The sequence below is a fragment of the Pleurodeles waltl genome, chromosome 9 (assembly GCF_031143425.1).
Source record: "Pleurodeles waltl isolate 20211129_DDA chromosome 9, aPleWal1.hap1.20221129, whole genome shotgun sequence".
Classification (NCBI taxonomy): domain Eukaryota; kingdom Metazoa; phylum Chordata; class Amphibia; order Caudata; family Salamandridae; genus Pleurodeles; species Pleurodeles waltl.
In genome coordinates, this window is record NC_090448.1 from 929,029,089 (window position 1) to 929,173,267 (window position 144,179).

The window sequence follows — 144,179 nt, forward strand, 5'->3', positions numbered from 1 at the left end:
ACTTCTCCTCAGCTCTTCAGCTCTTCTTCTTGGAAGAGGTTCCTCTTGGTTCCAGAAGTGAACTGAAGTCTAGGGATTTGGGTCCACTAGTTACCCCTTTCTGCCTTTGAAGTTGGTAAACTTCAAAGGGGAGTCTCTCTTGTTTGCAAGATCCTGCTTTGCCCAGGCCAGGCCCCAGACACACACCAGGGGGTTGGAGACGACATTGTGAGAGGGTAGGCACAGCCCATTCAGGTGTAAGTGACCACTCCTCCCTCCACTCTAACATAGATGGCTCATCTGGATATGCAGGCTACACCCCAGCTCCCTTTGTCTCACTGTCTAGATGGGATTCACAAATAGCTGAAATGTCAAACTGACCCAGACCGGCAATCCACAAACAGGGAGAGTCACAGAATGTTTTAAGTAAGAAAATGCCTAAAAGTAGGATTTTTAAACTTACAATCTGAAAACCAACTTCACTAACAGATGTATTTTTTATTCGTTAGTTCAGAGACCCCAAACTCCAAATTTCTATCTGCTCTCAAAGGGAATCTCCACTTTAATAATATTGAAATGCAGCCCTTATGTTAACCTATGAGAGAGATAGGACTTGCAGCAGTGAATACTGAATTTAGCAGTATTTCACTGTTAGGACATGTAACACAAATCAGTATATGTCCCACTTTTAACATACATTGCACCCTGCCAATGAGGCTACACAAGGGCATACCTTAGGGGTGCCTTACATGTATAAAAAGGGAAGGTTCAGGCCTGGCAAGTGGGCACACTTGCCAAGTCGAATTGGCAGTTTAAATCTGCACACACAGACACTGCAGTGGCAGGCCTGAGCCATGTTTACAGGGCTACTCATGTGGGTGGTGCAACCAGTGCTGCAGACTCACCAGTAGCATTTGATTTACAGGCCCTGGGCACCTCTAGTGCACTTTGCTAGGGACTTACTAGTAAATCAAATATGACAATCATAGATAAACCATTCAACAATACAATTTCACTAAAGAACATATGCACTTTGGCTCTGGTTAGCAGTGGTGAAGTGCCCAGAGTCCTAAAGCCTACAAAAACAGATCAGGAAAACTAGGAGAAAGGAGGCAAAAAGTTTAGGGATGACCCTGCTAAATGGGCCATGTCCAACACATGGACTTATCCCAAGGAAGAACACCTCCCTATGTTATCACCGGCTGTTTAGGATCATGGAGGAGGTGCAGGACCTTTGGCTCAGAGCAGCAGCAATAATCCTGGGCATCCAAAATACCTTCACTTTCCTCAGTTGGGATTACCTATTTATGGTCCTGGGGAATTTCAATCTTTGCCTTTACATAACTAGGCTCATCCAGCTCCTTTATACTTCCCCCATGGCCAGGACCCACTTTGTGGGGGAGTGGGGAGTCAATATTGGGGCTCTTCATGGTTGGGTGTTGGACATGGCAGGGCTGTCCTCTCTTGCTCCTGCTGTTTGCCATGGCTATGGAGCCATTGACTTCCCGGGTGCTGGCAGAGGGACTGGACTGGGGAGTTCCTCTGCATGATGCGATCCATACAGCCTTCTTATATACGAACGATGTCCTCCTACATTGAGGTGTGCAGATTCTGACCTATCTGTGGTTGATTTGTTGCTAGTGGAATTGGACCAAGTGGCAGCACTATCAGTCACTTTGGAGAAGTCCTGTCTGTTTCCACTGGTACGGGGTTTGGAACTGGGGCCGGGGGGCAAATCTGTTGGGAGACCATCACTGTCCGCTACCTGGGGATTAGGGTGACCACATAAGCTCACACCTCCTAGAGGGCAATATGATGGTGGCAGTTGCCTCACTTTGTTCGTTCAACTCCTTTTTGGTGTCACACCCGCTATTGGTTTCAGGCTATGTGGTGATCTCTAAGATGATCATCCTCCCTTACCTCCTTCATTATTTTGTGAATCTCTCCCTTTCTCTATCTCATTGCTTGTTCCGGGAATCACATACTCTGCTGGAAGATCTCTTCTGGTATGTAGACGGGTTGCTATTGCGAGGCTTCAGCTCCCACCGGAGCAGGGCAGCCTCGGTGTGCAAAACTTTGAACATTAGTATGTGGCAGCTCAATTGTAGTAGCTTTCTTGTTGTTTGGAGGGCCGTTATCAACAGACATGAGGACAACTGATCCCCCATGTTAAGGGTGCTCCTCTTTTGTTGCGTGCCACTCACCTGAACTCCAGGTGGTTCCGATGGAGCGACGACAATACCCAAATCCCTATGAAAAATAACAGGGCAGGAATAAAGGACACACTGCAACCCTACGAGTTTCCAAAGGTAAGGGTGTGGGATGGGATGAGAGAAAAAGAGAAATACCAGGACTTCTGCCTATTTCTCTACTCCCAGCACTGCTGGGCTCAAGGATATCTGGATTCTGGTTCTGGATTCAGGATACTGGCAATTAGGATTATTCAGATTGAAGAGTCTGGACTCAGATTTCTCTGTAATGAAACCATACTTGAAAACAGGAAAAACTAAACAGATCTTTGGCATCAACTAGCGTCAAATCAACATACCAATAATTCACACTAGCAACTCTTCCCATTGAGATTCATGAATTACCCAGGAATTATCATGAGCTATAATTACCATGCACAAGGATTTTACTGAGAGAAAATAGTGGGGTTAATCACAACAAAACTACTTCAAATTCATAAGTAGTTCAAGAGCCTCAAGAGTTCTAGGTTCATATGCAAATATGTAATGGCAGTCAGATTATAGTTCTCAAATGACCCAATAGTCTTTAGAACACCAATATCAGATTCTGATCAATAAAACACGGATTGAAAACAACTATGAGCACAAGATGCAGGGAGTTGCAGCTATTGAAAGAAATACAGCTTTTCTCTGAAGTTTTTTCAGTCACAAGATTGATCCCAATATTATTGCTGGCTTTAGACTTAGAATTTGATTAATCAGCACTGATCAAGATCCTAAATTAAACAGAAAAATGTGTTTTACCTTATTGGGGATGACTCTTGTCTTTTTGCCAGCACAAGAATTACATATCTACCACTACCAGAATTGTGGCCAATTTGTTGGATTCTGGTGAATCAGTGACAAAATCTAAACTGATTATATGCCAAGGAGCTGATGGAATAGGTAATTGCTGTAGAAGTGTTGAGTCTTTTTATGAACACAATAATAAGGGCAATAATGTACATAATTTTGAACCTCTCTTCAAATATTCTCCCATCAGAAATGTCTTAATATGTTCCCTTATGTCTTCTGGATCCCCGGGTGCCCAGCTAAGGCCGAGACATGGTGCCATTCTTTGATTTGGTGTCTCAAATATCCTTGTGGTATAAACATCTTTTGGTCATGAAAAAGGTAACCTTTTATGCTGTGTTTTGGATTAAGCAACCAATCCTGACTATTTACTATTTGTAGTGCCTTCTACACTTGAGTCAAAAAAGTATCAGCTATTGTCACTGCTATAATCATTTCAGAGGGTGTAAGTCTAGGAGGGGATTTAGAGTTCCCCTTGTCTTCTTTTTGCCTTAACCTAAATAAAATATCTGATTGTATTTGCTTTTTTCCAGGAAGATAAGGAAATCAAAATCTCTAAAAAAGTGTAGCCAATGCAGTTGGCAAGGTGTGAGAGCCTTTATTGAAGTAAAGAACTGTAGGTTTCCATAATATGTGAACATTGTGATGGTGTGATTTGCCCCAATAGGCGATGGCGCAATTCTTCAAAACTGCCTTGATGGCCAATAACTCTCTCTCTGCCACTGTGTAGTTGTGTTCACCAGGAAGTAGCTTTAAAGAATAATATGCTAAAGGGTGCAGATGGCCGGTTTTGGGATTTCTCTGAGATAACACTCCACAAATATCTTTTTGTGAAGCGTTTGCCTCAACAAATAAAGGCTGATAAGGAACTGGATGTGACAGAATGGGAGCTGTTGTGAATTTCTGCTTTGAAATGCCTGTTTACCACTTCTGACCACAAGAATGTTTGTCCTTTCTTTAGTAACTGAGTAATTGATGCCACAATATTTGAAAAACCTGCAATAAATCTCCATAAAAGTTGGCAAAATCAAGAACTCTCTGGATCTCTTTAGCAAAAGTAGGTGGTGGCCTAGAAAGAATGGCTTCTACATTTTTTGGGTCGATTGTAATACCTTCCAGGGACAGATGGTAACCTAAAAATGCCACTGACCTTGAGTGGAATGTACATTTATCTAATCTACTATACAGAGAATGCTCTCTCAAACAATGAAGCATAGTTATTATGTGCAGGACATGATCCTGCTCAGTCTTCGAGAAAATCTAAATATTGTCTATGTAGACAATTGCAGAAATGCCAAGAAGTCATGGAGAAATTCCTTGATAAAATACTGAAATGCTGGTGGTCCATTACAGAGACCAAAAGGCACTCCAGTATACTCAAAAAGACAAATTTCATTCTGAAAGCCATTTTCTACTCATCTCCAGCTTTAACGTGTACGAGGTGGTATGCACTACGCAGATCGAACTTTGTATAGATAGTGGAGCCACGTACTTGATCTAATAGCATGGGAATGAGTGGTAATGGGTTAGCGATTTTTTATCATGGCCATGTTAATTGCGTGAAAGTCAATGCAGGCCCGTAATTCCCCATTCTCTTTTGTGATGAGGAAGAGGGGCGAAGAAACAGGTGAGGTGGAATGTCCTATAAATCCTATTTCTAGCATTTCAACCGCATACTTACATAAATGTTGGGTTTCTGGCTCAGTAAGAGCATACATTTTACTGTATGGGAAATCTTCCCCAGGAATGAGATCAAGTCTACAATCATAAACCCTGTGAGGTGTAAACTGGGTTGCTTTGATAGAATCAAAGATTTCTGAAGAGCCATGATATTCCTATGATAGTGTGTTATGGTGAGCGTGATCTGTAACCACACAATTAATTGGTATAACTGGTTCCTGAGCTTCTTTCCTAATGACAAGGGCCCCTTGAGACCTTCAATTTGTGTGGGGTCTGATACAGATGCCTTATCATCCTTGTCTTTTTTTCTGTTTTCAGGATTATTACTCTTGTGTCATTTCATTACTGCTCACGTCTACAATCACCTAGTCTATGATCCTGTTTAACAAAAATATCAATGAATTCTGTGCAGCGCTCTGGTAATTCTACCATACGTGCCAGTGAGTCTTTTAAATCATCTTTAAGGCTTCTATAAAACAAGGACGTACATTTTTTCTCAAGTCAATGTGTTTCATAAATAAGGCAATTAAATTGAGTAATGCAGGTTAAAAGATCTTTAAAGCCCTGTCGCAAATTTAATAGCTCATTGTCGCTGGACTGAATGAAAACATTTTGCACAAAGAGCCTATTGATAACTAGCTTAAAGGCTGTGGAATTGTGTTGGATAGGATCATTAGATTATATCAATGGAATGGCCCAATTAGCAGCCACACCACCCAGGTAACAAAAAAAAAGGCAACTTTGGCTGCATCAGAGTAAAAAATCTGGGGCTTACAAATGCAATGTAATTGGCACAGGCTTGTGAATACTGCGAATCATGCGCTATCTTCATTAAATCTTTATGGGTTAGCCAGAGGAACCGGACTAGGTACCATGACTGTAACATACAAGTTTTGGTCTGGCCGAGATGAAGGAGGTGGCGCGAGGGAGGGTTTGTAAGTATTACCAAATGTAGGCAGGCTTAAGACTGAGCGATTCCCTTTCTGTGAAGTATCCCTCCACTGTGTGAATTCAGTTTTGCTTCTGGTTAACTCCTCTCTTAAACTTGCATTCTCTTATTTTAGGTGTTGCGCTTCTATCTGAAATGTACGCAATATATCAGTTATCTGGGTAGTCTCAGTCGGGGTCTCTGCTAAGGCTTGGAGTAAGGTGTTCATGATGATGTTGTCGCCCAAAGGGAACACCGTTTGTTGTGGCTTAGCCTTCTGTTGCGGGCCACTCACCTGAACTCCAGGTGGTTCCAAAGGGAAAAAATAATCCCCCAATCCCAAAGAGATTGATGGGTCAGCAATGAAGGACACCCTGCAACCATAGGAGTTTCCAAGGGCAATTGGGGGCTGGCATCAGAGAGAAATACCAGGACTTCTGCGTATTCAGATTTCTCTACTCCGGGTACTGCTGGGCTCAAGGATATCTGAATTCTGGTTCTGGATTCAGAATACCCACAGTCAGGATTATTCAGATACAAGGGTCTGGACTCAGATTTCTCTGTAATCAAACCACACTTTAAAACAGGAACAACTGAGTAGATATTTGACATCAACTAGTGTCAAATCAACATACCAATAATTCACACCATCAACACTCCCCAGTGAGATTCATGAATTATCCAGGAAATATCATGAGCTAGAATAATCATGTACAAGGATTTTACTGAGAGAAAATAGTGGAGTTAATCACAACAAAACTACTTCAAATTCTTAAGTAGTTCAAGAGTCTCAAAAGTTCAAGGTTCACATGCAAGTCTGCAATGGGAATCGGATTATAGTTCTTATTTGTCCAAGACGTCTTTAGTACACCAACATCAGATTCTGATCGAGAAAACACAGTTTGAAAACCAGCTATGAGCACAAAATACAGGAAGGCGCAGCTATTGCAAGAATTGCAAGTTTCATCTAATGTTGTTTCAGTCACAAGATTATTATTGCTGGCTTTAGATGAATTTGATTAATCAGTGCTAATCAAGATCCCAAATTAAACAGAAAAGCTTGTGTAACCTTATTTGGGGTGACTCATTTCTTTTTGCCAGTTATATATATATATATATATATATATATATATATACCGCAGAATCATGAATTTTAATCTTACTGTGTGTTTTACATCTCATTTTGTAATTGGTATTTAATGTTTTACTCTGCTTTCAGTTGTACAGTAGGAAATATGGACCACAATAAGTATGCAGATTTTATGCCTAGCACTTGAGGCTTTGAATTACTGTTTGGGGCTCCCTTTGCTTGCTGTTTTGCACTGATGAGTGTTGAATTTGTTTTTGTGATATGAGGTTTACATGTATATACATGGGACTGTTTCAGCTCAATTATGGCAATGATTTGTTTTTATTTGTGCCAAATAAAACAAATCTACCAATGTGAACTCATGTCAGGAGTCAGTAAAGTACATTTGAAAACACCAATCAAACCGTAGGTATGAATTTATTATCGAGGAATGAATGTAAGTAAAAGGGAGTGATCAGGGTATTAAACAGTTGAAGGTAGGAGAGAAAGGAAAATATATGCACTTATGTTTGTAAATTGAAAATTAACGGAAGACGCAGGGTACATAAAAGTGAACCTGTGAAGAAACACAGTTCAGAGATGAGGGTGAGAATGTATGCTCAATGAGACCAGTGCAACAGTAGACAAGCATGGAAAGAAGGGAATCCTTGAGCAACTTTGTAACTCTTTGTATCTTTGCATCATTTGTGATTGCAAAAGGTGAAAATTGCCAATTGTGACAGCAAAATGGCCTTGTATGATGTACCATCCCTATTTTGAGAGTCCGTATGCAGTTACCGACTTGCAAAATAGGGATTCCGACTCACAAGTAGAGTAGTAAGAGGCTTTTCCGAGGGCGTCCCTTCCTAATTGTGAGTCGCAGTGGTATATATGATTATTTTCTGAAAGTGGTTGCAAAACAATCGTATTTGTAGCATTTCTTAAGCGCATTAAACCCACAGGCATCAAAGCACTGGAAAGCAGGAGAGAACAGAAGGAGAAGCAGCTAATATGCCAAAGTGTAAAGAGCCAGGTTTTAAGTTGCTTGCAAAATTGAAATGAAATACGGCTAAATAAGATTTCAGACTCCTAATATGGACTGGGAGGGACTTTCAAAGCCCAGGTGCTGCAACCGAAAAAGCCCAGGCCCCCATCTTGCTTTCTCACAATGTGGTACCAATGCCTTCAAGAGGCTTACAGATCTTAAGGGTTGACTAGGAGTATACCACTTCAGCGCAGGTTGCAAATGCCCAGACCTCCAAGAGTGGAGGGATATATAAGTCAGGTAGACAGCCTTAAAATGTACTCATTTCCTTATACATAACCAGTGAAGATGTCTTAAGCCCTCCCTAACTGAAGAAAATGTGGGTAGTCCTAAAACGAGTCGGGTAGCCAAATTCTGAATAAACTGGAGCTTATTCAGAGAAGATTGGTTGATGTTCATATGCAATGCATTTCAATAGTCCAGTCTTGATGTAATAGGAGCAAGGACCAACAGTGCTCTCATTTCTTTGGGTACAAAAAGTATAACTTTTTTCAGAATTCTAACCATCCAGAAGCAGGTGCTAGCTGTCCTGTTGACCTGAGTATCAAAAGTCAGAACATTATCAAACTACACCCCCAGGTGTTTAGCCCCTGCTATAGGAGTAGGTAAAGTCCCACAATACTCAGGCCACCAATGATCAGTCCAAATAGACCTATCCACCTCAAATATCATAATCTCAGTTGTGTACCTATTCATTTTCAGCCAGTTCTGACTCATCCATCATCTGATATACAACCATTGAACCTCTCTGCAACCTCTTCCCAGTCATCCAAGATGGAAATGATGATCTGGGTTTCACCCGCATGCAAAGAGATCAGGAACCCAAAAGAGCAAACCAGTTGAGCAAGAGGAGTGATGTACAGGTTAAAGAGTGTCAGACTGAGGGAAGACCCCTGGGGACTCCACATGTGAACGAACAGAAAGGGGGCCATTCTGTTATCTCCGTAGCTGACTGTAATAGATCTATCACTCAGAAAAAACTCCCACAACCCGACAGCGGTATCCCTCATCCCCAACTGATGCAGACGCTTCACCATCAACTGAGGAGAGATGGTGGCGAAGGCTGCAGATAGATCAAATAATACCAGTATAGCAGCACCCCACTCATCCTCCTGTCTGAGGATGGCTTCATAAGTGTTAATAAGTGCAAATTCAGGAGTGTGAAACTTCCTGATTCCATTCTCTGAAAGATCAAGGAGATCATGAGCGAAAAGGAAGCTGGCTAATTCCTGATTGATATGCTTTTCAAGTATCTTCACAGGAGCAGACAGAAGAGAGATTGGGACTTTTCAAGTCGCTGGAATTCCCTTCAGATTTATTTTTCAGAGGTATAACAATAGCCTCTTTCTAGTCCAGCAGGAACACCGCAGACTCCATTACCTCCACAAACATCCTCCTGAGTGCCCCCACTATAAGATCTGGGGCCAGCTATAACACCCTTGGTGGACAAGGGTCATCTGGGAGCACAAAAAGTGATCCCAGCAAGAAGGGTCTTAATCTTATCTACAGGCAGAGATGAGAACTGGGTAAGGACTGGTCCACTAGCTCCCCCCACCTGCCTCAGTACCCCACTTAGTAGACTCTATTGTAGTGGCTGGAAAAGCTGTAAAGATCTTTCAGATTTTATCTCTAAGGGACACAGCTACCTTATCGCAAAATGTTTGCAAATTCTCAATTTCCTAAGATGGGGAGGGAGGGTGACCCCAGAGTGCGTACCACTTTAAAAAGTTATTTAGGGACATTGGTGGCCGACCTGATCTTCTGTGAAAAAAAACCTATTTTAGCGTCTCTGATTGCTTTCTTATATTTCAGCAATAGTTCTCTAAGCATGTCTTTCTCTCCCAGTTCCTGGTCCAGTTTCCATTTTCGTTCCTGCTGCCTGCACTGTCTTTAGAGCTGCTAGAGCACCTCCGTGTACCAGTGGCTAAAGATTTCCCCTCAGAATTCGGTCTCAAGCACCTCAGGGAAGTGACTTGCTCTACCGCTGCCCTGACCCAGTGTTGTAAAGTGGATTATAGATAAGGGCAGGTAAGTACCTACACTTAGCAATGGGCCACAAACCACCTACTAGGTCTTGTCACGTCTTAATAAATTAATTCCAACTCAACCCTTGGAAGCTTGGCAATGAGTTTAGGCTAACATTTAGAGACAGGTGTGTAAAGCATATAAAATTCACAAAACAGTAAATAGGTAAAATATAAAACACAATAAAAATCCAACTCCAATCTATAAAAATAGATTATATTTTTATCTTTAAAATGTCACAAAAATGACAAAAATCCAATAAAGGGAACCCAAGAGATTATTTTTTAAAGATCAAATGCTTTTCAGTGCATAGAAACTAAAAGTGCCAATCTGGAATTCTGGTCGCACTCAACCGGGGCAAGGTCACAATTTGAGGCTGACCGAGATCAAGCCCTGCTTGGCTACAGGGAGCGGGAGGCCTTGGTCAAAGTTTTACCTTTGTACTTAGTCTTTTTCTTGAAGATTTTCTTCACAGGGTCGAAGTCACAAGTTGGATCCGATCTCCCTGGAGCACTCTCCGATTTGCATCACAGGAGACCTTGTTGAAGAATTCTATGTTCGGTGTTAGATGATTTTTCGTGATGGAAATCTTCATCAAGGACGAACTTGAAATTGAAGCTGACCTCCCTGGAGCCCCCTTCAGACACATTTTGCAGGGAAGCCTTGATCAACTTTTTACGTTCTGACTTTGAAACTTTTTGAAGCCTTTTCTTTCCGACGTCGGACGACCCTCCACAGCAAGTCAATTTTGAGTCCACGTTGTTGGATTGCCTATCTGTGACACCGCATAGATTCCTGGAAGTCTGGAGCTCTTGAGCTTTTCAGCAGGACAAACCTGCAAGTCAGGCTGGGTCTCAGTCGACGTAAGCCGGCTTGACTCACAATGTCAGGTCGGTCCACTTATGGAGCTTTTTTCCAAAAGTGCTCAATACTTTTCCAGACTTGTGGATCTTCTTCTAGAAGGTTTTTGAAGGTCCTTCAGGAATTCACAACTCAGCCCAAGGTTCCAGAAGCTCTGAGTTGCTCCTTGAGGGTTAGGACTCCAACTCCCAGAATGCACCAGGTTCAAATCCAAAAATGACCACTGGTCACTGGTCAGCTGGTCAGTTTCTTCAGGGCTTGACAGAGGGGTATTTAGTCAGCTATTTTCTACCTGTAGCAAACAGGGAGTCCCTTCTTGAAGCAGTAGAAGACAGGCAAAGTCCTTTTAGTGGTGAAGCCTAAGTGTACAGCTGATGCAGTTCTTCAGAGTGCAATGTCCAGGTGCAGGTCAGGGGTCCAGCAGGGCAGTCCTTCTTCTTTGCCCCTTTTTCCTTGAAGGGATCTGAGGTGGGGTGAAGCTCTGCCAATTTTATTCTTGCTCTCGGGGTGGAAATCAGGAGGGCATCTGTCCAATCATGTGCAGGCCACCACCCCCTCGAGTGACCACTTCCTGGGAAGTGTGGCAAAAATCAATCCCTGGGAGCAACATTCCCCAAAAATCCAAGGTGACGAAATTCAATCTCAGATGCTAGATCTGACTGAGCCCACCCACTGGTGTGGCTATGTTTCCCTTAACAGACCCTTCTCCAGCCCTCTCCTAATCTAATCAGGGGGCACCTGCTGTCTGGCTTTCCAGGGAATGGAGGAGGTCCTTTTGCTGTACCAAATGTCCTTCCCTCCTTCAAAGTACAGTTTGGCTGCTATCCCCCACCCTGTTTTATCATCTGCTGAGGCAGTTCTCCTCCCCAGACACTTCCTTTGTGTTCAACCCAGGCCACTCCATACCTCATCAAGGCAGCCTGGCCATGCTGCCAGAGGCTAGCCAATCAGAGAATGGCACTACAGAGCTGAAACTGGTAACTTTTAGAAAAACGTTCTAAAACTCAACAGTGGCAAGTTGTTTATTATAACCTTTCATTTGATTCTAGACATGCCATTTTTTCCTCCTTTCTATGGAAAATAAGTCTTTATTATTTTAAAATGAAGTCTCCCAATGCTAGCCTATGGAGCCCACTAACTGCAATGGGGGAAACAAATGTAGCTATTTTACCCTCACCAGGGCTTATAACACTTATTTTACAAGGTCTCCACTCATAGTTACATTGCATCCAACCATGGGAACACCCAGGGCACACCTTAGGGGTAACGTATATGTAAACATGAGGTGACTTAAATCTTTGGAAATACTTTTATTCTAAAGTCAAATTTGGGGTTAACCTTAACTTAAAAGCAGCCAGCAAGGCAGGTCTGCCTTTAAAATGATACTGGGCACTGTTGGGGTCCCTAAACGTACATGCCCTACAATATACTAGGCAATTATAGGTAGATTGGTACAGCCAACTATAATTAGTCTAATTTGCATAATCGATTTTACAAACAGCACTGAAAGTGTGACTGGTTAACAGTAACCACAAGTATCTGTACAAAATGTTTGGAGGTGACCAGGGCAAAAAGGAGGACTTTCCTACACCCAGCCTATATTTCTCCACAGGCGAACCTTGACCTCTCAGCCCAATCTCCATATGTTTATCTAAGGTGCATGCCAAATCCTTCCCTTCAATTTTGGCCCAGTTCCTGCTGCTCTTAGTGGCCTCCTGCCTAAATTCCAGTGGTCAAACCCACTGAACCTCAAACAAGACAAGACTATGATCCGTCCAGTCTAACGCCAGTTAACACATACATAATTGCAGTAAATACCAATTTCAAATTGGTGTTAACCCATTCACAAACAGGAAGAGGTCCCCAAGGACGGTGGATGGTAGCGAAAAACATATTCTGAGCAGGCAGTGGTCCCATGGATCACTGCCTACTCTGAAAAAATGAAAAGAAAACTTCATTTTTCTGTTTGAAATGCACCCTGTTTTCCTTTAAGGAAAAGAGATGCATTAAAAATAAAATGTGTTTTATTGAAAAGCAGTCACAGACATGATGGTCTGCTGACCCCAGCAGACCACCATCCCTGTGAGTGCAGCTATTCCCAAAGGGGTCCCAAATTGCAGCCTGCCTCATGAATAATAATGGGGCAGGTCCCTTGAGACCCATTTGGAAATCGCAAACAGTGTTGTTCACACTGTTGTATATTTGTTTTTGCTACTTGCAATTTGTGATTCACAAACGAATCGCAAATTTATGAGTTGCAAAATAAAAGGTCGTACACCTGGCCCAAAATCACTTCACTCCCATGCATAATGTATGTACATTCCATGTGCATCAATTTATTATTTCTTAAGACTATAACAAAGGAATGGAAAGCACTCTCCAACAATTACATATACTTGAATTCTCAATAAGCTGTAACCTTCTGTGAAACTTGGAATATGCTTTGGAATTACATTTCTTTATGTGACTTTCTGTTGGTAAACAGATCCTAATTACATAAACTAATGGTAAAGTACAGAGAAGTGTGACAGCCAGTCTGCACTAGGAAAAGCATAAAAGCCCTGAGAATGACAGACGAAACTATTCATATCAGACCTGAAAAATAAGATTTAGGGGGTGATTCTAACATTGGCGGGCGGCGGAGGCCGCCCGTCAATGTTCCCCCTCCAAAATACCGCTCTGCGGTCAGAAGACCGCTGAGGGTATTTTGGGATTTGCCCTGGGCTGGCGGGCGGCCGCCAAAAGGCCGCCCGCCAGCCCAGGGCAAATCGACCTTCCCACGAGGACGCCGGCTCCGAATGGAGCCGGCGTAGTGGGAAGGTGCAACGGGTGCAGTTGCACCCGTCGCGTATTTCAGTGTCTGCTTTGCAGACACTGAAATACTTTGCGGGGCCCTCTTACGGGGGCCCCTGCAGTGCCCATGCCACGGGCATGGGCACTGCAGGGGCCCCCAGGGGCCCCGCGGCACCCCCTACCGCCATCCTGTTCCTGGCGGGAGACCCGCCAGGAACAGGATGGCGGTAGGGGGTGTCAGAATCCCCATGGCTGCGGAGCGCGCTCCGCAGCCATGGAGGATTCTGTAGGGCAGTGGTAAACCGGCAGGAGACCGCCGGTTTACCCTTTCTGACCGCGGCTGAACCGCAGCGGTCAGAATGCCCTCGGGAGCACCGCCAGCCTGTTGGCGGTGCTCCCGTGGTCGGTGACCCTGGCGGTCACCGGCCGCCAGGGTCAGAATGACCCCCTTAGTTTCTTCTTGGAATAGAAAAGCAAATACAATAGCATGTACTATTTCCATATGCACTATATTCAGAGGCTTAACAGAGGCCCCTGCAGCACCTATGTTGCAAGGAGGACATCACCCTTCAGGCCCCCCTTTCAGCATCAGCACTATGAATATCTGTGATATTTGGGTGTCTCTGGCCCCTCAACACATTCTGCAGGGGGCCTGAACATTTTGACATTGTGCCATTTTCTCTATGTTCTAATGCTTAATAAACAATGCTTTTCCTCATCATTGGCCAGAAATCATTTGCATTCTTAGACACTTGCCAAAATGGAAAAAGTCTAAGTAAATTATGGAAGTGTACATACATCCATCCTAAAATCCATTGACCGCAGTGGGTTTCTAGCACTAAAACTGTTAAAACACATAGGGCCATATCACATAACTGGATAATTTAAGACTTTGGATTGAATCACAAATCCTTTTTTAAACACAAACTTTATTGCATTTCATAAAATATTGTGCATTACTGACTCTTGATACTTATGTAGAGTGCAGCACAGAATACAGAGCATTCATACAATTTTAATCTAATAGTGTAGAACTGTTAGTGTGCTGAGTCACATATCATGTAGGAAATCTCCCTTTTGAGGTATTGTCACTGAGCAGAAAAATCAGACTTTCAACTTATACAAACAGGTTAACCCTACCCACCCCCCAAACCGAACATCTTCACTATCAGTATCAGGTCTGTCATATATCAGATGCCCATCCCAGCTGCTTTGTAAGGGTTCGCCAGGTGAGAACTTGAGTGCAACCAGGTATACATTTGTCACTTTGTGTAAATTTGGTCCTCGCAAATTTGAACTAGGTAGGGGGGTTATGTCTGTGTAGGGTGTAGGGGGGCATGTATTAATCCATATTGTTTGTGTCTGTAATGACGGCTTGAGGGTATGCTTAAGTGTCTATAGAGCCCAAGGACTACACAGGGCATCCCATTTCATTGCAATGGGTTTCTTCTGCAATCCCGGTATTCTGTCGAATCACAAATCATTTTTGAGTGGTGCTATTACATGTCCTTGGTGATAAATAAGTAAGGAACTGCTTGGTCTAAGCACTTTTTACGACCATACTATAAACACAGATTTCTGCAGTCGTTAACATCTGTCCGTGTGCAAATATTGGGTTGTAATTATTTTTTATATTGTTTGCGATACAGTGGTTTTGTGCTACATTGTGGCTTTGTATTATTGTTGTGTTTTACTGTGGAGTTTGGGCTGAGTGTTGTTCTGTTTTGTTTGACTGTGCTCTTTAGATTTTATTTGTCTCTCTTTGAGTTATTTCATTGTGATAAGTTCTGCTGTTTACTGTAGAGACAGCAACAAATTCTGATACATTTCCAGCCCAAAAAGGCATTATTTAACATTCCCAATGACAAACAACCATTTATCCCTAAGGAGGTTAAAAAAAAACCTCTCAAGCTCTTCGACTATTTAAAAAACAAAGGACCTGATTAATATTTTTGGTGGAGAGGAATACTCCATCGCAAATGCAACAGATATCCCGTCCCCATATCGAGATCAGATTTTATCCTATGGAGATCCTAATACGATGGATGGGATACTCGTTACGTTTGTGACAGAGAATTCCATCTCCCGAGATCTAAATCAGGTCCATAACTCTTCTCAAGCTCTTTGTTAGAAATTGGGTTTCTGGTTGGCTAGGGTATGCACCTCAGCCAGGCAGAACTTACCCACTCTAGTCAGGGCAAGGGAGTTACACGTCCATGATAACCCCTGCTCACCCCCTTGGTAGCTTGGCACGAGCAGTCAGGCTTAACCCGGAGGCAATGTGTAAAGCGTTTGCACAACACACACAACACACGCGACGCAATATCACCACCACCAAGGAAACACAACACCAGATTATATGAAAATATACTGTATTGTACACAAGGCAATTATCAGACCAAACATCACATATCAGTACTATCCTGCTACCTTAGCAGTTGTCAGAACGTTACACATTAGTTACTCTGCAACCTAGCAGTAGTCACACATAACACACAGGTTACTCAGTATTCTGCAACATAAGCAGTAGTCAGGAAAACACGTTATTACATCACAGCACTTGTCATAAGAATATCATAAAATGCCCATAGTAGGAACATTAGAAAACATATGGCAAGTTAGAAAAACATATTAGCAAGCATGTCCATAAAAGGAACATTTGCATACACATATGTAAAAACATCAAACACAGGTAGGTAATATATGAATCAAACAAAAGTCTGTAGAAAGAACTTTGGATTGCAACTATATTGGTCCTTTAAACAGTACCTGGTTGGATGAAGGCACCTCCAGTGCCTAGAAGGCGAACAATGGGGCCCCCGGCGCTCCTATGGGCAAAACGGGGGCCTCCCTTATACTCTGGGGTCAGAGGAGGGCGACATGCACCTCCTCTCTTTTATAGACAGGCCCCTCCGGGGACCGTGATAACTGAGGGCCCCCCAGGGCTTCAACCGACCCTCACGAGGGGGGCCAAAGCCAGCAAAAACAACTTTGGGCAGGAGGGGGGCACCACGCACCCCCTTCGGTTTAATGACAGGCCCCTCCCCGGACCCGCGATCTCTGGGGGGCCCCCCGGGCCTCCACTGGCCCTTCCACCAAGGGGGGAAGCCCACAATAATGCCAGTTTTACCTAACAGCAGAAAAGGAGCGTCCTGCTCCTAACGCAGAGGCCAGGGGGAAGGGGGCACTCCCCGTGCCTTCCCCTGGTCCTGCCGTGAAGCCACAAGAAGATCGGACCCCTCCTGGGGCCCGAGCAGACACTCACCTGCACCCGATGCGGTGCGTGAGTGTTCTTCCAGCTTCCCGGGCCGCTGCGGTGACCTTATTTAAAGGGGCACAATGCAGCAAGGAGCCTACGAGCTCCCAAGGCTCCATAAGCGCGCTGCAATCAGCTCTATGGCAGCCGCAACCACAGAGAAGCACCCTTTGTGAAGAAATGGATGCAAGGGTCAGGGGCCACAGCACCCTGCCCCTTGGGAGAAGAATCTTAAGACAAGGTCCTCAGGTGGAGGGCCCAGCTACAGGCCAGCACAAGGGAAAGGCAGCAAGTGGCAAGTCCTTCACAGTGACCAGGCAGGTCACAGGTCAGCACAGCAGCAGCAGTCCATGGCGGTTCCTGGTGAGTCCTTTCAGCCTTTGGTGTCCAGTTCCAAGATGATTCCAAGAGTCTCCAAATTGTGGGGAAAATTCCCCTGTACTTATAGTCAGTTTTTACAGTGTTTTACAATGGTAGGGAGAGGAGGTTCCAGCCAGATACAACTGGTTCTGGGAGTGCCCCCTCTCTCCTTTCAGCACAGGCTCCAAACATCAGTGGGGGGTTAACAACCCTATTGTGTGAGGCCAGGGCACAGTCTTTACAAATGCAGGTGTGCCCCGCCTCTCCCTTCTCTCAGCCCAGGAAGACTATTCAGTATGCAGATGCACCTCTGTGACACCTCCACCCTCCCTGTGTACAGGCTGTCTGAAAAGTATGCACAAAGCCCCAACTGTCACTCTGCCCAGACGTGGATTGGAGTCAAGCTGCAAAACACCAGAGTCATAAGCACAGATAAATGCGCACTTTCTAGAAGTGGCATTTCTGTGATAGTAATAAAAAATACACCCACACCAGTAAGCAGCATTTATTATCACCATCACAACCATAGCAAACACGCCTATGCTACCCCTCATAAATCAGACAATACCCCTTACACATAAGGCAGGGCATTTCTAATGCAATCCTATGAGAAGGCAGCACTCACAGCAGTGAGACACCAAGTTAGGATGTTTGTCACTACTAGGACAGGCCATGCAATATGGCACTTGTCCTGCCTTTCTACATACATGGCACCCTGCCCATAGGGCTAGCTAGGGCGTACCTTAGGGGTGACTTACATGTAGTAAAAGGGGGGTTCTGGGCCTGGCAAGTAAGTTTAGATGCCAGGTCCCTGTGGCAGAAAACTGCGCACACAGGCCCTGTGCTAGCAGGCCTGAGACAGGTTTAAAAGTCTACTTTAGTGGGTGGCGCAAGCAGCGCTGCAGGCCCATTAGTAGTATTTAATTTACAGGCCCTGGGTATAGAGTTACCACTGTACAAGGGACTTATAAGTAAATTAAATATGCCAATTAGGTATAAGCCAATCATACCAACTTTAGATGGGAGAGCACCTGCACTCTAGCACTGGTCAGCAGTGATAAAGTGCTCACAGTCCTAGAGCCAACAGCGAGAGGTCAGAAAAACCAGGAGGAAGGAGGCAAAAAAGACTGGGGATGACCCTGCGTAAGGCCAAAAGTCCAACACTCTTCAACTATTTTGTAAGACATCAGTCAGTCCAACACAGAGACCATTCTTAAAGTAGCTCTCTAGTGTTAACTTTATGTGATGTGGTCCCTGGTCCTGGCTACAGTTTTAGGCCAACTCATTTCTTGAATATTTGAAAGAGAGAACAGCTGTATTTTACTGCGTTAGACAGTGATTGATTGCTGCTTCTCACTTAGGGCCAGATGTAGCAAACAGTTTGCATGTCGCAAACAGCGAATTTCACTGTTTGCGATGTGCAAACTGCACTTTGAAATGCACAAAACACCTTTTGCGATTCGGTAACCTAGTTACTGAATCGCAAAACGGGTTTGCGAGTCGCAATTAGGAAGGGGAGTCCCCTTCCTAATTGCGAGTCGCACTGCAATGCCAGATTGCTTTGTGACCGCGAACGCGGTCGCAAAGCAATCGCAGTTTGCACCCATTTGAAATGGGTGGTAACCCATTCGCAAAAGGGAAGAAGATCCCACTGGCCACATAATGTAGATTCAGCTGGGCCGGCTCAATGCAGTGCCTGTACATTGACGCCGGCTCCGCATGGAGCAGGCGGCAAAGTAGCAGTGCGGCGGGTCCAGCAGCACCCATCGCGTATTTCACTTCCCGTAAATCGGGCAGTGAAATATGCAATGGGGCTGTGCACGGGGGTCCCTGCACTGCCCATGCCAAGTGCATGGGCAGTGCAGGGGGCTCCGAGGCACCTATTCCGGCAGCTTTTCCCTGGTGGAGTAAACTGCCAGGGAAAGGCTGGTGGAACCAGGAACCTTATGCAGCGCTGCCCTGTTGGATATGTAACTCTGCCATTGCCAGGCTGCCTGGTGGCAAAGCCTGGTGGTGGCAGAGTTACAAAAGTGGTGGTTCTGCCACAAATATTATATGGCGGTCTGGGTCACCATGCCGGTGGCGGTAACATGGCGGCCCAGACCACCATGTTCATAATGAGGCTTTAGGCTTGTGTGAATTAAAGTATTTTTTCTTTTTAAAGGTGAAAAAAAAATGTTCGCCATATTGAGTTATTTGAGTTTTATTAAACCACTTTAATTGCTATAAGTCATTCTTTTGGCTTTACTTTTTTAACTATGTTGTTGAAATTCAGCGCAATGATAAATGTGATTTTCCTCTTGAATCAGGAAAGTCCTGCATAAGTATCATGTCTGATTACCAATATCCTTTTGTAGGTGAATGCAGGTAAAATAGAGGTGTTGATGATAGGTAATCATTCTTGAACTTGGACGTCTGATGTCACTGGCACTAGGCCCATTTGAGCACCAGCTACTATGACTGAAACAATTGGTTTTATTACCAATGGTGATTTAACCTTCTGCCTCCATCTCAACAAGATTCATAGTCCTAGTTACTCTCATTTGAGGGGCTTGAATACAATTATTTTCTCACCTTTGAGTTGAAGGGGAGAGGTTAGTTATTCAGGTAGCTCTCACATCCTGTATGGAGTATAGGAACCCAGTCTTGCTTGGCTTACTCAGCTATGTCATTTGTAACCTTCTGATCGTATAAAATGCAGCTGCTATTTCTCAATCAATCAAACAGTGATTGTAAAGCGCATCTTATCACCCTTGAGGGTATCTTGGCGCTGGACTGAGGGTCAGTCGAAAAGCCAGGACTTGAGTTTCTTCCTAAAGTCTGTCAGTGAGGGTGCTGTTCAGTGGTGGAGGGGGAGGGCATCCAGGACTTGGGGGCGAGGTGGAGGAGGTGCGTCCTCCAGAGCGGCGGCAGAGGATGTGAGGAGTCTGTGTGAGGGCGAGATGGGCGGAGTGTAGGTTTCTGGAGGATTGGTGGAAGTCCAGGCTGCGATTCAAGTATGCCGTACCTGCAACCAAACTTAGCTCAGTGCACTTCTGCTAAATCCCAGTGGGACTCGCAACACAGGTGACAATTGAATAAACAGATCTTGTTTAAGACATTTTGCAAGATGCACAAAGCACTTGTCCAGAGTCTATCAGCTCTCAGTTTCAGGTCTACGGGCCATCTCACATGCTTTGTTCCCTTTCCCTTGCACTGTAGGGTGTGCCCATGTTACTTGAGGCCAGAGAAGGCAGACAGTTTTGCTTGGTGTTAGCTCTTTTTTTCAGTGCAACAAATGTTAAAGACTATGCCCATATAAGTGTCGATTGAGCAGTATGCTGGTGAAAATGCAGGGAAAGCACATTAAAGCCAGATGTAATGGCACTGTGAAAGATTGTTTCCAATTTTAACATGTAATACTTTACTATGCTGTGAAGCACTCTGCCACCATGTCCAGAATTTTGATGCATTATAGCAAGCATATAAAATAAAGAAATGGTATTACCATCAATATTGCTAGGGCATCCTGCTGTGTAATATCAAAAAGCTTGACTTCTGCTGAACATGTCTGTTCTTTTTTAGCCTTATGACAAGCTTCTTGTATTATCTGTTTATTGTTAAAGTAAGGCTATATAAAGTCCTTAAAACACATTATTAAAGTCATGTAGACTTTCATTATGAGTCCTCTATTCCAATAGCCAATAGACATGCCCAGACACTAGTTGATCTGCCACACACACATAGTTACAGACAATCACATTCCAATCTGACTGAGAGTGATCCTGTGCCATTTGTACAGCAGAATAGTCTATTACATTTAGAACTTAACAAACTATAAGATTTCATTTAGGCACATACTGGTGTTGTAGTGCAAATTGCAAGTGACTTGTAAGATGTATTATTTTATACTACTCTTTTTTTACTAAAGGAAAAAACTGCAGACATTTCCTCTCTTCTTTCCTTAGACACAGCTGCAGCCTGCAGTCAAAAAAGACTATGGCCCTCATTCTGACCCTGGCGGTCGGCGGAGAGACGGCGGTCGGACCGCGAACAGACCGGCGGTATTAAAAATGGCATTCTGACCGCGGCGGTCCCCGCCGCGACCAACTGCCACTTCTCCACTCCGACCGCCACGGCGGTCATGACCGCGGGGCTGGAGTTTGCGCACTCCGGCCCGGCGGTCGTCCCAAGACCGCCAAGGGTATTATGACCCTGCCTACCGCCGCGGTTTCTTGCGGGCGGGAACCGCCGTGCGAACCATGGCGGTAAGCACTATCGGGGCCAGGGAATTCCTTCCCTGGCACTGATAGGGGTCTCCCCCACCCCCCACTACCCACCTGAGTCCTCCCCCCACACCCTCCACCCCCCTGCAACCCCCCAGAGGTGGTACGAACCCCCTCCCCACCCCCACCCCGACATGCACATACATGCACCCCGACATGCACACACCCCCAACATGCACATATACACACCCCCTACACACACATACACAACGGGGACACATACCCGCACACATACATGCAGACATGCGCACCTGCCGAACAGCACACATTACCCATAGACACAGCAGCACCCCCCGCCCGCATACACGCACTCACACACCCCCTCTACACACTCACACGCACACCCCCATGCACGCCCACATCACACAACACCCCCCCACCCCCTCCCCTCACGGACGGTCAACTTACCTTGTGCGTTGGTCCTCCGGGAGGCGACGGGAGCCATGGGGAGGTGACCGCCAACAGAAGACCGCCAACAGAAGACCGCCACACAGAAATGTGGGTCGTAATTCTGTGGGCGGTGTTCTGCTGGCGTGGCGGTGGAGGTTGACCAGTCTCCACTTTCCCGCCGACCGCCAGTGTGGCTGCTGGCGGTTTTCCGGCGGAACGCTCCCAGCGGTCAGAATGCGCACAGCGGCATACCGCCGCGGTCGGCGGTCTTCACCGCGGCGGTAACTCGGCGGTCTTGCGAAAAGACCGCCAAGGTCAGAATGAGGGCCTCTATGATGTCAAATTGGCATACGTCCACGAACATCATAGTTTAGAGATGAGATACAATAGATGACTTCTCAGAGCTATACCATAATTGTATATTGTTTCCTTGTTTTGAAAAATGAAGGAGAAGGAAATAATAACATAACATGTGTTTCACCCTTTCAGTGCTAGATTTCTAATATTTTCTAAGGATTTGTGGATGTCTAAGTGACTTTAAGACTGTATTTCAAGTTACTTCACAATAAGTTGTTTTAAAATAACAGTATTCCCTATGGTGTTCAGTTGTAAGTCTCTGCCTCTGTTATTTCAATGTTGTTGTGTCAATGGTTGGCCATGTGTAGTGCTGGATTTACCACTGCTCCTTTTTGACTTTTGTAACTTTACATACGTAAATTAGGTTCACTCCTTGTTTCAGGAGGTGGAGATATGTATTGCACACTTTTGAGTAATTTTACACTCAGAAATGGTGAATTGCCTGAATTAGTAAAACCATTCAAAACTATAGGAGTAAACTTACATGTATAGTTTTTTCCCACATGTATGTTTACTTTTTTACCTTTGTGAATGCCCCTATGTGTTTAATCCTTCTATTATCTGGTTTATACTTGTTTGTACGTATTTTTACTTTAGTTATATATTTTACCTTGCTTCAGAGCTTCAACATTTCATAGAGAAGCACAAAGTGCTGAAATATGTGTTAGATCACAAAATATTTTGACTGACATAATTACATATCCTTAGGGGTAAGTAAGACATCTCTTGGGCCAAGCAGTGTTTGCCACATATGATAGTACACGCAGTGGTAATTTGTGGGCAATCTATTTGTGAACATTTGCTGTGGTCATATTGTTGCAGTGGCAATGATTTTTGGTATGTTTTGTGCTGCATTATTACATAGTGTTGCTATTGTTTTGCATTGGTTTGCTATAATGATTGTTTGCAACCATTTAAATATATTGTGCCCTGTTGTATTTCTGCTATGTTGCCATTTTGCTTTGTTTAATTTATTGTGTTCTGTTGTACTATGCAATTACTATAGAGATGTCATTAAACAGTGCTGTATTTGCTTTCTAAATCAACACATTCTTTTAAAGTTATAGGGCCAGATGCAGGTATATTCCAATTTGCGACTTGCAAATTGCGAGTCGGAGCGACTCGCAATTTGCGAGTCACAAATTGGAATGTATGATGGTGTCCCTGACACCATCTGCGACTCGCGAGGGGGTCGCAAAGGCCCACCTCATTAATGTTAATGAGGTGGGTCGCAATGCGACCCCCTTGAGACTTGGGGCACTCACAGAGATGGTGGCCTGCTGGAGACAGCAGACCACCACTTCTGTGACTGTTTTTAAATAAAGCAGTTTTTTTTTTGTAATGCAGCCCGTTTTCCTTAAAGGAAAACGAGATGCATTACAAAACTAAAAAATGAAACGTTTTTGTTTCATTTTTTCAGAGCAGGAAGTGGTCCATAGGACCACTTCCTGCTCTGAAAAAATGTTTGCAGTTCCATTCACAAAGGGGTCTTTTGTTGACCGCCAGCACCAAACTCGGCGGGTTTTCCCGCCGAGTTCATAATGACCCCCTAAATGTTAAAAATAAAATTACAAATCTAGGCATTGAAAACAAGGCTTCTTTAGCATTTTCTGAAATAGACATCTGTTTTGGAAAGTGTTCGTATTAAACAATGTATAGCCAATCCATAGGGTATTCGTTAAGGAGTGCAAAATGGGAAGTTCTTCCTATTGTAGTTGTTACAGCATTCACAAAGTAAAACTGTTCCCCTTTCCTTGTTCATATAGTTTACAATAAAAATGACATTCCTATTGCATTTCACAATGAGTTCAGTAAAACCTGTCTCTGAGTGCATGAAGGCAGAGTGGTTCAGGGTTGACTCATGGAGTTGTTGTGGGGGGGAAATTCGGAAATGACGACACAGAAAAATAACACACAATTAATCAATGTCCAACTATTTTTATTTCTTTAAAAAGGAAAAGTATTTTACTGAACACAAAACTAAACACTGGTTTGGCATGCAAACCAATGAAGTGGTTTGCATGCTGATGAACTTCTAGCTGGAGAAATTTGCAGACAGGAGAGATGTTTACATGCTGACTACCATCCATGACAAAAGTAATTCACCTGTGACTGTTTGAGGTCAGGTTGTTGTAGGGTGCAAATCTATGTGCATTTTAGAGTATAAATCGCTCATGGGTGGTATTGATAGAGAAAATCAGAGGTTTGAACCTTACATTGCTGTTCCTAAGGCTTACATTTGTTATAAGATGTTGGCTTTCCATCTTTTCCACTTAGCAACCTTTCATGCTTTTGTTGTGTTTAAGGACTGTTCTCTTGAGTCAAAGATGACATTTCTTCAGTTTCAGCAGTCTGCTATAGGCAGTCTTGTTATAGTGGAACAGGCAAGTGTTCCTAGAGTTGGAGTGGTAGAGGATGTGGCTAGATTGAAAGATCTCCACTTTGCTGAACATATTCCTCCAGGACCCAAAAAAGACTTTCCCAGTAGGAGATGTAGAGTCTTATGCAAAGAGGTGAAAAGAAGGTGACTTATTTGTACTGCTCAAAATGTCCTTCTAAACCTCAGCTGTGTGTGTCCACTTTTTTTAGAATGTACCACACACAAAATAATTTTTGGGAGCTACTGGGAGTGCAAAAGTGAACTGCCTGGTCTATATTGTTTTATAATTTTTGTTCATTTTCACAGATGGCATTAGCGTGATGTATTTAGTTAGAGCTTTTGTGTTTGTAGTTTTGTATTTACTTAGAATTGGTTTGCGATTTATTTTTTATTTAAAAAAAAGTGATGTTAGTGTGAGTGGACTGGCACTTAGCTGGTGGTGTGGACTGGTGCTGTGGTGGAATGGTGGGTGGCTGGTGGTGTGTGTGGACTGGCACTTGGCTGGTGGTGTGTGTGAGCTGTTGCTTCGCTAGCAGTGTGTGAGTAGTAACTTACTGCTGGTTACTACACACACTGCTAGCCAGATACCAATCACCACACCGCGCCAGTCGGTATGATTGTTGTGTCAGGCATGTGGGTGTATGATAGTGGCAGGCCCTTGGATGGCTCTGCCAATTGATGTGAGTGTTGTAATGTGCTGGGCCCACGTCTGGTGTCATGAATGGTGTTGTGTGTTTCACATATGAAAGGAGTGTAAATATACTGTAAAGCGTTATGTGGTTTGATGCAGCTTTACAGCTCTCGAGCTGTGAATCATTGGTTCGGTTTTTTGACGTTTCAATTATTAACAGTGCATTTAATTTTTGTGACATCTCTTGTTAATAACATTTTATATATATTGAGCCATACCTCACCCACCTGTCAAATCCAACCAGTTTGCATGTATAAAAATGATGGTGGCTAGCAAGGCCTTTTTATTGCACTTCATCTCTCAGTTGGGAATTCAACTCGCAAATAAATAAAAAACGCTCCACTGTAATCAGGCATCAAAGCACACCCCTGAAACACTAGGTGTCTCAGGTGGGACCTCAATGATGAAGCATTCCACCGACTAGGTTGGTGCGTCAGAGTCTTTTTAACTAAACATAAGGGTATTATTTTCACAATTTGAGTGCTTGGGACATCACAGAAGTAAAAGACTTGGTAGCGTGCTTGCTTTGTGTATAGGGAAAATCTGCCAACTCTAGATATGTTTGAAAAGTAGATACTCAGGGGATTACAGGGTGGTATGCCCCTTGTGGATCCCAACTACTTTTCTTACCCACAATGCCCTGTAAACCACAAAATGTAACTTAAATCACACATTTTCCTTGCATTTATGTGCCATATTCTTCCACAAACAGAAATAAACCACAAATTTCCTACTGCTCAGCTTTTCCCTCGGTCTCCTGATAAAAATAATACCTCACTTGTGTGGGTGAACACAGCAGAGTCACCCCCAAAAAGGTATTAAAAAGAATGCCCTTTTGGACCAGCTTTGGGTTCCCCTCAAATCTGACATATGTTTGGCCCTTCCCCGTCAGAGGTACTTGGCCCACCCACACAAGTGAGATATACTTTTTATCGGGAGACTGAGAGGAATACTCAGTGGTAAGGAAAGTTCTAGCTCACCTCGGATTCCAGAACTTTTATCACAGAAATGTGCTCTTTAGACAAATTTCGAGGTTTGCATGGGATTCTGGGCACCAGAAACTGGTGAGAACCCCACAAGTCACCCCATCCTGAATTCTCCTTGGTATATAGTTTTCATACGTGTACAGGTTTGCTAGGTTTTCCCAAGTGCCAGCTGAGCTAGAGGCCAAATTCCACACCTAGGTCATTGCAAAAAACAAGTCAGTTTTCAGTGGAAAAATGTGATATGTCCATGTTGCATTTTGGGCCGTTTCCTGTCGCGGACACTAGCCGTGCCCACTCAAGTGAGGTACCATTTTATTGTGAGACTTGGGGGAATATTGAGTGGAAAGACATTTGTGGCTCCCCTCACATTCAAAAGCTTTCTACCACACAAATATTCATTTTTTAGATAGATTTTGAGGTTTCCAAGGAATTCTGCATTAAAAAATGTGGTAAGAGACACTTAACTCACCCCATCCTGGATTCCCCCAGGTGTCTGGTTTTAAAAAATGTACAGGTTTGCTAGGTTTCACTAGGTGCTGGCTGAGCCAGAGCTCAAAATCCAGAGCTAAGCACATTGCAAAAAACAAGTCCTTTTTCAGTGGAAAATGTAATGTGTCCAAGTTGTATTTTGGGGTGTTTCCTGTTGCGGGCTCTAGGCTTACCCACGCAAGTGAGATGCAGTTTTTATCAGGGGACTTGAGGGAATTCTAGGTTGAAGGATGTTTGTAACTCCCGTCAGATCCCAGAACTTTGCATCACAGAAATGTGAGGAAAGCATGTTTTGTTACACACATTTTGAGGTTTGCAAGGGATTCTGGGTAGAGAAATGCAGAAAGAGTCACATAAGTCACCCCATCCTGGATTTCCCTAGGTGTCTAGCTTTCAAAAAGGTACAGGTCTGTTAGGTTTCCGTAAGTACTGGCTGTTCTAGAGCCCAAAATCCACAGCTAGGCACATTGCAAAAAATGAGTTAATTTTCAGTGGAAAAAAGAGATGTGTCCATGTTACGTTTTGTGACATTTCCTGTTGTGTGCATTAGACCTACCCACATAAATGAGGTACCATTTTTATTGGGAGACTTCGGGAAATGCTGGGTGGAAGGGGGTTTGTGGTTCCCAAAGATGTCAGAACTTTCCATCACAGACATATGAGGGAAATGTGTGTTTTTAGACATATTTTGAGGATTTCAAGGGATTCTGGGTAAAAGAAACGTGGTTTGAGCCACACAAGTCACCGCATCCTGGATTCTCGTGGGTGTCTAGTTTTTAAAAATGTACAGGTTTGCTAAGTTTTTCTTTGTGCTGGCTGAGCTAGAGCCCAAAATCCACAGCTAAGCCCAATTGCTAAAAATAGCTCAGTTTTCAATGAAAAAATGTGATGTGTCCAATTGCGTTTTGGGCCATTTCCTGTCACAGGCACTATGCCTACCCATACAAGTGATAAGCCATTTTTATTGGGAGACTTGGTTGAATGCTGGGTGGAATGAAGTTTGTGACTCCCCTCAGATTTCAAAGCTTTTCAACACAGAAATTTGAGGGAAATGTGTTTTCAGACTAAGTTTGAGGTTTGCAAGGGATTCTGGGTAAAATATCATAAGAACCACACAAGTCACCCTATCCTGGATTACCCAAAGTGACTTGTTTTTAAATATTTACAGGTTTGCTAGGTTTCCCTCGGTGCCGGCTGAGCTAGAGCCCAAAATCCACAGCTAGGCCCAATTGCTAAAAATAGCTCCGTTTTCAATGAAAAAATGTGATGTGTCCAATTGCGTTTTGGGCCATTTCCTGTCACAGGCACTAGGCCTACCCATACAAGTGATATGCCATTTTTATCGGGAGACTTGGTTGAATGCTGGGTGGAATGAAGTTTGTGACTTCCCTCAGATTTCAAAGCTTTTCAACACAGTAATTTGAGGGAAATGTGTTTTCAGACTAAGTTTGAGGTTTGCAAGGGATTCTGGGTAAAATATCATAAGAGCCACACAAGTCACCCTATTCTGGATTATCCGAAGTGTCTTGTTTTTAAATATGTACAGGTTTGCTAGGTTTCCCTCAGTGCCGGCTGAGCTAGAGCCCAAAATCCACAGCTAGGCACATTGCAAAAAATGACGAGTCACTTTTCAGTGATTAGTTTTGATGTGTACACATTGCATTTTGGGCCGTTTCTTGTCGTGGGCACTAGGCCTACCCACACAATTGAGGCACAAGTTTTATCAGGAGACTTGGGGGAATACAGAACAATTGTCTTTCTCTGTATTTGTGCATTTGAAATGTAAGACAGTGTGAAGGAAGAAGTCATGTTGGTAAATGCCCTCTAATTCACATGCTAGTGTGGGTACCCACAAATTCAAAGTTGTTCAAAATAACCACTGTTTTGAAACTCCATATCTTGTGCCCATTTCGGAAATGCATAGGTTTCCTTTATATCTATTTTTTGCTTCTTATAATTTACCACATGAATTGCTGTACAGGTATACCCAGTTCACAGTGAAAACCCATTGCAAGATGCAGCTCATTTATTGGCTCTTGGTGTCTCAGGTTCTTGGTGAACCTACAAGCCGTATATATCCCTGTAACCAGACGAGTCCAGAGGACATAACGGTATATTGCTTTCGAAAATCTGCCATAGGTGGAAAAGTTACAGATGAAAATGCAGACAACTGTATCTGTTTTTTCAACTCAATTTCATTTTTTTTAATTTCAACTGTCACTTTCTATAGGAAAACCTTAAAGGACCTACACAACTGACCCTTTGCTGAAATTCCGACTTTTGTCCGCTTTTTAGAAATGAATAGCTTTCCAATATCCACCATTGGTCTCACACCTATTTCTACCTCTAATTGGAAGGAGGATGAAAGCACAAAAATATTGGGTATGTCCTAGTAAAGTACCAAAACTGTGTTGCAAACATTTGTTTTTCTGATTCCAGTCTGCCTGTTCTTGAAAGCTGGGATTGTGCTTATTTTAGCACTATAAAACCTTCATTGATGCCATATGCATGGAAAAAACAGATGCTTTATTCTTCAGCACTTTTGTTCCCATTTCTCTCCAAAAAACACAATTTTCCTGTATTTTGGCTACTTTCTCAGTCCCTCCGTTGGAATCCACAAACCCTGGGTACCTTTAGAGGGGAAAGGGCCTAACAGTGAAGGTGTTGAAGTTTATAATGACACATTGACAGAAAGTGTCCTCCTAGAGACCCAAGCATCTGCTGTAGCCAGATCTAGAAGGCAACTCATGTAGTAAATCCCTTCCTACTGCATGTGTCAGAGTGTTCACACTGTATCTAACTCAGACTAGAAATTCAGGGGCATATTTACAAAGAATTCATGCAACACAGGGCAGCACGCACGGATGCTGTGCAGCATTGCATCAACTGCACAAACACAATCCATAGAGGCATATTACTCCTTTTATGTGTGATGCAGAATGCATCATGCAGAAAAAGAGGTACTAATGAGTAGAAATAAACATATTTCTCCTCATTATGCCTCTTTGTGTACTGTCTCCACGCAACTCTATCTTAGTAAATCTGCAAACCTTAGTAACTTTGGAATTGCATGACGTCCATGGGTGGATGCATGGGAATACCCATGCTCCACCCATGGAATGACCAACATGAAGAAATGTAAACCAACACAGCACAGACTGTTGTGTTGTTTTGCGTTTCATATCTTTATAAATCCATGCAAGGCCTTGCAAATCAGGCCTTGTGTGGTTTCATAAATCTCAAATAAGGCTTTGCGTTGCACTGTGTCACCTTGCACGATGCAAAAAGTGATGCAAAGGCTTAGTAAGTCTGGGCCAAGATATTATGAAAGTCTGAGTTAGCTTTCCAGGGATTTAAATTTACAGATAGTGGTTAAATAATGAAGGGAGAACTTTGATTTCAAATCCCTTATAATTCTAGGGCTATCTTTATTGATCTCCTTGGGTCCATTGCTGAGACTAATGTTTAAACTGTAATTTTACAAATAGTACATAGTCTGTTACTTTACAAATCTTAGACTCGTTTAAAGATCACAATGTTGGATATTATACACTTATCATTGCAGGTGATTTTAATGTAACATTTGAGCTCACCAGGTCAGGTAGTACTATTTGAAGTGAGGAAGATGAGGAGTGGAGAATTCCGTCCCTCACAATGCCTTCCCTAAAATTAGCAAAGATTGCAGCATAACAGCTGGTAGCTTATACATTGTTGTATGTCCCACAGGCCTGTAATGGCCGTTCCCCATCTGACAGAGGCACTGAACACATTTTTTTAGAGGCACAAGTATTAGTAGTAGGATTAACTATATCCACTTGGATGTCAATCTCTGATCAAACATACAAAACATGGAAATAGTGAGGAGGGGTGATAGTGATCACAATGCATTGGTCCTCTCTATGACTGATTTGCATCTAAGAGATTTGACAGACTCCATAATAATAATGATTGCCCTGTATTCTACACAAACAATAGAAGAGCTGTCATAATACCAAGTAGTTACCAAAGACATATATGGGCATATTTACCCAGAAGTGGCACGGTGCTGTGCCAAAATTGCCAGCTCCGCGCTGCGTCACTTCTGAAATACAAGTGCAGCCCTGTGTTTCCCCTAGCGCTAAATTTAGGTGCCAGGCCCAATGCAGGCATCCTGCACCATACTACAAGGGTGTTGGTGTTGAAGCGAATGATTGTTTATGTGCAGGAAGGTGTCCATTCCTTCACATAAACAATCTACAATGGTGATTTGTTACTTCTATGTGTGCTGCAAAATGCAGCACACATAGAAGTAGTAAATCGTCATTATTGAAAGATTGTTTATGTGCAGGAAGGCACAACTTCTTGCACATAAACAATCATTCATGCTGTTTTGCTCTCTCTATGTGTGTTGCAGAATGCAGCACACCTAGGAAAAGCAAAAACGAAGAGAAATAAAAGTATTTCTCCTTGCTGCGCCATGTTAATGCCACCCCCGGGGTGACATTAGTTTTTGGCGCAAATTCTTGTAAATCTGGGGTAGAGTCAAAAGCAATGGGTGTTGCAGTGGACCGCCCACAGCAAACTCATTGCACGTCTCTCTGGGCAGAAAACTGCGTCAGAGGGGCCCAACTTTACAAGGCAGCATTAAGCCACAAAACGTGGCCTAGCACTTCTTTGTAAATATGATGCAGTGCACAGCGCCACAGGAGGATCACAAAAGGTGATGTTTCGGTGGTGCTAGGGGCATGTAAATATGCCCCATAGCTTTTTTTTAATAATCCTTGAGCCATCTACAACTATCTTAACCCTATAATCGGTGCCCATCATTCCCTGTGTAATGTCTTGAGAAATATTTTTATAAGGAAACCTCAACTAGATGTAAGGTATGACGTAAATTGTAGCAAAGCAAAAACAGAACTACTTGATGCAATTAAGGGTAATGAGTTTGGAAGGCATCAATGTGGACATCTTCATTCCGCTACAAAGAATAAGGACAGTAGATTGTTTTGGTACATTTTAACATATGGTACAGCAAGACTTGATAGGTTAGAGGTGCACGAAATACAGCTGCAGGCCTGGGTTCATCACTTTTCACAATTATATTCGTTACATGGCAGAGATAATTTATCTAGTTCGAGTAATCATTTGGAGCTAAACCATACAGCCAGCCGTTAGCCAGACCTTATCTCCCTTTACACCCTGCAGGACATCTTGAAGCCATAGATTCCACCAAAAAATGTAATGCCTTGGGTCCGGATATATCATCGTATTGTCAAATGCAATTGTAAGTGGTGTGGATATACCTGACTCCTGGAAAGGGGCAGAAATAGTCCCAATCTTTAGGAAAGGGGTGGAAACGGCCTGGGGAATTACATACTCATCAACCTGATAGATAACTTGCAAATGATTTTCTGCAATTAGGTCTTGGTGAGGGTCCAGGACTAGACGGAAGAATCTCATATTTTATAGCATGTTCAGGCTGGATTCAGAGCGAAAATAATCACAATAGATCACGATTTTCGCTTTGCTCTTTTGTTGTACAAGACTTCTATTGTACCGAGACCACTTGTACGTGTTATTTGTTGATATTCAAGCAGCTTTTGACCTGGTACCTTGCCCTAGGTTGTGAAAGGTTTTGCTAGCTACGAATATGCTTATTAGTGTGTTAAGGCTGAAAGCTCGCCTTTACAATGGCAACTTTGCTTGTGTACATTGGGGAACGAGAGTGGAGTTGACAGACCAGATTACAGTTGAAAGAGGCTGGTCTGCATGCTAGCCCCCACTTTGTTCTCATTGATTATTAACAGGGTAATCAAATCCTTTACTTGACTGCAACAGTTATTCCCCACATTTTTAGTTTACCGTTTGCAGACAACACTTTTTAATATCGCGGACACCAAAGGGGCTGCATACCCTCCTTAATGACTCTGCTTCCGTATGCGCCAATCGTTGTCTAGAAACAAATGTTAAAATACACAATGTATTGCTTTTAAACAACACAAGGCAGCTAGAGACAAACTGAGATTGCGGGAAGCCATTTTGGAAAAAGTCAGTGAATTTCATTACCTGGGGGTTCGAGATGATACTTTGATGCCTTGTTTTCAGCAGATTCTAAAGAGCAAACTGACCCTGCATCTTATATGGTTTGCTGAAATAAAAAGCAGAAGTCCTCATCTTTTTGTCTTGCGTCCCCTGTTGTAGAACTTTATTGCGTACAAGCTGTTTGGACCATACATTGTGCTGAATTATAGCGGTTCTGCAATATGCCCAACTTAGTTCACAGTGAAAATAAGTTTATAAGGCCAATAAATTAATATATGATTAAGCCCTAGAGTTCAGTCACTTCAGTCCTGCATGAAAATGTGTTTCGATCACATACACAAATTTGAAGAGGTTGGAAGATCGTTGCACATCTCAAAGATGAATATGTTTGCAGTTTTGTTGTAACGAACATAGAATCATATTTAGTTTTATTGTGAAAGGTTGGAAGGTCTACTCACTAAGTACTTGAAATGTTCTGATGGCTTGGAAAGCCTTGATGAAAATGCATGTATAAACCTTTTTCTAGAATTTCAATTAACAACACATAGCCAAATTTGCAGTTCTATTCCTATTCGATTTTAAAGCATTGTTGACTTAAATACTATGTTTCTCCACAGTAATAGTTTAATCTAAACAACATTTACGTCTTATTAAAGTTTAAATGGTGGTTCTACTGGTCACGTAGATATATACCATGCAAAAATCATACCTTGACGTTGAATACAAAATTGCTTATACCAGAAATGAGTGATGCTTCAAGAGTAGAATTCTTGTAATCATCTTGTTTGCTCTATTTAAAAAAAAAATGTTTAGAATATGCCGTTCTAATGCATAAAAAGGTTAATTTTCAAATGAAAAGTACTAGTAGTTTGTCAGACTGTATTAAAGGTAAAAAACAGAATCCTCTCTCCGTCTCGTCGCATATTTCCAGTGGTGCTCCGCGCTCATTGTATAGTGTGAGATCACATACTGAAATTTTCTCACTTGCCCATCTGCCACAGTCTCAGTCTAAAGAACTGGCGTATCAAACACTTAAAAGTGTGGCATTCCAAAGGTGTCATTTTAAGTACAAGGAGGAAATGGTGGGGACATGTCAGCGCATCTCACTCCAACACATATTTACACTCACACAGCTGTAGCAAGTTGCAGTACTGGCTTCCTGGCAGTTCGAGAAACAAGAAAAGTTTTGGAGAAAGTGCCTTGGGAGCACCGTAGTTCACTAGGTTGGGCGAATGTCGTTTGTTTTCTTCCAAATTCTGGAGATTTGCCACTGTCATTGTTTTGTCAAGAAAAACATTGTTTGTGTTGTTTCCTCGAAGGTATTTCCATAGTCACACTTCCACGAAAGTACCACCCTACAAATTCGTTCATAATGCATCTGAAAAGATTATCTGCAAAGCAGGACACTGATGTTCCTGCACAGATCAATGAACTACGACCCAGCCTCCGTGTTAGAGCTTTCAAAACGTTGTACCCCGTAATCATCCTTTCAGAGAAATGTAATTATTTTAAAGGAAATGTGAAAACGCAACCGACCATGCAAATCTCCGATTAGCAATGCATTTTTACTTATATTAAGGAGCATTATAATCATCTGTGCCCTCATGTTTCTTAATAAAAAAAAACACCTTCAGCTCTGGTTCCTAGTCCACCAACCCATCCCTCATTGCTGAAATCCTTCTCCCATTCTCTTACCTGTTATACTTAGTACCTTAATACTTAATACCTGTATGACGTGAGCCTCTTTTGTGTAGTGTGCCCCAAGATCTCATGTCAAGGCCGAAGGCTTCATATTATGCTTCTCTTTCTCACTTTACTACCAATAGCTGCCGTAGTAAATCAAGTTTGAAATAAGTGAGAACAGAAAATATTTATATGAGACAGTAATCCCATTAGGCACTGGAATTTTCATAGTTTGCTGGAGCCTTTATTTTTACTAGCTGTAGAACTCTGTGCACCTTACCCTTGCTAAACAGTGGTAAAGTGCATGTGTCCCACCTTTCAATATAATGAAATTGATATACTCTTACTTAACATATTTAACTTATGTATACATCCTTACTATATGGTACAACATGTACCCAAGGCCTGACATTAAAATGCCACTAGTGGAGTGCGGCAACCATTGTGCTAGCCACTACAGTGGCAGAGTGAACATGGTTTCAGGCTGTTGATCCTGACAACCTTAGGGTGTTCTTCCCACAACTTTTTGCCTACCTCCACCACTTTTCTGACCTTGTTTCTGTTGGCTTTATGACTCTGTGTGCTTTACCACACTCCTTCCCTTAAAGCATGGTAACATTTGCTTAATCCCAATTGGCATATTTAATGTACTTACAAGTCCCTAAAATGTGCACTACATGTCCCTGGGGTATGTAAGCTAAATGGTAATGTGTCCCTGCAACACCTATTATGCCACCCACTTAAGTAGCCCTCTAACCAAGTCTCAGGTCTGCAATCGCAAAGCCTGTGTGTGCAGTTTTACACTACCATGTCGACCTGGCAAAATAATCTATTTGCCAGTCTCAAACCTTCCCTTTTTATAGATATAAGAAACCACTGAGGAAGGCCCTTGATGTCCCAGAGGGCAGCAAGCAATGTCTTAAAAAGGAAGTGCATGTGCTGTTAAGTTTCACATGTCTTGGTAATGGAAAACTCCCCAAGTCGTTTTTCACTATAACAAGGCCAATCTCTCCCATAGTATAACACTGGGATTAGTTTATAAGTCTTATTAGTGTAATTCACAATCTGGAAAATATAAGTTTGTCAGGTTTGGTGTCTCTGGACTCACAATTTAAAATCAAAACTTATTTTGAAGTTATATTTAAAATTGCAGTTCTGAAAGTGCTACTTTTAGAATGTTGACATTTTCTTACTTTAGCCCTTTGATGCCTGCTGCCTGTCTCCAATACACGTCTGGGCTGGGGTGATAGCTGGGCTTGTGCATTCCCTCTAGACAGCCACATACAAAGGGAGTTTAGGTGTGACTGATGGGCCATCCACAGCCTTATGGGCCATCCTGGGCAGGGAGAGGGTCTGACACACTCCCTGTTACAATTCGCCAGAGCCCTGGACTGGCTCACTTCCTTCCTCTCCGAAAGAACACGAAGAGTCTGACTCCCCGTTCCGGTCAAAGGCCACCAAGACCATCTGCAGAGTCCCCCAAGGATCCTCACTCAGCCCCACCCTTTTCAATATCTACATGGCTCCACTCGCCAACATCGTCCGATCCCACAGCCTCAACATCATTTCCTACGCTGACGACACTCAGCTCATCCTCTCCCTCCTGAGGATCCCCGCAACCGCCAAGAACAACCTCCACACCAGACCCCTCACCATCACCAACTGGATGACAGCAAGCCACCTCAAGATGAACTCAGAAAAAAACGAGATCATCGTCTTTGGCCCCAACAAGTCAGCATGGGACGACTCCTGGTGGAGGCTACCCTGGGGGCACCCCCAACTCCCCCCACGCACGCAATCTTGGCTACATACTAGACTCTTCACTCTCCATGACCCAGCAAATCAACGCCATCTCGTCCTCATGGTTCAACACCCTTTGAATGCTCTGCAAGACCTACAGGTGGATCTCTGTGGAAACCAGAAGAACGGTCACCCACGCCCTCGTTAGCAGCAGACTGGACTACAGCAACCCCCTCTACGCAGGATCAACAGCCAAGCTCCAGAAAAAACTCCAGCGCATCCAGAATGCCTCAGCACATCTCATCCTCAACCTCCCTCACCAGGAACACATCTCTACCCACCTCAGAGCCCTCCACTGGCTACCCGTCAACAAAAGGATCTTCTTCAAAATCCTAATCCACGCTCACAAAGCTCTCCACGACTACGGACCCGCCACCTTAACGATTGACTTAATTTCCACAACCCGACACGCCAGCTCCGCTCTGCCAACCTCGCCCTTGCAACAGTCCATCCCATTCACCATACCACAACCGGCGGCAGATCCTTCTCCCACCTCGCTGCCAAAACCTGGAACTTACTCCCCACCAACCTACATAGGACCCAGGACCTTCTGACCTTCAGGAAGTTCCTCAAGACCTGGCTCTTCAAGCAGTAGCACCAATCCCCCCCACCGCCTTGAGACCCTCCCGGGTGAGTAGCACGCTCAACAAATTAATTGATTGATTGACACACACCTGAATAGGCAGTGTCCTGTCCCAACCCAAAGGGCTGCATACACCCCTGTGGTGAGTCTGGAGCCAGGACAGGAAGGTAGAATCTCTGTGCAATGCAAAGACTTTTCTTTTAAGTCTTCCCCACTTCAGAAGCACAACTGGGTAACTGGGTATAAGTACTGGACCTCAGACACCACAAACACAGTACACTTCTGGACCTGTGACAACCTTGCGAGGAAGAAAGACTGCTGTGCTGATACAAGGACTGCCACTCTGTTGAGCTGCTGCTCTGCTGGACCCTTGCTTTGCTGTGCTGACCTGCTGCCCTCTTGCCAAGTGAGAAGGACTGGAAGTGCAGCTCTACAGCCCAGCACCCACAGTGACTCAAAGGGCCAGCTGTCTATTCTCCTGTTTTCTGATGTCTCTGGGACACAAAAGACTATAAGTCACCCTGCTACAGAACCTTGCTTGCTGCAAGTATTACCCTACCAAGTGGGTCCACCACAGTCCTGGGACCTGGAATGTGGGTATAACGTAATGTTTAAACCAGAATCCAGCACATTTCCTTCGTAATCAAGACATTGCTTACTGTGGGAGCAGCAGCCACGCATCACATTCAAAACCAGCATGTCACACTTTGGGCCAGATGTAGCAAAACAATATTTTGCGACTTGCAATTTGCGAGTCACAGCGACTCGCAAATTGCAACTCGCAAAATATTATGCAGAAAGGTGTCTCAGACACCTTCTGCGACTCCCTATGGGGTCGCAAAGACCCACCTCATGAATATTTGCGACCCCATAGCGAGTCAAAGCACTCACAGGGATGGTGGCCTGCTGGGGACAGCAGACCACCATGTCTGTGACTGCTTTTGAATAAAGCAGTTTTTTTTTTTCTTTTTGCAGCCCGTTTTCTTTAAAGGAAAACGAGCTGCAAAACGAAAAAATTCTGAAACCCTTTTGTTTCGTTTTTTCAGAGTAGGCAGTGGTCCATAGGACCACTGCCTGCTCTGAAATTTTTTTTTTTGGGGCATTCACAAAGGGAAAGGGGTCCCATGGGGACCCCTTCCCTTTTGCGAATGTGTTACCATCCACTTCAAGTGGATGGTAACTGCGAGTTGGTTTGCGACTGCATTCGCGGTCACAAACCAACTCAGCATGGCGATGCGGTCGCAAATAGGAAGGGAACACCCCTTCCTATTTGCGAGTCGCAGCCTCAAATTGCGAGTCGGTACCAACTCGCAATTTGAGGTTGTGCATCGCGTTAAGCCTTTTGCGCCTCGCAAACTGCGTTTTTTGCAGTTTGCGAGGCGCAAAAGGCTTCCTACATCTGGCCCTTAGACCCGACCCAACATCGCTACAGGTGTGTGGAGAAAATCAAGGCATTTCACCCACTGCATGGCTCAACAGAGATGCATCGCTTTGGCTTCACCTTGCATCTTCATCAATGATGCCCCATCCTGGATCACTGTACTTTCATTCAACGAGCCCAAGTCGGCCCCTTTATCCAGCCAATGCTCCATCATCGTTGGTCTGAACTTCTGATTTTGCCCCAGTCCAGTGCGACCAGAAATCCCATTTAAGCTCTTATTGCTTCTAAACTCTATTTTACATTTATTCTTTAAAAATTCATTGCTCAACTTCTACATATTGGATTTCTGTTGTTTTGGTATTGTTTTATCTATTAAATTAAGCTCTATGTTTCTAACCTGGTGTGGATTGTTTTTCTGTTGTGTTTTCACTGTTTTACTGTTTGAAGTGTTGCACAAATACTTTTGTACATTGCCGTTTGAGTTAAGCCTGACTGCTCTGTCCCAAGGTACCAGATGGTGAGCACAGGTTAGCCTATGGTGTGTTTGTGACTTACCCTGACTATTATTGGGGTTTCTGCTTGGACAGGGTGCATAACTCTGCTGACCAGAAAGCCAATATCTGACAGAGTCCAGCAACTGAAGCTTTATTAAAGCAGCTTTTATACTGAAATTCAACCTTTCAAGATAAAACCATTTAAAATGGCAGAACATTCATTTTAAATATTAATAGGTCACCTCTAAGTAGGCCGTACTGCCCAGAAGGAGGGGAGAATAGTATTTAAAAGTAGGACATGTAGAAATGTTTCTCATGTGTCAGGATCTCTCATGTGCCCTATGTACTGTGTATTATGCCCACAGGGCTTATGTTGCTTTTCCCCTGTGGCACCTCACTGCCTCCTGCAAACCACTGTTCCCCTCCCAGAGCTCTTCACCCCTTTAAACCTTCTGTATTGTTGCTCCCCCGCTGGTTGCACTCTCATAAGAGTATCATATCTTTCCTAGTTAAGTAGCTCCAGCCGCCATTACCTATTTCATCAAACCATTTCGGCTTATTTTTCCATCTGCTTTGGATATTAGCACCTGCTATCATGACCTTTTGACTTTAATGGCTAATGCTCTTTGGTTCCAGCTTTTTTGATCCATTGATTTCAACTGTCACTTACACCTGCCAACAGCAAAGGTCACATCCGTTAGGATAACATGTTTTCTCCCAGGTTTCCATTGGAACTTTCCAGCCTTCCATGTGAGCCACATGCCCTTCTTGAACAGTCTCTCCCATTGGGTAAAAATACCCCATCTGAACCTGAGTCAGCGCTTGACCTTATTCCAGTCCAGTACAAGCATCTTCCCTGCACTCACCTTCTGAGTTGCCCAGAACCTCCAGCCCTCTAGTATTCCAAGCCTTCCTGTTGATCCTGTGATCCAGTTTCCATCAATGTCTCCAGTGTTTTCATATTCAGAGCTACGATTCCACCTCCTCTTTGGCGTCTTGCTCTTTAGACTTCAGCCTTCCACTGGATTCCAGTTGAAGATCACGCTTCTCCTTGCTTTGCCCTGCTCTGCCCCCTGAAGATCCGCAGGACAGCTGCTGTATTGCAAGGAGATCTACGAGCGCAGTGGCCGGAGCAGGCCACTGCTGAGTGCGCGCCACGGGGTTCTCGTGGAAGCGGCCCAGCTAGGCTGGGTGTGGCCTGTGAGACCCCGGTGAGACCCGCTCGTAGACCATCCTCTTCAATCACCTTCTCTCTGATGACGGTTTGCTGATGGCATCCTGCTTCATCATCCCGAGCCCCTCCTCAGGGCATAAACTTAGGGAAAAAGAGGTTGTCAGGAACCAAGCTGCCAAATGTTATCACCCTGTGTTAATGCATCATAAGGGCAGCAAGAGTGCAGCAGGAATGTAGAAGGCGAACAAGAGAGTGAGCGAGAGAGTTGCAGATCCAAGATGCGCTCTGGGAGAACTAGACATCCCCCTACCTCCAACTGAACAAAGAAGCCAAGCCGGAGAGGGAGGGCTGATACATCCGGAACTCTGGTCAGTGTCATTGATACTACTGATACAATTAATCAGTCACTACCACTACAGAACAGCAGCTCTAACTTGATCAATTCAGTTAACCAGACAGAGTCCCACAGCACGATTAGTAGAAAGGGCTCAAGGACTGTGCAATACATTCTTACAGCTGTAAAGTGCCAGCCTAAAATTGACGCAAGATTTCTTCTTCTTAAGGACCCGGCTTCAGCTATTTACGTGGCGAATTCAAGTATCCAGGTTTACCATCCACTTTTGAACCAATTATCATCAGCCGAATAGCAGCTCTTGGCTTAGCTCCAAACTCAGTGTTCACTCCCAAAATTCCCCAAACTATTGAATATCCACCTATTCTACCAGTCTCCCTGCCTCCAGGGTCATCCTCCTTGCAAATGAAGGTTAAACCCTTAACAGAGGTTCAGGTCCATTCACACGGTACCGAGATGGAGTCTCCATCCGCAGACAAAATGATCAGCTGTAACGGCTGCACAGATAAACTTAACTCAGTGGACTTCAATCACTTTTTCCCCACTTCTCTGGTGGCATCACCAACAAGGCAGTTATTCCAGCATGCCAGTTTAGTTCAGCCATGCCCCTTGGACTCATCAGGCTTAAGCGTGAACTATTTACCAAAAGCCTGTTCCTACGACAGTCTCTCCAGCGCAGTGCAAGCAGACTCAAAATATGGCCAGCACTCGTTAAAGCAACCAATGGACAGACTCTGCTTCAACCTACCCCATAGCAGCTCTGCATCCCTCAGCTGCTCTGATCCCCGGGATAAACCAGCAAGCTGCTTGCAGCAGACCCCGTCATCGCTTACCTCCTTGGAATGGGAAGCAATGGTGGCAGTATGCGGTGACGGCGATGGAGTAGGTACCTTGGGGCAGAGTCAATCTTGCTCCACTCAGCGTTCATCTAAAGGGACTTTCTTCAACACTAGGCCCTAATTGGGGGTCGATATATCTTCTGAGATTGCCACAGCCCCAGACATACCAACAGTTTTCAACAACATACAGAGCTACAGCTCACTACTGAAGCCTTAAGCCTTTAGCCCACCAAAATGGACACCCAAATTAAATTGGTAAATACATTAGTAGTCTTTACTTCAGGATTGACTCAAAAATTGCAGATCTCAATAACTTGATAGTCAGAGCACTGAACTCTGCAGATTCCTGGTTACCCGCCTGTCCCTGTACATGCTCTTCAATCTTGGATAAACTAAGCTCTCTACCAGGAGCTTTAAGCAGCATCTTTGAGGACTTAAAAAGAACACTAGCTCAAAATGAGATGGTTGCACTCAGACTCGCCTCTAATCCTTTGAGTGGCAATCCTCTGTAGCGCTCAATAACGCGTTTGCAGGACATATCCCTGGAACCCTCCAAGCCCTATTTACAGGAACCTACGGATGGCCATCGAACGCCAGTGAACAATCAAGTAGCAGAGATCCCCGGAACCTCCTTGCAAAACTCAGACTCACCGAGCAGCCTCCCCGGGAGTCAGAACTCGAGGCCTCCTCCCAGCCTTGGGGCCCCTTTTCCTCCTGCCACAACTGGCACCCCAGCTAGAAATCTTTCACCACCCCCATTCCGGAAGAAATGCCAACGGAAAGGGAGGAAAAACAGGCTAAGAACATTACTTCCTTCTTCAGTAGCCAGGTAGGGGGTCCCAAAATATCATCCTGTTCTCCTTCAGGGCTTCAGACTCAAGTACACACATCTTTATTGGAAACTAAGGGTGGGTCATCTAGCACTCTCAAACTGACGACCTGCTCCAGTTACATCTCCCCACCAAGCCAATCGTGAAAAGGCACCTCTGTTGGTGATTCTAGTAGTAACATCATTGCCAAAGAAGGCATGTCTCAGACCCCTTCTCCGGGAACCGTCAAATGCCCTGACAAATGTACTTCACCAAATGTGCCCCCTATTGTTACAGCAAATTTGGATAAATATCGCGCCAGGTCCAACTGTCCAAGAACTTAGTAAATCAAGAAAGGTTCAGGGAGAGGGCGCAGGAGAGTGACTTTACATCGACAGTCTCAACAACCTTCGAGGCTACCAGACCTCAAAGCAGGACCAACATATTATGCTCCAGCCGCAAGTAGCCCTACGAGCTCTCTGTTGATCCTGCGCAACAGTAACCCAAGTTCCACAGTAACCTTGCTGCACCCGGAATATAGATCAAGAGGCACATTTGACCTGCTGAACCGTGGGAACGATCTATGGTTGTTAGGACATCTTCCCGAAACCACAAATCTTACCTCACCGGATATGGTCTCAGTGGCATTTATCCCTCCCTTGGCACCCCAGACAAATGAAGTAACCAAAGTGACATGGACCTCGGCAGAGGTAGCAGAGTAAGTGCTTGGAGTAGGTACTACACTCAGGAGCTGGGGGATTACACATAACCCCGGCAATACACTCTTCTTATCAACATCCTCTATTAAATCGACAGGGTGATCAAGGGTCTCAACTATCACCCAGTGCTTCCAACAAGAACTCAAGGAATTCAAGGAACTCTCATGGCACGGCATGGCCCAGTACAGCATCTCTGCCCTGTTCTGGGGCATCACCCTTTTCTAACAACTGGAGCTGGTTACCCAGAGCACTGAGCCTAGGATCAAGGCAACCATGATGGGACGGGTTAAACATCAGCAATGAAGAGGACAAGTCCAATTTTGTTCCTGGAATATTAATGGGCTACTGGATAAACTGGAGGATAAGTGCCTACTCAACTATCTACCATCATTCCAAATAATAATGCTGCAAGAGACTTGGACAGAATCCCCACCTACAATTACAGGATTTGTGAGTTATCCTGTCCTGGCAACAAGGAGGGCTTGCTTTTGGCTCTTGAGTGGTGGACTCATCACATACCTCAGTTCAACAATGAAGGGGCACCAACATACGTCTCTAGTAACGTGCAGTACCTGTTGACAGTTCTTCTTACTGTGACACAAGGCCCCTCCACCCTCCATCTAGCCCTAATGAATAGCTATATCCCACCAGGAAAAACGTACAAATTAGAAGCTGCACGTCAGCTGAAAGAGAATATTGAAGAACTAGTCAATACCGTTCCTTGCCCCCAACTGATCCTAAACAGTGATTTTAACATGAACCTGCTGGGAACTGAACCCTCTGACGAAGCCACTTTGGCGCAGAACTTTCACTGACAGATACTGGACCAAGTTCTTCCTGGAACTTGCAAGGGGGACAAACTAGGGGAACAACTCATAAAAGATCTTGAAGCAATGGGACTCCAATCTGCCAACGGCCGCTACTGTACAGACCAACCCCCCTCATTTACATTTTTTTATTAAAAAGCACGATCAATAACAGACTATACAATTATATCCCTATCCCTGTTCGGCTGAATTTTGAAATTTCAGGTAACAAGCAGAGGGGAGAGCGATCACTTACCGCAAGAGCTGCATTTTACTCACCCATTTGAACATCACAAACCTTCGAATGCGTTGCAGCGAGCCACATATATATCTAATGGGAGGCGAATTAAGTGGTCCTCCAAGACCACTCCTGAACTGGCAGAGGCAGCCAAGTGAATATGGTCCCTTAAATTGAACCTCGAAGACCCTGAGCAAGTGCCACAAACAACCTGGGACAAGTTTGCAGTAGAGCATCTGGCATCGTACCATCAGCAGCTTCAAGGAACAAGACCCCACAGCTTACAAAACCCGTTATCAAGAAGGTGTATAAAGACACTTAAACTGAACTTAATTCCGCCTTTTGCCATCTTTAGAAAGAACCTAGGAATAAGGCCTTGAGAGTGCTAGTATCTACTTCCAGACAGGCCTACTGAGGCCACCTATGGACACATCAAAGAGACAAGGCAGCTGCGCTAGCAGCAAAACTCTTGCACGCATCAAAGACAAATCGGCATGTGCAGTTCTGGAGGCTTATAAACAGCCTAAGATCTGCAACACACTCCCCCTCCATGATTATTATCTCTGAGCCCACCAGGTATCAGCATCTCTCATACCATTTTGGCCTTTCAACCAAGCGCCCTGGAGGCGAGGCAAAAGCATCAGCCTGTACCTCCACCTGCTCTCCAAAACAAGAAACACAGCTGCTTTTGGTTCTCTCAGAAACAGCAAGGATGAGAAGTATTAAGTGCCGGAATGAGGGAGCACTGGGACCCAATGGTATCCCTGCCATCCTGTATTAAGAGGACCCTGACTTCTGGGCAAAACATCTCTCAACACTCTACAATTGCATTCTTGCTACCAACATCATCTCAACATGGAGAGGCTCAACTATCATCCCCATTTATAAATGGGGTGCAACTAATGACCGAGCAAATTACCAATTAATAACACTCCTAGATGTCGAATCAAAAATCTTTGCAGGAATTCTCTTGGAAGAGCTCGAAACGTGGGCTAATGTGAACAATCTGATCTCGTTTAATCAAACTAGATTCTCCAAAGGGGTGGGCACGACTGCCAATCTTATGGCCATCACACTATTATTTGACCAATGCCAATGTGCCAAGAAGTTCTTCTTTCTTTCCTTTATAGACTATAAAGCTGCATTTGATTGAGTAGAAAGAGGGAAACTCTGGTTTAAACTCACAGGTTGGGGCATTCCCTCCCAGTTGTTGAAAGCAATAGTCCTTCTCCATACAGGTACCTGGGTGAGGGTCAAAGTGGATGGTGGGACACCCCTTTCCAGGAAAATTCCCACTCTTCAGGGTCTGCGTCAGGGATGTGTACTTGCACCTCTTCTTTTTCATTTATTTTTGGCTGAAGTACCGGTGGAACTGGACACGGTGAACTCACACTCACCAATGCTGGGGCAAACTGCCATGACAAGCTTGATGTACGCAAATGATCTCGTTCTTTTCAGTCACACTAGAATAGACCTGCAGAGGATACTTAACGCAACAGCTGAATTCTCTGGAAAAAATTGTCTCCTCATTAATTTGAATACATGAAAAATCATGCCCTTTAAGACGACTGGGCGGCTGTAATATCAGTGGTACTTGGGTAAAAATAAGTTTGGAACAGTGCGCGAATATAAATAGCTAGGGGTTCTCCTTGACAGCAATGGCTCCTTCAAACCCCACCTGGAGTCCCTCAATCGGAAATCCATCTTACTTGCACTCGCATTCAACAGCGTTAAAAAAGCAACTGGCTCTTCGACCTATCTGCCACTATTAAAGGTTATCCAAGCCAAATTAATACCAACCAATACATATGGCAGCGAAGGTCTAAGAGGCTGCGGCGACGACCACTTGGACAAAATGACCACTAGCCTTTTCAAGAGGTTGTTCAGCTTACCAAATTATGTCTCACCGGCCCAAGTTTGCCTAAAATTTGGCCTGGTTAGACAATCTCTAGCAAGGAAAGGGGCATTTATCAACCTAAGCCATAAGCTTAAGGTAACAAAAGAAGGCTCACTAAGCTCTCTTATTTGGGTGGAAATGACTTCGGACCCAACCTCAGCCTTCCGTCTCTACCTCGAGTCCTCCTTGACAACATTGGGCCTGGTGGATCAACTACTCCAGCTAAGCTCACATCAGCTTGTCAAACGTGCAATGAAAGTAACTGTCAAGTCTCTCTCACATCTTCAGGACATAGAGGCTTTATCGAAATGAAGCCATGTCTGGCTGGTTCTGTCATCATACGGCTTTCTAATCCCACAGCTATATCTGGGAGCAGCAGTTAATCCGTGGACTAAAGCAGCCTTTATCAAATACTGAATGGGCTGCCTTCCAACACATGCCCACCTTCATAGTTGGACGAAAGTCAGCATGACGGACACCTGTCGACTATGTGGGCTGGCTCTGGAAACGCTGGTCCATCAGAAATGCCTATGCAAAAGTATTACAACAGATTGTAACAGGCTCCTACGACCAGTTTGACTTCAAAGGGGGCTGCGTAGTTGCAGGCCGGCGATATTGGCAGGCTTTATAGGGAACAACATACAGCTCAGCTGCAGACTGGCTAAATTCTTGGATAAAGTAGGGAGCCTTTTCAAGAGACTGAATAAGCGAGACAAACGTGCACAATCAGCCTGCAAGCAGTGTCGTAGCACCCCGTAATTCAGCTGAAACATTTTACCTCAAATCGATTTTATTACTGTATTCTATGATTCTTTGGCCTTTTGTTGTTTTTTTTTTTTCTCTTTTCTCTTTTCTTTTCCCTCCTTTTCTTTTTCTCTTCTTTCTTCATGTAATGGTTTTTACTGACTGATCATGTGATAAATAAAAACACGAATACAGTTGAAGAATCAAAGACTAGGCTAAGTACTTGATCCTCAGGTTAGTGCACACTTATCATGAGTTAGGTTTTGAGATTTGTTTAAGACTTAGTTCTTCCAATGAGAAAACCTATTTTTGTAAATTGGACATTATGTGTTTCAGTGACAATTATGTGTTTCTACGTTTTGAAAGTTCTAGCACTCAGGACACTACCTCATGGGCGCTCCAAACTTTATTTGGCTCAGAACTTAAGGTCTTTAGGTTTGAGTTTCTTGACAAGTTTTGTTTGCATTAAGAACACAGAAAGACTTTGAGAGCACAGTAAATACTTTCAAATTTTGAATTGAACATTGTTATTTTAGTTTTAAACATTCCGTGGTGTGCCTGAAAACTCTAGTATTCCTTTGAATTGTATCTGCTCTCAAGCTTTATTTGTGATGAAGCAGGTAAGTGATATTGTTGTAAACAACTGTTTAAATACCATCTGCTTGTTATTTCTAGTGCGCTACACCTCCATCTACACTTAAAATGCCAGGGAGAAAAGACCCTCCTGTGCAGTGTTACAAGACATTAGAGCACACCTAGTGATGTATGTTTTTTTTTTTTTCTTTTATCCCAACTCCCCTACCCCTCAGAGGCAGCAAGTGAAATAAAGTTGTGGTTACTTGTTCCATTCGCAGCCCTCGGTGAGATTAGAGGTCCAGCATCTTCTCCATGGTCAAAATCAGGTGAAAGACATGGGTGACAACATGCCCTTGCGTGACAACTTGTCCCTACAGTGAAAAAGCCAAAAAAGCTATTTTCACTGTAGCCAGGCGGCTGTTCTATGGGAAGCCATTGGGATGCATTATTAGATTTAATAATGTTATCAAAGGCTAGGAAACAACTAGAAGAAATAATTGTTCGACTCTTTGAACTATTTACTAAAAGTACTATTCACTGGTGACGTCCATTTTTAAATAATTTTAATTGAAAAGTTACTATTAGAAAGTTACCTTTTCTGTGTCTAAAGCTTTGAGGTTAACTTATATTGCACTCTAGCAGTTTGAGTGCTTAACCCTGATTGAGGTGTGAAAACTGCTCCCAGAGTGGCAGACAAAGCTGGTTTTGTTCCCCTTGCAGTATGACCATTTGAATGGTGACACAAAATACTCTGGAGACCTACTCCAAGGCGCATTGAGGGTGCATATCTCCCAGAGTTGTTATGTTCATCAAGAACTGATTGATTCCATACCCAAGTGGTTGGCAAACCCTGTACTCTGTCAGAAGCTGCTCCCCTTGTTATCTGTACAGTGCTTCCTCCACCAACTAGCTCCGTTCCTCTATTTGTCAAGGGCTTGAGCCTTTTTTCCTGGAATATTGCAGACACTCATCATAAAAATAAACCTGTTTGCTTTATGCAATAGCTACCAGGGGATTGAGCTCAGGTTATTATAGTGACATTAGTAATTCACCATAAAAAGGCTTGTGTGTATAGCTTAAACTGGACCATCATCCCTCTTAACTCATACCTTAATTTCAAACTTTACTTCTGGGTCCTAGTCCACCAACCCATCCCTCATTGCTCTGCGCCTTCCTCTATTCTCCTACCTGAATTACTTAATACTCATAATACTCCACTAATCTCAGCCCTTCATACTCCAAAAGAAGCCACCATTTGAAACTATTCTTTGTGGATTTTTCTACCAGGTACTTGTCTTATTTTTTAGGGCATTGTCTCTTCACTTAGAGGTCCCAGGGTTCCCTTTTTTTCCTGCCATTCACCCTTTTAGGTCTCGCCTACAGGCAGATTTAGTTGTCGGCTGTGGGCTCTGTGTTAGTCATTATTTATGACTAACCAGTTTTCTTCTCTATCTTACTTCCTGCTCCTGCTTTGAAGGCTTTCCTCTCTAGTAGTCTTGATCTGTCTAGAGAGCATTTAGTCCTGTCTTTTAATCGAATGGCATGTATCCTTCCATTGCTGATGTTAGACGTTGCCTTGCAGTGTGCATAAGGGACTATTTTCTATCTCTCTCTGCTGCCCCACCACTCTCACTTGCTCACTTTATTGAAACCTTCCCTTTCCCAGAATTACTCTTGTACAATAGCTGCCTCACTCTCTGAGCACTGCTCACTGCTGCATCAGCAGGTTGTCACTATAAACTGTTTTTAAATATTCCAAGGTGTGTGGTAGGCATTTTTAAATATAGTTTCATATACTCTAAGATAATCAATGCAATAATGCACTGTGGATCCATGAACCTCTGCAGCAGTTATATTTCTTTATTCTTTCAGAAAATCCATTGAAAGATGGTCACTGCAGAGGAACCGACATCAGCTGCCAGCTAGCAAAAAACAAGCATTTGCTGAGCAGATAGTTTTAATGGGTGAGACCAACATCATCTGCTAACACCTAGGGGGTCATTATGACCCTGGCGGAAGGTGGAGAACCGGCGGTAAGACCGCCAACAGGCTGGCGGCCTTACTTTGTGGAATTATGACCATGGCTGTTACCGCCATGGTCATCCGCCGGTTCTCTGATCCGCCCGCTAGGCTGGAGACCTGGGTCTCCAGCCCGGCGGCCGTCACTAGACCGCCGGCGGTATTTGGACCCGGCTTACCGCCGTGGATTTCCAGCTGTTTGAACCGCCATGAAATCCATGGCGGTAAGCACTATCAGTGCCAGGGAATTCCTTCCCTGGCACTGATAGGGGTCTCCCCCACCCCCAGCCCTGACCCCCTCCCCTACCCCCACCACCACCCCTGCCACCCCCAAAGGTGGCTGTGCCCCCCTCCCCAGCCCGACCCCCAACATCACATCACCCATACCCACACGACACGCATGCAGGCACCACCTACACACTTACACGCACACACGCCGACATACATGCCTACATCCACACACACAGTCAGACACGCACACCCACATTCAAACATACACGCACACATCCATACAGACATACCCACAGACATACACGCACTCATTCCCAAACACACAACACCCCCACAAGCATACACGCACTCACACACCCCCTCTACATACACCCACGCACACCCCCATGCACCCACACAACACACAACACCCCCCCACACCCCTCCACTCATGGACGATCGACTTACCTGGTCCGACGATCCTCCGGGAGGGGACGGGAGCCATGGGGGCAGCTCCGCCAACACCACACCGCCAACAGAACACCGCCACGGCGAATCACAGGACGTGATTCGCTGGGTGGTGTTCTGTTGGCGTGGCGGTGGAGGTGGAGCAACCTCCACTTCCCCGCCTCCCGCCAGTATGGCTGTTGGCGGCTCTCTGTCCGTAAAAGGATGGAGAGCTGCCAACGGTCATAATAGGCCGAGCGGCAAATCGCCACCACTGGCGGTCTTCTGCATGGCGGTCCCTCAGCGGTCTTTAAAAAAGACCGCCAAGGTCAAAATGACCTCCCTAATTTTCTTATTTTATACTGTTTTATGTGTTTGCTGATGTGGCTACTGGCAGTGTTGATACAGAACAACAGAACCAAAAAAATGTGGGACAACATATCATGTCAAGAATATCAAGGACAAAAATGTTGTAAAGGTATGTTTCTACAGGTAAGTGAAGTTTTACAATATTGCTGTAGCATATTCATCCTTCGCAAGAATCAATTCTCTTCAAGGCCAATAAATCTTTGGACCCTGCAAAAGAGTGTGGTAGAGCAATTGACACAATTTTAATACAACCCAATCAAGTTGCACACCATGACCAATGTGGCCACAGAAGGAAAACATCATTAAAACCAAATATTTTAGAAGGAAAATATACATCATCAAAAGAATATCCATGATACAGAAACTAAGCATTGCTCAGGATTTGCAATCACCAGTCAAATCAATTAGCAGAGTTATAATTCAGCTGGACCCAGAGAAACCCCACAACTAACCAAATCAGGGACATATATGTGTGGGAAGGAACATATGCAAGCAAAAGACAAAAAAAAGAAAAGGACAAAAATGATTTGGAAAAGGATAACATCGGACTGCAGGCCTATCGCTAAGGTGGGTAAAAGATAGGTAAAAAGGGAAAGTGTCAGCATGTCAGAATCTTGATCAAGAGTCTGAAAAGGTGGTAGGAATAATCTCTAAGTATCAGAGGGTCATCTAACAGGGGCAAGCAGAGAGGACGATATCTCTCCAAGGGGCTCAGCATATGGGGACTTTTCTTCAGCAAAGCATCTAGGTCAGAAATCTGGAAGCATCTGACCAAAGTCCAACTGGTCAATAATATATATTACAGTTCATAAAGCAATTTAATTCACTCAGAAAAGCAATCCACATTACATTGAAGGTGCATCATGCAATATTAATTGATCACACGACTCCAGGTTACAACGTCTACTTCCATTCCCAGATGTGGTCTTGGGAACCTCATCATCAATGTAGTTCCACGCAGGATTGAAACATTGTATAGGGAAACAGCCCAGCTGCTCAGGATGCTGTAATTCCATGGACACTGTTACATGTTCTCTCTGTATCTAAACAGTAGGGCCCGTTACCAAAGCTACTCTTCTCTTGGGAATGAAGTCTGAAAGAAAACTCACATTTTCGAAAAATGAATCAGCATTTCCTGCACAGTCACAAAATACAATATAACAGGCCTCATTTAGGCTAAAGCAATTGAATTAAAACAATACATTTAATTAGTACTGTTTTAATAAACACTTTTATTAAACAACTAATGAATTCATCATTATTAAAGCCCCAATATTATGCATGTTACATTCATTTTAAACGGAAAAGAAGTCTGTTAATGCATTTCATTGGATATGATATTAATGTACATTTCTTTCATTTTTTGCACACAAGTTTAATTCATTAATCACTAGAAATTTCATATTGTTTCAATACGTTCTGTTAGTTTAAGGCGTAAATTATAACATTATCTAACTTAAATCTGGCAAATACTTGAATTAGTTCAAATACCACTTATGTCTATGCAATTTCTACCTTCAAACCATTAGTGCTTTTAAGTAACATAATGCAAAACTCATGTTTCGATGATGTTTGTGACATGAGGGATAGCACTAAATTTTAGACTACATCACTATATATAACTCCACATATATATATCTTGATGGTATATATATTGTCAAGGTATGTAGCTGTGGAGATAAGAATAGTAAATCTATACTTATTTGCACTTACCTTCTTGATATTCTAGTCCTTGATATTTTTGACAGGATACTCTGTCCATATGATATTTTTGGTTCCAATATTTGTTCAGTGATCCCTACATACTGGTCCCCAAGGCTTATAGCTAAGCTTCCTGTCTCACATTTTTTTGTCTTTTTTAACTGATTTTTATTGACAGCTTGTGCTTTCCAAAATAATAACTAATAAGGTTTCCAAAGCACTACTTTCAAGGCTTTTTAAAGAGAAACATCGTAGAATAAAAATCAAAGAAACAAGTTACATTTTTTTGGTTTAATTTGAGATGTGTTTGCCTCAAAACTGATGGAAATGTTCATGTAGACATTACGCACCATTAGGCAAGTGATATGAAATTAGGCATACTGCAGAAAATGACATTAACATCCTTACAGGACTGATTTGAATTTGTGATAATGAACAGTTTGACTGTGTCAATTCCGATAATTACAGCAGATGACAAGTCTAGGAAAGGTGGCAATCTGAGTTAATTGTACTATTCTTACTTGTGTTTTCCCTTACTGCTTGTAACCGTATTTTTGCGCTTGTGGTAAATGACTGATCCTTCCATATCCAGTGGCAAGTTAATAAACTTATAGACCTAGGATCTATGACAGGCTAAATCGCCCATAGCATATCCAAAGTTGCAGCCACAGCTTCTTCCTAGATACGAGGAGTAAGCACTGAATTAACTTGTTAGCTATGCATTTTGTGTTTTAAAAGACAAGGTGCCCTCCTCATGCAGAATGGCCTGAGAATTCGGCACAGTAGCTGAGAAGCAATCCTATCAGTCATACATTGTCACTAATGGGGAAAAGGTGACTAAGATGTATTTGCAGTAATTCCCACCTCATGCACACACACAGGGACACACACAAAACCCCATATGCGCATATTTACGCATACACTCACGCACACATGACAAATACGTCTCTCAGTTGATGTTCTAACAAAATGAAGTTAATTACAGTTTGTGTCAACGGACTCACAAGAATAATAAAAGAGTTGTACGCATCTTTGATCTAATTTTTGTTGTTTGTAATACCATAATTTCCTGATATCAATTCAGAAAACCAAAGTGAGTCATCATACAAAACGTGCACAGGCCATAGTAGTCACCTTTGGGCAAAGGTAGAACCATCAAGTAAGCTGTTTATATCAGGTTTATAAATCGCCAGACATGTCATAGTTTACAAATTAAAGCCCTTCATGAAAGACCGGGAAAAGAAACAAACGTATGCAGTTTGTGACTACATATTTTAGATTTTATTTAGGATGTATTCGTCAAGTGTCATATTTAAGAAAGGTGGCGCTGCACTGTGTGCAATGCCACTTTTCTTGCGCCTCTTATCGCCCCCCTCCCACCGACACCATGTATGCACGGTATTTAAAATAAGCATGGCACAGGATAGTGGGCAATAGTGCCATTTTTCATGATGCTATTGATGTACTCTGCAGGAGTAGCAACAAAATATTAGTGCTACTCCTGCATAGTACATAGTGGCCCATTATAAATAATGGAAGCCCCCTTTTAATGCCTGCCTTGAGCAGGTATTAAAAGTGCCGTAAAAAATGGTGCAAGGAAATCTGTTTGATTTCCTTACCCTGTTTTTTTGGCCCCTCTAACTTTGTAAATGTGGCATGAATACTTTGGCCTCATTGGGCCACATTAGTGTAAAAACAAAATGGTGCTAATGTGGAACAAGGTGGTGCTAGGGGCTTATAAATATGTCCCTTACAGCGCTAGGCAGGACAAGGGATTAGTACAAGCACTTAACTTTAGTTTGAATCAAAATTTACAGCAGTGCTACTTTTGGACAAGGTGCATAATTATATATCACATTGACATTTTCTTAACATGAACCTTGTTGGTGGAAAAGGTTAGTTTGGAGATAGCTTGTAACAATATGTCATAAGCATCTGACCATCGGATGGAAAGATCTTGGAATGCTCAAAGACATGCATGATTGTACCCTCTGTGCCTGGGTCAATTCATCTGAAACGCAGACTTTTCTAAGCAGAATATGTGAGTTTGGGATATCATAAATTGTTTTTTGTTTTGTTTTAGGGTGATGATTCCTACACACTTAATAGAAACAATCTGGTTAGATAAAAACAAGGTTCTGGGAGATTTCCTGCTCAACCTGTTGACTTTACGGGACAAGCAGCAGACAAACCATAGAGAAACGTGTTTTAAGTTCAAACAGTACGAACAGTTTTAAAGTCAATAAAACAATTAAATAAAAATTAAGAAAAAACAGGGATCACATTAATGAGCAAAAGGCTACCATGATTAATAAAATATATATTAATGGGAACCAGTAATATGAATTTTTAAATGTTAAAGGCAGGAAACTCCTAGAAAATGTAAAAGCTCATTGGAAAGAATAGTTGCAGTTGATCATGATATAGGCACAATCTCAAGCTAAACATGAGAGAGCAGAGGTTGGGTATACCAAATGTGTCACCCCAGTCAAAGTTTTTATCTTTGGTTTTAGTGTCTGAAATAGGAGTCACAATCTTCCAATGGAGTAACTTCAAAGGCTTTGGCCAGTGAGGGCCCTTCAAAGTCAGATACATTGTCAGTGATCTCCTGCTAAAGCCATTGGTTTGCACCAAAAGCTCTGAGTGTGACAAAGTGAGATTTTTTAGCCACCCAGGGCACTTTCTTGGTTGGATAGATTTTGCGCCATGCAGCAGCGTAACAAGACTTAAAGGTTCCCCCGCAACTTACATGAACGGGCCCTCACTTCTGACTCAGTGAGAAGCTCCAAGGTCCCGGAACTGTGCTGAGGGGGCCCTCCTGTAGTCTGGGACCCATCCACCCGCTGCAGGGACTGTGGGCACCTATGTTACACCACTGCCAACATACCCTGAGCTAAGTTTTTACCTTCAGTCTTAGTACGTTTTTGGAAATCAAAATTTAAGCTGAAAGCTACGGTTTGGCAGGGCTCCAGGAAGCTAGATACCTTCACCATGAGGTCCCAATGAAACATTTTGCAGTGCAAAGCAAAGAAAACAAGCCACAACTGGGACAAACTGCTGGCAAAGTTTCTTCTGGCCAGTTCTCCGTTGCTAGCTCCTTAGGGCAGCTCTCCAGACACCAATTCTCTCTCTAACAAGGTCTCCAGGAGAGTCCAGTTCTTTCTCATCAGCTGGGTCCTCTTGGTGTGTCAGCAATCTGTCTCATCTTTGTGTCCTTGAATTAGGCACACAGGAGGCAGAGAGGAGAACAACCTGTTGACCCTTAGACAGCAGTTCCAGTCCCTGTGTACCATCAAGAGTCAGTAGATCTTAGGTCCTTAAATATGTTTTCTTCATCCCGCAGGAGTTTTTCCAGAAGGCCTTCTTCTGAAGGTAAGGTGTTCCTAGGTCTATGATTATTTTGAGGAGGGGGTATTTTAGCTACTAGATTTAAACTGTGCACTAGTCGGTGACTGGAGAAATTATACCACCCAATGTTATCTGTTTCCTCAAAGTCCTAGCCTCTTTTGCAGCATTTCTTTTTTTTATTACTGATTTTTTTACCAAACATCTTCTGTTTCAGTATGACACAACCCTTGTGGCTCCAGACAGTCCTGTCTACAGCTCCTTAGCCACACCTCTCTTTACATAAGTTCTTGGATCATCTGACAGGGTCAAAACTGTTTATCCCACACTGCGAATGGAGATTATCTGTTTAGTGGCATCCAAGAAAAGAATAGGAGAAGCCTACCACACATCTGCAAATGAGAAGAGGTAGTGCAAAGGCTGTCCTGTGTTCAACCAACTGTTATGGTCCACTTCTAGATAGCTGATTCCCGCTGCATTGTTTACAGTTAACACCTCATATTCTTTCTGGGTTTAGAGGCAGCTCATTGCGTTCTTACACAGGGTTGTTGACTCTGCCAGCCAAGTAAGTAATTTCCCGCTTTGGAGGTATGAAAAGAGGCAGGACTGGTTTTCACCCAGTTGTGGCTTAGGCAGACTAAGGGCCAGATTTTGAAAAATGGTGCTGCACCTAGTGCAGCGCCACTTTTCTTGCACTCCTTAGCACCACCCTAATGCCACCATGTGTGCACCATATCTAAGACAAGGCGTACCAATACAGTAGTTAGGGAACTAGCATCAGAGGTTTTGATGCTAGTTCAGACCTTTGCAGGGTTAGCGTCAAACATTTTGACGCAAATCCTGCAAAGTCCATTGAGGCCCATTGTAAACAATTGTGTGCCTCCTTTTAAAGTCTGCTTTGAGCAGGCGTTAAAAGTGCTGAAAAAAATGACACAAGGAAATCTTTTAGCCCCCATTGCATACATAATGCATAGTGCAGGCATAATGTAGTGCAAACAGTTACAGTGGCGCTTTGCATCACTTTGGAAATTTGCGCACTGATTTCGACCCCGTTCGGCCACATTTGCGGAAAACAAATTTGACACTAATGCAGCACAATGAGGTGCTAGAGGCTGTTAAATGTGACCCTCAATTTTTTTCTACTCAAATTATCAAAATCTGCCTTCACTTTAAAAGAATTTGCTAACATTTTCCTGGGTGGCATATGATATTAAATATTTTTACACTTAGACCTGTCCTATGGAAAAGGCAACTGGACCTACACAGCAAAATAATGTTTAGACCTTCAGTCACAGTGAGGATACACTTTTAAAATATATAAAGTGCCACCTTTTTGTATATTAGGCATCCTTATTTGTGGGCACACAAGATACACTTTAGGGGTGACTTATTAATATATATAAATAGGTGTTATTATGTGGCACCCGCCCTTTTGTCTTGAAATGTGTTACTGCTGTGCCTTTAATCTGCAGTCCTGACAGAGAGCAGTGGTGCTTCTTGCAGTCTTATATATTTTGTCATATATGTGAGTGATGTAAACACACACTGCAGCCCACATATAAGATTTCATGCATGCCCTGCTAATTTCATTACAGTTGGCCAGATATGAAACCTAGATCCCAATAAAACTGTGAGCTGAAATTCTGCTCGGTGTATTCCACTTAGGTAATGTAAATAACATTGGTGTATTTAGGTTAACTCCTATTTTTTTCTGTATAATCAATACCGCTCTCTGGTTAAGCACCGACTTGAGGAAGGAGTGAAACCACCTACTCAAAGCATCTGTGCAAACATTGTCAGAGCATGCTAAGAGAATCACTTTTAATGAGTCATTGTGAGTCTTCATGAAGTTCCACAGATTAAGACTGTAGATGCAGAGCCATAAGGTTTCTATACGTACTGTCTTATTGAACAGGACTGCGTGCATCTAGCATTATTTGTGAATACCTAATCCACTTACTGATGCATTGAGGGAAGTAAGACTGATAGGGGTGAGTGACTCATCCTCTATGTTTCTTCAACCCATTGCTAAACATGAACATTTGATGCAATAAACATCCTAAGGTACATGAAATACAACAGTTCCCGCAGTCATACCGTCTTGCTCATTCACACCAGTATATCAAAAATACTTTCAGCTCAGGGGAGAAAACATGGTAACAAACAAGATCCAATTACACTAAATTATGCATTGATAGCGCACCACCAGGCTGTCACAGCTAGCAAGTAGCAAAGTTGGGACTGTGTCACTTTAATAGTATTTCAGAGCAAAAGGTGTTTGTAAAACAACATCTGGTTAAACTATCTTTAAAAACCATGACATGTTTCTACAGATGTATTAGCCACTTTTTAACACGAATGACGTCATGCCTTTGTAAACGTCAACAATAACAATTCACATTGCCTTTGATGGTTGGTAGTGTTACATAGTAATGCTACAGCAGTTAGATAATGTTCAGACTTTGAATTCATGCTGCACATTTAAGCTCACTATAGAGCAAATACAAATATAAAAATAAAAAAGGAGCATCCAATTTGTTTTCAAACACACAATCACAGAATCAGTCAACCTTTGAATCATTTTTTTTTTAAATTAAATTAAATTAAACTGAGACAAAAGTTGTAAAGCTGGAAGTACTCATAAGGCTATACAGTGCCTATTTTCTATCCGCAAATACATCATGCAAAGCATGGTGGACTACGGAAGAGAAAACGGGCAATAATCAAATTGTAAATGAAGAAACCACTTCACTTCTGGGTCGTTATTTTGTTTTACAGACACAAAACCCACTGTTGGTGGTTTGTGAGTGAGTTGCTGCACTAGTATGGCAGTTCCCAGAACCGCTTGTCTGTGTGTTGATTTGCACTGACACGTACTAAACTGATTAATGGTAGCCTACATCAGGACACCGGCTGAAGCCCAATTTAGGGTGAATTTAAATTCTGTAATGTGGACAATGCTGATCAATTAATGGATAGCTACAAACACAACACTGAATATGCAGGAATTTATTCGAATCTTACAGTAAGGATGGAAAAAGGTTGTTTATGTCATGACCCATCATTAATTGGTGAGAGGATTCCACAGAGAAAATTTTGAATCCCTCCTGAGTCTACTCCCAAACCATGTTGTGTTGAAGTCTCTGGGAATGTTAGAGTCTTTCTTAACCCAACTACTTCTTTCTCTGGTCAAAGCAGTGCAGCCGTATGTTCGACGAAAAATAAAACGTGTGTTTTTCAATAAACATTAAAACTACAAGGTCAGGAACGTTCAGTCTTGTTTGTTGGTGATACTGCCATTTGCATTCCCAAGTAAAACTTTCCCGTCTTTGTTCCTATTTTTTCGTATACGATTAAAATATACTGTGGAAATTCTACCTTATAGTTTCAACAGATTCAACTTCAACTACTGTCACAGAAAAAACGCTACACATTTCTTCTGTCAGGTTTTGAAAGAAAAGAATGAATGAATGAGTCTATGTTTGTTAAACACACATATACCTCAAACGGAAGTGTCCTGGTGCTGCTGGGCCAACTGATGGTACCGCTCTACCCAGAAGCTATTAAACTGTGATGTTGAACAGGTAGGTCTTCAATTGTTTCCTGTAGCTACTGTGATTGACTTGGGTATAAGAAACGTTCCATATTTTATCTGAACGGACAGAGAGCAGCCTTTTTTGTATTTAGGAATCGCTGCCAGACCATGTGAGCTTGACAGCATACCACAGGAAGGGGGTGCCAGCAGAACACAGACGCCATATAAGTGTCATGTCCAATCTTTTAAATAGATTAGGCAGACCAATTAACATAGAATTGCAATAGACAAGTCCTGAAATTATCAGAGCTTGAATCAGACTGTTCCTAGAGGAAGACGGAAGGACGAATGGATGCTCCTAATAGCACTTAATAGACATATACAGGTGGTAGTAAGAGTAAGGGTCTTAATATGCTCCTCAAAGGAAAGTTTAGAGTAAAAAATGATCCCCATATTTCTGGAATGATGAGAGGAAGCCGGGAGAGTTATACGAGATTTCGGCCATCTTTCATTGGTCCATAAAGCAGGGCTGCAGAAAATGGCAACCTCTGCTTTGTCTCCTTATATTTCCTAAAAGTTGTATTTCATACTCTATGCCACCTCCTTAGAGCATAGGGAGAATTGTTGGGACACTTTATCGGTGTCCCTCTAGCCTTAGTATGAGTTGGGTATCATCGCATAGGCAGATAACAAAGTTAAACGAATCTCTGGGTGTGGCCAAAGGCACCATATATAGTTTGCCTTAGGTGAATTTCTTTTTTAAACAATTGTATAGCTATTCGTATTTTAAAGGCATAGCTTTTATGTTATGTGCGGTCATTTGTCATATTTCTTTTGAAATGTGATTAAGTTAGCTCAGCTTCAGCATACAGACAACGTCACAGTCCCTCAGATACATCTTAAGGTTTGTTTGTAATTTCTGAGTACTCCCATAAGTATCCCTGTGTGATTTTGGGGGCACACTTTGGGCTAAAAGAAAACGGGTTTAGTGTGCCTTTTAGTCTACAAAAACGAAGCATGAACGTTTTTGAACGATATCATTTAAACAGCTGCTAGAACTAGCCGCCAAAACAATTTGGACTATGTTGAGCTGGACTCGTGCCAGTTCTTGATACTGTGACAGAATGTTACCTCCCACACCCTGGGAAAAAAGGCAAATGACGAAAAGCATGTCACAGCAAATGTCCTTTCGTGCAGGTAAATGGACTCCTCCACCTTAGCAGCTCTTTCATCCAGGTAAGGTCAAATAAAATGACAAGCGAGGATCTACTAGCGAACTTTAAACGTTGGCTTTTATCCTTTCTAAACTTAAGATGCTATCCGGTAAAGGGCACTTTACCTCATGCTGCGTAAGATCCCGCGCTCACTGGCGTTGCGAGTCTTGTACTGCCGTAGAACTCGGGCACTGACTGGTCTTTGTAAAACTAAAATGTATTCACCTTTAATTCTTCTTTCGACCTATTAAAAGGTTGCTCGTTCTCATAAATAATTATTTTGTCAAGCTAATTCAAGGTTCTTCTCGCACAGGAAACCGAAAAAAGGACCAACGTTGATTCTGTATGAAGAACCTTTAAAAAAAAAGCAGTGCAATTACACTTTACATTTAAATACATTACATTTTTGAAAAAATACCTTCTCGAAGTACATTTTTTTTTAAAAAATACCTTCTCGAAGCACTGACGTGCCCCGTTCGAGCACTGGGCAGAAATGACACATGGCTGTGTTTGAAGGTTGCTTCTAGAAGTGAGGCCCAGAACCCTATACACATATGAGGTCATGAGCAAAGAATCGTCCTACTTGTCTTGTATTTACAACACCCTTCAAATACAGCTAACTATCTTGTGCAGTATGGGAAGTGTGGAACTAGTACAGGCTGGTGGCAAGTCACGCATGGGAAGAGGGGCTCTTTGACTTAAACTTTTTCCTCTGCGATACAATAACCACAGGTACATGGCGTTGAATCGGATGATACCATGCAGGATTGGACCCTGAGTGTTTGGGACTGATAAATGTATGGGTCTATGAAGGAGAAGAAGAGGTATTCTCAATAAACCAGTCCACATCCCACCCAGTTCTGCAGTAACCACTCCATTCTTTAGGTACAGTCATTATGACTCCCTCCCTGCTGACATCACCAAAGGCTCTTAGGTCATAGGCTTTAATAGGTGTGGACACCTGCCCTGAGTTTGTCAGTTGCAGTGATGGCTAGATCACTGATAACAATTTTGGGTCATGGGTGAACACCATTCATGTGTGTATGCCGTAACGTAAGCCTGGCTACGTATTGAAGTCTTGCTAACACAGGGAGGTCTGCAGAAAGCGCTGCCTTCACAGGGCTGAAGGGCTACTGCCCTTACTGAGACCTAATTAGCACAAGCAAGGTGATGGTAGCATGCCGTTTTATGATAAGTGATCAGTAGAATGACCATGCCTTGTTACCTGTGTCATGGAGGTGAGGCGTACTGACCGATTCATTTAAAGTTCTGTTGCTGTACACTCAGCTCCCCCTTGACCTGTATCAGGTTGGATGTAGCGCTGGATGGTGAGTGCATGTCTGCATGTGTGCACTGGGATGTATCTATGTATGCCTGTGAGTGGTGTCATACACGTAAGAGTGTGTGCCTCTGTGAGTGCACTGGGATGCATTTGTGACTGTGAAGGTTACAGTGTATGGACGTCAGTATGTGTCTCTGTGTAAGTGAGCTTGAGTGTTTATGTACTGGTGGAATGATACAATACATGAGAACCTGTGCATGTGTGGTGTGCATGAGCACAGCGATGTATGTGCACTTGTGAGGGGCACAGTACATGGAAGTCTCTGGGTTCCATTTTGGTTGACTCATGGCTTGCTGGAGGAGCATGTAGAGGTAGAGAGGCCTCTCAGACAGATTTGTGGATTTCAGCATTCCTGAGAGCTGTGTGGGACACACACTCGAGGAAGAAAGAGCCAGGCTCTTCAGTACACGTCAAAAGGGCATTTTTATTCTGAAAGAGGTCACTGGTCACAGAGACCTGGAGATATCTTAGGAAGAAATGGAGCTGAGAAGTGAGTCAAAAAGAGTAGGGCTTGTTTAACCTTTTGACAAAAATGTATCTGTGAAGCTGATATCCAGGTGTAATGTTTGAGTCACCCCCGTGGCCTCTGTTTGGGGGTATCAGGTTTGAAGACACTCATGCTATGATAGACTTCTCTCTGAAGGAAAAGCCGAACCTAGGAGTGGGCACTTCAACGTGGGAAACCTCCAGCACACAAACTTCAAAGACAGAGACATTTAATCACTTTGACTGCAGCTGTACATAAGTGGGGAGAAGCTCAGCACGACTTTTGCTTAATGTGACAAGACTGTGGACTGAGGGTCTACCTGTCTCCCACCTGGGTGAGGGGACATCATCCAGGAGAATCAAGAACACTCACCTGGAGCGCCAGCTTCTGGCTGATGTGAGATCAGCTGATTCCGTCACTTTAGGACAGTATGCAACTAGAAAGACAGAGACGACTGTGACACACAGAGGAAGAGCAACTATTCAACTTCTTGAATCCATGTGCACTCAAGACCTGGTGCCAGACATATCATGCTTTGTACACTTGCCACCTCAACCATGGCATCCAGACTTCTGCTCCAAACTTCTGTTTACCACAAAACTGCAGAGGACAGACTGGGCACTATGAACCACCACTCCAGTGCGAGTGAGTAAGACTGAATACCAGGTTGCGGCTATCTAGAGGAACTTACTCTGACTGATGCCCTATGGCGCAGAACCACTTTGATGTTTGCAAAGTCATCACTGAACTTTTAAAACTTGAACTCACTAGCAGGCTTAGCTCAGATGTCACCTCATGTAACTGTGGAATAACAGCGGACCTCAGATGAGGAGATGAGACAGGGGAAGCTGACTCATAATGCCAGTGGGCCTGCTTTAAGAAGATTGTGTATATGATTTGTGGTATGTCATATTATATTTTGTGTATGTATATAAATACTACTATTACATAAAAGCATGTATTTGACTGGACAATCATTTATTGGGGTTGTGAGCCTGTGTTCGCATGCTACCACTGAGAGTCCAGTGCTGAAGAGGTACTTGGCCTAATTCCTCAGAGACCATTGTAGGTGGGCATGGGAACATCAGGAATGAAAGTTCTTCGCAGGTGGCCCCAGTAGATCCTGCTTACCACATGGCCCTCTGAACATGGTTCTGAAATTGGCATTCCAGTAAAAAACAAGTAGATGGTCTCAAAAGAAGTTGTGAAGTCCTAATGAGCAATAATGGCAAGGAAAGAAAGGATATCTTTGAGCACTTGCCACTTCCAGCGCTTAGCTTTTCACTACCAACTCAAAAGAATGATGAACAGAGTGCTGAACAATGCAAACACTCACCCTGAGTCATAGATCTGGGTTTAATCCATTGTTCTTTTGCTCACCATGCCACCCCAGTTTGGGCCCAGCCATATGGAAAACAGTTGTGACCCTGTTCCTCATGGGAACAGTCCAGCCCAAACTGCCAGGCCAGGCCCTCCCTGGCCTGGAGACAAGCATCCTGGGACCGGTTTCAGGGTATCACCCTTCATCAGCCAGGCTAGCTTGAATCCAGTGGCAGAGTGAGCCCTGGACCCATGTCTGGGCATTCACTTCCCACTTAGGGAAATTTTAGCAAAACAAAAGGATGATGGACAGAGTGCTGAACAATGCAAACACTCACCCCAATTATCAGTTGTTTTTGCAATTGTCACCCCAAGTGGGAAGGGTATGCCCAGACGTGGGTCCTGTGATTGTTATGCCACCAAATTCGAGCTAGCCTGACTGATGAAGGGTAATACCCTGAAACCAGTCCCAGGATGCGTGTTTCAGGTTCAGGGAGAACTTGGCCTGGCAGTTCAGGCTGGACTTTTTCCATGGGGAACAGGGTCAAGACTGATCTGCATATTGCTGGGTCCAAACTGGAATGGCATTGCAAGCAAAATAACTGATGGATTAAACCCAGATCTGTGACTGGGCGTGAATACTTGATTTGCTGTGCATTCCGTCCATCATCTGTTGTTGTTGTTGTTTTAGCTTTTCACTACTGTCACTACCAGTACCTACCTTTGTCTGTCTTCAGGTACAAATGTATTTGAATTTCTGGTCAAGAAGCTTACTGCACATTAAATACGCAAACAATGGCAGTCATTCTGGTTATAGGCATATTCATTTTATTATATTTTATTTAACTACATCATAATTGGGTTTTTTAGTTAATGCAAGCATTTTTTATAGTGTGAGGAATTAACGTTTTCATTCAATTCAGTTTGTAATTCAATTTGCTTTTGTTGTTATTTTATTCTGCATGAACCAGCTTCATTTCGTTTGAGTATCTGACACTGCAATGTGTTTCTGTTGAAAGGATTGCAAAGTGCGAATTAAGCGTGCCATGTTAACAGCCAGTCTTGGCAAAAGCCTTAAGATGGAAAAAATTAGACCAGTTTTTTTCGAAGCAATAGAAATGAATTGCCAAACTTTCATTGCTGTTCCCAGATATAGTTCATAAAGTATTTTCTAAATATATAACTAAATTCTCATCACATAGGGCTGTTTTTCAGGAAGTGTGTTTTCTGTGTTTAGTTAACTAAGTGCATTTAAAATTAACCCAGTTCACAAAGGTCTAGACTTAAAAGAACGTTACAAATTCTAACATGTACCTCTGAACCTAAAGTTGCTTCTCAAAACGATTCGTGTCCGCTGTATGTTGTTTGAGCATTAGGGTTGTGCACTTTAGTAATTAGAGTGCGTAGTTGTGTAAATTTGGAAACACTCAGCCCATGAACAGATGACAGCATATAGGGCTTTGTGTGACTACACGAAATGTCAGTAAAAGCTTATGTCCTATCTACCAATTCCCCTTTTCCTTGAACAACATTTTCTTGGGCAGGACACTCTGGAAAAGGAAATGATTGCCAGTCAGACTTCCTTCTCCCAGAAGCATCACAACTTTATACACCACATTAAGTATATGTACGTTACTCAGAAGAGCATGGCGTTCGCATACATTTCAGATTTCCAGCACCATGTGTGTGCAATCTCCACATTATATAGATTCCTAAAAAGAATGTTCAGCAAATAAGTGCAATTTAAAAAAAGTATAATTGTATATGCTATTAGCTCATAGGAAAGATTTTCCATGAAATAACTGCTACTTCCTACTCGCACCCTGTGCATTAATGAGAGTACTAATGCATTCCCCACACTTTCTAAAAAACATTTCTAGTTTGTTTCGGTGTCACTTAAGTGTGGACTTAAGTGAGAGAAATGCATTACCAATTGTCTGTGATTACTTAAAACAAGAGTGCCTGACTGGTCACATTGCTTGAGATTTATTTCCACCACTACTGCTCTGGATAGAACTGATCTGGCAATGCCTATATTAAAAAATCAATGTGAAACTTAGAAATGTAGATGCAAATAAAATTTTGTATACCTTCTGTAAACATTAATCACACCTCTGCAGGAGTAGCTTGTTCAATTTTTTTAGTTTTGTGAATCGTCTTAGGCCCTCATTAAGAGGCTGGTGGTCTTGAAACTGCCAGTCTCACAGTGGCAGTCAGGACTGCTGCTGCTGTGGCTGTCCAACCACTACATTACGGACCTGGTGGTCAGACCTTCTCCACCAGGATCGATGATCCCAACGGGCTGACGGTGGAGGAGGTCGAAATCAGCCAGGGTAGCGCTGCATGCAGTGCCGCCCTGCTGGTTACGACATGGTTCTCCGCCAGTCTTTTCATGGTGGTATCACCGCCATGAAAAGACTGGCTGGAAACAGGTTCAGGGACCCCAGGGGGTGGCCCCTGCACTGCCCATGCATTTTGCATGGGCAGTGCAGTGGTCCCTCTGCCCAGCACCCTAGCAATGCTCACCGTCTGCGGTGCAGTCAGTGACCATTGCAAATGTGCTGGTGCCCCCTGTGGTGGCAGTTTTGCCGTCAGATTGATTACGAGCTGGTGACAATGCTGCTGTCACTTTCCCGCTGGGCTGACCGGCGGAAACCTTTTTTCTGCCCATCAGCTCAGCGGGAAAGTCATATGGGTCCAGCGGGGAGATAGCCAGCATGGAGGTAACCTCCCTTTCAGAAGTTCAGTGGATGGGTTTTACCGTCTGACGAACTCCTAATCAGTCCCTTAGTGTTGAATGCAGAAGTTACAACCTTTTCTGCAATTAAGAACCTCAATTATAGTTTAGCAGATGGGATATTCCATCATAAATGAGACATATGTCCTGCCAGCTGTGTTAAAAGGGCATTTTAGCTTATGGGATGTGTAACACAGTGGACTGGATAATCATCCAGTTTTTAGGGTATCCATGTGCCAAACTCTAATTACGGCCCTAAAGGCCAGATGTACAAAAGTTAGTCTTTGTGATTACCAAATAACAACTTTTTGTGATTCGCTATCTAGTGATCACAAATACATATGTACAGAAATGTCTTTAACACTTTTTGCAAATAGACATACCTCGTTAATATTTATGAGGTAGGTCGCAGTTTGCGACACACTGGGAATGGCAAAAACACAGGGATGGTGTCCTGCTGGGATAAGCAGACCACCATGTCTGTGATTGCTTTTAAATAAAGCAATTTTCTTTTTTAAATGCAGCCCGTTTTCTTTAAAGGAAAATGAGATGTGTTTCAAAAAGAAAAATTAAAAGATTTCGTTTAATTTTTTAAGAGTTGGACCACTGCCTGATCTCAAAAATTTATTTTACCTCCATTCTCAAAGGCGAAGGGGTCCCTTGGAGACCCCTCCCCATTTGCAAATGGGTAGCCACCTCTTTCAAAATCTCAGTAAGATGTGAATGTTTTGCAACCACATTTCGGTTGCAACACATTCACACATACCAGTGCAATTGAGCATTGGGAAGGGATGCCCTAAAAACTCCCCTTCCTAATACCAAATCTCTAGTAATAGGTTACCAAATTGCAAATAGGGCGTCAGTATATAAAAAATGCTCCGACCATTTGCGACCGCTAAAATGGTTTGTACATCTGGCTCTCAGTTACTTATGTACACGCACACACAACAAACCAAATTCAGCTCAACATATGTTATGAAGATATAAGTTTCTGCTTATCAGGTCTTTCTGTATTTTAGAATGCCTGTATGTTTCTGGGATGTGCAAAGTTCAAACTATAACAGCAGGGTCAGACAATTTCATCTTTCCCGAAACTGGACAAATGTTTCAAAGATTCACCCAACTTCACCACAGGCAAAGTTGTACTTCACGTGGCTATTGAGTACTTCCAGCCACAACACACACCAGCCCCGACTTCTTCCTGCATACAGCACATACCATGACTCACACCACCCGGCCGGCATAGTGGAAATGCCAATTTACCAACAGTACAGAAACAAAGAAAAAGTTGTCAATGGAAGAACATGACGAGCGGTGCATGTTGTGTGATGTTTGTGTTTTCGAACCATGACTGGTACATTTCTGTGGTCTTACATATTCCAGCCAAAACTATAAATCAGTTTTAAGCTGTCTGGCAAATAAATAAATAAAACATATGTCTTGGCTGTATGTAAGTGTGTATGTTTTTGTGAATGTGTGTGTGTATGTATGTGTATGTGTGTGTGTGCAGTTTTGAAATATTAAGCATTATTGTAGATTTTAACATAAACCCAAGATTTTAAATACACACATTAGCATGCTTATGGGATATATGCAAATATGTTATTTTAAAACTAATATTAAATAGAACTAGAAAGTTGCTACAATGCATTGGAAGTTCATGATAAACTAAGATCTATTAGCACACCGTATGAAATGTTGAGCGCATGCCAGCCAATTAGCATGATCTTTTTAAGACTGAAGCTACTGTTACAGGCCTGCAACTGGAGTCTAATGCTGCTGCTGACTTACTGCCTTGCTGACCTGCTCTGCTTCCATATTCAACCCCCTCCCTAAAAGTGAATTCAGCTCCCGATGGGTGAGAGGTTAAACAGCTCATCTGTACCATTGCAAAGGCAGCACAACTCTTGCTCTTTTATCAGAAGCTGCTCTTCTGTCGCAATGTGTTGGACTCTTCCGTTCCTTTAAAAATAAGGGGGATATAAGCCCTATGACACTAGAAAAAAAACATTAGTTTGTTTCTTCCCTACTTTTCATTGGTTGTTAGGTCTTACATTCGCTTTAAACGAAGAAAGGGGCAGCGTCAGCAGAGCACGAGAGAGGAGCCATTTACCCCACAACAACAGGGACCATTCAGTTTGCCTCACCAGCTCCAAACAGTCAATAAAGAATATACAAAAGTATTTTGTAGGCCTTAACCAAAAGCTGCATTTAAACATATATTCATCTGAATCTTGCACAATGACATGTGCTGAGCTGAGCTAATAACAAGTACAAATTCATATTTCTTTCTTTTTCCTTCTTCTTTTTTTTAGTTTTGACCTGGGTCATTGCCATAAGTATAACAACACAATGCTCTATAGCAAAAACAACTGAGTAGAGAGAATATCAGTGCTTTGTTTCAGTACAATTTAACCCATAAAAAGTATTTTTGCAACATTATATTCTTCTTAAAACTGTTTCTTCATGAATAAGGCTTTTCTAGAAAGATGTGTGAGTGGAAATGATATTATCTTAAACATTTTCTGTGTCTTTTTCTTTATCACATAGACGTTCACCCATGGAAAGAATCTCGAATGTTTAATTGCTGATTAAAAAGTAATTAAATGTATGGCTTGTTTAGAATATTCTTTGTTTTAACTTGCTATATTGATGGTAGCTGTCCTGTTCAAATAAAGAGTCAAAGAAATGATTAGCTACAGCCAAAGATTATCTACAAATTCTTTTGAACTTGTTTCTTTGTAAATTATTATAAAAGTGTGTTTCCAGACTAAGCTGGCTCAGCTGAGGGGTACAGTGCTTTTTAGAAAACTTGCATAGACAGACCCTACTCGCAGGCTCACTTTCTTCAAATTCTCTGCACATGCAGACACTTTAGACACTTTCTGCTTATTCTCTTTGCTGATGTCTTAGATTAATTCTGAGACTGAATTTATCCAGCTTGAACTTATTACTGAGACTCTGCTGAAATTCTCAGTGAGGCATTTGACTAGAATTATATGCTTTCACACATGACATGAGACCCTTAAAGAGTTCTACTTTTTCCTGACACTAAATTAGAATAAGGACTAGAGCTTTATAGGAAACACTATATGTATTGTTCTGCAATTTGTTATCAATTGTTTTGGTTTCATATAAAAGATTTTGATGAACTAATGATTTAATAAAATGATTTAAAATAGAATCCAAAACTCTCATCTTTGACTCTTAAGAGAAAATGTAATTGAGAAATTGAGAATAATTTATGTTTTTGATTTGAGGCTCCCCCCTTCCTATTTACCTCAAAGGTTCGTTGACTAAGTTCCAGTATTAAGTGGATATTATAAATGAGACAGATTATTAAATCATTTTTTCTAAGTCTTCATTCTAACAGGATCATAACTCATGTAACAAAATGATTTTGAACAATGAATACATTTTAAGCTTCGCTCACCTTTCTAGAATGATAATCTAACCCACAGATGCATGTCCACTGTTGCAGCATTTCCCAACCTTTTGAGCAATATATAGCCTACTTTTGTATAGTCCAGTTTTGGATTTTTTCTTTTTAAAGCCTGTCATTTTGAATAGATCAGGCTCGGTTTTACTACTGGCAACATCCATTGTACAACTGACCCCAGTTTTTATTATTTTGAAAATTGTAAATTTCAAAATATTGATGTCATTGCATGTAAATTTTATAAAGTGCCGAAAATAATCCAGGTATGTATTAAGGGCTATGATTCACATATTAAAAACCTCCGTTAGATGTTGAACAACATGAAAGTTAAAATCAAACCCATAGTTACACAGCATGAGGGGGAAAGGGGTCATTGTTATCTTACTAGCATGAACAGTATAAACCAATCCAGAACCTTACTGAAGGATCCTTTTCTCATAAACATTTGTTGTGTGATTAAATATATGAAACACAGCTGAACGACTAAAGAGTACTAGTGACCTTGAGTGACAGTCCTCCAGAACTGTTAAAGTTTCATCTAATGTGAAAAGTGTTAGTTTCAGTACTACCCTCGTTGACTGAAACCTAACTGTGGTGGATGGAGAAAGATGTTTCTGAAAGTTTGTGTTAGCCTTCTCTATAAGCTTCACAAAACCCCAGAGGGAGCTGTTTCAGTTCACTATTATCCTTGAATACCCTCACTCACGAACAGCATCTTTAACAAACAGAATTTTGACTAGGCGGTTTCACACCCTCAGGACTCAATCATGAGTCCATCGTTATTGGTGCAGTTATTTATCACACTGGATAAACGTCAATACACTTGGGATCGTTATTTATCAAGTGTAATAAAAAGGCCAACTTCGAGGGTTCCTATAAAAATGGGGAATGACATGCAGATTTTGGATTCCGAGGGCCAGATTTACAAGGCCCTAGTGCCACCGAAGCGTCACTTTTAGTTATGCTCAAGTGGCGCAATTCACTGCACCATAGTTACAAGGAGGTGTTAAGCCACTTTTTGTGGCTTAATGCTTTCTTGTAAATATGGGCCCCTCCAATGCAGTTTTCTGCATCAGAGGGGTGTGCAATCGGTGTTGCAGTGGGTGTTCCACCGCAACACCAATTGCTTCTGACGCTGTCCCAGATTTAAAAGAAAATGTAAATCTGCGGCAGGGTAAAAAAAAAAAAAAAAAACGCCACCCCAGGGGTGGCGTTAACATGGCACAATGAGGAGAAATAATTGTATTCTTCTTCATTTTTTGCCTTTTCCATCCATTCTCCAGCACACATAGAAGGAGCAAAACGCCATGAATGTTTATGTGCAGGAAGGTGTCACTTTCTGCACAGAAACAATCATTAAAAAATGAGGGTACATCTATGTGTGCTGCATTCTGTGGCGCACATAAAAGTGCCAAATCGTCATTATAAATTGTTTATGTGCAGGAAGGGTCAACTTCCGGCACATAAACAATCAATCCCCTCAACACAGACACCCTTGCACTATGGTGCAAGGATCCATATGTTGGCGCAGGCTGCTAAATTCAGGGCTGGTGCAGGTGGAAACATTGGGTGTGCCTTTTTTTTGTAAATTTGGTGCATCCCAGCATTTCAAAAGTGGAGCAGCACGGCACTGCAATTTTGTCGCTGCGCCACTTTTTTGTAAATCCAGGCCTGAGTGTCAAGTATTTGAGGGGCCTTAGTCAACTCCTAAATTTTGGCACGTTTGAGCCGCCGAAAATTTTCGATGGTAAAATCCGGCTTTCCGATTTTATTGAGTAAGAGTCTGTTTCATCACCTGTGGAGAGAAAGGCGGTGTAGGTCAGCAGAGAAAAATTGCTTTCTAAGAAAGCCATGTAAGCATATTAAATAATATTGGCGTGTTTTAGGTATTGATTATGTATGAGCAAGTTTGTTATCGGGGTGGAAATGTTACACAATTTTCAAAGTGGCGAATCAAATCGGTTGAGTGTCTCGATCATCATAGTTTTTCAAGACCACTTTTTAGGCAAGCAGTAAAGTTAATTTTGGGAAAAACATGCATTAGGGTACTTCTCAATTTGCAGATTTTTTTCTGCTAATGCTAAAAGGTCTCCAAGTGCTGCCATTTCTTACTCCAGAAGTCTCTTCGATTTAAAGTGATGCCGTATGTGCATCTTTGGATTAATATAGGAAGTTGTTAATGTGTGAACATATCCATGCGTTATACGATGTGAGACTTGTTGTGCTAATTATGACAGTAGGCTTTACTACACTGCTCAGATATTTTTACAGCAGAACTTGATAGTGTTATAGCCAGAAGAGTGCTGAAATAAACATTTGCTGTAGGACAAAATTCGTTATTTTTCCTTTGCACATCCATTCATTTTTACGGACTCTGCCCACAGGGAATAAATATCATGTAAGATATCAACCGAGTGTTTTTTGATTATATCTCGAAAACGAAAAGACAAACTACCAAGGTTTTATTCAGAAAGTAATGTTTCTATTCCTCATAACCCATGTGCATTTCTTTGTGCTTTTGTGAAATGATTACATTTATATTTAGACAGTATTATTGAAAGAGTTATTGAACTAAAGACAGATTGCATATCCTGCTGCCCCTCCCAGGGTCCCGCTGAGGCCAGGACCCGGTGATGAGTAATCCGGATCTACCCCAGTTCTTTTAGGGTGCGAATTTTCCAGTTTTCCCATTTTCCTTGCACTCTTATGGATCGTGGGCCTTGTTGCTCTCATTGTGATGACTACTGACATTACCCGTGAACACAAACGTACATTTTAGATTTCTATAATAGTAAGTCTATTTATAAAAATACATTGCTAGGGTCACCTTTAGTTTGTGTCCATCACTTGTGCCTTCATATCTTTGCCTCTTAGCCTCTTAGTTAGCTTGTATTGTACCCTCATTTTCAAGTCTAGCCTAGCAGTCTTTCTCTGCCCCTTCCCCACCTTGGATGGTGGCGCAGCTGTCTTTCCACTCCCAACTGTAGTCCTGGGAGAACCCTTGGTGGCAGGTGTTTTGCCCTTCTCCCTCCGGGCTGTGGTCAACTTCTTATGTTTCTGAGGTGGGGTGGTCTGGCTCCTTGGCACACTGGCTGCCCTGCTGCTTGGTGCACTCCAGAAGCCGGTTACTGCTGGCACCACTGTTCCCGGTGATGTGGTGGCTGAGGTACTGGGTTGGGACTTGGAAAGGCATGCCCTAGGGGACGGAAGGGGTGGGGGAGGTGTAGGGAAGAGGTCAACATTTAAGAGTAAAAGTTTTTTAGACACACTGGGATGGGTAGATGAAGGGGGTTTGGGAGTGGAGGAAGAGGTAGTGGTTGTAGGAGGTGTACGTTTGCTGACTTTGGGTGAATGTGCATGGGCTAGAGGCTGTCGTGAGGTGGATGGCTGTTGGGTGGGTGTGTGACTGTGTTTGTGTACTTTGGGAGGTGGGCTCACAGACACACTGGGAGAGGACACAGGGGATGTGTGAATGGTAGTGGGGGTGGTGAGTGCACGTGAGCGGTGTGTGGTGATGGGCGTGCTGGTGATGGATGTAGTCGCTGAAGATGTAGTGCATGCAGGTGTGAGTGGAGAAGTGACAGGGTTAGGAGGGGGACGTGGAGGAGGGGGACACAGTGGAGGCAGTGGATGTTGGTTTGTCTGCATGGGTATGATGCTTGTATGAGTGCATGTGGGATGTGTGGTGCTTATGGTTGCCAGAGCTACCCTTGTGTGTTGAGGTGTGTGCATGCTGGTCTGATGGTGTGCTTGGGATAGGCTGAGGTACAGGGGATTGGGGCTGGGTGGAGGAAGTTGAAGGGGGGAGGCTGGACACAGGGACAATGGCGGCCATCAGTGCTGAGGCCAGAGTCTGAAAAGCTCGCTGTTGGGCTGCCTGACCAGAATGAATGCCCTCCAGGTATGCATTTGTCTGTTGCAAATGCCTCTCTACACCCTGGATGGCATTCAGAATTGTAGACTGCCCAACAGTGAGGGATCTGAGGAGGTCAATGGCTTCCTCACTGAGGGCAGCAGGGCTGGCAGGGGCTGAGGTGCCTGGGGTGAAAGAGATGCCCTCCCTCCTGGGTGAGCGGCCACGGGGCACACGTTGAGGGGCTGCTGGGATGGCAGTGCTAGAAGGGGGGTGGCAGCTGTACCTGTAGATGTGGGGGGCACAGAGGGGCCCGCCACCGCAAGGGAGCTCCCATCAGAGGAGGAGTCCGTGTCGCTGGTCTTAGCTTCTGTCCCCGGCGTGGAACTCCCATCGCCCTCCATCCCCCTGGTGAATTCGGAGTCCGTAGTCTTGCCCTCCAGGGCCATGTGGGATGCAGCTCCCTCCTGCTCCGGTGCCACTGCTCCTCCGCCTGATGATGCTATTGCACACAAGAACAGGGAGACCACATAAAGGGGGGGAGACAGAAGAAAGACATGTTCAGTGCATGCAATACCGTACCGTCGGCGGAAACTACAGACACAGCAGCCCTCTGCACTACGCCATGCACTTAGAGTTCCCTAATTAATCACAGGGCCATGGGGTACAAGGCCTATGCCCGATTGCTGCACACATGGAAGTCACAGGAGCCTGACTAGGTGTAGTTGGCTCTTATAACTGGTGGGCTGGGGTGCCACATGGCCTGGCTTACGAAGGGACCTTGCCTACAAAACTCGCCCTGGCCTAGGAGTACCCACAGCCCACCTCCCCCACCCAGACACCTTCAATGCATGCTGATTCAGCTGAATGAGAGTGTACTCACCCCCTTGTAGCTGCTGTGATGCTCTCAAGCGCCCATCCAACTCCGGGTACGCCACCGCCAGGATCCGGAACATCAGGGGGGTCATGGTGGAATTGGCACCCCTCCCACGTTGGGAAGCCATCCCCAGCTGGGCCTCCGCCGTCTTCTTGCTCCAGCGGTGAATGTCCTCCCATCTTTTCTGGCAGTGGGTGCTCCATCTATGGTGGACCCCCAAGGGTCCGGACTTCCTTGGCGATGGCACGCCAAATATCCTTCTTCTGGTGGGTGCTGACCTACAGGAATAGTACAGTGGAAAAGGAGAAGATATAACCGTCCGGACCGTCACAGTCATTGGCCTGCGTTCCTACCCTTGCCATGACGCACATACACTCACTGTTGTTTCATGCATGCCTCATTCTTCCCCCCGCATCTTTCATCCACACCACTCAACACAAGCATTGCCCATACAGCATGCTCACAGTGTACTTACCTGTTTGTTTGGAGGACCGTAGAGTAGAGTGTACTGGGGGAGGACCCTATCCACTAGTTTGTCCAACTCCTCCGTGGTGAAGACAGGGGCCCTTTCCCCAGACACATGAGCCATTGTCACTTCCATACTAAGGTCACAGCAGCACTTGCAGTGTAGGTCCTCTCCTGTCGAAGATCAGGTATCAAATGAGTGAACAGATAGAAAATGTTGGTTACGTCCGTGGCAGTGCGTACCGTCACTGCTGGCGTACATCGTCATTGGCTCCAGGGACCCATAGGGCCCAATGTTAACTAATGCAGAATTGCCCGCGGTCTTCGACCGCCTACTGCAACGGTGTCCAACACCAGCGTAGTAACCTCATATCCCATTGTCCCACCTTACAGGTCAGGCAGCCGCCATTTCAGGGGGCCACATGGCATTATTTATAAATGCGTCACACATATCTAGGCCTTGCATACACACTAAGACACGCCAATAGTGGATTGAAAAATGTGTGCAATAAAGTTGTGTTTTCGTACCTCAGCGTCGGCTGACCCTCTGCTTGCTGTTCTCCTCCATAGAGCACGTCCGCTGGGGCAGGTGAGGAGATGGCGGCATCCTCCGGTGTACAGTCCACTGGTGGACCTGTCGACAATGGAAGAGCGACATGTAATTGTCACCTACAGACTGGACCGTGCCACAATCCATGAACTGTGTGCCCAGTTGGAGCCGGACCTGATGTCAGCTATCCGCCATCCCACAGGGATAACCCCTCTAGTGCAGGTGCTGTTTGTCCTCCATTTCCTGGCAAGTGGGTCTTTTCAGACGACAGTGGCCATAGCATCAGGGATGTCCCAGCCTATGTTCTCCAACGTGTTGTCCAGAGTGTTGTCTGCCCTGCTGAAACACATGCGCAGCTACATCGTGTTCCCTCAGGTGGAGGATTTGCCTAAAGTGAAAGGTGACTTCTATGCTTTGGGACATATCCCCAACATCATAGGTGCCATTGATGGGACACATGTGGCCTTGGTCCCCACCCGCAGGAGTGAACAGGTGTACAGAAACCGGAAGAGTTACCATTCTATGAATGTGCAGATGGTGTGTTTGGCCGACCAGTACATCTCCCATGTGAATGCCACATTTCCTGGCTCAGTGCATGACGCTTACATTCTGAGGAATAGCAGCATCCCTTATGTGATGGGGCAACTCCATAGGCACCGTGTGTGGCTATTAGGTGAGGACATGGACACTATACAATGTGAATAGTTGTCTGGGTCTGGGGTTGTCCCTAAAGGTTAGTGTGTGTCTAACAGTTGTCGCTCGACATTTGCAGGTGACTCTGGGTACCCCAACCTGTCATGGCTACTGACCCCAGTGAGGAATCCCAGCACAAGGGCCGAGGAACGCTACAGTGAGGCACATGGGCGAACTAGGAGGGTTATAGAGAGGACCTTCGGCCTCCTGAAGGCCAGGTTCCAGTGCCTCCATATGACGGGTGGTTCCCTATTCTACTCACCAAAGAAGGCATGCCAGATCATAGTGGCCTGCTGTATGCTGCACAACTTGGCTTTGCGACAACAGGTGCCTTTTCTGCAGGAGGATGGTCCTGAAGGAGGTGTTGTGGCAGCTGTGGAGCCTGTGGACAGTGAAGATGAGGAAGCAGAAGAAGAGGATATCGACAACAGAAACACCGTGATTCATCAATGCCTCCAGTGAGACACAGGTAAGAAGACATCACTGCCTGCTACATCTGATACACTTGTTCTACCTCACATCTGTCTGTCACTTTCACCCAGTGTCTGGACCCTGATTTGTCACTTTCCCTTTTGATTTCACAGATGTGGGTCCCACTGTGTGACCTCTGCTATGTTTCCTCATGGACTAGAGCTGTGTGACATAGGTATGTTGACAATACAATGGATATTGCTATTTTCCTCAGTTATTGCAAATACACATTTGTGAAAGCACAGACTGACTCCAGATAGTTTTGTGATTTAAGGGTGTGTATTTAAGTGCTAAATAGTGGAGGGGGTTGTAAAATGGTCAGGGGTGATGGTGGAGGAATGTCCATGGCAGAGTCCAGTCTATTTGTTTCACAGGTGCATTGTCCAAAGGGGCATAGGAAGGGGGACTGGGCAGTTGATGGACGGACAGGGTGACAAAGTGGGACAGAATGTAGAGAGTCAGGGTGGTCTAATTTCTTGGTGGGGATCTTGGCATTGTTCTTGGCCAGTACTGTTGCCATCGTCTCCTGGGAATGGCGGTAGGCTCCCATGATGTTGGAGAGGGCCTCGTGAAGAGTGGGTTCTGTGGGCCTGTCCTCCTCCTGTCACACAGCAGCCCTCCCAGTTCCCCTGTGTTCCTGGGCCTCTGTACCCAGAACCGTGTGCCAACTGCCCCCAGGTCTCTGCTGTTCTTGGGGTGGTGGGTTAGCCTGGGTTCCCTGTAGTGGTGGACACACTGCTGCTTGACGTGTCCTGGCGACAGAGGTCTGGGCCCGCTGGGTGGGTGCTGTGCTGATGTTTCCAGAGGGGGGAGGCTCTGTTGTGGCTTGTGCCAGTGTGAGGGGAACTGACTGTCCCGAGGTCCCAGATGGGCCGGGCTGCTCATCTACATCCAGTTGGACAGAGCTGCTGTCATCACTGTGGGCCTCGTCTGTGGGGGGAGTGGACATGTCTGGAACCTCCTGTTTGGTGACGTTGGGTAGGGGTCCTGCAAGGGTTTATAGGCATAGTTTTAGTATCTGTGTGTGCCATGGTGTGCAATGGGTGGGTGAACCTGTACCCCAGTGCTTTCATTCCTGTGTAGGACCTTGTGTGCTAATTGTTTAGGGGTCTGTGTGGGTATGTGCAGTGGACATGCATTGGTGATGGGTGCCCATGCTTTGGTGTTGCATGCAGGGCTTGGTGTTGGGATGTGTGGTTTGTGATAGTGGGACATATGTGAGGAGTTGGAGTGTTGGGGGTGAGGGTTAGGGTGGGGGTATGTGTTAGCATGCAGGTAGGGTGGGGGATGTAATAGTTAAGATTTGACTTACCAGAGTCCTTTCCTCCAGCTACTCCTGCGAGGCCCTCAGGATGCAGTATAGCCAAGACCTGCTCCTCCCATGTTGTTAGTTGTGGGGGAGGAGGTGGGGGTCCGCCGCCAGTCCTCTGAACCGCGATGTGGTGTCTTGAGACCACGGAACGCACCTTCCCCGTAGGTCGTTCCACCTCTTCCTGATTGTATCCTGTGTTCTTGGGTGCTGTCCCACTGCATTGACCCTGTCCACGATTCTGCACCATAGCTCCATCTTCCTAGCTATGGTGGTGTGCTGCACCTGTGATCTGAATAGCTGTGGCTCTACCCGGATGATTTCCTCCACCATGACCCTGAGCTCCTCCTCAGAAAACCTGGGGTGTCTTTGCGGTACCATGGGGTGGTGTGGGTGATGTGTGAGGTGGTGTGTGTTGTGATGTGTGGAGTGATGTTTAGGGGTGTGTGGTGCTTTGTGCGTGGATGTGTATGTGTGATGGTGTTGTGTGCCTCTGTATGGTGGTGTTGTCTTTGTTGTGCTGTCTCTCTGGCCTTTGTCAATATTTTAGGTAGTAAGAGTTTGTGGGTGATGTGGGCTGGTGTTTTATAGTGGTGTTGGTGTGTGGGAGTGGTGTGTGTATGTGTATCAGGTGTGTGTATTTGGAATTGTCCAATGTGGTTGTGTTTTGCAAGAGTATGTGTATTTTGAGCGCGGCGGTGTGTACCGCCAATGGTTTACCGCGGTTGAAAGACCGCCGCGTGGATTCGTGGGTCGTGATAGTGTGGGCGGATTCCTGTTGGCGTGATGGTGGAGGTTTAGTTCTTGCCGGTTTATCACTGACCTTTGGTGTAGCGAACTTGTGTGGGTGTCTACATTTTGGTGGATTCCTAGCTGTGGGTCGTAATAGCTGTGGCAGAATTCTGCGGCCGCAGTGGTGTGTTGGCGGTCTTCTGCACGGCGGTAAGCGGGATTTACCGCCAATGTTGTAATGAAGGCCAAAATACCTTATCCTCACCACAAGAAGTCGACTGGACCTTGGGACCTAGCGAGGAGTGTTGCAACTGGATTCCTTCAATTTACACCAACAATCATGAAATGCATAAACAATTAAAACACCATGATCAATATAATCATAAACAGACTACAAACTGAATTAAGTTTCAAAGCTTTAATTCAATCCCAAGATTAATGTAATATATATGGTGCACAAAACTACGTTATAAACATACATGAAAACCATGGGTTGACCAAAATGTCGAAAGAGATTAAGTATACCAAACATCAATACTGTTAGCTCCTCCATAAAAACTGCAATATGCACATTTACTTCAGATTTCAATGCAGATGATGGTGACATCACTAAATCATCAAAATCCAGTTAATAACATTTAATTTCAGAGCTAGGCCATCCTTAACTGTAACACAAATTTGGACCTGCATGTGTGGGAACGGGCTAACATATGCAGGCAAAACAAAAGAGGAGACAAAAATAATTTGGAAAACCATCTAACTACGGTTACTTTCTATAAAAATATATTGGTGTAATTATCTAAGCTGGAAAGGGAAACAAAGAACCCACATTTATTATATACCTCCCCTCATGGAACAGCAGACCGGAAAGTTTTGTCGAGTAGAATGTTCACGCTGCACATCATCAGTAGACAGCAGCATCAGGACAGTGCAGAAAAAGGGCTGCACATAGGACAGATGAGCAGTTCAGAGACGATTCTGATCCGCAGAACAGTCCTGAAATGGATCCACTCCTTCCTCTCCAGAGTGCCAGGCTCCCTCCCTACACATCTAAACCAACAGGAGTCAGCTGCGGAGTTCCCCAAAGATCCTCTCTGAGTCCAACTCTTTTCAATATTTACATGACCCCACTCACAGCCATTGTCAGAAGCCACGGAATGAACATCGTGTCATACGCAAATGACACACAACTCATCATTTCCCTCACCGAAGCCCCGGACATGGCCAAAAGGAACTTCCACTCAGGAATGTAAACTGTCTCCACCTCGTTGAGAGAAATCTGCCTCAAGCTCAACCCTGACAAGATAGAGCTCATCATCTTCGGAAATGCCACCTCAGCATGGGACGACTCCTGGTGGCCCGCACCTCTCAGCATCCCGCCTTCACCGGCCGAGCACCCCCGCAAGCTAGGCATCATCCTCTACTCCTCCCTATCTATGACCAGACAGGTAAACTCAGTCACCTCCTCCTGCTGGCATATCCTCCTCCAAATCTGGAAAATTATTAAATGGATACCAGCAGACCACCGCAGAACAATCACCCATGCCATAGTCACAAGCAAGCTTGACTACGGCAACGCCCTCTATGCCGACACCACAAAGAGAAACATCAAAAAGCTGCAACTCATCCAAAACACCTCCGCCAGACTTGTGCTTAACCCCCCCCCCCATGCCAAGAACATCTCTCCCAGCACCTGAGGACCCTCCACTGGCTCCCGATAGAAAAACTAATCACCTTTAAGCTACTCACTCACATGTACAAAGCCATACACAACGTTGGACCGGCATACCTTAACCACTGTGTCTCCTTTCACACCCCACCAATTCTAACAAATTCCTACAGTTCTGCCAAAGTATTAAATTTTCTTGTTAATTGCAACATCAGAATCTTTTGTCACGGTATACAGGATGAGCTAAACAATTTTCACATGAGTTTTATTAAAGTTACTTGTCTTGTACAGCAGCTAGAAAAAATATTGTTTCTTTGTAAATGTCGAACTATGTACTCAGTCTTTAATACGATAGGACATTCAAAGTCATGTCAGCAATATACGAAATAATTCAGGTCAGAGGTTTGTTTTCTTCAGAACTCCTTGCGCAACAAAGTCTGCAATTACTGGAGTAATTCCCTCAATCACTTCTGGAGTCATGTTATACTATTGTGTTCTGGGAAAGACTGCATTTGGCTTTATGGTTACTTTGACTGGCTCAATACCTTGTATGAGTCCAATATCCTTTCCAGAGAGATCCAAAACTCTTAACGTTACTGTGTCTTGTATTTCATCAGGTAAGTCTTTAAATGTCATGACAGGAAACAATGAAATGAGAGGTTACATCTCCTCAATCTGACTGGAAGTTTCATCATCACTATTGGTTTGAATTGCTATCCCTTCATAAGTACAAGTGATGGAATATTTTAATTTGCCTAGTAAGTCCCTTCTTAACAAACTCACAGGACTGGAATCGCAGACTACGAATTGGTGCACATCCACAAATGTTCCTATTTTTAACTGGAATGAACTCCTTAATGGGGTTTACCAAATCCTGGTTTGCTAGTTCTACAACCTGAACTTTCCTTCCAGAAAGAGGCACATTGGGGACTTTTGTAGATCTGACAGTGGAACGCGTTGCTCCAATGTAAACCAAAAATGAAACATTGAGACCCAAAACACTTGCATTCACATAAGGACCATGCTTAACTACCTCCACTGAGGTAGACAACACACATTCTCCCTCTTCTGAACTTTTAATCATATATTCTTCACTCATATCATCAATACTGAAATCTATCAAGGGTATTGTGTGATTAACTGATTTACATTTGCATTTGTTCTTTGGTTTGCCTTCTGCTGAAGGACCATTACCTGTTACTATGCCACTGGAGTATGAGGAATCTACACTTGCTGTGGGGCTTGAATTTTCTGTTGGGGACATTGTACTTGTTGGGGAACTTGCATTTGTACTGCTCAGGTAGGACCATTCATATTTGGATTTCGGGGCCTTTGAACTCTTTGATTTTGAAATTTACTGTTGTCAACTATCTGTGTCAAACCACTACTTTGCACCAAATTATTTACACTAATAAATGGATCCTCCTGTTTCCAATGTCTGACATTTATGCATGCATGACAAGGAAGCATTTTCTTCATATTCTGTACATCAGCCACATTTGCATTTGGATCTACTTGAATTCCACAACCTCTAACTCTGAACTGAGGTGCCATATTTTCCTGCTGTTGTGCTCCCTGCATTCCTCCTGCATTCACTATTCCTTGTGATCCCCACATACCTGCTTCTTGGACAGACTTAATTTGCATCACCATTGCATCTTTTCTGTTTCAATTCAATTTTGTCACTACGCTATTTTACGTAATGCAATACTCATCAATCCGCTTTCCCTGCTAGCACATCAAATGACTCCAAATCATATTGCTAATTTCAGGCTTCAATCCTTGAACGAATCTGAAAAAAAATGAATCACGTCTCTTGATTCAATAAACTCTGTGACACTATATTATTTGAAAGCTTTCAATAAGTTCATAATAAGCATGAACAGACTCCTTTGTCTCCTGAAATGTCTTGTCAATTCTTTGTCAATCAACATCTTTGGGGGAACTTCTGGTTTTCAAATATTCAATCATCTTTTAATAGCTTTTCATTCCCTCTTCAGATGGCCCACCTGTAACTGCATCCCTTGGAGGCTCTCACATTGGCCAATCAATACTCCGCTCACACTCAACCCACAAATCGGCTGGAACCACAGTTTCAAATATAATATTAAGATCTTCCCACAAACACTTTGCAAGCTTGATAAACCTCTTAGTTTGCAGGTACCATTCCACTGGTTTCTCCCTCAACTTTGGATAATCATTTGTAAATGACAGTATGTCACTTCTGCTCCATGGGACATGAACAAAATTCTTTCCTGGAATTTCTCTCATTGGCATCATCTTTACAGCTCCCTCAGCCTGTGTACAACATTTGAAGGTCCAATTGGCCTTTCTTCTGATCTCTTTTTTTGCCCATCTGCCTTCCCATTTGTCTAATGCTCCTCACGTTTGTATGCTCTGAATCAATTATTTAATGTGCATTTCATACCAGGCAATCTCATGTTTGCAAGGTCACTCAAATCGAATTCTAATTTGTAACTTCTCTTCAACTGTTTAAATGTATTCATCTCAATCTCTTATTTCTCTGCTAAATAAATTGGATAACTTCTCATAAACTTGTCCTGCTCGAAGTGTAACATCCTTCCACATGAAGCACAATTCATTTTCATTGTAAGAATCTAATCTATCCAATTCAAGGATGCTTTCAATCATTTCATTCAGTTCCAATTTTAATCTAGCCATGTTCAGTGTCTTTTCCTCCATCAGGTGTGTTTTCTGCTCCACTTAGATTATCTAACCATTCAGTTAATTGTTGGGCCGTCAATCCTTGTAAACTGATATTGTTACTATTATCTCTAGGTGTAAGCTGTGCAATATTACATGGAGCTCTAATGGATTGTTTTTAAGCCATCACAGATGAACCCATTGAGCATGGTGGACATGTTATATAAATCAACAGACCTACTCTATCATAGGCCTGGCTCAAACCAAAGGAATTCATAGGAGTCATGGCTGGCACAGTAGTGCTCAGTATGTCCATCTCTGCATTTGTTCCAAAAGTAGAATTCATTGCTGATACTGGATTTGCAATCTGTGATACACTCTCATTATTACCTTGGGCATACAATGGGACTACTGGACCTATTGTCACAGTAATGGCCAATGCATTGGGTCCTGACAAATTTGTTTGACTTTGCACAGACATTAATCCTTTCCCATGACCAGTTAATACTGTGCCAAAAGTCTGATTTGATTGATTTAGGGCAACGCCCTGTGGTGTCTCTACTGGGGAATACATGGGCATTGCATGTCTCTGGTTCACAATCTGTGCAGGTGTCTGTACATTAGGTGAAGACTCAAACTGATTTATTCCTGCATTCTGGATTGGCTGTGGCATCACTGGAACAATAATATTCTGGGCTGTATTAACAATTGGAATTGTCTGATAAACCGCTGGCACCTGTGCAACATTAGCAGTAGGTACATTTGGATTTATCTGAGCCTGGCTTTGTACCGCTGGAGCTATACTCATAACTACATTCTGGCTTACTGATGCAACTGCATTATAAGATGGGGACGCTTCTGCAACAAGTGGATTATAAATTCATCATATAAATCACTTTTTGTATCTACTACCTTTCTAGGTTCACCTAACCTCTGTTCTGGATCTTTCTCAGATTTTTTTATGGCTTTTGATTTAACACTTTCATCATCTTCCTTTGTAATTTCTTTGAATAATTTTACTGTATGTAATGTATCTGTTCTCTACATTCTCTGCTCCTCATCCCATCTATCTTCTGCTGATGTCTTTTCTGCTTTCCTCATTCTTCTCTCAAATTTCTGCACCTCTTTCTGCCTTGTGACTAATTCCCAAATAGCAAGTGCTTCAAATTGTGCAGGTCTAGGAAAGGGTTTTGATTCATACAACACCCTTCTCAGATTCTCCAATACTCTTAAGTTAAAAGATCTGTAACAGGGAAAAGCTAAAGTACCTTACTTCTCAGTTATTTTACACCATTGATTTTCCCAAAGATATGCCAAAACTCCTCTTTCCTCCATTACTTCAAATTCTGGTGTACCCTCAGGTGGAGTAGGAAACCATAAACCCTACTCAAAACTAATACCATACAATTATAACATGACACTGGGATTTCATCAACCCCTACACTTCACCAAGAACAACTCACAATGTGAACAAAATCCAAATACCCTCCTCATAAGGCAAAACCATAACTCTGCTACCAAAAACTGCTGGCAAACAAGTGAAGGTCTTCTTCCCGCCTTGAGTTCAAAAACCACACGTGCTCTGGTGAGACACCATACCGGATCCTCACCTAGCGAGGAACGTGGTAATTGGATTCTTTCAATTTACACCAACAATTATGAAATGCATAAACAAATAACACACCATGACCAATGTAACCATAAATCAATCAATCAACCAATCAGTATTTGTAGAGCACACTACTCACCCATTAGGGTCTCAAGGCACTGGCAAACTACAACAGACTACAAACTGAATTACGTTTCATAGCTTTATTGCAATCTCAAAATCAATGTAACATATATGGTGCTCAAAACTAAGTTATAAACATAGATGAAAATCATGGGCTGACCAAATTGTCCAAAGAGATTATGGGGGTTATTCTAACTTTGGAGGAGGTGTTAATCCGTCACTTTTAGTGACGGATTTACCACCAGCCGTATTACGAGTCCATTATATCCTATGGAACTCGTAATACGGCTGGTGGTATATCCGTCACTTTACCGTCACTTTTGGGACGGATTAACACTCCTCCAAAGTTAGAATAACCCCCTAAGTCTACTAAACAAATCATACTGTTAAGCACTCCAAAAGAATAACATAAATAAAAAAAACTACAATATGTACATTTACTTCAGATTTCAATGCAGATGATGGAGAGATCAGTAAATCATCAAAATTCAGTTAATAACATTTAATTACAGAGCAGGGCAATCCTTAACTCTAACACACATTTGGACTTGCATGTGTGGGAGTGGGCTAATACATGCAGGCAAAACAACAAGAAGAGACAAACATAATTTGGAAAGCCATCTAACTATGTTTACTCTCTATAAAAATATGCTGGTGTAATTATCTAAGCTGAAAAGGGAAACAAAGAACCCACATTTAGGTTATACCTCTCCTCATGAGACAACAGACAGGACAGTTTTGTCAAGTAGAATTTTCACCGTTGCACATCATGAGTAGACAGCAGCATCAGGACAATGCAGAACACGGGCTGCACATAGGACAGGTGAGCAGTTCAGAATTCATTGGACATATTAGTACTGAACGGCATAAGCAAAAGGGCAATTAGAAATTAAGGAAACATATAATATAATGATCAAATATGGCAGAAGACTAAGAGAGTGACAGAAAGTGGAGATGACAGCAGCAACCTTTGCCCAACTCTTGCAGACTGACAAACAGTATCCAACTAACCAAAACTTGCAAAAGTCTCTTCCTAACTAGAAATGACTGTAGGCTTGTGATTGGTCCTTCAGGTGGGCTCATCAAATGCCTAAGGTTCAGCACCCAATGGTAGCTGTTGACACCATCAAGTTTGCAACTATTCCAGATTTTCTCAGAGAATATTAGATGATCATTCCAATGAATTCATGCAGTTCCGCCAAAATATTACATTTTCTAGTTAATTACAACATCAGAATCTTCTCTCACAGTACACAGGATTAGCAATACTATTTTCCATGAGATTTATTAAAGCTACTTGTATTGCATGGCAGCTAGAACTAATATTGTTACTTTGTAAATGTTGAACTATGTACTCAGTCTTTAATACAGTACGACTTTCAAAAGCACATAAGCAAACTAGGAAATAATTCAGGTCAGAGGGAAACAGAATAGGCAAGTCATTTTTCTCTACTGCTTCAGGAATAAACGGTCAGGCCTAGTCAAGCTAATGAAGCATACATACATTTTAATTAAATTTAATACATATAAAACCTTTTGCGCACCTTACAATTTAGATCAATATGCAAGGCAAATTATTTTGTTGTAGGATTATTCACAACATATTAGAACAGTTCAAACATGCATATATATTTCTACACACATGTAACTTCATGTTAATAACTTCCGCATAAATCAATATAAGTACCATTAACTCATGTTCATTTAATACTTCAAATTCTACCATTAATTTAATGAAATACTTTTAACTTTAATTGATATCCGTACTTCATTTAATATAAATGCACATTACTCATGTTAAGACTCAATGTCAAATATGAATGACGGCCACATTTTCCACCATAATCCAAATGTGCACATTTACATGTTTGTGTTATTTTCTCTGGCAGGCCTTTTAAATGAAAGTTTATTAGTCACAATATGCTAACTTCTAATATTAGTAGAATTTGACCTCTCCCACGTACAACTCTGGTACAATGATGCCTTTACCTCTAGTTGTGCTTGGTGCTCCCCTGTAACCTTTTTTCAACACTTATTTTTCCTAATGCATCAAGCCATCAAGGGTCAGGTGTCAAGGTGCCAGAGCAAAAATGTAGCACTCAAAAGTGACTACAGTTCAGATGGTGATCTCGGCAAACTATATACAATCTCTTTACCAGTTAGTTAACTATCCTCAGACATGTAGTAGTATAAGCTGCACCAAACGACTTCCTCTGCACTCATGACACTCACCACCCACTGCAGCTCACTTAGCTTGTAGTGCCCACTGTACCTCTTGTTTATTTTCTCTGTGTTGCTCCTCTATTCCTCTTCTGCTAGTAGAATTTGGCTTATCCACATAAAGATGAGGACATGTAAATGGTTAAAGAAGTGAATATTGTGATGAGGTGGTAGACAAACAAATACCAAGTGGCTAAATTGTATGTATCCATTATATGTACTCTGAATAACCACAAAGCATCTCCATCGAAAGTCTAGGTGACACAATCTAGCACAAACTAGAATTACCAGTATTTTACAGTGATTGACTCAATTTGGATTAAATTTCAGGATAGGCTTCATGTGTTTATATTTTTCAACTCATGTCAGGGATTGAGACCACTGTTTGACTTTTCAAATTTTTGAATAATTGAAGTCCTTCAGGGAAGAATAGGGCATTGTGACGTTGAGGGGGGCTATGAGAAATTCTGTATGGCCATGGTATTACTCCAGCACATTTGCTTGGTTTTCAATCCTTATTGCACTCACAGACTTGAAATCCAGCCTTAAGTAACTAGGTGCTCTGTGTACAAACTTACTGCTCACTTTGCTACAGCTGGGTCCTGCAGGACCATTTAAAAGTTAACTGATAGATTAATAGATAGATAGATAGATAGATAGATAGATAGATAGATAGATAGATAGATAGATAGATAGATAGATACTTGACACACAAAAGAACAAATGGCACTGACTCTTTCGCAATAAACCCAACGGGGGAAGGTTAGCACACCCCCTGCACTCCTTCAACTAACTGAATTTCTGAATCTTGCCAAAACAAGCAGGCCCTCTGATTGCCTATCCACCTTTGATCCCCACAAGCCTTCAAAAACATTTGTCTAACAGCTTTAGCAGCCATTCCACTCAGAACACTAATTAACAACTCCTCACAACTGCAGTTTTTTCACAATACTTAAAAAAGCATACACACGCCCCTTGTTAAAGAAAACAAACCAGGACCCCAAGACCCCAAAAACTTTAGACCTACAGCAAATGAATCGTTCCTCGTTAACGTATATAAAGAGCAGCGTTCACCCTGATGTCACAATTCATTAAAGAAAACTCTCTAATTCCTTGTCCAGAAAGAGGCACTGAATCAGCCCTAATCATCATCAGAGATTATCTTAAAAAACAGTAGACCAGAATGGGGTCTACTGCCCCACCTTTCTTGAACTTTTCATCTGCCATAGAGACAGTAGATCATGGCCCACTTATTTGAGGAAGCTGGCATAGATACTCCTGCTCTCACTTAGATCTCATGTTACCGAAAAAAATAAAATAAATGTGATGAATACTCCTCCTTTCTCACTGAAAACCTACGGTATAAAAGCAGGAGTTCCTTAAAGCTCCATTATCACACTCCTCCTTTTCAACATCTATATGAAATCCTTACCAAACTGAGCAATGCTCTTAAGTTCACCTGCTATACTTCTTAAATCAGAAACGCCCAAAACATTTCAAAACACCACATTCTCCAAATTACTCACCTGTGATTGAAAAAGTGATGAGAGTCTCTGTGTCTGGCAGGATGATCTATTGGCACCACCAAAATATCCAAGGCAGTAAGACGATTTGTAACTACCATGGACTTCAAGAGCTCCAATAATACACAAGTTGATAAGCTATCTACATCAAGTTTTCTTACTATGAAAAACATGAAAAACCTGTGATTCATCTTCCTACACCTAGGATTCCCCTCAAGGTACAATCTCTGTTTTCCTATCAAAACTAGATGACACTAGTGATCTATATAATCGCTCTCCTTTATCAGCCATAGGTAATTCAGAACTTTGCTGCCAGACTATTACTACATGTAAAGCTACAAGCTTGTATCATCCCTGCCTAAATGGCATTACAAGACGATCCTCCTTGAAGATGCTTTGTATCATCCACAAGTCAATACATGGCACAGGATCACTTTTTATCAGGAAGAAAATCAGAAAATGCATTCAACAAAAATTATATGTTGTAGATTGACACACTGTCTCAAACTCCTAGCATACAAAAAATAAATCATGGAAGAAACACTGTTCTCTGTGCAACCAGCTATACCGTGGGACTTGTTACCTCAAAAACAAGACCCACTGAGAACCATCTTTGCTTGAGAAGACTACCAAGAAGATAATTACAGCACTGGCAACACAACAAAGTACACCATCTATTTGACTAACAAATAAAACAGAAAGTTATTTAAAAAAATAACTCTGATATGTATGTAGTAATGCACGTATATTCATACCTTACACACACACACAAACATATAGGGAAATCATCCTAACGGGTGTGTACATATGTGTACACACCTGTAATTGTATGTATATGTAAATATATATATATATATATATATATATATATATATATATATATATAAAAAATACAAATACAAACATATTTATAAGGGATTGGATGTATATTTCGGCTCTACATAAGTATGTGTATCTGGATTTGTCTAGTTTTGTAGCTGAGGGTGTCTATATATATTTCTGTATGTGTACACATTTATGCTTCACTTTTATAAGGAACTTGATATATATAGAACTTGTAAAAAATGTATATTTATGTGCAACTACATATGTGCGTGTATATATCAAAGGTTAAAGTAACATTATAGTTAGGTGACTATGTCAGTGACAACATTGACGCTTTGAACTACAAAAAAACACAGCAATTTGCTAGTTATTGGTAGCAGATGTAACTATAAATTTTGCACCCATCATACACTGCTTACACATTACATCACTCATGACATCTTCTATGACAGCATTTATGACATCACTGATGGCATCCCAAATGACACCATTGATGACATAATCCAATGAGTGGGTTAGTCTGATTTGTAGCTTACATAGCAGTGCATAACTATCATAGTTCTTCTTTATCTAATTTTGTTCAGCCTGTGTGCAGCTAATAGGCGTAATTGTTTACAAAATGCATGTGCTCCTAACACATCATAGATGTGTACAGCTAGTCATTTGTATTTTTTACATGTTCAGATTTTATATATATATATATATATATATATATATATATATATATACATATATATATATGTGTGTGTGTGTGTGTGTGTGGTGTGTGTGTATATATGTGTGTGTGTGTATATATATTTTATTTCGGTCGTCAACCATAAAAATACCGTCCATAAAAAATAATAAATAGAATATATAAGAATGGAATAAAAATACACAATTCACCCACATAATTGTAAAACAAACTCCTCACCCCAATAATGTGGGCAGCAATGAACACATGAGAGATCTACAACAAATAGATATAATTATAATTATGAAAGATCGATTATGCTATCTATAAATTCCCTTTCTCCGGGAGATGACAGCTCCCCAGATTCCAACATTTTTGCCAAAATATTTTAAAACTCATTGAAATCAATTACCACCACAAAGGTTACTCCATAAATCATAAAAAGCTAAATCTATACAGTAATCATAATTTCTAGATTGCAGCTTCCCTTAGGACATCCCCTTCCATCTGATCCGCCAAGCTTGCTTTATATATTTTGCTACTGCAAAAACTATTGCTACCTTTGGATTGTATTTAAGGATTCTCAGAGTCTCCCAGTAGTGCCTCACACCCACAAGCTTATAGACAGCGACTATCCTTTTCCCGTGTGGCCTTGAGTACTCGGGGCAAAAAAATATAAAATTATCTCCAGTTTCTATTTTCAATGGGCAATAGGGACAAAACATTGGGGAACCACCTTGCTTGTCCCATTTAGTCGTTAACAATCTTAATGGCAGGGATCCATACATAAATTGAAGACACAACCGTTTATCAATAGGTGGATACATTTCAATCATAAAATCGTCTTAAAATGGGGCGTATTTCACATTAAAAAAATGGCCCTGTCTGGCTGTTATTGCCATAATTTGACCAGATCTATTCCAGAACATAGTCCCAAAATACTCTTTTCACTTTCTGTCTGGCACCCTTAGCATCTACTGCTGGCGAATTCCAGAGATCTGCCATTCTCATTTTCTTGCTCTGCATCTTAAACATTTTTCAGCCAGGTAGAAGCCACCCGTGAGTCACAGGAAATTAAATTGGTGTCAGCTCCTCAGTTGTCCAGATTCTCACCCAATACAGTGGAGGTTTTAATACCATCACCAGATTTACAAAGTTAAATGCTAAATCTAACCTCAGTAGGACCAAGGTTGTTTTCTTTGGCAAATTAGACAAACCCCTAATAAAGTTGTTCTCTACCGTTAAAAGGGCAGAAGCATCAGGAAACCCCCATATCTTTGCCCCATAAGAGGCTGCTGATAGGGTCATAGCTTTATGTATATGAAGAACTGAAGACAGTCACCTTCACCAGTTACCTTCTGTTTCCTGCTAATTTGGTATGCTCTCTGCTTCAGGGCAGTTTTACTCTTGGGCCATTTGATGGGGCCAAGTCATTGCATCTGACAGCCGAACCCCTAGGTAATCAAAATATTGAACCTGTTCAATTAAGAAGCCACCGATTTCCATTTTACCCTTGAAAGACTTGTGGGTATTTATCCCCTAAATTTGATTTTCAATGGGTTGGTTTCAAGACTCTTTGATTTACAAAAGGCTGAAAAAGAATCCAATTCTGCCTGGAGACCTAGAGATAAGCAGAGTATCATCCGCAAACATTAATTTCAGGAGTGAAACTCCATCTAGCTTCAGTGCATCCTGCATAGAGTGGGATAACCATTTGACTGCCCCATTGATGTAAAGGTTAAAAAGTGTCGGGCCAATACGCAACCTTTCTTTACCCCTCAGCAAATGGGAATCGAGCCTGTTAAGTCCCTACCCATATTTCACCTCACATTTGCATAGGTGTTTGAATGGAAAGCTCTTAAAATCCACAAAAGTTCATGTGGCAACTCATAAGCTTCTAGTACCCTCCACAAACTTCTCTTGGGACCAGGTCAAAGTCCGACCTAAGATCAATGAAGGTAACATACTTCCAACGCAGCAACCTAAATTGGAATAACTGGTTAGGGTACTAATTTTGCTCCTAAATCATGCCTGAAAATCCTCAAGGATATGGTTGGCTGAGACCCAAGATTGTAGATTTGCCAAAACCTTTCTACAAACATGTCTTTTTGGGAATTATCCAATAGACCCATTGGTTTATAAGTAGAGGATAAATCCCTTCTTCCTTTTTTAAAGATTGGTACAATCACAGTTCCTAGCCAGGTAGACAGAATTGTCTTGCCCCTCATAAAAGCATTGCTCAGCACATAGAAATGAGGAGCCCACACATCAGGATGAAACAGAAAAAGGTCACCAGGAATACCATCCAACCTTGGAACCTTTTCCTTCTCCATTTACTTTAGGGCCCTCCATGTTTCAGTCACAGAGAAATAAGAAGACTCTGACTCTACATTAGCTACCTTCTCTGAGGAGTAAAATGTAACCACTGGGCCTTCTTAACAAACCCCCCCCACTATACAAAGCCCTAAAGTAATCAACCTAATCTCCAGGCTGCACTACCGCTTTTAGGTGATTATCAATTACCTTTGAGCTACGTGCAACCAATTTCCAAAAGGCCTTCGAGTTCTTACTCTTGAGTGCATTAGTGAGATCAACCAATTGATCCACCTCCCAGCTCTTTTTAGCCTTAGTCAGAATTGCCCTATAGTGTTTCCTTGCAGAAGTTATTTGAATCTTAAAACCCATCTTCAGAGCATCTAAGAGACAAATCTTAGCCATCCGGCATTCCTTACTAAACAACTCTGTAACAGTTATAAGGGGGGTACCCTCTTTTCCTCCATTAATAAACAGGGGTCTCATTTGTTCCATTTGTTTCATTTATTGGCAGTGCACAGAAACCATGTCAGGCTTATACCCCCAGGGTTAATTACTGTGCCTACGTTTTCCACAATCAACGGGTACATTTGAGTTTGAATAGTGTCATTATCTACTACTTCCGCCTATTTAACATTCCTCCTGTTATCGACTGTCTCTAACAGGTTCTTATTATTTACAGGGCATGAATTAAAGCTTGTAAGCATGACAAATGCAAATTTGGCACTTAGGGCTTCAGGGTCACTATCTGCTCTCTGAACAGCAGCCATATCAACCAGGGAGGGCCATATGTCCTGGCCCACCAGTAAATAATCACTATGAGTTTTCACAAGACCTCTTTTGAAGATCAGCTGGGGGGGGGCGTGTAAGAGCAAGTATTGCCATTTACAATTCTTAAGCCATATTCTGAAATTAGATCTTCCAACTAGCCTGCATCCGCACATGAATTTACTACAATTTGATTAGGCACCCTTGAGCTAGCCAAAGTGCCAAAGGCATACAACAGGTGATCTAACATCATCTGCCCTCTTGCAAGTTTTATGTTGTAATCACCAGCAATAGGTTTTAAGGTACTACCTTTTAAACACTGCAAGACATCAGCAAGTTGGGTCACTATAGGGGAACAAACATTTAAGGGAACAGATCTAATATCAGCATTGATAATAGCAACATATCTTACCCCTAAGGGAGTTTTTACTTTTACTTCTACCTGCAACAAATCTTTACTCCTAATTATGACTTCCTTCACTTTCAGAAAAAGGTCTAATTGTAACCACATTAGTAAGCCTCCAGATGCTCTTCCGGAGGTGGAGGGTACCATGTTTGCAATAAAAGTAATATAACCACTTCTGTACACCGGAACCACTGCCCACGTCTCCTGCAGGAGTATAATCTGATGTTTTGCTCGCTCTCCTGCCACATTCCAGGATGGAAACTGTGCAAGAGATTCCCCATGCCTATCTTGGCTAACATCTGTTGAATCTACAGGCTTTATCTGGTCGGGTAGTATTTGATTTACTAGTAAACTCGCTGCTTCAGTAACTGAAGGTGTGAAGATGTTAGAGCATTCACTGTTGAATGGAGGTGGACTATCCTTCTGAATTTGCTCCTTGTAATGGTCCTGGTTGACCTCTGGTGTACGTTCTATTAGTCTCTCTACACAAAGAGTAGGACTATCGTTATGCCTTGAAACAGGCTCAGTTCCACAGCTAGAAGAAGTTTTTTAAATTATGAGTACATACCCTTGAGTGGAGAGCCCCTCTTCTTCTTATGAGAATGGGATTCCAAGCGTATTGATAGCTAATAGGCCCTCTACTTCCTCTATTAGGTCATCTATTTTATTCAGGGTGCGGTTTCTGCAGAATACTTATACATTCTACTCTAATGGTTTGTCAGTGGCTTTACGCTTGCTCATACACACAATCACTTAAAATTGTGACTCAGTCAAAGGGGCCAGCGCCAAGCATATTCTAAGTACACACAAGTACCCACTTGGGATCATAATTTGAATCTAACAGGCCAGCTCTTAAAGAATGCTTGTGAATACTTAAAAAAAAAAAAACTAATAATCATCAGTAAAATGAGTTTTCCAATACTAGAAAAGGAGCAGACACTTAATCAATTCCTCATGCCTCATATGATGATCCATTTTGCAAGTGATATGGCAACATCATACTATATTAGTAGGGACCACTCAAACCGAACACAATACTGTTCCCACAAGGAAAACTGGCCACTTCCGCATGACAATGTCACAGCAGGTACGTTTGTGCATGCAATGCCTGATAAAACAATACTCCTGAGGCTACAAGCAGTCACAGCTTCAAAGACCATAGTATCAGCGTCTCCTCAATTAGATACAGTCACAGAGCTACTAAGTTCAAAATCAGCCCAGAAGTACTCCTGTTACCTAATCATTTTTCTCCTACTCAGCACAGGAACACGTTTGGGGGGCCAAGAGGGATGGCCCTACCCTGCCTCTATCTGTGGCTGACTGGTGCAGGACGGGCCAGCCCTTGACCTGTGTGGGCCTGCGCAGGTCCCATGCTGTGGGAGAGTCTAGGCACTTTAGTAGCGCAAGAGCTGGATTGGTGGGAGGCAAGATACCACTTCCTTAGGTCCAGTGCCTGCTGGATACTGGAGCCCTCTCCAGAATGAAGGCAAAAGACAAATACATCCTGCACCTCTGGAGAGTCTAGGCACTTTAGTAGCATGAGAGCTGGATTGGTGGTAGGCAAGAGAGTGCCTCATGTGGCCCAGTGTCTGCTGGATACTGGAGCACTCACTGTAATGATGGCAAAAGACAAATGTATCCCTCGTTGCGTGAGAGTCTAAACACTTTAGTAGCGCGAGAGCTGGATTGGTGGTAGGCAGGGCACCGCCTCCTCAGGCCCAGTGACTGCTGGATACTGGAGTCCTCACTGGAATGATGACAAAAGACTAACATGTACCACGTCGCAGGAGAGTCTATGCGCTTTAGTAGCACGAGAGCTGGATTGGTGGTAGGCAAGGGACCACCTCCTGGGATCCAGTGCCTGCTGGATACTGGAGTTCTCACTGGAATGATGGCAAAATACAAATGCGTCCCGAGTCAATCAACTAAATGCATGAGATCTCAAGAGCACAAACTTAACATTTCTAATGCTACAAGGGAAAGGAAACACATTTTACTATGAACTGCTACCTATTTACTTCTAACCATATGTTCCAGGGTAGTGTGCTATTCACGGTAAAGAGCTCCAATGCCTTGTCAGTAGTAGTAAGCACTATTTAAATGTAACTTATCATTACAGGCAAGCAAATTGATCGCTAAAGAAATCATCAATCCTCCAGAAAGGTCTGATTGAGGGAGCAATTACATTGTATCACAAATTAGGAGTAAGCGAAGTATATCAACTAAATGTACAAAAAACAATGTAAGGTTCTCCTGTTTATTTCCTGTTCTCTTCAAGAAACAACAAGATGAAGATAAAAGTAAAAAAAATACTTTGCAGGTTAAGAATAAATACACCTTTAAGATATAAATCTTAGTTTACTAAAACTTAATGAATCAACAAAGCGTACACCACGCTATTTGGAATTATCTGACAGTAATGGATAGAAAAAACAAAAATCAAGGAAGCAATCAAAGGAGTCATCTTATGTCAAAATAAGTTATATGATGTTTTAAGTGTACACTGATGACTTGATGACATTTCACTCAAATATGAGGATCTGAAAGGATCTCTCCCTACCTATCTACCTTGATATCAGCTAATCTTGGGTTATCAAAGATTCCAGCAGGGCTTGTTGGACTATGGGATTGGGTGGTACTTCTGGCTCTTAATCAACTTCAAATTCTTTGATTGGTCCTTTGCCCCAACATGAGGGCCCAAACACAGTAGCTATAGACGTAACATGCACTACAATGAAGATAGTGTGTAAATGTCATATAGAAGCATTCTCTTTAGATATCCAAAAAGAAAGGGACACTGTATTTTATTTAGACTGGATGTTATTGTTTGCCAGACAGCACATCTAAAGAATATTTTCAAAAGGAAAGGGGGTACAATATCCTGTCAAGAACTCTGTAATTATGTGAGCCTTTCTGGTTGAGAGTACTTTCCTAATTTCATCTTTACATTTTTTTTCTAATAGTAAGGGCTTGCTGTCACATTGAGAGAGACCATAAACTGCTTACGCCCCTTTCAGGCTTGATTCCAGCCATTTTGTCATAGTACTGTGTTAGTTCTTCGAATTGTCAGTGCCTCTTGGTAAAATACCGCAGTAGGAGACACAAATGCTCATAATGTTCTCTCCTAAATGCACTTTGTTATATTTTTAATGTAGAATCTTGAATATCCTAGCATATTACATTTCAACTTTCAAATCGCTCAATCAATTGATTATCTGACATTCATTGATTTAATATATTTGTTTAACTTTCAAATGCTCTCTACCACTTCAACACCTATCCACAAATCACACTCAGAAAAATGTTTTAGAGACAATGGTGTAGGCATGAGCATCCCTGACCATCTGAGCACCTGTTTCATCCCTGCTATGTTCAGTTTATTGAACTCCTATGCCGAGGGATACCCTCACACCACCTTCCAAACTACACATACAGTGCTCCATTGGGGCAACATTAATTTACCTATGAATAAGGAGACTGAACAGAGCTTGCTACCCTGTAGATTTGCCAAAGTATCCCCTTGAATCATGATGAGTAATGGCCCCTGATTAAAGTTTCAGTAGATACTCCCACCATTGTTACTACTGGCATCCTCTTAAACCTACTGACCAGTGCTACTAGGGACCTTTTTATGGTCATCTAGTAATTTTGTAATGTGAATTTTGGCAGTAATGTTTGCAAACATGTTTTAACATTAAACAAGGACTGCATGATTAAGGATGTACGCTCTAGCTAAAATATTGCATCACAGGAGGAAGGCAAGTCCTGTCCTTCCTAGAAACCAATCTATAACAACATCTTTCACCTCCCCAGCCACCACTGGGCTTGCTGCATCAGTCTCCAAGGATGGTTTGTAGCAATCTTGTATCATGACGTCTAAGAAATGCAGCCATGTTTTCTGTGGCACTGGATATGACTCCCAGAGAGCACGAGCTCCAAGATTACAGACACACTACCTTGTGCAATGTTTAAATGTGCTTATATAATCAACTTGTAGGCCTCTGCTTTGCCCCACCATAATATGGCCTGCTCATACCACACTTACTGTACTATGTCCCTGCTTTCCAAGGAGATGTCCACTATCTGACTGACTTATGTGCTAGCAGGAGTCATTTAACCCAAAAAGGACTTGATTGGGACAATGTTAGTGTCTGTTGGCTCACAAACCTATTAACCTTGTGGGTTAGACAACTGCCTGCCTTCATTAGTATTAAGACGTGTCTGCATTGACTGTGGAGCCATTGATCTTTTGATGCCAAGAAACCGTGTTGACAAAAGTTCCAATTTTGTCAGTAAAGTGGCAAACCCTAATCCTAAACAAGGACTCAAGGATAATTTCCCAGTTTCATAACTCGGAATGCTGTACTCTAAAGAATTTGGACCCAGATTTAAAAAAAGATTTGTGTAGGGGGTTACTTTGCTCTTTTAACACTGACCTAATACAAATTCCTGTTTGGGATTTCCAAACCAACGCAAATGGGGTTTTGCATTGGTTTGTGTTAGAAATGGGGTCTTTGGATGGCAGTCAGGTTACCCCCTGTCCAAACAAGGACCCTCATTCTAGTCAGGATAAAAAGAGAATCACCCTCAGTTAACTCCTAACTCCCCTTGGTAGCTTGGCACGAGCAGCAGGCTTAACTTTAGAGTGCTAGGTGTAAAGTATTTGTACCAACACACACAGTAACTTAATGAAAACACTACAAAATGACACAACACAGGTTTAGAAAAATTGAGAATATTTATCTAAACAAAAAAAGACCAAAATAACAAAAATCCACAATACACAAGTCAAGTTATCAATTAAAAAGCAAAAATAGTCTTCATGTATTTTTAAACACAACACTAACGCTGTTAGCGTGAAAACGTACCTGGGTGCATCTAAAATAATCCTGCACTGCGAGTATGCATCAAAAAGGGCTTGCGATGCGTTGATATCACTCACGAGCGAGACCTTGCATCATTTCTCCTCCAGTCAAGTTGGCGTGCGTTGTTTCTTCTCTCCACAGGAGAGCAATGCGTCAATTCAAACCACATTCTTGGGTCCGGGCAGGCCTTGCGTCGTTTTCGCATGCCCAGCAATGTTTGCATCGGAAATCCTGCCACACGATGGTCCGAAAACCATGCAGCGAGGGTTGCGATCTCACCAGCCTCCGTCAGCGATGCTGCGTGCCGATTTTTCAGCCGCAGATCGGAGTTGTGTCGATCTTTTCCTCGCACGGCGGTCAGTGCGTGGATTTCTCACTCTTGGCCTGCTATCTTCTTGTTTCAGGGTCCCAGGAACTGGATGGGCACCACTTGGCAGAGTTGGAATCTCAGCAGAGGCTTCAGGTGCTGGCAGAGAGAAGTCTTTGCTGTCCCTGAGACTTCAAACAACAGGAGGCAAGCTCTAAATCAAGCCCTTGGAGAGTTCTTCACAAGAAGGAAGGCAACACAAAGTCCAGTCTTTGTCCTCTAGCACAGGAAGAAGCAGCAACTGCAGGATAGCTCCACAAAGCACAGTCAACGGCAGGGCAGCTCTTCTTCATTAGCTCTTCAGCTCTTCTCCAGGCAGAGGTTCCTCTTGGTTTCCAGAAGTGTTCTAATGTCTGTGGTTTTGGGTGCTCTTCTTATACCCATTTTACCCTTTGAAGTAGGCCTACTTCAAAGCAAAGTCTCTCTTTTTTTGCGAAATCCTACCTTGCCCAGGTCAGGCCCCAGACACACACCAGGGGGTTGGATACTGCATTGTGTGATGGCAGACACAGCCCTTTCAGGTGTGAGTGACCACTCCTCTCCTCCCTTCTAGCACAGATGGCTCATCAGGAAATGCAGACTGCACCCCAGTTCCCTTTGTGTCACTGTCTAGTGAGAGGTTCAACCAGCCCAACTGTCAAACTGACCCAGACAGGGAATCCACAAACAGGCAGAGTCACAGAAACGGTTTGTTTAAGAAAGAAAATGCTCACTTTCTAAAAGTGGCATTTTCAAACACACAATCTTAAAATCAACTTTACTAAAAGATGTATTTTTAAATTGTGAGCTCAGAGACCCCAAACTCCCATGTCTATTCGCTCTCAAAGGGAATCTACACTTTAATCATATTTAAAGGTAGCCCCCATGTTAACATATGAGAGGGACAGGCCTTGCAACAGTGAAAAACAAATTTAGCAGTATTTCACTGTCAGGACATATAAAACACATTACTATGGCCCTCATTACAACCCTGGCGGTAAATCCCGCTTACCGCCGTGCAGAAGACCATCAACATACCGCTTCGGCCGCGGAATTCCGCTACAGGTATTACAACCCACAGCCCGGAATCCGCCACAATACAGACACCCACACAAGTCCGCCACACCAAAGGTCAGTGATAAACTGGCGATACCAAATCCGACACCATCACGCCAACAAGAATACGCCCACACTATCATGACCCACGAATCAACGCAGCGGTCTTTCAACCACGGTAATCCATTGGCGGTACACACCACCGCGCTCAAAATACACACACATATACAAAACACAACCACATTGGACAATTCAAAATATACACACCTGATACACATACACACACCACACCCACACACCCAATCCAATATAAAAGACACACCCACATTACCCACAAACCCTGAATACCAGAAATTTGAAAGCAGGCCAGAGAGAGACACTACCTAAAACAACACCAGCATCCAAAGACACACAACACCATCACTTACACAACATCCACGCACCTCAAACAACACACACCAACGCATCCCCTCACACATCACAACAGACACTACCTCACACATCACCCACACCACTTCATGGCACCTCAACGATACCCCAGGTTCTCTGAGGAGGATCTCAGGGTCATGGTGGAGGAAATTGTCCGGGTAGAGGCACAGCTATTCGGATCACAGGTGCAGCAGACATCCATTGCAAGGAAGATGGAGCTATGGCGCAGAATCGTCGACAAGGTCAACGCAGTGGGACAGCACCCAAGAACTAGGGATGACATCAGCAAGAGGTGGAACGACCTACAGGGGAAGGGGCGTTCCGTGGTCTCCAGACACCAAATTGCTGTACAGAGGACTGGTGGTGGACCCCCACCTCCTCCCCCACACCTAACAACATGGGAGGAGCAAGTATTGGCAATACTGCATTCTGAGGGCCTCGCAGGAGTAGCAGGAGGACTGGACTCTGGTAAGGCAAATCTTTACTACCTTATCCCCCCCACCCCACCTGCATGCCATCACATACTCCCACCATTACCCCCACACCCATCACCCCAACAACCCAAAGTTACCCCACCAACACAACCCACACATCCCAAAACCAAGCCCTGCATGTAACACCAATGCCTGGACACACCCATGCCCCAAAATCACCAATCACACAAGGACCAAGCCAATAATGCAAGCACTGGAGTAGAGGGTCACTCACCCATTGCACACAATGGCACACACAGATACAATAATTATGCATTTACACCCCAACAGGACCCATACCCAACGTCACCGGACAGGAGATGCCAGACATATCCAGTCCCCCCCAACGAAAGAGGCCCACAGTGATGACAGCAGCTCTGCACGCCTGGATCAAGATGACCAGCCCAGCCCATCTGGGACCTCTGGATAGTCGGTTCCCCTGCCACTGGCACTAACCACCACAGAGCCTCCCCCCTCAGGAAACACCACCACAGCACCCACCCAGCGGGCCCATCTTTCTGTCCCCAGGACACGTCAATCAGCAGTGTGTCCACCACTACAGGGAACCCAGGCAACCCCACTAACACAGGATGATCAGGGACCTGGGGGCAGTGGCAGTGGGCACACGGTTCAGGGGACAGAGGCACAGGATAACAGGGAAGCTGGGAGGACTGCTGTGCGATAGGGGGAGGACAGGCCCAGGGAACCCACTCTCTACGAGGCACTCTCCAACATCATGGGAGCTTACATCATTCCCAGGAGACGATGGCAATGGTACTGGCCAAGTTTCAGGAGACCCAGCGGCTGCAGGAGGAACACTACCTTGGGATCAGGGAGGACTTGAAGTCCATTAACACCACCCCTGTCACCATTGCAGGGGTCCTGGCAGACCTTCTCAACACCAGGAGGGACACAGTGGGACAACAAGGGGCCCCTGACACTAGCCTGGATGATGAACAGCCCTCCACCTCCGCCGGTGCTAGTGGACAGGAGGCACTGCCACAGGAACAACAGGACACCAGCACCCCACCCCCTGCAGATGGAGAACCAAACGGTCTCTGAGATCCAGGAACAAACAATTCCAAGACCCCCGCCAGGAAATGAGACCCCCCTGAATGTCACCCTTCTGTCCCACTATGTCACCCTGTCCATCCTTAAACTGCCATTGCTCCACTTCCTATGCCCCTTTGGACAATGCACCTGTGAAACAAATAGACTGGACTCTGCCATGGACATTCCTCCATCATCACCCCAGCCCATTTTACAACCCCTCCACTTATTAGCACAGGAATAAACACACTTCAATCACAAAACAATCTGGAGTCAGTCTGTGCTTTCACAAATGTGTAATTGCAATAACTATGGAATATAGCAATGTCAATGTTTTTGTTCACATACCAATGTAACACATCTGTAGGCCGGCAGTAAACATAGCAGAGGGCACAAAGTGGGACCCAGATCTGTGAAAGGGAAAGTCAAAGTGACAAGTCAGGTTCCATACACTAAACAATAGTATGAGATGTGGGAAGCAGTGACATCTTCTTACCTGTGTCTCACTGGAAGTATTGCATGGTGATGTTGTTTCGGTTGTCAATATCCTCTTATTCTGCCTCCTCTTCTTCATTGTTCACAGGCTCCACAGCTGCCACAAGACCACCATCTGGCCCATCCTTCTGCAGAAAAGGTACCTGCAGTTTCAAAGCCAGGTTGTGCAGCATACAGCAGGCCACGATTATCTGGTGAGTAGTATAGGGAGCCGCCTGTCAGATGGAGGCACCGGAATCTGGCCTTCAGGAGGCCGAAGGTGCGTTTGATCACCCTCCCGGTTCGCCCATGTGCCTCATTGTAGCATTCCTCTGCCCTTTTCCTGGGATTCCTCACTGGGGTCAGTAGCCATGACAGGTTGGGGTAACCAGAGTCACCTGCAAATGTCGAGGGAAAACTGTTAGACACACACTAACCCTTAGGGACAGCCCCATACCCAGAGACCTATGTCAACTGTATTGGGACCTTGGCCTCACCTATTAGCCACACACAGTGCCTCTGGAGTTGCCCCATCACATCCTCAAAATGTAAGCGTCATGCACTGAGCCAGAATACTTGGCATTCACATGGGAGATGTACTGGTCTGCCAAACACACCATCTGCACCTTCATCGAATGGTAGCTCCTCCGGTTTCTATACACCTGTTCATTCCTACGGGGGGGTACAAATGCCACATGTGTACCATCAATGGCACCAATGATGTTGGGGATATGTCCCAGGGCATAGAAGTCGCCTTTCACTGTGGGCAAATCCTCCACTTGAGGAAACACAATGTAGCTGCGCATGTGTTTCAGCAGGGCGGACAATACTCTGGACAACACGTTAGAGAGCATTGGCTGGGACACCCCTGATGCCATGGCCACTGTTGTTTGAAAAGACCCAATGGCCAGGAAATGGAGTACAGACAGGACCTGCACTAGAGGGGGAATGGTGGATAGCTGAAATCAGGTCTGGCTCCAACTGGGCATGCAGTTCCTGGATTGTTGCACGATCAAGTCTGTATGTGACTAGGATGTGTCTCTCTTCCATTGTCGACAGGTCCACCAGGGTTCTGTACACCGGAGGATGCCGCCATCTCATCACCTGCCCCAGCGGACGTGCCCTATGGAGGAGAACAGAGAGCAGAGAATTATCCAACACTGAGGTATCACAATGTGTTATTTGCAGAAACGTTATTAATCCGCAATGTGCCAGTATCTGTCTATATTCCCCGCCTAAATAGGTGTGACGCAGTTAACATCCATCCCATGTGGCCTCCTGAAATGGCGGCTGCCTGACCTGTAAGGTGGGACAAGGGGATATGAGATAACTGCGTTGGCGTTGTACACTGTCGCAGTGGGCGGTCAAAGACCGCAGCGTAATTCTGCATTGGGTAACATTGGGCCCTATGGGTCCCAGGAGCCAATGACGATGTACGCCGGCGGTGACGGTACGCACCTCCGCGGACGTGACCACCATTTTCTGTCTGTTCACTCACATGATACCTGACCTTCAACAGGAGAGGACCTACACTGCAAGTGCTGCTGTGACCTGTGTCTGGAAGCGACAATGGCTCAGGTGACTGGGGAAAGGGCCCCTGCCTTCACTTCGAGGAGTTGGAGAAACTAGTGGATGGGGTCCTCCCCCAGTACACAAAACTGTACAGTCCTCCAGACAAACAGGTGAGTACACTGTGAGCATGCTGCATGGGCAATGCCTGTTTTGAGTGATGTGGATGGAAGATACATGGGGGGGGCTGAGGCCTGCATGCGCGGATGGGGAGTATATGTGCGTCAGGGCATGGGTGGGAACTGGGGGGCAATGAGTATGACGGTACAGACGGGTAATGAATTTCATTTCCCCCTGTACCATTCCTCTAGATCAGCGCCCACCAGAAGAAGGGTATTTGGCGTGCCATCGCCAAGGACGTCCAGACCCTGGGTGTCTACCACAGACGGAGCACCCACTGCCGTAAAAGATGGGAGGACCTGCGCTGCTGGAGCAAGAAGACGGCGGAGGACCAGCTGGGGATGGCCTCCCAACGTGGGAGGGGTACCCGTCGCACCATGACCCCCCTGATGTTCCAGATCCTGGCGGTGGCCTATCTGGAGTTGGATGTGCGCTTGAGGGCATCACAGCAGCCACAAGGGGGTGAGTACACTCTCATTCAGCAGACTCAGCACGCATTACGAGGTGTCTGGGTGGGGGAGGTGGGCAGTGGGTTCCCTTAGGCAAGGGGAACTTGGTAAGCAACGTCCCTTGTGAGGCAGGCCATGTGGCACCCCAAACCCACCAGTGGTAAGAGCCATCTACACCTAGTTAGGCTCCTGTGACTTCCAGGTGTGCAGCAATTGGTCTTAGGCCTCATATCCCATGGTCAGCTGAAATTTCTAGGAACTGTCAGTGCATGGCGTAGTGCAGAGGGCTGCTCCCTATGTGTTGTATCCGCCTGGAGTCAGGAAGGTGTAGAACTGGAACATGCCCCTGCTGTTGTGGGCCTGGGTCCCTGTTCTATCGCCCCAATCAGGGAAGTACATCAAGTTCCTTTTGCCTCATGCCTCCTATTTTTTCTGACCTGTTGCTGTTGGTTTTTTAACTCTGAGCACTTTACCACTGCTAACCAGTGCTAAAGTGCATATGCTCTCTGTGTAAATGGTATTGTTGATTGGTTTATCCATGATTGGCATATTTGATTTACTAGTAAGTCCCTAGTAAAGTGCACTAGAGGTGCCAGGGCCTGTAAATCAAATGCTACTAGTGGGCCTGCAGCACTGGTTGTGCCACCCACATAAGTAGCTCTGTAATCATGTCTCAGACCTGCCATTGCAGTGTCTGTGTGTGCAGTTTTTACTGTAAATTCGACTTGGCAAGTGTACCCACTTGCCAGGCCTAAACCTTCCCTTTTCGTACATGTCAGACACCCTAAGGTAGGCCCTAGGCAGCCCCAAAGGCAGGGTGCAGTGTATGGTTAAGGTAGGACATATAGTAATGTGTTTTATATGTCCTGACAGTGAAATATTGCTAAATTTGTTTTTCACTGTTGCAAGGCCTGTCCCTCTCATAGGTTAATATGGGGGCTACCTTTAAATCTGATTAAAGTGTAGATACCCTTTGGGAGCGGATGGACATGTGGAGTTTGGGGTCTCTGAGCTCACAATTTAAAAATACATCATTTAGTAAAGTTGATTTTAAGATTGTGTGTTTGAAAATGCCACTATTAGAAAGGGAGCATTTTCTTGCTTATACCATTTCTGTGTCTCTGCCTGTTTTTGGATTCGCTGTCTGGGTCAGTTTGACAGTTGGGCTGGTTGCACCTCACACCAGACAGTGACACAAAGGGAGCTGGGGTGTAGCCTGCATATCCTGATGAGCCATCTGTGCTAGGATGGAAGGGAGGAGTGGTCACTCACACCTGAAAGGGCTGAGCCTGCCCTCACACAATGCAGTCTCCAACCCCCTTGTGAGTGTCTGGGGCCTGGCCTGATCAAGGTAGGATTTCACTTTCCAAAGAAACTTTACTTTGAAGTAGGCCTACTTCAAAGGAGAAGTTGGGTATAAGAAGGGCACCCAAAACCACAGACTTTAGAAACACTTCTGGAACCAAGAGAAACCTTTGCCTGGAGAAGAGCTGAATAGCTGAGGAAGAAGAGCTGCCCTGCCTGTGACTGTGCTTTGTGGAGCTATCCTGCAGTTGCTGCTTCTGCCAGAGTAAGAGGGCAAAGACTGGACTTTGTGTGCCTTCCATCTTGAGAAGAAATCTTCAAGGGCTTGATCCAGAGCTTGCCTCCTGTTGTTTGAAGTCTCAGGGACAGCAAATACTTCTCTCTGCCAGCACCTGGAGTCTCTGGAGAGGCTCCTACTCTGCCCTGTGGTGCCCATCCAGTTCCTGGGACCCTGAAAGGAGAAGCTGGCAGCCTAAAGACAAGAAAATCCACGCACAGAGCGCCATGCGGGGAAAAGATTGACGCGAATCCGATCTGCGGCTGAAAAAACAATGCGCCGCCGGCTCCGCAGCTGAGAAACGATGCATGCAGGAAACGCAACCGAAGAATCGACGCAAGGAGCAGGAGAAACGACGCGCAGCATCACTGACGGAGGCTGGGAGATCACAACCTGCGCTGCAGGAGTTTCGGATCATCGTGCGGTTGGATTTTTGAATCAAGTACCGCCATGCGGAGTTATTTTTGACGCACACCCGCCCGTGCGGAGTTATTTTTGACGCACACCAGGTACATTTTCACTCTAGCAGCGCTAGTGTATTTTTAAAACTACTTAAAGACTCTTTTTGATTTTTAATTGATAACTTGACTTGTGTATGGTGGATTTTTGTCGTTTTGATCTTGTTTTGTTTAGATAAATATTTCCTATTTTTCTAAACCTGTGTTATGTCATTTTGTAGTGTTTTCATTAGGTTACTGTGTGTGTTGGTACAAATACTTTACACCTAGCACTCTGAAGTTAAGCCTACTGCTCTGCCAAGCTACCAAGGGGGTAAGCAGGGGTTAGCTGAGGGTGATTCTCTTTTACCCTGACTAGAGTGAGGGTCCTTGGTTGAACAGGGGGTAACCTGACTGTCTACCAAAGACCCAATTTCTAACATTGGTGATCAGCGGTGGGGATTTGGACTTGTATTTGTACTTGACATACAGTGATTAAGTGTACACTACTGTTTTGAGTTCAGACTACTACGTGACCACATACTACTTGTCTTGTGATTCTGCTTTTTGTTCTCTGATGTCCTCCTGGAAATATTGCTAATATTTTTGGACTCTAGTTTTTGGTTGTGAAGCCTTTGCAGAATGGAAGTCAATTTCTGGCACCTATTTATGTATAAAAAGTGGCAGCTTAAAGCATTCTGAATGGAACGGGGACTGGCTGTGAACAAGAAATCCAGAAGGGAGGATCTTGAGTCAGCCCTGTTTCAGTATGAGTTGAAACGTTGTCAGGCAACACCACCAAACGAGTCTGAGGAGGAGAACTACTCTGAGGAGGAGGACTACTCTGAGGAGGAGGGCAGTGGCCCTGAAGAGGGAACAGAAAGAGATGATTGGCTCCTAGCTCGAATCCAGAGTCTGGAAGAGGTAGAAGCAGAACTTGAGAGGGCTGAGGAGAGGAGAGCCTTAGTCCTGGAAAAAGAAAGGATTGCAGCTCAAGAGCTGAGCTGTGAAAAGCTGAAGCTGGAAGCCATGAGGGCTGAGTCCAGTTCAGATGGTGGCAGCAAAAATCTTGTATCCAGTACTGCTGAAGAAGTGCACAGGCCTAGAGATGTGGTGCCCTACTTGAAGGAGGGAGTTAACTCATGCCAGGAGGTTCAGGGGTATGAGGTAGCTCCAGTGTTGCACAGGGTCCCTGAGGTGGATTGGGGAACTGGCATGGGGAGTCATATTCCTACTGGTGGGAGGGACACTCTACTGACTCTAGGTGAGAGTGACAGGGAGAGGGGTTCCCCCCAGATAGAAGTCCTGGTTATGGAGTGTGATAACATCCCAGAAGAGTGTGGGTTGAGTGTGAGGGACAGCCAGGTACTGTCTCACCAGTCTCAGGAGGGTGATGTTGAGTGCTTTTTCAAAGCAGAGTCACTGGACGGTTGGGTGAAGGGTACTTTGGTTAATTCATGTGAGGGGCTGTGTGATGTAATTGCTGGAGAGCATATGTCTAGTGCTTATTTTCCAGAGCTACGCCAACACCATGTGGAGTGTGAGTTCTCGGACCCCAGGGAGCTTACAATGGAGGCAGACTTCTGGGTGAGTACCAGAGGGTCTGAAGAGGCATTTGGGGGTGCTCCTGAGAGGAGTGGTCTAGGTATTTCCTAACCAGGTGAGGTAGGGAAGGATTGTAGTGTCCTAGGTAGGTCCCAGTGTAGTGGGATGGGTGAGGGACCCCATGTCCAGTCTCAGAGGAGAGGGAATGGGGATGGGCTGAGGCCCATGGTGCCCAAGATCCGGTCCCAAGTCCTGCAGGGTTCCATGATGGACACCGGGAGGGGAGCCTAGCATGTACAATAGGGCCATCTGTTGAGGGAGACCCCACAGAGTCAGGAGAACTTGGGAGGGCGACTGTAGCCAGCGTCCCACCAGTTCTGGTGTCTGGCAGTACCACTCCTAGTGAGGGGATGCAGAAGTCCAGACAGAGGGTTGAGAGGGGGTTGTGGACCCCAGTAGAGAACTTGGAGGGTCAAGGGTCAGCTCTGAGAGCAGAGCCCCCCAGGATTGACCTTGGTGAGACCATTTCTGGGTTGGGGGGAATCCAGACTCTGTCAGATGGGCAGAGATCAGGAGACCTGCACCAGCCAGACTCTTGTGTGGCCCTTGGAGACGGTGTGTCCTTTGAGGGGGGTAAGTGTGCCCCCTGGAAGTTCTAGTGTGCCAGTCAATGGTTCAACCGCAGGGTGGTGACTCTGGGTTGAATGATCAGGTTCAGGGGGTAAACTCTGACTTGATGGGGGGTAAGAGTGCTCCCACGGAAGTCCTGGTGCACCAAGCAGTGGTTCAACCGCAGGGTGGTGACTCTGGGTTGGATGACCAGGTTCAGAGGGTAAACTCTGACCTGGTGGGGGGTAGGTATGCCCCCAGGAAGTCCTGGGTTGCCAGGCGGTGGTCCAGTCTGTGGGTACAGACCCTGAATTGGAAGGCCAGGTTCAGGACGTCCCCCCTGACCTGGAGGAAGGGGCTACTGCTAACAGTGCCCCTACCATTTTGTCTTCTGGGGGGCCACTCCTAGTTGGGTGGTTCAGGACCCCAGAAGGGAGGGCAGGGGGATGAAAGCCTCACCCCTGGCCCAACCTGAAGGTACAGACCCCAGGTTGGAGGACCAGTTGCAGGTTAACAGCCCTGCACTGGTGGAAGAATTGTGCAGGACTGCTTCTACAAGCACCCTGACAGTTTTTGACTCTGGGGGTGCCGCTCCTGGCGGGAGGGCACAGAGCCCCAGAGGGGGGGACCAGGGTCAGGTTGTCATCCCTGACCTGGTGGAAGGGAGAGTGGTCAAAGGGTGTCAGGCACCTAGGGCTACCGGCCCGCACTCTCCACAGTCACAGTGGTTGGAGAGGCCTGAGGTCAGGCTCTCATCCCTGACAGTTGTCAGGGGTCACTGTGGCTTGCTGTCCTGGTGGACAGAGTTGCCCCTGGGGGGGGGAACGAGAGTCATACCCCAGGGGTGGAGTGGATAACACCACTGTGTTGGCCCTGGTGGTACTATCTGACTATTGGGATACATCTGTGAGCAAAGTAAAGTTAGGTGCTGCACAGATGGTATCTGCAGATGTGGAGAAGGGTTGCCCAGGGGTTAGCTTAGTGGGCCCTGAGAGTATCAACAGAGGGATCCAACTGGAGTCAGGAAGGTGTAGAACTGGAACATGCCCCTGCTGTTGTGGGCCTGGGTCCCTGTTCTATCGCCCCAATCAGGGAAGTACATCAAGGTATTGATTGTTCTCCCCTGGCTTTAGGCTGGTAGGGGGTCGTGTTAGACTTTTTTGCTTATGCAGGGTCATCCCCAATCCTTTCGCCTCATGCCTCCTATTTTTTCTGACCTGTTGCTGTTGGTTTTTTAACTCTGAGCACTTTACCACTGCTAACCAGTGCTAAAGTGCATATGCTCTCTGTGTAAATGGTATTGTTGATTGGTTTATCCATGATTGGCATATTTGATTTACTAGTAAGTCCCTAGTAAAGTGCACTAGAGGTGCCAGGGCCTGTAAATCAAATGCTACTAGTGGGCCTGCAGCACTGGTTGTGCCACCCACATAAGTAGCTCTGTAATCATGTCTCAGACCTGCCATTGCAGTGTCTGTGTGTGCAGTTTTTACTGTAAATTCGACTTGGCAAGTGTACCCACTTACCAGGCCTAAACCTTCCCTTTTCGTACATGTCAGACACCCCTAAGGTAGGCCCTAGGTAGCCCCAAGGGCAGAGTGCAGTGTATGGTTAAGGTAGGACAAATAGGGGGTCATTCCAACCCTGGCGGTCGGTGTTAAAGCGGCGGCCAACCCGCAAACAGGCAGGTGGCCAAAAAAATGGAATTCCGACCCTGGCGGGAACCGCCAACACAGCCCTCCACTTTAACACTCCGACCGCCACGGCGGTACAGACAAGCAGCGCGGCGGTCACCGCCAACAGACAGGCGGCAGACAATGTACCGCCCACCCTATCACAACTCACCAATCCGCCACCTTTTCCGGGGCGGGAGCCCCGCCGATAAAAACACGGCGAAAACAGACTACGAACGGGAAAACGCTCACCTCTACACACTCTACGAGGAATCTGGACAGCATGGAACCAGAACTACACATCCTACCAGCTATTGTCTACCTGCTCCTCTACCAGGAGCACGAACGCCGGCGCAGAAGACAATGGTGAGTACTGCACCTACGACACACGGGAGGGGGGAGGAGAAAAGATTACGGGCACACACATACGCGACACCCCCCCCCCCCCCCCCCCAACTACCTACACACCAATGCAGAGCAACAACTCAGAGTGACACCCCCCCAAACCCCCCGGAAGAATGCAAAGACAAAATAATAAGTAATTGTAATACAAATATATTGTAAGGCAAAGTAAATAAGTAAGACGAACATCCCATAACTATATACACATATGTATATTGTCCCATCAGAATTGGCTTTCTGTCATTGTACGTGGGCCAATGGTCCTCAAAACATGGGCAAAGCCCACACATGAGACCCGAATCCATTGGAGAGAACACTGCAGGGGCATCAGATAGGAAAACTACAGGCACCTCAGGGGGAAGGGAAGGGGGGCACCTCAGCCACATGAGTCCATGACGCGAGATCCACGAGGGGCCTCCACGGCCAATGTTCAATCCTGGGGAGTGCAAAGCCACAGTCTCTCAAGTCTCTACAGTGGATGGCTTGCCCACTGTGCCATCCTGGGGAGTGCAAAGCCACAGTCTCTCAAGTTGATAACAGTGGGTGGCTTGCCCACTGTGCCATCCTGGGGAGTGCAAAGCCACAGTCTCTCAAGTCTCTACAGTGGGTGGCTTGCCCACTGTGCCATCCTGGGGAGTGCAAAGCCACAGTCTCTCAAGTCTCTACAGTGGGTGGCTTGCCCACTGTGCCATCCTGGGGAGTGCAAAGCCACAGTCTCACAAGTGGATGACAGACTCCAGCGGTACTGGAGGACTCTTGGTGCCCAGAGTGTATCGTGCAGCCCTGTCCGACACTGATCCGGGCCTGCCCCTTCTGCCAATGTGTCAGCGGTGCTTGAGATGAAGGGCCCAGCGGAGCGGTGCTTGAGATGAAGGGCCAAGCGGAGCGGTGCAGAGACGGCGGTGCCCAGCGGAGCGGTGCTTGAGATGAAGGACCCAGCGGAGCGGTGCTTGAGATGAAGGGCCCAGCGGAGCGGTGCAGAGACGGCGGTGCCCAGCGGAGCGGTGCTTGAGATGAAGGGCCCAGCGGAGCGGTGCTTGAGATGAAGGGCCAAGCGGAGCGGTGCAGAGACGCCGGTGCCCTGTTCAGCGGTGCTTGTCTTGAAGGGCCCTGTTCAGTGGTTCTTGACACGGCGGTGCCCTGTTCAGCGGTGCTTGTCTTGAAGGGCCCTGTTTAGCGGTTCTTGACACGGCGGTGCCCTGTTCAACGGTGCTTGTCTTGAAGGGCCCTGTTCAGCGGTTCTTGACACGGCGGTGCCCTGTTCAGCGGTGCTTGTCTTGAAGGGCCCTGTTCAGCGGTTCTTGACACAGCGGTGCCCTGTACAGCGGTGCTTGTCTTGAAGGGCCCTGTTCAGCGGTGCTTGTCTTGAAGGGCCCTGTTCAGCGGTTCTTGACACGGCGGTGCCCTGTACAGCGGTGCTTGTCTTGAAGGGCCCTGTTCAGCGGTGCTTGTCTTGAAGGGAACTGTTCAGCGGTTCTTGACACGGCGGTGCCCTGTACAGCGGTGCTTGTCTTGAAGGGCCCTGTTCAGCGGTGCTTGTCTTGAAGGGCCCTGTTCAGCGGTTCTTGACACGGCGGTGCCCTGTACAGCGGTGCTTGTCTTGAAGGGCCCTGTTCAGCGGTGCTTGTCTTGAAGGGCCCTGTTCAGCGGTTCTTGACACGGCGGTACCCTGTACAGCGGTGCTTGTCTTGAAGGGCCCTGTTCAGCAGTGCTTGTCTTGAAGGGCCCTGTTCAGCGGTGCCTGTCTTGAAGGGCCCTGTTCAGCGGTTCTTGATACAGCGGTGCCCTGTTCAGCGGTGCTTGTCTTGAAGGGCCCTGTTCAGCGGTTCTTGACACGGCGGTGCCCTGTACAGCGGTGCTTGTCTTGAAGGGCCCTGTTCAGCGGTGCTTGTCTTGAAGGGCCCTGTTCAGCGGTTCTTGACACGGCGGTGCCCTGTACAGCGGTGCTTGTTTTGAAGGGCCCTGTTCAGCGGTGCTTGTCTTGAAGGGCCCTGTTCAGCGGTTCTTGACACGGCGGTGCCCTGTTCAGCGGTGCTTGTCTTGAAGGGCCCTGTTCAGCGGTTCTTGAGACGGCGGTGCCCTGTTCAGCGGTGCTTCACATGTGTCTCCAGGGCACCAGATCCGGCCAATAGATGGTGTTCACTCACCATCCGACTTCTCGCTTGCTGGGCCCTCCTGTGCTGGTGGCCCGTGCCCGTGGGTGTCCTCCTTCACCCCCGGAATGGGGCTGGTGGGGCCCTCCTGGGCAGCTCGCCTGCTGCCGGACTTGTCGGCCGTGCTGCCCTTGCCATCCTTGCCTGATCCTATGTGGCCCTTGCCTCCCTTTGGAGATGTGCCAGGTGGCACCCCACTCCCTGACGGTGCCAGGGTGGTGCCTGTGGAGGCTGCCGTCTCTGTTTTCTTGCGCCGGCCCTTGGCTTTTTTTGTTTTTTTCCCAGGGGGTGGGCTGGCTGTCCCTTTGCTGCTGGCCGATGTGGCTGCCCTCGAAGGTGGGGGACTCCAATATCCCTGGACTATGGTCCTTGTAGGTCCAGGGGTTGTGGTGGCTGAGGTGCAGATTGGACTTTTACGAGATGGAGGGGGTGGGTCAGGTGATGGAAAGAGGTTAAGGTTGGAGAGGAAAAACTTTTTGGGAGCAATGGGAAGGGTAGGTGCAGTGGGTATGGAAGTGGAGGAAGAGGATGTGGTTATAGGAGAGTCAAGTGTGCTGTCTATGGGTGCAGGTGCTTGTGACGGAGGCTGTCGTGAGGTGGATGGCTGTTGGGTGGGTGGCTGCCTGTGTTTGTGTGGTTTGGAAGAGGGGGTGACAGACACACTGGGAGAGGACACAGGGGACGTGTAAATGGCAGTGAGGGTGCTGACTGCACGTGTGCGGAGTGTTCTGGTGGGGGTGCTGGTGATGGTCGTAGTGGCTGATGAAGTGGTGCATGCAAGTGTGAGTTGGGACGTCACAGGGAGGGAGGAGGGAGACGAGGAGGAGGGGGACACAGAGGAGGCAGTGGCTGTTGGCATGTCTGCATGTGGATGTTGCTTGTGTGAATGCTTCTGTGATGTGTGGTGCTTATGTTTGGATGAGCTGACCTTGGGAGTTGAGGTGTGTGCAGGCTGGTCTGTAGGTGTGTCTGGGATAGGCAGAGGAACAGGGGAGTGGGACTGGGCGGAGGGAGTTGGAGGAGGGAGGCAGGAGACAGGGACAATGGCTGCCGTCAGTGCTGAGGCCAGAGCGTTGAACGATCGCTGATGGACAGCCTGACCCGAATGAATGCCCTCCAGGTATGCATTGCTCCGATGCACCTCCCTTTCCACCCCCTGGATGGCATTCAAAAGGGTAGACTGCCCAACAATGAGCGTCCGGAGGAGGTCGATGACCTCCTCACTGAGGGCAGCAGGGGTAACTGGGGCAGGGCCTGATGTGCCTGGGGCGAAGGAGATGCCCGCCTTGGTGTGCGAGCGGGCACGGGGCGAACGCTGAGGGGCTGCTGGGAGGGCGGAGCTGGTGCGCTGGGTGGCGGCTGTACCTGTTGTTGCGGTGGGCACGGATGTTGCCGCCACCACAAGGGAGATCCCTTCCGAGGACGTGTCGGTGTCGCTGATGTCTCCACGTGTCCCCGTTGTGGAGACCCCCTCGCCCTCTGTCTCACTGGTCAAATCAGAGTCCGTTGCATGGCCCTCCGGGGCCATGTGAGATGCAGCTCCCTCGTGCTCCAATGCCACTTCTCCTTCGCCAGATGATGCTAATGCACACATGAACAGGAAGAGCAGACCAAAAAAGGGGGGGGAAGAATAAAGACATGTTGAGTGCATGCATTGGCAACACAGTTGGCGGAGAGGACAGACACAGAAGCCCCCTGCACTACGCCGTGCACTTGGGGTACACTACTCAATCAGTGGGACATGGCCTACAAGCCTATGGACGACAACTGCACACATAGGTGACACAGGGCCATGGATAGCTGTACTTGGCCCCCTACAGAGGTGGGGGGCGGGGGCACAGGGCCATGCCTTACGGAGGGGCCTAGCCTACAGAAATCGCCCTGGCCTAGGGATACCCACAGCCCTCCTCCCCCACCCAGACACCTCCACTGCGCGCATAGTCAGCAGAATGAGAGTGTACTCACCCTCTTGTGTCTGCTGTGATGTCCTCACGCGCCCATCCAAATCTGGGTAGGCCACCGCCAGGATCCGAGACATCAGGGGGGTCAATTGACGAGTGGCACCCCTCCTACGTTGGGAGGCCATCCCCAGCAGAGCCTCCGCGGTCTTTCTGCTCCCGCGGCGGATGTCCTCCCACCTCTTGCGGCATTGGGTGCCCCGTCTGTTGTGGACCCCCAGGGTCCGGACGTCCTTGGTGATGGCACGCCAAATGTCGACTTTCTGATGGGCGCTGACCTTTGTGACACGTACAGGGAGAGAAAATACAATATCAGAATTTTCGTCATGCTCGATGTGAGTGTCCCCCCATCCCCACACTTGCCATGTGGCACATGCTCTCATCTGTCGTTTGATGCATGCCTCATACGCTCCCCTCCGCACCATCGTTCATTCACCCCACTCAACCCAGGCATTGCCCACACAGCATGGTCCCAGTGTACTTACCTGTTGGTCTGGAGGACCGTAGAGTAGCGCATACTGGGGGAGGACCCCATCAACAAGTTTCTCCAATTCCTCAGATGTGAAGGCAGGGGCCCTTTCCCCAGTCGCAGCAGCCATTGTCTCTTCCAGACCGAGGTCACAGCAGCACTTGCAGTATAGGTCCTCTCCTGTGGATGATCAGGTCTCGAGTGATTAAGCAGAGAGAAAATGGCGGTCACGCCCGCGGCGGTGAGTACCGCGGCGGTGCGTACCGCGACCGCCGGCGCACATCGTCATTGGCTCCTGAGACCCATAGGGTTCAATGTTAACCAATGCTGCTTTGCGCCGCGGTCTTCGACCGCCTACCGCCACGGTGTGCCACGCCAGCGCATTGACCTCACATCCCATTGTCACACTTCACAGGTCAGGCAGCCGCCATTTCAAGGGCCCACATGGCTTAATTTCTACTGCGTCACACAGGCCTAGGCGTTGCATTGCCACTCATACAAGCCATTCAATGCATAGCGAATCGTGTTCTGTGCAAGCTGTGGTTACGTACCTGTGGGTTGCTTGACTCTGTGCTCCATGTTGTCCTTCCTAGGCACCGTCCGCTGGGACTTGCGAGGAGATGGAGGAATGTTCCTGTGTACAGACCGCTGGTGGACCTGTCGACAATGGAAGAAAGACATGTCATACTGACATACAGACTTGACCGAGCCACTATACAGGAACTGTGTGCCCAGCTGGAGCCAGGCCTAATGTCCCCCATTCGCCAACCCACAGGGATTCCCCCTCTGGTGCAGGTGCTGTCAGTACTCCATTTTTTGGCAAGTGGATCATTCCAAACAACAGTGGCCATATCATCAGGGATGTCTCAGCCTATGTTTTCTAAGGTTTTGTCCAGAGTGTTGTCTGCCCTGATGAAATACATGCAGAGCTACATTGTTTTCCCTGAGGTGGGCGATTTGGCTACAGTGAAGGGTGATTTCTATGCCCTTGGACATATCCCCAACATCATTGGTGCCATTGATGGGACCCATGTGGCTTTGGTTCCCCCCAGTGAAAGTGAGCAGGTGTACAGGAACAGAAAAAGTTATCATTCGATGAATGTCCAGGTGGTCTGTTTGGCTGACCAGTACATCTCCCATGTAAATGCCAAGTTCCCTGGGTCAGTGCATGACGCGTACATCATGCGAAATAGCAGCATCCCTTATGTGATGGAACAGCTACAGAGACACCGTGTGTGGCTAATTGGTGACTCTGGTTACCCCAACCTGTCGTGGCTACTGACCCCAGTGAGGAATCCCCGGACCAGGGCAGAGGAACGGTACAATGAGGCACATGGGCGTACTAGGAGGGTGATCGAGCGGACCTTCGGCCTCCTGAAGGCCAGGTTTAGGTGCCTGCATATGACAGGTGGATCCCTAATGTACTCACCAAAGAAGGTGTGCCATATCATCGTGGCCTGCTGTATGCTTCACAACCTGGCTTTGCGACGCCAGGTGCCTTTCCTGCAGGAGGATGGTCCAGATGGTGGTGTTGTAGCAGCTGTGGAGCCTGTGGAGAGTGAAGAGGAGGAAGACGACGGGGACGACACAGACAACAGGGACACAGTGATACAACAGTATTTTCAGTAGCACACAGGTACGAATCAACCCGGCCATTTTACATTTACTTAAAGTCTCCTGCCTCTCTTCTGTCTGTGTTTCCCCCCAGTTCCTGTTAAATGAGTTGTGACTTTCCCTTCCGTTTTCAGAGCTGTGGGCCCCACTGCGTGACCTCTGCTTTGTTTGCCCATGGACTACAGCTGTGTGACAGTGGTATGTTGTCATCACAATGTAACTGAACATTTTGGCACCGTTATGTCTAATACATTTGTTCAAAATACAAGCAGACTCCAGATTTTTTAAGTGCAATAAGTGATTTTATTTAAGTGCTAAATTTAGGGACATGATTGAAAAACGGTGATGGGTGATGGTGGAGTAATGTCCATGGCAGAGTCCAGTTTTCAGTCTCACAGGTGCATTGTCCATATGCCTGTGGAAGGATGGAGCAGGGGCAGTTTAAGTTTGGACAGGGTGACAATGTGGGACAGTGGGATGACATCAGGGGGTATCCTTTGCTGGCGGGGGTCTTGGCATCCTACTCTGTCTTCTTCTGAGATCTCAGGTACCGCTTGCGGGGTGGTTCTTCTTCTGCAGGAGGTGGGGTTCTGGTGGCCTGTCAGTGTGTGGGGGCCTCCTGTCCACTAGCGCCGGCGGAGGTGGTAGCCTGGTCTTGGTCCATGCTAGTGACAGGGGCCCTTTGTGGTGCCACATGGTCCCGCAATGTGGTGACTATCTAGTTAAGAGCCACGACAATGGTCCCCATTGCGGAACTAATGTTTCTCAGTTCCTCTCTGAACCCCATGGACTGTTCCTCCTGCAGTACCTGGATCTCCTGGAACCTGGCCAGTACCGTAGCCATCGTCTCCTGGGAGCGGTGGTATGCTCCCATGATGGAGGAGAGGGCCTCTTGGAGAGTTGGTTCCCTGGGCCTGTCCCCCCCCTGTCGCACAGCAGCCCTCCCAGTTCCCCTGTTTCCCTGGGCCTCTGTCCCCTGGACCATGTGCCCACTACCACTGCCCCCAGGTCCCTGTTGTTGTTGGGGTTGTGGGTCAACCTGGGTGCCCTGTAGTGGTGGACACACCGCTGATTGACGTGTCCTGAAGACAGAGGCATGGGCCCGCTGGGTGGGAGCTGTGCTGGTGTTCCCAGAGGGGGTTAGGTCTGCTGTAGCCTGTCTGTGGGGAACCGACTGTCCCGAGGTCCCCGATGGGCCGGGCTGGTCATCTGGGTCCAGGGAGACAGAGCTGCTGTCATCACTGGGGGCCTCTTCTGGGGGTGGGATGGACATCTCTGGACCCTCCTGGGCGGTGTGGTGGCGTTCGGGTCCTGCAGGGGTATAAGAGTATGGTTATTGCTTCTGTGTGTGCCATTTCGTGTAATGGGTGGGTGGCCGTGTACCCCAGTGCTGGCATTCCCTTGTGGGGGCTTTTGTGACGGTGGCTTGTGGGGGAGATGGGTATGTGCAGTGGGCATGCTTTGGTGATGGGTGTCCATGCTTTAGGGACGCATGCAGGGCTAGGTTTTGGGATGGGTGGGTTGTGATGGTGAGCCATTTGCAAGGAGTTGGTGTGATGGGGGTGGGGGTGAGGGTGGGGGTATGATTTGGCATGCAGGTGGGGTGGGGGGAATGAAGTAGTGAAGATTTGACTTACCAGAGTCCATTCCTCCGCCTACTCCTGCGAGGCCCTCAGGATGCAGGATGTGCAAGACTTCCTCCTCCCATGCTGTGAATTCTGGGGGAGTAGGTGGGGGTCCGCCGCCAGTCTTCTGCACCGCGATGTTGTGCCTTGATACCATGGAACGCACCTTTCCCCGTAGGTCGTTCCACCGCTTCCTGATGTCGTCCCGATTTCGTGGATGCTGTCCCACAGCGTTGACCCTGTCCACTATTCTTTGCCATAGCTCCATCTTCCTGGCAATAGTGGTGTGCTGCACCTGTGTCCCGAAGAGCTGGGGCTCTACCCGAACTATTTCCTCCACCATGACCCTGAGTTCTGCGTCAGAGAACCTGGGGTGTCTTTGGGGGTGCCATGGGGTGGTGTGGATGAGGTGAGGGGTGGTGTATGTGTTGTAGAGTGTGGTGAGTGTGGTGGTGTATGGTGTTTTGTGCGTGGATATTGTGTGGGTGATGTTGTGATTTGCCTCTGTGTGATGGTCTACTCTATTCTGTGCTGTCTCTCTCTGTCCTTCAGTCGCAATTGTGGTCGTAAGGGTTTGTGGGTGATGTGAGTGTGTGTTTTATATTGTATTGGGTGTGTGGGAGTGGTGTGTGTATGTGTCTCAGGTGTGTGTATTTTGACTTGTCCAATGTGGTAGTGTTTTGTAAAGGTGTGTGTATTTTGACCGCGGCGGTGTGTACCGCCAATGGAATACCGCGGTTGAAAGACCGCTGCGGGGATTTGTGGGTCGGAATGGCATGGGCGTATTTCTGTTGGTGTGACGGTGGAGGTTTGGTCATCGCCAGTTTTTCGCTGGCCGTTGGTGTGGCGGAATTTTGTTGATGTCGGGTTTTTGCCGGTTTGCCAGTTGCGGGTCAGAATGACTGTGGCGGCTTACCGCGACCGCAGCAGTGTTATGGCGGTCTTCTGACCGGCGGTAAGCGCCTTTTACCGCCGAGGTCAGAATGACCCCCATAGTAATGTGTTTTATATGTCCTGACAGTGAAATATTGCTAAATTTGTTTTTCACTGTTGCAAGGCCTGTCCCTCTCATAGGTTAACATGGGGGCTACCTTTAAATCTGATTAAAGTGTAGATTCCCTTTGGGAGCGGATGGACATGTGGAGTTTGGGGTCTCTGAGCTAACAATTTAAAAATACATCTTTTAGTAAAGTTGATTTTAAGATTGTGTGTTTGAAAATGCCACTTTTAGAAAGTGAGCATTTTCTTGCTTATACCATTTCTGTGACTCTGCCTGTTTGTGGATTCCCTGTCTCGGTCAGTTTGACAGTTGGGCTGATTGCACCTCACACTAGACAGTGACACAAAGGGAGCTGGGGTGTAGCCTGCATATCCTGATGAGCCATCTGTGCTAGGAGGGAAGGGAGGAGTGGTCACTCACACCTGAAAGGGCTGTGCCTGCCCTCACACAATGCAGTCTCCAACCCCCTGGTGAGTGTCTGGGGCCTGGCCTGGGCAAGGTAGGATTTCACATTCCAAAGAAACTTTACTTTGAAGTAGGCCTACTTCAAAGGAGAAGTTGGGTATAAGATGGGCACCCAAAACCACAGACTTTAGAAACACTTCTGGAACCAAGAGGAACCTCTGCCTGGAGAAGAGCTGATTAGCTGAGGAAGAAGAGCTGCCCTGTCTGTGACTGTGCTTTGTGGAGCTATCCTGCAGTTGCTGCTTCTGCCAGAGTAAGAGGGCAAAGACTGGACTTTGTGTGCCTTCCATCTTGAGAAGAAATCTCCAAGGGCTTGATCTAGACCTTGCCTCCTGTTGTTTGAAGTCTCAGGGACAGCAAAGACTTCTCTCTGCCAGCACCTGGAGTCTCTGGAGAGACTCCTACTCTGCCTTGTGGTGCCCATCCAGTTCCTGGGACCCTGAAAGGAGAAGCTGGCAGCCTAAAGACAAGAAAATCCACGCACAGAGCGCCGTGTGGGGAAAAGATTGACGCGAATCCGATCTGCGGCTGAAAAAAAACACGCCGCCGGCTCCGCAGCTGAGAAACGACGCTTGCAGGAATCGCAACCGAAGAATCGACGCACGGAGCAGGAGAAACGACGCGCAACATCGCTGACGGAGGATGGGAGATCACAACCTGCGCTGCGGGATTTTCGGATCATCGTGCGGCTGGTTTTTTGACTCAAGTACCCCCATGCGGAGTTATTTTGGACACACACCCGCCCGTGCGGAGTTATTTTTGACGCACACCAGGTACATTTTCACTCTAGCAGCGCTAGTGTGTTTTTTGAACTACTTAAAGACTCTTTTTGATTTTTAATTGATAACGACTTGTGTATGGTGGATTTTTGTCGTTTTGATCTTGTTTTGTTTAGATAAATATTTCCTATTTTTCTAAACCTGTGTTGTGTCATTTTGTAGTGTTTTCATTAAGTTACTGTGTGTGTTGGTACAAATACTTTACAGCTAGCACTCTGAAGAGAAGCTTACTGCTCTGCCAAGCTACCAAGGGGGTAAGCAGGGGTTAGCTGAGGGTGATTCTCTTTTACCCTGACTAGAGTGAGGGTCCTTGCTTGAACAGGGGGTAACCTGACTGTCAACCAAAGACCCCATTTCTAACACACACCATCAGACCAGCATGGACACTCATCAACACACAAGAGTGGACATGGCAAACATAAGCACCAGACATCCCACAGGCACTCACACAAGCGACAGACCCATGCAGACACACCAACATCCACTGCCTCCACTGTGTCCCCCTCCTCTACGTCCTTCCTCTCCCTCCCTGTCTCATGTCCACTCACACCTGCATGCACTACATCCTCAGCCACTACCTCCATCACCACACACCGCTCACGTGCACTCACCACCTCCACTACCATTCATACATCCCCTGTGTCCTCTCCCAGTGTGTCAGTGAGCCCTCCTCCCAAAGTACACAAATGCAGGCACACACCCACCCAACAGCCATCCACCTCACAACAGCCTCCGGCCCATGCACCTTCACCCAAATTCAGCAGATGTACACCTCCTACAACCACTACCTCTTCCTCCACTCCCAAACCCCCTCCATCTTCCCATCACAGTGTGTCGAAAAAACTCTTCCTGGCTAACATTGACATCTTCCTTACACATCCCCTCCTCCTTCCCCTAGGGCCAGGCTTTCCAGGTCCCAGCCCAGCACCTCAGCCACCACATCCCCAGGCACAGTGGTGCCAGCAACTACAGGGTCATCGAGTGCTCCACCCATCAGGGCTGCCAGTGTGCCACGTAGCGAGGGCAAGGACATTCCGCCACCTGTCAAGGTGAAAAAGGTGCCCACATCCCGGAGGGAGAAGCCAAAACTACCAGCCACCAAGGGCTCAGCAAAAACTAAAAGGGATAGTGGCAAGACAACTGTGGCACCATCAAAGCTGGGGAAGGCCCAAAAGCTTAACAGCAGATCAGGAGATGGCATGGTGGCACTGACTGAGGGACCAGTGTGACACTTTCTGTCCCCAACCATGCCAACCCGTACGGTGGTGAACACCGCTAGCTGCCCCACCACCACAACTGCCACCTGTACTGCCACCTGCACCGCCACCTGCACCACCCGCGGCACATCTACAGCCTCAGCAACAGTCCCCAGCCTCTTCCCCAGTGGGGAGCCATCCGAGGCTGCAGGAGATGTGCTGCTATGTCTCTCAGCAGGTGCTGACCCATGCACAGCCGCCAGCACTGCTGCCACAGACATCGCCGCAAGCACCGCTGCAACAGACACTGCCGCAAGCACCGCCACCTGCACCGCCTCTGGCATGTCTACAGCCTTATCGACAGTCCCCAGCCTCTTCCCCAGTGGGCAGCCATCTGAGGCTGCAGGAGACATCCTGCTGTATCCCTCAGCAGGTGCTGACCCATGCACCACTGCCAGCACCCCCGCCAGCACCGCCGCCCAGACACTGCTGCAAGCACCGCCACCGGCCCCGTGGTGTCCTCGGACACAGGCACCACTGTTGACATGGCTACCATCCCCAGTGGTCAGTCGTCTGAGGCTGGAGGAGAGTGCCTGGACCCTGGGCAGCTTCCATGAGGCATGACATCCATCACTGTGTGCACCTGCAGGTGGAAGGCGCAGCAGTGTGGGGTATGTCGCTGCCTCCATGGCGTATCGTGCTACCTGAACCTCGCCAGTCTCGTGGCACGCACACCCAGGTGAGGGAATTGTACCGGCCACACTGCACGTGGAGCACTCTGGGCACCTTGGCCCCTCCAGAACCAGTGGAGAGATACATCCACTATCTCAGTCCTTGGCAGGATGAAGCACTCCGGGCACCATGCCCCCTCCAGAACCAGTGGAGAGATACATCCACTACCTCAGTCCTTGGCAGGATGAAGCACTCTGGGCACCATGCCCCCTCCAGAACCAGTGGGGAATGACATCCACTACTTCAGTACTTAGTCCTTAGTCCTTGGCAGGATGAAGCACTCTGGGCACCATGCCCCATCTAGAACCAGTGGAGAGATACATCTACTACCTCAGTCCTTGGCAGGATGAAGCACTCTGGGCACCAGGCCCCCCAGAACCAGTGGAGAATGACATCCACTACCTCAGTCCTTGGCAGGATGAAGCACTCTGGGCACCATGCCCCCCCCCCAGAACCAGTGGAGACTGTTATCCACTTGAGAGACTGTGGCTTTGCACTCCCCAGGATAAAGCAGTGGGCAAACCACCCACTGGAGAGACTTGAGAGACTGAGGCTTTGCACTCCCCAGGATAAAGCAGTGGGCAGACCACCCACTGGAGAGACTTGAGAGACTGTGGCTTTGCACTCCCCAGGATACAGCAGTGGGTAGGCCACCCACTGGAGAGACTTGAGAGACTGTGGCTTTGCACTCCCCAGGATACAGCAGTGGGCAGACCACGCACTGGAGAGACTTGAGAGACAGTGGCTTTGCACTCCCCAGGATACAGCAATTGGCATGGAGCCCCCTCGTGCAGCAGTGACATGCGTTCATCAGGCTGAGGTGTGCCCCCTCCCGCTCCCCCTGAGGTGCCTGTGTATTTTCGATCTGATGCTCCAGCAGTGTTCTCTCCGTTTCGTGTCAGGTATCATGTGTGGGCTTCGCCCATGCATTTTGGGCCCAGTTGTGCACAGACAATGATTAGTACACTATCCAGACTTGTGTAGTTGGTATACATATTTGTATATACTGAGTTTTGACTAATGGATTTTGTCCTTGCGTTCTTCCAGGGGGTGGGATGTATTTGTGTGTATGTGTATGTTGTTGTGGGTGAGGGTGAGGGTGAGGGTGTTGCGTGTGTGTGTGTCACTCTCTTTCCTCCCCCCTCCCCTGTGTTGTAGGTGCAGTACTCACCGTGGTCACCGCCCCTGCCCCCGTCTATACTCCTGGTAGAAGAGGAGGTAAACCAACATGGGTAACACCTGAAGTTCGGGCTCCATGGCGTCCTGGTTCCTCGTTTGGTGTCGAGAGGTGAGTGATTTCCTTTCTGTGTACTGTTTCCGCCATGCTTTTGATAGCATTAGTTCCGCCCCGGAAAAGGTGGCGGGTAGGCCTCTTGTAATACAGTGGGAGGTACTTTGTCTTCCGCCTGTCTGTTGGCGGTGTCCGCTGTGCTGTTTGTTTCTACCGCCGTGGCGGTCGAAATGTTAAAGTGGCTGTCTATGTTGGCGGTTTCTGCCACGGTCGTAATCCCATTTTTTTTCCACCGGCATTTTTTCGGTATTACCGCCGCTTTAACACCGACCGCCAGGGTTGTAATGAGGGCCTAAATGTTCTACCTTAACCATACACCGCACCTTGCCCTTGGAGCTACCTTGGGCCTACCTTAGGGGTGTCTTATATTTAAGAAAATGGAAGGTTTAGGCCTGGCAAGTGGGTACACTTGCCAAGTCGAATTTGCAGTTGAAAACTGCACACACATACTCTGCAGTGGCAGGTCTAAGGCATGATTACCGGGCTACTCATGTGGGTGGCACAACCAGTGCTGCAAGCCCACTAGTAGCATTTGATTTACATGCTCTGGGCACCTCTAACGCACTTTACTAGGGACTTTCTAGTAAATCAAATATGCCAATAATGGACAAACCAATTACATACACATTTTGTATAGGAGCACTTGCACTTTAGCACTGGTTAGCAGTGGTAAAGTGCCCAGAGTAACAAAAACAGCAAAAACAGAGTCCAGCACACATCAACAACCTGGGGAACAGAGGCAAAAAGTTAAGGGAGACCACACCAAGGATGAAAAGTCTAACAGTTTCTAACAAAAAGAGTGTCTGCATTGGCACATATCTGCACAAAGTGCACCAGCAAATGGAGTGACCAGAGCTGTGCCATTTCTTTGCTGGTAGGGCAACGTTCTGCTCTCTGCATTGTGTGAAATCTCAAGAAATATGGGCCTTGGTTTTACTCTTGTAAGATTCAGATTTCTTCCATTAAAGATTGCCCAATTTTTTTGAGTTCCTATTGATTAGCTATCTTGAAATGTGTTTAGAGAAGTAAACTGATTTAACAGGAAACTCAAGGGCAATGTAGCATTCACTATCAGTTAATGATCACAAATGTTACACCTTTTGCGCTGCTTGGGCGCCAAGTGTTGTAATACATTACTTTTTGTTATTTTGTTGCTCATTGAATGTACAGTATGTGTTTTTCAAGAATGACTTCTGTTGCAGTTGTTCATAAATCTATATACCATGTCGTGACTCAAGTGATTCAATAGTCTGTAAGAGAACTGTACAGGAAGGCTAATTTTGGAAGTACCTAAAAAAGTAAAATCAGCCAACAAATTGCTCTCGCTGGTCCATCCTAATCTAATTTACAATCAAAACAGAGCAATTGCTGTATTTGACACAGTGCAGCACCACTTATCTTGAGACTCTTATCACCCCCTAACGCCACTATGCGTGTGCTGTATTTAAAATACGGCTCACCATGGCAGTAGTTAGGGGACTGGCATCATAATTTTTTATGCTTGTCTGGAGCTTGGCAGGATGAGCATAAAAAATGGTGACACTAATCCTGCAAAGCCCATTGAGGCCCATTGTAATCAATGGTGTGTCTCCTTTTAACATTTGCTCTGAGCAGGCGTGAAAAGTGCCGAAAACAATGGCGCAAAGAAATCTGTTAGAATTCTTTGCACTATTTTTTCATCCCCCCTGACGGGGGAATGCCCCCTTTGCAAATATTATGCCTGGTGCAGGCATAATGTATGCAAAGGGTTACAAAGTGGCACGATGCATATAAATATGGTGCAGAGATTTTGGCCTCATTGGGCGACATTAGCGTTAAAAAAACAAATGATGCTTCTGTGGCGTAAGGAGGCTCTAGGGGCTCTTAAATATGTCCCCTAAGTTCCATTAGGTGAAGTCCCCTACTGGGTAAAACTCAGAAACCACTGGTGTGGCATCCTTTTAGCATGACTTGGAATGGTTTCCTTACTCCAAACATCCACACACTACATGAGTTCATTTTCAATTAACTTGGAAAGGTCAAGACACTTTGGGGGTCATTTTGAGTTTGGCAGACGGCCTTTTCCATCTGCCAAGCTCCTGTGGTCAGGTTGCCGCCAGTGCGGCTGCCTTCCCGACTGGCCCCATTACGAGTTCCCCACTGGCCCAGCGGAACAGCCTACAACATTGATGCTGCCTCATAATTGGAGACAGTGAATTGCACAACGGGGCTGGCCATGGGGGCCCCTTCACCGCCCTGAGGCCTCCTTCACCCCTTCTTCCCAAGCCTTTACATGGCAGTGCTACCACCATGTAAAAGCTGGTGGAGAGGGGGGTCGTAATCCACAGGGTGGCACTACATACAGTGCTGCCCTGGCGGATTAGGACCACCAGCAACCGCCAGCCCCTCGCATGGAGGGAAACTGGCAGTGCTGGTGGTCCAACCGTGGCACATCTGCAATGGTCGTAATGTGATGGGCAGACTGACGCCAAAGCGGTCAGGCCACTGCTTTGGCAGAGGTCAGACTGCCACAACGACCTGACCCCCTTTGTGTACCACCACACAGTTTAACTAACAGAAAAAAGAAGTATGATTTTAAGAAGTGGCAAAGAAAAGATGGTAATATATACCAAACACTTTACCAGCCTACGGTATCCATAAAATACCTTTTTAAGAAATTTAAAATTATAGTTGATATAAATTTGTACTGGACAGCAGTGAAAAGTATAAAAAGTTGAAAACGGCACATCTATTAACAGATTTCTGTTTACATAAAATGTGAGTGAAAAAAATGATTGGGTTCTGGTCAGTTTGTGGTTGATAACTAATTAGGCGTTTTTTATAAACACAATCCCCGGGGAACTGTTTCATCTTCAAAGCTTGAGCCAAGAAAATTCACGTGTTCCAGTTGTCTGCAGGCTGTTTTTCTTTTCTCAAGTTCTCCATCCTGGCTCATTTGAACACTCCTATTAATCCGTAGTCAAGTACATACATGCACCACCCTGATAAAAGAGAGAAATTGTGAAATAAAGGAGTCAGGGCCCGCCATGGTAAAACTAGCACTGCTATGTTTAATCCGACACTCTGCAGTCCCTCTTTGTATCGCCTTTCAAGTTTCAAACAGAGGGAAAAGACTACTTTGTTTGTTTCCCTTTTCTTTATAGCCTTCCTCCCTTAAAGACATAACTTGCTGATTACTTACCGCTTACTAAATTGTTATTAATTTAGATAGGCTAAGAATTAAGCTGTTGTAAAGAGGTTCTGTTTCTAGTTTGCTCTCTAGAAGTGGATGGGCTAGATGTATCAAGCTCCCGGTTTGTATGTCTTAAATAGCTAATTTTATGAAATCGCTATTTAAAAAATACAAAATGGGATGTATGAAAATTGTGATTCGTTAAGAGCGATTTCTTAAAAATTACATCGCTATTAGTGAATTGCAATTAGGGAATGGGGCTCCATCTATCCCTCTGGGCCTGTAGGCCTGGAGGGATGAAGGGTTTTGCATTTCCGATTTTGCAAATTCCTGTTGGGAATTCACAAATTAAGTAATGCAAACCCCATTGATGCACCCCAAAAAAATATTTGTGGACATGTAAAGCGCACACATGCCCTAGGGACATGTGTGCGCTACATGCCATTTTTAAAAATGCATTTCTAATACATGCTTACCAACAAACTTCAATTCGTGTTAATTGCATTTTTTAAATTGCAAATTCGCATTTAGGAAATGCATGATACATGTGCACTGGTAATCGCAAATAGGTATTTCCTATTTGCGACTCCCTATTTAGGGAATCGCAAGTTGAGATACCCAAAAATGGAGTCGCAATTTCAGGGAATCACTGTTGTAGCGATTCCTTGAAATTGCACTGCGAATGCCTTTCATACATTCTGGAAGGCATTTTTTGCATTCGCAACGGTGGAATTTTGCGATTCGCACCATTTGCAAATTCAAAAAGCTTTGATACATCTAGCCCTTTATTATTTGCCCAGTCATCAAAACTCTCAAGTGGCAAAGCAAGATGCTGAAACTAGCAAGGGTACTTGAGTAAAAATGCCATCTTTGAAAACCCACTGAAGACTTAGGCCCTCATTATGACATTGGCTGTAAATCCCACTTACCGCCACGCTGATGGCCGCCAACTTGCGGCCACCGCCGCGATATCTGTTCACCATATTATGACACACACACACCAGTCCAACAGAATTCAGCCTCACACACAAATCCGCCAGACCAAAGGTCAGTGATAAACTGGTGGTATCAAAACCCACAACGTTACGCCAACAGAACTACGCACACCACATTATGACCCATGAATCACCATGGCGGACATTCAATGGCGGTAAACCATTGGTGGTACATACCGCCACGCTCAAAATGGACACAAACAAACAAAACAACACTACAATGGCCAATTCAAACAACACATACCTGACACCCCTACACACACCACTTCCACACCCCACAGCACTATAAAACACAGAAACACATTACCCACAACCCTTTATGAATACAATCCATTGCCAGCAGAGAGAGACACAAAGACCACTGACACAACTAGAGCCACATACTATTCACAACTATACACCACTCTTGCACTCCACATCACATACCCCAACACATTACCCAACACACCCTCACCAACACACATCACATAACACCCATGGCACCACAAAGACAATCTTGTTTCACAGAGGAGGAGCTAAGAGTCATGGTTGAGGAAATTTTCAGGGTAGAGCCACAGCTATTTGGAGCACAGGTGCAGCAGATATCAATAGCCAGGAAGATGGAGCTATGGCGGAGAATCGTGGACATGGTCAACACCGTGGGACAGCACCCAAGAACTAGGGATGACATCAGGAAAAGGTGGAATGACCTACAGGGGAAGGTACGTTCCAAAGTCTTGGCAACACTGCATCCTGAGGGACTGGCCGGAGTAAGAGGAGGACTGGACTCCGGTAAGTCAACTCTCTACTATTATCACCTCCCCCTACCTGCATGTCATCACACACCATCACCCTCACCCCCATCACTCCACTACATTCCACACACCCCACCATCACATCTATCTCATCCCAATGCCAAGCCCTGCATGCTGTACCAATGCATGGACTCCCCTCACAGCCCTGCATGGACACGCATCACTAAAGAATGCACACCATAGAGAATTAACTATCCCATCATACACAAGTTTAAGCTGGCAGGGCAAATCCATCCATAGTGGGGAAGCCACGGATGAACAATATGTCAGTCACAGAAACCATAACACATCGTTTACATCCCCTTGGACAATGCACCTGTGCTACAAACAGACTGGAACAATACCCTGGACTTTCCTCCATCATCACCCCATCCCATTGAACTTGCCCCTCTCTATATTAACACTTCAATAAAGACCCTTTGAAAGAAACCATTTGGAGTATGTCATATATATCAAATACATATTCATTGAAATAGGTACAAACATTGCAAAGTAACAGAGAATGAGCATAGATTAATGACCTGTAGCCGGCTGTAGGAGGAAATGTCAGGTCACCAACATCTGCAAAATGAATTGCCCGAGGAAACAGTAAGTGGGCATAGAAGTGGGAAATATCAGCATGCCATTGTCACACAAATTACAACCAAAGTCATTGAAATGTAAAGTAACACTGTCCTACCTGTGTGTCATAGGAAGTATTGTCGGATCACATTTGTTCTATTGTCCTCATCCTCATCCTCTGTCTCCTCATCCCCACTGTCCACAGAGTCTACTGCTGGCTCACTGGCATCTCCAGCCTTCTTCTCCTACAGGAACGGAACATGTCATCTGAGGGCTAGATTAAGCAACATGCAGCATGCCACTACTATCTGGCAGACCTTCTTAGGTGAGTAGCACAGGCAAACACCTGTTGGATGGAGGCACTAGAACCTGGCCTTCAGGAGGCCAAAGATCCTTTCAATGATCCTTCTGGTTCGCCCAGGTGCCTCATTATAACGTTCTTCTGCCCTTGTCCTGGCATTCCTTACAGGGGTCAGCAACCATGATAGGTTTGGGAAATCAGATTCTCATGCAAATATTGAGGGACATTTAGCCACCCACTATCCTACATGGCCCCCACCATACCCATACACCAACATATAATGGGTAGGAACCGGGGCTCACCTATTAGCCACACCCTGTGCCTCTGTAGTTGGCCCATCACATTTGGGATGCTGCTATTCCTCAGGACAGAGGCATCATGCACCAACCCAGGATACTTAGCACTGACGTGGGAGATGTACTGGTCCGCCAAGCACACCATCTGAACATTCATGGAGTGAAAACTCGTACAATTCCTGAATACCTGTTCATTCTGCTGGGAGGGGACAAATGCAATATGTGTCCATCAATTGGGGATATGTCCCATTGCATAAAACTCGGCCTTCATTGTGGCCAAATCCTCAACCTGGGGGAAAATAATGTTGCTGCACTTGTGTTTTATCAGGGCAGACAACACTCTAGTTAGCACTATTGAGAACATTGGCTGTGACATTCCTGCTGCCAAGCACACTGTTACTTGGAAAGAACCAGTTGCCAGGAAATGGAGTACTGATAGCACTTGCACAAGAGGGGGGATCCCAGTGGGGTGACGGACAGCAGATATCCAGTCAGGTTCCAACTGGGCATACAACTCTGTGATTGTGGCCCTGTGAACTCTACAGGTGAGGTGCCTGTCCTCCAGTTTTGCCAAGTCCACCAGGGGTCTGTACTGGGGGGTATGTCTCCATTTCCTATTCATCCTCAGCGGTAGGTATCTAATGGACAAAAGAGTGAGGAGCCGGTCACAAACTGAACAATGGAGCTACAACAGTAGTTTGCATCCTGTAAACATGTAATGGATCAGTGTGATTTGTCCAGTATGTGCTAATATCTCTTATGACGCAGCATTAATCCAGGGCCTGCAACTCCCCCCCTGAAATGGCATCCCCCTGTCCTGTGTAGAGGGACAGGTGGAAGTAAGGTAATTCCGCTGATGTTGTGCGCCTTTGCGGGAGGCGGTCAGGAACCGCCGTGCAACTCCTCATTGGTTAACATTGGGCCCTATGGGGTACAGTGGCCAATGGTGATCGATTCCGGGGGTGAAGGTATGCACTGCTGCAACGTGACTGCCATTTTCTATCATATTCCTCACTTGCTAACTGACCTTCCACAGGAGAGGACTTACACTGCATGTGCTGCTGTGACCTGTGTTTGGAACCTACCATGGCCTGTGTGACTGGGGAAAGAGCCCCAGCCTTCACGTCAGAGGAGTTGGAGAGACTGGTGGATGGGGTCCTACCCCAGTACAGACTGCTGTATAGACCTCCAGACCAACAGATGAGTACACTGTGATCACGATGCATGTAGTATGAATGCATGGAGTTATGTGTGTGAAGGCCTCGTGTAAGGGGGGTGGGTGGATGTCCTCTTGGCAGTGTACACATTGTGTGCTGGGCTATGTGTGTGGCAATGGTGATGGGAACGGGTATGGTGGGCCATATGTGTAACAGGCAGGACTCTGTCTAATAGTATTTTCCTGTGTGTATTGCCTCTGCAGGTCAGCGCCCATCAAAAGAAGGGTATATGGCGTGCCATCGCCAAGGAGGTGTGGACCCTGGGGGCCTATGGCAGGCAGAGCACCCACTGTCGCAAACAATGGGAGGACCTGAGATGCTGGGCACGGAGGATGGCGAAGGCCTAGCTGGGGTTGGCCTCCCAATGAGGAAGGGATGCCCATGGAACCCTGACCCCCATAATGGCCCGCATACTGGCAGTGGCCTATCCAGAGCTGAATGGGCACTTGAGGGGATCACAGCAACCGCAAGGGGGTGAGTACAGTGCCCATAATTACAACTTACCCATGGTAGGGTGGTATCCGGGTGGTGTATGTGTGTCAGTGGGTGCCCCTAGGCCAGGCCTGGCATTGCAGCGTAGGTTCCCTGGTGACAAGGGTTCTGAAGGGATAATCCTACTACCTAGCTCATGGGCATCCACTACTGGTCAGGGCTGCGTAAGTCCCAGGTGTGCTGCATTTGGCAGCGTGTGCCCCTCCCCATGCCTTGGTGGCTAGCAATTTCTCTGGAAGTGCAATGCATAGTACGTAGGGCTGTTCCCTGTGTGTGAGTGTGCTGTGTACGCCAACGGTGCTGTTGGTTCAGCCATTGACCCAGTGTATCCTTTGTCTCTTTCCCCCCTTCTTGTTTTGTCATCCTGTCCTTATGTGCATTAGCATCATCTGGCGGAGGAGCAGATGCACCGGCAACGGAGAGAGCTGCATCCCACAGGACCCAGGAGGCAGAGTCCACCGACGGTGAGGGCACCAGTGGGACAGAGGGCGAGGGGAGCACCACGGCAGAGACTGGAGAGGACACTTCAGATACAGATACCTCCTCCGATGGAAGCTCCCTTGTGGTGGCGGACACAACTGTGACCACCCCAGCTACAGGTATAGCTGCTATCCACCATACCAGCACCACCCTCCCAGCAGTCTCCCATCGAGTTGCCCTTGCCCACTCACCCAGGAGGGTGGGCATCTCCTTTGCCTCAGCACCTCAGGCCCTGTCCCAGTGAGCTCTTCTACCCTGACCTGCACTGCTGGCAAGATGTAAGTCCATGACCATCCTCCCTAGCACCAATGAACTCCTTCATTCTGCAGCTGGTTGACTGAAAAGGAATTGGTATGTTATTCAAATTCCAGGCCAATACAGTTGAAAGCATGTGTGCCTGTCACAAAATGTAACCCTCAAATCAAATGTGTACATGGCCTTTGCTAAATGTCACTGTAAACTGTTGGAGGTAGATGTCACAATGCAACCTGTAACATTGTATCTTTCACCTCAAAAGGTCTAGTTGCCACTGAGAAAACCGAGACCACTCAAGAGCCTGCCACTACCACCATGGTTGAAGCCCTCAGTGAGGACAACATGCCTGGACATCTGGACATTTAGGACAGTTTCTGGCCCATCAGGGTAACCTGGTCAGATGACACCAGTGAACCTCACCATGACCACATCAGGTCCTCCCTGCCAGGTTGCATCAACATTGCTGGCAGTCATTCTCCCCCCAAACGGTGTCCAGAGGACTGTGACAACTGCCTCATGTCCCCCGTCCAGGATCCTGAGTCATGTCAACACACCTCTTACAATGACGTTCCTGGAACAAGTGGTATGGGGCAAGCACTGCCAAGGGTGCAGACACATGGAGGTGGGGTGCTTGGGAGGGATGTTGTGGGCCAGTGGCATAAGGAAATTGTGGATGGTCCTGAACAGGACAGCATCAGCCAAGTCTTGGGAGCCTAGCAAAAATCCCAAGGGGTGATGGGCCAGGTACTTGTCGAATTCAGGGAGATCAAGCAGCTGCAGGGGAACTACCATCGTAAGTCTCTGGAAAAAGGAGAGGACACCAACACCATCCTGCCTCCCAATCAGGGATATTAAGGGAGATCAGCAGTACACTTATCGGGGAGTGTGAGAAACACCACACCCCTTTCTTTAGCCAAGCAATAATGGTCCCATCAACATCTGTGTCAGCCACTGGAAGGAAGGCCCTGTCAGGGGAAGGACCCACCTCAGACACCCCTTCCTCTGTAGCAGCAGAACCCCCCCCATGAGTGAGGACATCTACCCAAGCATGCAGGAGGTGTCGATGGCAAGACACCACCCACCGCCAACAAGTGACCTCTTCCTGAAGGAAATCCTTTGTGCCACATATTCACTCTGTTGACTGTTCTTTGATCACCTTCCATTTCCTATGTAGTAGGCCACTGGACTTTGGACTTTAAATGTTGTGGCATCTACTAATATGCTTACATTCACCATGACGGATTCCTCCACTTTACTTTTCTGTTACCTACCTCAATTATTTCCAGCACCTATGTCAATAAACTCAGCTTTCACTAAAACATTGCCTTCTACCTTCTTTTTCACATTTTGAAATATAGAAATGGAAGCTCATGTGAAGCACATGGGTAAGACACAGGTTAGTAATGGAAGAAGGGATATGTCTCAGGTAGTGTCATGCTGAGGATTACTTGCAACACAATTATACAAGTGTCTGGTCACACCAAACATTTTATTGCTGGGTACAGCACATAAGCTGTTTTAGGGCCTGATTCTGACTATGGCGGACGGTGGAGGCCGTCCACCATAGTCCCGCTGCCAAATGACCGCACCGCGGTCAAAAGACCGCGGCGGCCATTCACACATTTCCTCTGGGCCGGCGGTCGCTCTCCAAAAGAGCGTCCGCCGGCCCAGAGGAAATGCCCCTGCAACGAGGACGCCGGCTCAGAATTGAGCCGGCGTAGTTGCAGGGGTGCGACGGGTGCAGTTGCACCCGTCGCGTATTTCAATGTCTGCAAAGCAGACACTGAAATACTTTTTGGGGCCCTCTTACGGGGGCCCCGCGGCACCCCCTACTGCCATCCTGTTCATGGCGGGTTTCCCGCCATGAACAGGATGGCGGTAGGGGGTGTCTGAATCCTCATGGCGGCGGAGCGCGCTCCGCCGCCATGGAGGATTCCCCCGAGCAGCAGAAAGTCGGCGGGAGACCGCCGACTTTCCGCTTCTGACCGCGGCTGAACCGCCGCGGTCAGAATGCTCGTGGGAGCACCGCCAGCCTGTTGGCGGTGCTCCCGTGGTCGGCGGTGGCCGCCAGGGGTCAGAATGACCCCCTTAATGTCTTAAGTCAGGCTAAATATTCCAAGGTACCATCCCCCAGACCACCTCAGAAAGTGCTTTGTCAGACCCCGACCCACAGAATAGGCTAACAGATTGGTGGATGTTGTCACCAGCTTGACACTTATTACATACCCAAAGCAGGTCTGCCAACATAACATTCGCCATGGCACAGACAGAGGGCAATATGACAGTTGATGATAATATGTCCATCAAATTACAATGACCAAGCATCTTTGGTGTGATACAAACCTATGTCAGTGTGATGAAACACATTTACAGCTACAAAAAGGTCATACTGAATCATTGTCTATACAAAGTGAAGGGAGAATGCGTGGATTGCACTTGATGAGAGCATAGGCTGTATGATCACACACATGAGGCAATTGGACCAACACACCACAATAAAGCAGTGTATTCTGCAGTTCAGATTCCCACCCACCCACTGTCCAAGCTGCATTGGCACAGGACACACACAACCTAAATCTGTGACCAGCATTACCTGGATCAATCCTTGTCCACTTCATATGTCGGAACAGCAACAGACACCTACCATTGTCACAACTCTGAAATGCCCACACGAGGGAAGCAAGGTGAAGGTAACTGGTTAAAACAGTAGAAGGAGGTTAGACAGAAAAGTTGATACCTATGACCAAAACCCTCATATCAAACATCGGTAGATCCACTTGCATTGCAATGATACTGGCATATACAAAGCAGATAATAAGGTAGTGAAATATTCAAAGTCTGAATTGGCAAGCAAACCTTGGTTGTATATTGCAAAGCATACGATTCCATGTCTTTTGGAAACAAAAACCCTCTACTCAACACATCCTAAAAACTACAGTTATTTATACAGTCACAGTATTCATATAACATCACATACTTACACCTAAATAAAGTAGTTATTTATGAGATGTGCCCACAAGTCTCCACCTTCCTCTTCATCACTGTCATACTCACTTGGCATTTCAGGATTCTCACTCGGTGGCACTGGTAGCTCCCCCTCATCTGGGAGATCCCTCTGCAGGACAATGTTGTGGAGCATGCAGCAGGCCACAATGATCTTGTAAACCTTTTTGGGTGAGTAGAGGAGGGCTCGATCTGTCTTGTTCAGACACCTAAATCTGGCCTTCAGCACCCCTAAAGCCCGCTTCACAACACTCCATGTTCTTCGATGGGAATCATAGTAGCGGACTTCCGGTTGGGTTCCTCACTTGCATCAACAACTATGGGGAATGGGTATACATGTGCAACTATGAGTCCCTCTCATTGCTATTTATACAGCAGACATTGCACACAAACAAACAAGACATATGTGACTTACCAAACAGCCAGGCCCTCTCTGGGTACAGTTCTCTTATCAGCTGGGGGATCAAACAGTTCCACATAATGAAGGCATCATGGACTGAACCTGTATAATGGGTACAGACCTGTGAAATGTAGAGGTCCACCAAGCAAACAACTTGGAAATTAATGGAATGGAAGCTCTTTCTGTTGCTTTACACTTGTTCTTTGCCATGCAGTGGGACCAAGCCAATATGTGTACCATCAATGGCTCCCACAACATGTGGGATGTGTGCCAAACGGATGTAGCTGTCCAAGTGTTTCAACATTGCTGAGAGTACATCCTTCAAAACAAGACTGAACATAGGTTAGGACACCCCAGCAATTAGGGCCACTGTATTTTGGAAGGATCCTGTGTCTAGAAAGTGACTTGTGCAATGAGTGGTATGCTATTTGGATGATGAAGGGGAGGCAACAGATCTGGCTCCATCGGACAACATAGATACAAAATTGTTGGCCCATTCAGACGGTAGATCTGGATGATGTGGCTTTTCTTCCATCGTCTGAAGGTCTGGCAATGGACGATAGACAGGAGGTAGTATGATCCTCACCCTCCCTGGGTACCTATGTGTGACAAGTAAAGATTTTAGCATCTTTCAATGTGTCCTTTCCAACATACATGATGCATTTCAATGCCAAACTGTGTCAAGGCATGTCGGACATGATACACAGTGTACAACTGTAAATCACGTACAAGAAACATGTTACCTGAGTAGTTAGAGCTATATGAAAGGATAGGAAAGGCACTTTTCATTGAAAAAACAACTTTTTCTGAGTTGTGACACATTTGTGGAGGCATATAATGCATGTTAAGCCTCTGAAATGCAGCTGTCTGACCTACTCCACTGCACATTAGGAACTGCCCACTACTGTCGGTGGAAGTCATCATGGTGGTAGGCGATTGCAACTGTAGTGGACACAGCCATAGGCTAACATTGTTGGCAGTGGCAGTCATGGGCCAATGGCTGTGTCCTTCAGTAGTGACGCCAACGTGCGTGGCAGACGTGACCTCCATGTTCTGCTAAATCCCACACTTGACTCCTGACACTGCTTCCAGCAAGACCTCCACTACCTGTGCTGCTGCGTACCGCCTCTGGGAGCAATCATGCCATGTCCAGCAGGTGAGCAGAGGAGCAGGAGAGGCTGGTCACAGATGTCCTACCCCTGTATTGAAAGCTCTATGGTGCACCAGAGGAGCAGGTAAGTGCCTCATGTCCACATTTATTTTTCTTTACTTCACCGTATGTCCCCTCTTGACAGGCTAGATTGTGCTCATGTGCCAGAATGTAAAGTCAAGGCCATGGAGGTGCAGTCAGTGTGGCATCAATGGGAGAGTCAATGTGCATGCATCGGTTCAGTCCCAGATGTTTAGTTCTAATACACTGTTGTGTGTGTTTTGAGTGTACTCTGATCTACCTTATGTTGGATGCACAAAAATGGGTGAGGTGACATCACATCCATCCCCATACATCTCTTAACACATTGATGTTGTCAATGTGAGACAACATGTATTTGCATGACAGCATGAGCTCTTTATGCATGGTGTATGTGTGAGGTGTTTGTAAAGTGAGCTGTGTGTACTTTAACACTGAGATTTCAAACCACGGATATACCACCAGCCGTATTACGAGTCCATTATATCCTATGGAACTCGTAATACGGCTGGTGGTATATCCGTCACTTTACCGTCACTTTTGGGACGGATTAACACCTCCTCCAAAGTTGTAATAACCCCCAATGTTTGTTATTTGCCATCTTTGTAGCAGGGACACATATGCCTTAAAGCGTATTCTGTGGCACAAGTGCATGACACAGAACCCCACCCCCTGAGGTGGCATGAGTATGCATTTGTAAGTCCACATGTCCACACATGGACAGGGTAGATACCTCCTGTACCCACCATGCCAGTTCCCTCATTTGTACCCATGTGTAATGTTCGAGTTTGTACCCTGGCAGCAGCCTTCTGGAACTGTATGCAGAGAAGCAATCTCACAGAGTGGTGGTAGTGTTTTAATGTATCTATGCCTAAGGAGTCAAATAGTTAGTACCTCAAATGTCAGTCAGATTTCTAGAGCATGTCCCACTAAATGTCAGTTGACCTACATAGTCAGTGGAGGGCCTGAGCAGGGTGCTGGGTTGGTCAGGAGATTGGGAAGTGTTTGCAAACATGTTCCTGTACTCAATGACTAGTATGTGCCACAATTGGGCAGTTTGTGCAAAGGAAGAATGTACTTAGCTTTGTGAACTGACATGTATGTGACTCAGCCATTTAGGATGGGACTAGTAGACATACGTTATTCTCTTTTCTTTTGCATCCATGCAGGTCAACACCCATCAAAAGAAAGGGATTTGGAGAACCATCACCGAGAAGAACCAGACCCTGGGAGTTGACAGCTGGCGGAGCACCCACTGTCACAAGAGTTGGGAGGATCTGAGGCGCTGGGCTTAGAAGATGACAGCTGCCTAGCTAGGGCTGTCCTCGCAAAGTGGGTGGGAGTCTGTCAGATAATGACCCCCCATAATGGCCCACAGTCTGGCAATGGCCTACCTAGAACTTGTTGGGCGTTTGAGGGCAGCACAACAGCCACAAGCGGGTTAGTACACAGCAAATACCTACCTGTCCCATTGCTAGGTGATTGAGTGAAGTACTGACTGCTCTCCCTGACAATTAGGGATTAGCAATGTGTCACACAGTAGATGGGAGATTGTTTGTGTTGACATGGCATGTGTATCAAACTGACGTGCCATGCCTTTTTGGACCTGGGACCTAGTACAAAACTGGGGGGACTCCTCAAACCACTTGCCCTGCATGGACCACAAAAGGCTATGAACAGTTATCATTCATGTACTGTTTGTTGTTGTTATAGTGGGTGCAATTTCTAAACTACAGATCACTACCCCTAAATGTTACAGGTCAAGGGTAATTAGGTTATGTATCACTGTCTTCTGCCATGTGTCTAGGTATGTATGTATGTAGACATCTGCCACCTAGAAGATAGGTATCTTCAGTATATGATGGGCACTGGTGCCTCACTGCAGTCTGTGATGTGTATGTGCCCATTATACGTGTGGCATGGCTTACATGGCTAACTGTTTGCAGATGTATCAATCTACTTTCTCTTTGTAAATGGGGAATGTCCATTGACATGAATTATGTCTCATGACTGTTGCCAACACTCCTTGTGCCTACAAGTCAGCATGCTTTTAAGAATAATCAAGAATGCTTTCTAAAGCTTTTCTCTTTAAGAAACATTCTTAATCTGCAGTGTCATGCATGTGTGATGATGTCTACATTCCCTTACAGATATATGCATGAAAAGTGTTTGTGGAATAGTACAGTTTTATGTTGTACCGCAGACAGGATTGTGTCACCATTGTTTATTGTCTGACAAATACTTTCATGCGTCATACCATGTCATTTGGTATGTAGAACTGCAGTAGCAATGAGGGGCATGACAGTTAGGCCCAGATTGTGGAACCATTCTGTGTTTATTTATGACCTTGATGTGGATTCATGTGTAAAAGTGCACTGCAAATGTGCACTGGTTACGGATTGTGGCCTGAGTGTTGGCATGCATCATGGAGTGACTTGCAGTGATATTGACATCACATGTGTTTGGGTACAGTCATTCACCCACAGACAAATACCAGGGTTCGTATGTCCATGATGTGGATAGTCATGTTGCTTTTCACTAGACAGCAAGTTGAGGTCCTTCTCTAAGTCCTTGCAAGTTCTGTGTCCCTCCAACAAGTAAAGGACAAATGGTTACTACAGAAACACTCAGATAATGTCATTGTAGTGTGTGTCAGACATTAGTGGTGACTATCCTGGGCCTTACTGATTCATTGTTTTGTGTATTCTGGAGACATCTAACCCTGACATATTGAACCTGACTACAGAGATCTTTTCAGGCTCTGGCCTCCACACTGAGAGTGGCCAGTCACCCCCACTTCCCTATTCCCGGTCCAAATCCCCTCTTCACCACCCCTACCCAAAGCACACAAACAGATCCGCAGACATTCCGCTAAACAGACAAACGGAGTGGACACAAACGCAAGCACCACAAGACACACCGGCATGCATACAAAAAAATCCACTGACAGACACAGCAACACTCACAATTTCTCCTGACACCCCCATCACCCCAGCGTCACACACATAACATCAAGCATACCTACAGACACCACCACAATAGTCAATGACACAGCCAGCACAACCACCCTACCTGCAGACACCACCCCAGCAGACCCACACCACCACAAGCATCACACACACAGACACACATACATCCACCACATCCACCATGCCTACAGTCACCACCCCAACAGACACCCTCCCATCCGCCATAGCATCCCCCAGCACCTCCACCCTCCTAAGCCTAAGACAAATTAATGCCCTCACTCACCCACCCAACAGACACCCACCACACACAAGCATACCTCCCATAGACACGCCTCCACAACATACACCCCTTCCGATGACCATCCCTGGTGCCCCAAAAACATTTTTTTTTACCTTAACCTTCGCCCTGTTCCCCCATCTCAGGAGGACCTCACCTAGCTCACATGCCATCCCTTCTACCTCCAAGGCCTCCCTTGCACCCCGACAAGTACACATACCTCTCCCCCAAAGAAGAATCCCAAGCCTCCCGAAAAGAACCCCACCCCTTCCAAGAAGACCACCACTCCCAAGCCCAAATCTAGCTCCCAAATCTGATCCACCACCTCTGATTAATCCCAAAGGTGCCTGCCTGCACTCTTGATGTCCCTTCCTTTGGAGGTTCCCTGGTAGTAAGGAGTCAAGTGTTGTTGGCACAATAAAGTGCTATTATGGATCATAAAATGTACTGGCCAATGGCCTTTATTCAACTTAATTTGTTCCTAATAAACCCAAACAGTTGTTGTTTGTTGTGGGTACACCTTTGTCCTGCAATTTAATTTCTAGCTTGATGTTGTTTCTGAGTGAATTTGGTTGTGTGCCTCCAGTTGTGAGTGTATTTGGGCATGCTTGCTGCTCCATGTGCTATTGTTAGCAGTATGTGAGTTTGTGTGTGGTGCTATTGTCCCTCAAGAGAAGGGTATATGTTGTGTGTATAGTTATGTGTGTGTAAATGCAATGGTGGAGTCATGGCATTCTGTGCCGTCTTGTATCGTAAATATTTCTATTTGTGTTGTCCGATGTGTGCAGGTGTGGTGTTAGACTTGTCCCCTGATGTGGTTTATGTATACATGTGGTGTGTATCATCTTGAGTTTTGTTTGTGCAGACATGGATTGTATTAAATTGTGCTACCTGTGTTTTCCTTTGCCTGTGCGTGTGTCCATTTCAGTGTGTGTCCCTTGCACTTAGTTCCGTAGAAGTATGTCCCATGCAGTAGGAGTTGTATGTGTTTTTTGGACTTGCCCTTCCCCATGGAAGTGCATGCCTATTGGTTTTAGTATTGTTTGTCCCTGAGACCCATGTAGGGCCATTTACTGTGAAGATGTTATTTGAGGACCTATTCAAAGGGTGATAAATCCCAATGCAGTCTCCTTCCCTGGGCGACCCTGATAGCCCCATCCCAACTGCATAGGTATAGTTGTGATGTTGTTCTTGGTCTATTTGTGCCTCTGTGTTTTGTGCATGGCATTGTGCTTCCATTGTGCTGTGACGTGTGTGATATGTGTGCCCATTGCAGGGTTGTTTACTGGTGGTGTTGTTTGTGTTCAGTGCCACATCAGTACATATGTGTGTTGTATTTGAGGACAGTCCCTGGCCAGTGGTCAATGTGAGTGTGTGAGTTGAATTTGTATATGTGCTGTAGTTGTGTTGTTGTTGATGTGTATGACAATGTTGTGTAGCCTTCAGTCTCCCTGTGCCTGAGCTGTGTGGCTGTGTGTATTTGTGTAGTGTTGCAGTGCAGTGTGAGTGTGCTGCCCAAAGTGTGCGTATTGTGATTGTGCACGTGTCAGTGTATGTGCTGTTTGAGACGTGTACCTGCTGCCCATGGTGTGCCTCCCCATGAGGTGTTCGCTGGCACTAGTAGCTGTTTTTAAGGTTTGTGAGACAGGTAGGTGTGTGTACTTACAGTTATTGGTGTCCACAGCAACGTTGGTTTTGATATCTTTTAATGATCATCTGCAGAGGCATGACATTTATGAATGGCTAAAAGGTGTCTCAGGACATGTAAGGCTGCATGCAAGTGAGTATCTCCCTTTATACTGTCAGTTTCTGCCTTTTAGTATGTGGTGGTTGGATAGCCATGGTCACATTGGTGGTGTGCAACCTGGTAATGGGTCTGGCAGAATCACTGTCCCTATGGGCCTGTTCATGCTTCCTATGCACTGTGGTGGTCTGTGCTGCCTGGCAGTGCTGCTGGACCGCTGGTGGTCTTCTGTTGGTGCGACTGCCAAACTCATAATGAGGCGGTCACATCCACCAGACCGATGACGGTCAGACCGCCATGCCAACATGGTGGCCCTGGGACCGCCACACATGTAATGAGGCCTGAATATGTGTTGAGTCAGCAGTGGGAGTCTTTATTGGCCCTGAGGTCATTTCAGCTGGGGTCCTGGATCCCAGTGAATGTCAAGAATCAGATCCCTAGAGATGTGAGCAGACCATAAACTAGAGTGTGCTGCATAAGCCAATAAGTGTCGCTTGAATCTTTTGACTTTTCTGCTGAGTGGTGATGCTGAGGTATCTGTTATTTGGCGGTAGCTTAATTCCATGATCCTGGAGGTGCTTGTGCTGTTGGATGAGTTCCAGGTCAGCCGCCTACCAGACGTGAAGTTCTGAAGTTTTTAAAATTGGAGCAGCTCTCCTGATGAGGATTTATAGGTAACAGGGTGGTGAAGCATGCTGACAAGGGCAGGCACGAGCGCAGTGGACCAGACTGGAAGGCCTGCTATTTTGGATTGCAGCGGTCATGCTGGGATGATGTTTCTCCCGTGAGTCAGAATGATAGAACTTCTAATTCTGGGATGTAAATAATGCACTCTGTGCATTTTGCAAAGCAACAAACATTTTCTTTCTTTCTTTGCACCTTTGCTACCTCCTTCTTGAGCCTCATGGATGTCTATTTGCAAAGTTCTTCATTGCCACATAGTATCTTTGGCAAAGCTCTGCAATACACAAAACTTACTCATCTTCCACACAGGCCTGCTCCACAAAGTACTCTTTGGGAAATGCTAGGACAGAGATGCAAGGGTGCAAACTGGAACACGCCCAGATGGCAGGGAACAATGCCACCAGGCAATTGCTCTTCTCAGACATAGCTCCCAACAAAAAAACACATGTATGTTCTATCTATAGAAGTGATAGTGTGATCCACAACAGAAACAAACTAAGGAATAAAATAGCTCAGAAAATGACATCACTATCCTAAGAGCATAACAAAAAAAAAACAGAAGAAAAGATTCACTGTTTTGGACACAAAGCAATGAAATCTGCAGACTTGGAGTCAATTTACAGACTACATGTCAGATGAGGGTTAAAACATGATTGATTTCCTGACCACATTCCTACCCAAGCTACTTTAATCAGACTTTGGACCTCCCTTAGAATTCCATTGAGACCACGGAATCAGAGCACAGAACCATGCCCTGAAAGACACCTCTCAGCCATTTATAGCATGTCTACTGAGGCATCAACACAGATCCCAGATACAATTTATTTCTAGTAATCATGGACTCTAGCACTACAAAGAACATAGGATTTTTTGGCAGATTTTTCTTATGAGACCAATATTCTTCATAAGATATTCTTGGTGCCACATCCCTCCCTCACAGCAAAATAAATTAAATATGGATTACGGAAGCCTGCTACAATGTTAGTGACTGTGAATAGGGTTACAAGAGACTCCGTGATCCAGAGGAAATGGAGATGGTACTGGAAACTCCAGAGCGCTGCCAACAGATATGAAAATATCGGCCCGAATGATGACATCATCATCCACCAGGCAAGGACACTCCTCAAGTGCAGAGATACAAACCAGGATTGAAACAGAGATGGGTCCCCTGCAACTAAAGACAGAGACAAATCCAGGTCCTCTTTGAAAGTTTAATCCCCATACATTTACAAGATATGACCTGCTTCTAAGCCATGATAGGCTGGGTTTTAACAATTAATTCACATCCCTTTCCATCCCACTCCCTTTCTCCTCTATTCATTCAAATCTGAAACTTTGTGAGAATGTACAGTGCTGCTAGTTTGAGTTTTGAAATGTAGGCATCCTGGAGACGGTCATTTCCACTCTCCAACAAATTTTTTTTTTTATTTTCCTCAGTGGCAAGTGTTGCCTGGGAAACTACCTACAATACCCAACTTACTACACAGCTTTTAGTCTCAGATGATTTGAGAGATATCCAGGGTCTCCTTTCTGAGCACCATATCCGCAAGACAGTTAGAAATATGTCCTCCCACGTGACAAAAACCCTCAATGTATATTTGATTTATGTAAACAGAATGACAAATGTTATGAAGAGGAAAAAAGTGCTCTCCCAGCTACCATTCAACAAATCTGATGTTGCTCTCTTAAAGGGGATCCACCTCTCCAGACTAGAATACAATAAAAACTGGTGTTTGGTCCGAATATCGGGAAAAAAATGTTGTTATACAAAAGTATTGTGCCAAGAATATCAAGGTATCAAAAATGTCGTCAAGAGGAATATTGACGGTAAAAGATCATTATTAGTGTTGTTTCACATTTTGTTGTCAAAAATATCGTAGCACATATCATTGTAATATCATTTGTAAGTTAATTAGTATGTAATTTATTGCATTGTTTTTTATTGTATTTTTTATATTTTTCTTCCTAGTAAGGTTGTTTTCTAAGTGATGAAATTGTTGCAATTTGCATAGTTTGTTGTTTCAATGTATGTACATAATAGTTTTTATAGTAGTTGGCTTTTAGGGCGTAGAGGTGGCGATCTTTTTTTTAATGTATATTTGATATTAAATTGTATGTTATTAGTTTGAAAGATAAATAAATTAATACCTTTGATTTTTAAAACGTATTTCGTAATATTAATATTTTTTTAGAAATTTTAATTTTCAATTTAATAGATATATGAAGTAATAGCAAAAATATTTTTAAAATAAAAAAAATTAAGACTTTATAGGAAAAGTCATGAAAAGATAAAATATTAAGACTTTTAAAAAAAACATTTAACATTTTTTGCAGAAAATAAGTGTAAAATGTATTACATCTTTCTATAGT